This window comes from Borostomias antarcticus (genome assembly GCF_949987555.1).
Source record: "Borostomias antarcticus genome assembly, chromosome: 10".
Lineage (NCBI taxonomy): Eukaryota > Metazoa > Chordata > Actinopteri > Stomiiformes > Stomiidae > Borostomias > Borostomias antarcticus.
Genome location: NC_140243.1, coordinates 9422151 through 9546005, shown reverse-complemented (window position 1 = coordinate 9546005; position 123855 = coordinate 9422151). Strand labels below are relative to the sequence as shown.

Genomic DNA, 123855 nt, shown 5'->3' with positions numbered 1-123855 from the left:
GACAAAGTGCAACACATAAAAGGTCATATAAAACGAAATGCAAAAAAAGGACATTTAAAACAAAATGCAGGAAAAATAAAATACAGGAATAAAAGTTACAGTTCAGTGTATGAATAAATAATTATTTGATTTAATAAAAAGCAGCGGCAAAAGGAAAGTCTTCCGTCTTGATTTAAAAGAACTAAGTTGCAGCAGACCTGCAGTTTTCTGGAAGTTTGTTCCAGATGTGTGGAGCATAAAAACTGAACACTGCTTCTCCATGTTTTGTTTGAACTCTGGGGACCGAAAGCAGACCTGTGCCAGACGACCTGAGAGGTCTGGATGGTTCATAATGTAGCAGCAGATCAAAAATATATTTTGGCCCTAAACCATTCAGTGCTTTATAAACCAACAGCAGTATTTTAAAGTAAATTCTTTGACAGACAGGAAGCCAGTATAAGGACCTCAGAACTGGAGTGATGTGATCCACTTTCTTGGTCTTAGTGAGGACTCGAGCAGCAGTGTTCTGAATCAGCTGCAGCTGTCTGATCGATTTTTTAGAGAGACCTGTAAACACACCGTTACAATAGCCGAGTCTACACAAGTTTTTCCAGATCCTGCTGAGACATAAATCCTTTAATCCTTGATATATTCTTCAGGTGATAGGCTGACTTTGTAATTGTCTTAATGTGACTGTTGAAATTCAAAGGTGTAGTCATGTGTCCATGACTACACCAAGATTTCTGGCTTAATATGCGGTTTTTAGCATTACTGATTGGAACTGAACACTGACTTTTGATCGTTCTTATTTAGGCTCCAAAGACAATTACTTCAGTTTTATTTTTGTTTAGTTGAAGAAAGTTCTGGCACATCCAATCGTTGATTTTTCTTCAATGCACTTAGCGCTTGTATGGGATTATAGTCCCCTGGTGATATGGTGATATAAATTTGTGTGTCGTCTGCATATGGTAGCATATTTTCTTGTTTTCCATACTTTGAGCTAGTGGGAGAATGTAAATGTTGAATAGAAGAGGCCCCAGAATGGAACCTTGGGGAACAGGTTATTATTGTCCGCTCAGATTTGTTATTGCCTATAGACACAAAGTAGTCCCTGTCCTTCAAGTAGGATTCAAACCAGTCTAGCACTGTGCCAGAAATTCCCAGCCAGTTTTCCAGTCGGCCGAGTAATATGTTGTGGTCAACCGTGTCGAATGCAGCGCTGAGATCCAGTAAGACTGAAATTCTGAATGAATGTCTGTTTGAATGGATGTCATTGAAGACCTTAACAAGAGCAATCTCGGTGCTATGGTATGGTCGAAATCCTGACTGGAAGACATCAAAACAATTAATTATTGCCAGGAAGTTGTTCAGCTGTTGAAAAACACTCAATCATTACCCTCAGAATAGATAGTGGAAGAAGGGCTTGTTCCAAACAGCCTCGCTGGGAGGAGATCTGAGTAGCAGCTGCTGGAACGTTCCGAGACCAACATGTGACGTAAGAACAGAGAGGACTCCCCCTAGAGTGTGTGTGTGTGTGTGTGTGTGTGTGTGTGTGTGTGTGTGTGTGTGTGTGTGTGTGTGTGTGTGTTTCGCTGCCTACATCGTGTGATGTACCGCCTCTCACTGCATGACAAATAAAGATGTTTGTTGTTTGTTTGAAAAACATGCAGAAGAACAGATGCTCTTCAGTTCTGTCCCTGACCAGGACTTGGACTGAGCACTTGGACTTGGTCCCTGGGCACCACTGATTACGCTGCCCACTGCCCCTGGCTGCCCTTGGAGATGGACAGCTTGGATGGGAGAAATACAGTGGATGAATTCCACTGTAAATGCAAGTGTTTGTGTGTTGTATGTCACGTGTGGTGCATGTGTTTGTGTGTAATTGCCGTGTGGCGAATAAGCAGCCCTCCAAGGGTCGTTATTATTAATGATTAATTAGGCAAATCCAGGCTAGTGGATTATGTGCTATTTATAATTGCAAAAAAGTGCTTTTTAGGTATAAAAGGTGGGAGGCTGAAAGTCAAGCCACCTCAGTGAAAAGACTTTCATCGTTGGAAAACTGTCTTCACTTCAGTGACTAATTAAATATATTATCTAGATAGCGCAAGAGCAGATTGAGTGAAAAGAATGAATGGAGGAAAGTATGATCTCTGACAGGGTAGTAATGGGGAGCGATACTCACACACGCCCTGGACCAGAGCTACGGTCTAATGGGCATTATAATGCGGACACTTGCAGGCTACAATGACAGGTGCACACGCTGCTAAGACTAAATCCCATAGCTAAAACTTAATCCCATGTGTGTTGATTTACAGCAAGTTAGTTGGCAACAACACATTTGGCAACGGCATAGATTCAATAAAGCTCCACAATGTCATCGCTGACTGTACAGAATCACTTTTCTCCTTAGCAACTAGCTGTATGTAAATATTGTACAGTAAAATATTGGACAGGCACCTCCACACACACGCACGCGCGCGCGCACACACACACACACACACACACGCACACAGAGGCATGTCATAGATTTATTTCCATGTTTATGTGCCAACAGTTCTTCCGTACTCACAGGAGGAATTTTTATTACAGTCATTTTTATATCCGAAGGAAGCAGTTAAATAAACATGGGGTAAATTGCTCAAGCATGGAACTAGGGATTGAAGGAAAAGCCAACACTATTCTGATAGTGTTGGTAGCGCTGTGTGGTGAACTGGTCTAATTCTTACACCGAACTCCCCAATGCCTGGTACATGTGTAAACCATCACTAAACTAGGCGTGGCAGGAGTTATACCACAAAAATGACATACCACAAAAAAACACAAATGAAACATGGGAAGAGTGTTAAGTATTTACTTCTGGATATGGGTCATACTGATACACACACACACAGTTTATAAATAATGACATTTGAAATAGACACATATAATACAATATGACGAGTCTTCCCTCCACTCACGTACAGTACAGCTATGCGTAGTCCTCTGCTAGTAGTCCTCTGCTAGCGAGTCCAGGTAGTTGGTCTCAGCATAGATGAGGAAGCCAGAGAAGATGCTGTCCGACCAGCTTGGGTCAGCAAACAAGCCGTTTTGGTCTTTGAAGAAGATCTGTAGCCAGACCTCGTCCTCAGGGTTTAGGAACATCACCGTGGAGCCAGAGGCCACGTCGTGGTTCCCCGTGTTGGCGTCGAAGGTCTTGATGCGGTACTGTCCGTTGTGCACCAGCCCGATGGCCAGGTGCTTGTTGGCCAGCGTTATGTCATAGGAGAAGTAGTAGATGCCAGGGTAAGCACAGATGAACTTGCCCGTCTCCGGGTGGTAGTGCCCGCCCTCGTTGAAGAGGACCTTGTTGAACCTGATGGGAGTGTTCTCTGCCGGGTAGCTGCTGGTGATCCCCACAGAGAAGGCCGCTTTGGGCACCAGACTGCCACACCTGCAGATGCCGGGGGTCCCTCGCTGACCTCGCTCGCCCTTGTCTCCCTTCTTGCCGAGGGCCCCCGGACGACCTGGGGGCCCTATGTCCCCGCTCTCGCCCCCGGGGCCCTTCTTCCCTCCGGGGCCACGGTCGCCCCGCTGACCCAGCTTTCCAGTCTGGCCGACTCGGCCCTTCACACCTGAAACAGGGACATTCTGTTGGGGGTTGACTGCATCTCCAGCTCTATTGTCACCACTGATACAGATAGCTAGTTATTATAGGTATCACCAAGGATTGTCTACCTACTTGCAACATGAGTCAGATTGCACTCTGTGCTGGTTCAACCCTGCCATTTAAGGATTAGTGTATAAGCACAGTGCCTTGCAGACAGTCATTCTTGGAGCGCAGCCACTTTGGCAATCCCTGTACAGTCTGAACTATGTAGAGAGCCAAGTGGGAAAAGTGAGATCATCCAATCATCAAAATAACTTCTAGGAGGCTGTTCCTGTTCTAAAACTATAGGGAACTATGAAAAGGATGCATGTGGATGCACGCTCTGTGTGTATAAAGGTATGTGAGCTATTTTGACGAGAGTATGGCGTGTGTTTATACAGAGTGGGTGTGCCTGGATTCTCATTTCCAGATTTAATGAACAATGCAGGTACGTCTTTCCTGACATTAAGCGGTCATTGATAGATAGGTCGGAGCTGAGACAGCAAAGATGAAACCATATTTCACTTCGGACTGAAGGACAGTTGATTCGATTTTGGTAATTTCATAGCAGCTTTGCCCATCATAACATCTTAGCCTCTTGAAGGAAAATGATGAACAAACTCCAAAAAGTCTGCCTAGGGAAACTTGGATGAACAGAAAGGACATTTGATAGAAACCACACTCCATATAACTCCACCTGTCTGGCGCACAGCCCTCTGTGAAAAATGGCTGACATTCTGCTGAGGTAGTTTGAATATGATTAATACCACTGACAGAGATCACTGAATGGTCTCATTTATCTCTCACATCAATCTCAAGTGACCTCTTTTTATCTTTGACCTGTGATGCCAGAGTGATTGCTTACCCACGTCAATCTAGGAATCAAGTGTATTTGAATGAAAAGTAAGCGAGTGAAGACAGTGTTTTGTGGATATGTTTTATGAATTCATACCTGCGTCTCCCTTCTCTCCTTTCTCTCCCTTCCTCCCGTCTCTGCCGTCTCTCCCTGCGATGCCCACGTGTCCGTCGGCCCCCGGGGGCCCGCTGGGGCCCGGCCTCCCTGGAGTCCCCGGCAGCCCTGGGACACTGCAGATGAAACGGGGCTGTGCTCCTTTCACCCGGGCCTCCAGCAGCTGCCCAATTGCACACTGGCACAGACAGACCACGCCCACCAGCCTCCACATCCTTGGCCCTGCAGTGGAGCGTGGGAAGAGAGACATGGCGTGAAAAACCTCAGACATGCCGAGAATGATGCAGAACCTCCAGGACAATCTCAAACAGCTGACATGCGTTTATGGTGGTCAGTGGTGCGTTCACATCCAAATCAAATCAAATCAAATCAAATCAAATCAAACTGTATTTATATAGCGCATTTCATATACAGGATTTAAAACACCAGGGAGCTTTCTTGACAACAAGGACATTGAAGACACAGCCAAGTTTATTTTTGTGACTTGAAAGGCACAAACAGAGCCAGTGGAAGAAGGGCTTGTTCCAAACAGCCTCGCTGGGAGGAGATCTGAGTAGCAGCTGCTGGAACGTTCCGAGACCAACATGTGACGTAAGAACAGAGAGGACTCCCCCAGTAAGACAACACACACCACCAACAAAGGGATGAGCGCAACAGCATTAATCAAGACGCAACATGCCACTTTACTCTTGCCACACTACAGGGAGCAGCCAGATGTGGTTCCCGATCAGGTGCAGGGAGTTTTTGGACTCTCTCTGCCTCACACGCCTCACTCACGCCTACAGTCGCATCACAACTCCGTTCCAAGTCCCTTCAGCCAAAGCATTCCTCTGTCATGACATAACAGCCAGAGCTGTTGTCAGATGAGCCTAATTGTGAACTAACCCTTCAGCAGACTGGAACACAACATTATAGAGACACACTGACTGACTCAGAGTCCTACTAGCTGCTCTTTGATCCCAGAGTTATTCAGCCAACGATTTCCACTCGCTAGTGAACAATGAAAACAGAATCATGTTGACGACTTTTGTACTGCATATTTTTTGAATGAATCATAGAGAGAGAATTAAGTCTCAGGCTCCTTGTGGACAATGTGGACTATACTGTATGTATGTAATGGACCATGTCATACACTATTCATATGAAACCACCAGTTATGGCTCTTGGCAACAATGAAGGGCTAAAGCATGCCAGTGAAATCAGTTGATTAGTTTTGCACACTCCACATATGCCAGATATGTTTAATTACAGTCATTAGAACCCATTTGCAAAGGTAGTTGCTGTCAAATTTGGAAATAAAACCTATCTATTCTGAGGGTAATGATTGAGTAGGGACTCTGAGAGGAACTGTACAGTATGTCAGATCATGTGATTCTATAACCACATACATGTACAAGCTGAGCAGTATATGGAGGTAGATATACAGTAGGTGCTGTGCTCTGTTCTCTGTCCTGTATGTGTCTATGTGTTTGTGCCTTCAGTGTGTGTGTCCATGTGTGTGTTTGTGTGTGTCCCTGTGTGTGTTTGTGTGTGTCCATGTGTGTGTTTGTGTGTGTCCCTGTGTGTGTGAGGCGAACCCCTCTACCTGTGTTTGAACACCTGTATCTGAGCATCACTGACCGCTGTGTGGGTGCAGCGGCACAGTATGAGTGTCCAGCGTATTCATGTGAGTGTTTGGAGCTGTCAGTAGACAGAGGGAGCTATTACGTTTTAGTTATAAATTTAGTTGTTTGGTTTCCATGGTAGCCTGTCGCAAGAATGTCTGGCAGCAGAGCAGAGAGTCAGAGACAGATGAGCTGCAGAGGAGGAAACATTTGCCTTAGTTCTACATGATCAATGGGCCCAAAGCTCACTGCGTATATGTATTATCGTTGTGCAGCGCTCGCCACTAGAGCTCCCAGACAGACAGACAGACAGACAGACATACAGACAGACAGACAGACAGACAGACAGACAGACAGACCACAAGTTGTGCACAAAGACACAGCCCTGATCACCAACAACTTCTGTATGATACATCAATCAATCAATCAATCAAAGCTTTATTTGTATAGCGCATTTCATACCCAGAGGCAACACAATGCGCTTTACAGAGAACAAGGGAGGTGGGCAGACGTCCCACCCCTACATATTCCAGAGGGAAGCAAAAAAACAGTATCACCCGGGGGCCAGATAAGTGAGCTGTAAAAAATTCTTCCCTGACCCCTCTCAACAAGGCGATCGAGCAAGCTCCTGGAGTATGTTTGTCTACCGGCTAAGAACATTTATAAAGCAATAAATAACATTAAATTACATTTTCAGAGTAAGAGAGGCTAATAACATCATAGGAGAGACATGGCAAACACTGGTGTATGTCTGTGTGTGCATGAATGAAAAGTATGTGAAATACATACTCTCACTCACAAAAAAGGTCAGTCGTCATTGTGAAATAGTAGATAATCTCTTCATCCATCATTTGAGGACTATTCAAGCTCCAGGCTTCCATCGGAGGAGCATGTTTCGGATTTGAGAATAATGAACCGGCCAAAGAGCCAGTGTGAGGCCCTCTCTCTGAAAATCCACGCCCGCCATTTCCGGCCTGCTATGATGTCATTGAAGGGAACTGCCTACCCTTGGTAGAGGATTGAATCCGCTCCAACTCACAGGGACATGAACACATACAGAAATCATGCACACACACATACACACACATGCACACACACATACACACGCACGCACACACACATGCACACACACGCATGCACAGACGCACACACACACACACACACACACACACACACACACACACACACACACACACATACACATACTGTACCTCCATGCTGTTTAATACTCTCCAAGTAAGGACATGATTCAAGCATAACACTACGGTATCAGGATCTAAATGTTTCAGTGTCTTCTAAAGTATTCTTCAAATGTGGGGCGCCACCGGTGGCTCGTCAGGTTAAGACGCATAACTCAAAGGCTTGTCCTTACCGCAGCGGCCTGGGTTCGAATCCAGCCCGGGCCATGCGCTGCATGTCTCCCCCCCACTCTCTCTCTCCTGCATTTCCTGTCTATAATAATCACTGTCCTATCTAATGAAGCAGAAATGCCATAAACAAATCTTTAAAAAAAATCTTCAAATGTTGTCAATGTCAGTAAGTTTCAACAATTATTTTTCTGCACACATTTTGTGTGAACAATGTAACGACTGTATGATAGATGTAGAAACATGCCAGATATTAGTTTGCCGGTTGAATACACTTACCACACAGTTGAGAGCTGTTGTTCCTGTGAAGTTTGTAAAGTTCAACGTTGTCTATGTCAAACCACCAAGCTGGCCAGAGTCCTGTCTCCTGGGTGATGTAGGATGAAGAAATTGTCCTTGGATAACATACTCACACAACGTCTCCTCCCTGTCTTTGTCCACTATCCTCCTCAGCCTGTGCTGTCAAGCTCCTCTGTGAAGATCTCATCCCCGGTGCTCCTCTCTGCGTCTTGTAACAGCAGGAATCTCCCAGGAATCTCTATCCACTCCCTCACAGCCCTGCTGCTGCCCTCCCCACTGCTTCCTCCTCCACTCCCTCCTAGCCGCTCGCTCTCACAAACCCCCCACAGCAGAGCAACCATTGTCGGCACAGAGCGGACAGTTGTGACATACTGTATATGGGCCCCAGGGTCACCTCATCATGCTCCAAATATGTATATGAGTCAGAATAAGTGGAATTAGTCCCCCTACTAAATCCAAGCGAGCTTGTATGTTTTCAGATTGGGTTCGATCCCACTTAATGAAAGAGGCACACACTTATCGATCCCATTTAATGAAGGAGATACAAGCTCGTATCTCCTACTCCTGCATTAAGTGGGATCGATGCCAAACCCATTTTTGGGCTCTTAAACAAGTGATGTCCTTTTATGAGTGTCCATATTGCAAAATAGCAAAGAGTATTGACTCAGTGGTCAACATTAGGCTATCTGAAGTAAATCATTCTAATGAGCCAAATGCTGATATTTTATTGATGAGTAAGTGACTCAGTACTAAGTTTCTCTTTCTAAACAGTGCAGTTCTAACAAGTGTCCTCTAGGTAGAGCCAGAAGCATGTGATAGCACACTGACAGAGGAACACACTTACAGCCATGATGTGGCTGAACAGAATGGGTCTTTATTCAGGAAATGAAAGCAAAACGATTGTAATCAACACCCCATTTAAATACAAAATGAAAATAAAAATTGACATGATATTCATTTTGCATATCAAAGAACCATTCAGTAATAATTACAATCCGAACACCCCATAAACCACTTTTGTGAATCTATACGCAAACTCCGATTTAGAAATTAGTTACTTTAACAATAATATTACAAAGATTTAGCTTTAAAAATAATTCAACTTAAAATAATATCTTAGCAATTAGCAATCTCAAAATTATATATATATTTCCACATAAAAATACATAATATCAAATAATATCAATGACATATAATGTGAAAAATTATTCCAAGAACTCTGCTACTATTAAATGAAATAAAAAAACAGAATAAAACAAAATGAAATGAAATAGAAATATGCATGAAAAAGTCTCTCCTTTTGTTAGCAAAACACTATCCAAAATAACTACAATCATTTACATCAGTACAAAGATATCTGGATTTAAAAATAGTTGCAATGAAAAAAAGGGGTTTATTTTCTGACAGTAAAAAATGACACTGTGGATCAGAAATCTGCAAAATATGCAATGAAAAAAATAAATCTGCATTAAAAAGGTTTACACTGTAATTCTTACTTTTTATACAAACATTAGAAACAGTATTGCACGTCACAACACAGATTCGAGGTTAGTCAGCCTTTCAAAATGTGTTCTATTCAAGTTTCAGAGCATCTATGAGTGGAGGCAGCTAGGGCCTCGATGCATCAGGGCGGGGATCTCAAGTGTCTTCCATGAATATAATATAACCCTCAATGTTTCCTTCCTTCAAATAAAATTTGTAATGTGTACTTATATATTAACCCAATAATATAAACATGTGTATATATTAATATATCAATAGCAACATGATTATTTTTGTCTTTGAACAGAACCCTGCTTCTGGACAGAATCTAAGGGGCAGTAAACCAAGTATAATAATCCTATTGAAATAGAAAAATACAATCAAAATCAAATAGTTATTTGTCTACAAAAATAGTGAAATAAATATGATTCTTACAAAAACAAAGACACACGTACAAAGTAACAGTGTTCAACATATAAAATAGGACACAATCCTCACAAACAGCACAAGGAGTCAAGTGTTACAGGACAATGGTGACAGTGTACAAACGCCCCGTCTGTTCTAAGCATAACAGCCCAGGGGGGGTGAGGGGGGGGGTATCCTTCATTTTGCTTTGCTACTTCTGATCTTCATGCCACCATATTCCAGTGTGACCCTGTCTCAGCTCAGCGCAGCGCCCAGCGGCTCTGGCTCTTTCTAACACAGAGACGGACCGACACACAGTCCCCTGCAACACCTGGACTCCCTTTAGAATATATTAGAAAATATCAGATTACTGCTTTATCTTATAGAACATAGAAAACCTAAGACCACCACCTCACACTATCTCTTAAATAAGTCATTATGAAAAAATAAAAAACATTCAATAAATCATCTGTTAGAATTTAAATAGGTAGAAGTCGAGTTAACTTAAAGGTAATGTGATTAAAAGGAGCAACTCAAATTATCACTGGGTCAACTGAGGGGAGAATAGACACAGTTAGTGCATAATACATTATCAAAGGTAGGTGAAGATAATGGGACCAGGGATGGGGTACCATGTCGAAGACAGTCACAAATAAATTAAACGATCAAACGTGTGAATAAATAAACAAACATAGAATCTCATCTCCGTAGTAGAGTAGTAGTAGTAGTAGTAGTAGTAGTAGTAGTAGTAGTAGTAGTAGTAGTTGTTGTAGTAGTAGTAGTAGTAGTAACAGTACACACTGAAACACGGATACCAAGGACTACACACCAGGGCATGAAGCACACAGGAGCACAATGACACAGGGCTAATAATGTGGAGATATATACACGCACGCACACACACACACGCGCACACGCACACACACATGTACAGGCAAGAGCTGCTGGCTGAGGCACTGTCCGCCAGAGCTCACAGAGAGATTGTCTCTAAAGTAAAAACTCAAGAGTGACATCCTCAAAGAGTCACAGTCCGAGAAACAAAGACAAGTTATTCACGTTTTGCAGACCGAAAATCGTTAGCTTACTATCCTCGTCACTGAGAACGAGCGAGGGTGTTGCTGCCCTCTCCTCCTCCAGTGACAGGACCTCAAATTGGGCCAGAGCTTCTCCGTACCTCCACAATGCCAGAGATGGATGCTGCTTGCTACCCATCAGTGAGTGAACCATTTTACCCAACTGCTAAATCCATGGAGAAGAGAGAACACTCAGGAAACCCAACAGGCTCGCTTTCAGAATCCTCTCTCCATGGCAACACCTGAATGGTGGTGTTGATTGGTCAACTAGCCTGACACACTGCACACACTACACTGCACAAACAGCACAGATGCATCTCTCCCGGTGTAGCGTGAGTGGAGTAGTTGGTCAATCCTGGCTCTAGTGTTGATTTTGGTCTGCTGAGAGCTATGCTACATTAGAGTAACCATGGTAATCGTGAAAGGTGGTGGTGGGGGTGGGAGGGGGCGGGGGGGGGGGGTGGTGGTGAAGGATGTTCTCATTCTCATCTACATCTAAACTCAACTAGAACCTTAATCCACACTGACAAGACCCACACAGCACAGAGACGACACAAACACAGACCACCGAACACCACTCTGCTTCTCAACACATACCACCGTGTCACAAAATGGCGGCTTCCACTAATCTATAGAACAACCAATATCGCTTTTTGTATAAGTATGTAAACGGATCAAACCACAGATAAACATTGACGCATGCAAGATATCTTTAAGTAGTTTTCACATATTATTTGTTGTATATTTACGGGTTGTCTTTTTCTCTTGCCTCAGGGCTTCAGTAATCTTTGTTCATGCTACTGTCGCCTACTCACCCTAGGAGTTTTGTGTTTTCTGTTATAGGATGTCAGTAGTGTGCGTATTGCTTCCTCAACATGTGTTGGAAACATCTATCCTGCATGCACATGGTGTATAGACACAAACATGCACTTTCATTCTCACATTCTACTCTGCTATGGCAATGGGGGCCATGGGCACAGACTGCATTTCATTTATCAAGATTCTGGATTATAGGTGGCACGAAATATAACACCTAGCACATCTATTCATAAAGTACATATAGCAGCAAAGCTTCTAATATAGCTTGTGATCAAAAAAGTTAAATAGCGTTAATACAAACCAGATTTATACTTTGAGGTCTGATTTTTTTGGGTCAACATGAGCACAGGTATGGCTAACCCCATTATCTTTTTAATCTGTTCCCCACGACGGAGGAAAGGGTGAAAAAGCAACGATATAGAAAATAAAAGTTTGTTTAGTGGCAGAATTCACGCCTATGATTCCTAGTGTTTTGCTACCTTTGGTTTATGACCTGGGGCAGGTTTAGAGATTATATAATCAAGGTTTTCCCAGAAACAAGTGTGCGCTACACCCGCAGGGGAGTGGCTAGCAGCAGAAAGACAGACAGACAGACAGACAGACAGACAGACAGACGGGCTGCCCCCATGCAAAAACATTCTCTTATCTACTTTAAATTTTACATATAAAAATAATTTCAAAAAACTACAAAAAATCAATCTCTCTTTTTTTCTTCTTTTTTTTTCTTTCAAATCTCCTTTTAAAAAACATGAAAGTACCACAAAAGAGTTGTCAGAGCCTGAGATGTGAAGGGGGTTTGGTGAAAAACTGAGGCTTGTAGTGTTTTGGCTGCTACAAAAGATATACTGTATACTGTATGTATTCTATACTGATAGCTTAGGGTAAGAGAGGCAGAGCGACGCACTTCCTTCCTGCTTAGCGGCGTTTTCTCTTCCTTGACCGTCGCTTCGGATCGGGTTGCCGTGGATACCTTCGCGTCCTTAGTTCCAGCGGAAGTGGATCTGGCGCGGGCGGTCGGCTCCCTCTTTGACCAGCGGCTTGTGGAACTCTCGCCCGGCGCGGGAGTGGATGTTGGCCCAGCAGAACTCGCAGTAGTACTGGAGACAGGTGACGTTGGCGCAAAAGAAAGGGGCGAACTTCCCCCCGCAGCGGGCGCCCTGGCACTCGTCACACAGCTGGTCGTCCAGGACGTAGGGCTTCACCTCCACCTGCCGGGGAGAGAGGGAGGGGACACAGAGACGGCACGGGTGAGGTACGGAGGAGACATAGAGACAGCACAGGTGAGAGATGGAGGAGACATAGAGAGAGCATGGTTGAGGGAGGAGACATAGAGACAGCACAGGTGAGAGATGGAGGAGACATAGAGACAGCATGGATGAGGGAGGAGACATAGAGACAGCACGGATGAGGGAGAAGACAACACAGGTGAAGGGAGGCATAGAGACAGCACAGGTGAGAGATGGAGGAGACATAGAGACAGCATGGATGAGGGAGAAGACAACACAGGTGAAGGGAGGCATAGAGACAGCACAGGTGAGAGATGGACGAGACATAGAGACAGCATGGATGAGGGAGGAGACAACACAGGTGAAGGGAGGCATAGAGACAGCACAGGTGAGAGATGGAGGAGACATAGAGACAGCATGGATGAGGGAGGAGACATAGAGACAGCACGGATGAGGGAGAAGACAACACAGGTGAAGGGAGGCATAGAGACAGCACAGGTGAAGCCACAGAGGGAACAAAGATTGTAGGTCAGAAAGCTCAGGAGAAGGAGGGGGTGACCAGGGCAGAGCAGCTCGTTAGAAGCTGAGAACAAAGTCACTGGAGACAAGGCTATAATGCAATCAGTTCTAACAAGCGTTCTCCTTTCCATGGCAGCCAACCACTGACAGGAAGCTGGCGGTGGTGATGATGATGATGATGGCACAGACACCCTGTTCTATTTGAGCCACAAATCCTCCTTAGATCTCCGGGCTCTCACTCCCAAACCGGAGAGGAATACCATCTAAAACAGGCTTCTGTTCTTAATGAGATAGGGGAGGAGGGGGGAGGGGGAGGAGGGGGTGGGCGGCGGCCTACCCTCTTGTCAATGTCTCCATGCTGCAGCTGGACGAATCGGGCGCTGATGGCGGCGATGTAACTCTGCTGATTGGAGAAGGCCACGCGGCCCGCCCCCTTGGGGTACTTGAGCTCCGGGTCGGTGTCGATCCCTGCGTAGCACACCCCTCCGTATAGACGGTCCATAATCATGGCCAGCTCCACTGGACAGAGAGATAAAGAGTTTTCGTTTATGTTTGTTTGTTAATTTATGTATTTATTTTAAATGTGACATTTGATACACTGGATTTTATATGAATATATTTTTTGTTAATTGTCTCTTTATTGACCTATGACCTATTTTTCTATCTATCTGTTAATTCACTTAATTTGTTGTATACTTAATTTGTTTTCTCATGTTATAATTGAATTGTATTGTTGACGCTTTGGCAATATCGTTGACCTGACATTCATGCCAATAAAGCATATTGAATTGAATTGAAAGAGAGAGAGAAAGAGAGAGAGAGAGAGAGAGAGAGAGAAAGAGAGGGGTGGTAGATAGGACAGGCATGGGGGAGGAGAGGAGAGAGGACAACAAAGAGTTAATGAAAAACAAAAGAGAAAATGAGACAGAAGGATGGGGGAGGAGACGAAGAAGTAACACAAGAGAAGGTGAGAGAGGGGGCGGGGTGAGAGAGAGTGTGTGTGTGGGGGGGGGGGATGAGAGAGAGTGTGTGTGTGTGTGGGGGGGGGGGGGGGGGAGTGTGTGTGTGTGTGTGTGTGTGGGGTGTTGGATTAATTGTTCTAGAGGTGATTACACAAGGCCAACCTTGTCAGCACTGTAACTGCTCCTAATTATAGAAAACACAGCAGCTGATTCTCTGTCTCATCCCTCAGCGCCACCTCCCTAAACACAAGCATTTTGATCCAGCGAGGTGATACCAGACAGCTGAATACAGAGGGGGAGAGACTCTTTCGGCTGGAGACCCTGACAGAGGGTGGACTGTACCTGCTCTGAGGGGGCGGGGCACCCCTCCCACGAAGATGGTCTTGCGTGGGTCGAGGGGCTGGGAGCCGTCCATCACAAAGTCACTATCACTCAGGTTCCAAGGCCGGATCTGGACCTGCAGGCACACACACACACACACACGCACGCACGCGCACACACACACACACACACACACACACACACACACACACACACACACACACACACACACACACACAGAACATTTCCCAGAATGTTTCAGCATCTCCGATAGCCCAAGACAGTCAATACTGTCACGAAAACACTAGTGTTGTTGTCAATATCAATGTCAGGCACACTAATGCCAATATAATGTGTAAATCTTATAACTAGACAGTATAATGTAATATTTATATGTTATTATAACTATATACCTAAATCTATACTGATTTCTGTACATATATTAGTATAACTCGCCAGTATAATGTTATATTAATGCCAGTAGACTCACAGGCTTGTCCTTGATTGTGGGGCTGGAGACGCAGAGGTACAGCTTCCCGTCCTCCTCCAGACAAGCCTCAATCAGAGCCTGCACAGAGCTCTCCTCCTGGAACAACAGGAAGGCGTAGCCTAGGCAACGCACACACAACACACCCTTCAGGGAATACAATCTGGACAGAACACCGAAATGGAGACTGAAAGAAGCTTAGCCCGCACGTATACGATCCACACACAACCGTGCGTATCTAAGATATGCTACAGACGTTAAAATCAGCTACACGTCGTTGAAATCAATTCCTTCAAGACGTAATTATAAGACACACTCATGTCAGATTTAGGACCGAAATCTATTGATGTGATTCTCCAGAGCTCGTTGGTGGAGTTGAAGCTGTACCTTTAGGGGGGAAGTAGGACTTGCTCTCGGCCTTGTGGGGCCAATCCACCACCAGGTGACCGAAGCGCCGGAAGCTGGAAGTGATTTCATCTGAGGACAAGAAGAGAGGAGGAGGAGGAGGAGAGAGAGGAAGGTGTCGGAGAGAGAGAGAGGGGAGGAGGGGACCACAGTCAGAGCCAGACCATCTTTGCAGATCAGCACCACTGCCGCCTTGCCGAGAATCTGTCTGTGGCTCCTCCCACTGCTCACCTTCGTCTATGTCCGGGGGCAGGCCGCCCACAAAGACCTTGCGGGAGAAGCGTTCGATGCGCTCCCCGTTCTGGTGGGGGTAACAGCCGGGGGAGCCCAGGGCCCCTGGAACACCCTGGTTGCCGTGGCCGTCGTCGAGAAGACTGTCCTCAATAGGGAAGAGGGAGGAGCGGCCTGGACAGGAAGAGGGGAGGAGCCAAGTGAGACCACACCCAGACACGGGTAAGACTAAGGCTGCGTTCCAAATTGCATACTTCCATACTATATAGTATGCCAAAAAAGGATGTAGCATGTCCCGATGCATAGTATGCCTCATGCAGTATGGCAAAAATACCAGGATGTCCTACTACATCCGGTCGTATTTTGCAGTGTGCAAAGCCAGCACACTTTTCTGGCTATTCTGACCCAAAATCCTGTGCGCAGCGGAAATGTCACCTACAAGTACACCGGAGGCGCCACGACGAATCCCGGCTGTGGGCGAATGTCGCTTTATGGACTGCGACGGATGTGGTCAAATTTCAAGGCGCAATATTACGACAAGGTAGTATGTCGTAAATGGAGGCGTACTGCATGTTAAGTAGTGGTAGTAAAAAGTAAAAGTATGCGATTTGGAATGCAGCCTAAGACACCCTCCAGACACGCGTGCAGGTACAGGCATGACATCAACACAGGTGAGCACATCCTTCTGTTGGACACACTCAGCAATGCGGGGGTAGGGAGTGGCCACAGAGCCAACCAACGGTAGGTAGCGTGAACCGTGTCATAGACGACCAAAGTTGTTGTCTCTGAGGTCATAAAACTCAAATGAATGGTGTCTATAAAAAAAAAAAAACATCTTTCACACCTGTCGCGGCGACCATTGTGCTCACGAGGCACAAGATAAAGTGTTTAAGTGACGGAGGATTATGTCCAATCTAGTATTTATAGGTGTGCCACTGTGAGACCAGGACAGGCAGCTGTGCGCGCGTCCCGCCCAGCTCAGCGCTGACAGCTGATAAGAGGGGACTGGCGGCTGGGAGGGAGAGGCTGTGGATACAAGCTGCAGTGGGCGGGGTTCCCAGACGCCGCAAGACGCGGGGAGACGCACACCTGTACTACAGAGAGAGACTAGCGAGGGAAACGCACACCTGTACTACAGAGAGAGACTAGCGAGAGAAACGCACACCTGTACTACAGAGAGAGACTAGCGAGAGAAACGCACACCTGTACTACAGAGAGAGACTAGCGAGGGAAACGCACACCTGTACTACAGAGAGAGACTAGCGAGAGAAACGCACACCTGTACTACAGAGAGAGACTAGCGAGAGAAACGCACACCTGTACTACAGAGAGAGACTAGCGAGAGAAACGCACACCTGTACTACAGAGAGAGACTAGCGAGAGAAACGCACACCTGTACTACAGAGAGAGACTAGCGAGGGAAACGCACACCTGTACTACAGAGAGATTAGCAGGAGAAACGCACACCTGTACTACAGAGAGAGACTAGCGAGGGAAACGCACACCTGTACTACAGAGAGAGACTAGCGAGAGAAACGCACACCTGTACTACAGAGAGAGACTAGCGAGAGAAACGCACACGTATACTACAGAGAGAGACTAGCGAGAGAAACACACACCTGTACTACAGAGAGAGACTAGCGAGAGAAACGCACACCTGTACTACAGAGAGAGACTAGCAGGAGAAACGCACACCTGTACTACAGAGAGAGACTAGCGAGAGAAACGCACACCTCTACTACAGAGAGAGACTAGCGAGGGAAACGCACACCTGTACTACAGAGAGAGACTAGCGAGAGAAACGCACACCTGTACTACAGAGAGAGACTAGCGAGAGAAACGCACACCTGTACTACAGAGAGAGACTAGCGAGAGAAACGCACACCTGTACTACAGAGAGAGACTAGCGAGAGAAACGCACACCTGTACTACAGAGAGAGACTAGCGAGGGAAACGCACACCTGTACTACAGAGAGAGACTAGCGAGAGAAACGCACACCTGTACTACAGAGAGAGACTAGCGAGAGAAACGCACACCTGTACTACAGAGAGAGACTAGCGAGGGAAACGCACACCTGTACTACAGAGAGAGACCAGCGGGAGAAACGCACACCTGTACTACAGAGAGAGACCAGCGGGAGAAACGCACACCTGTACTACAGAGAGAGACCAGCGGGAGAAACGCACACTTGTACTACAGAGAGAGACCAGCGGGAGAAACGCACACTCTAGCTCTGAGGAAAGGTGTTTATTTAAGCTGACGTTTCGCTGATCTTTTTGTTTCAAGTCAAAGACTATATGGATCTGGGGTGACCTGCCCTTTAACCTAGAGCAACATGTTGACGCCAAAATACAGCACAGGCAATATTCATAATAGTTTTTTTTTAATAATATAATAATCGTAATGAGAAGCAACAGATTCAGGGCAGGTCTTGTAATTTGGCTGTTTTAGATTGTGTTTTTGTATATGTAATGCTTCTTTGCTTGTGTTTGTATATTGCTGCTGTGACAATTCAATTCCCCCCTGGGATCAATAAATGACCTATCGATCTCTCTAATTAATCTAATCAAATGAATGTAGGGGACAAATATACAGTAGGTGTAGATGGAAACCAGTTGTTTGTAAAAAGATAAGGTTTAGGGGTTGGCTGTGTAGCATTTAACCATGTTGTGTATGAAACACGCAACACACACACATGCACGCACGCACGCACGCACGCACGCACGCACGCACGCACGCACGCACGCACGCACGCACGCACGCACGCACACACACACACACACACACACACACACACACACACACACACAATATTAGCAGTGGTAACACAAGCCACAGAGAAAACAGACAGGTCATAGGAAGGTGGTTTACCTCGACGCCTGCCATAGCTCCGGGCTGCATGAGAACAAAGGCAACAGTTAAGAAGTGGTTTTAACTGAGCACACAGAACTCTGCAGGTCAGACTCACTCAGTACTGACCAGTATCACAACCCTCCAACTCATCAGACCAGTCTAAATATACAGGAAGTAGGACAGTGCCAAACACCCCCCTGCATTCCTGTTACTGGTCATATGACTCTTAGCTGGTCACATGATTCTGTAGCCACTGGGCATTCCAACCGATCATGTGAGCACCACAACAAAACATTCTTCTAATTTTTTCCCATCTCAGCTCACAGTCTCTATCTGGTGTGAGGAGATGGACATATGTGAGTAGGATTAAAATCACAAGGCCCACTATGAGCATGGTGAGTTCACATGATGGTTAGGTTTGTCCAGTAAGGCTTCTGTAGATTAGCTAATGAGTTTTCACGGAGGGATGTGGCCTAATAGTCAGCATCGCTTGGCATAACAGAGCCCCTAGTTTATTATAGAAGCTGACCCTACAAACATATTTTACAGAACAGCCATACAGATACACTTTTCCTATACATTTTATATAGCATATATTTTTCAGAGGGGTATTGTTACAAATTCTTTATAGCTATTTTATCAGTGTACATCTAACCCTGCTCTTCATAGAAGCTGTGCTATCTGCTTTATTCAACTATACCAACCAGTCATGACAGAGTCTAGATCAGGGGAGGAGAGAAACATGCATGCACACACACACACACACATATGCATACACACATGCACACGCACGCACACACACACGCACACACACAGCAGAGCTAGCCACGGAGAGATAATTACCATTGAGCATGAGCAGGCCGTCAGCCCCGGGGTGAGGGCATCCCACGCGGCCTGGGATAGGACACACACACGCACACACGCACACACACACACACACACACACACACACACACACACAGAATGAGGACACACATAGCAGATGGAGAGCTGTGGACGGGGCGAGGCCTTCACACAGACACACACACACACACAGCCACGGTGTCTGAGTGTGTGAGGCTGGCAACTCTCCTCTCACATGATTGTTCACTGCAGCTCCACTGTCACCACCACAGAACAAACCACTCTTTATCCTCCCAGACCGGCAGCACTGGCAGCGCCAGCAACTACAGACAAAACTGAGCCGGCGACGCCGCCATGCCAGCCTGTGAGTGCAGCGAGAGGGCCCCCGAACCGAACCGGGGTCACGGCCGTCCCGGCCCGATCTGTCCATTTCGAGTAGTCAGCTGATCAAAGCGACGTCGTTTTATGCCTCTGTTATCGTATCGAATATAGAACACTCCCGATGGCAGAGCAGAGCCTAATGGCAGATCGGCTCACTGAGCTCCCGGGGAATATAGGTCAGTAAGCTGGTGTATGTCCTACGCTGGTAGAATGTAGCATGTAGCCCAATTCCCTGGCCCTGTCAGGTTGGTGCTAGCCCTCTGCACCCTTGGTTTAGCCCCGGCAGGGCTATAAATGGCGGAGACCCTCCCCAACCCCCCCCCCCAACAACCCTCCTTCCTTCACCACTTCTTCCCATCCCCCCACCCCAATCTCTCTGCTCCACACTCTCCAGGCTGTCACAGGCAGCGTGTGAAAGTGTGAACACTTCTAAAATTAGACTCTCCCTCTCTCTCTCTCTCTCTCTCCCTCTCTGGGCTGAGTTAGTGACCTGTGTCCCCTCCATCTGCTCCTACAGGAAAAACAAGAAACTCCACCCAGACAGGAGTGCGGGGCCACGCCCACACCTAACCAAGCAGCCTCCCGCTTGGAGGAGTACGCTACAAAGACAGATGATTCTTCTACAAAACCATATGCGACGGTCTTTCGTGCGTAGGCTATATACACGGCCACTTATCTAATGTAATAATAGTTGATGAAATGTTCCTCTCCGTGACAGAGATCCGAGGGGCCTCCGGTCCGTGAGTCACCAGGCAGAGCAGTGACTGGGAGTCATTTTACACGCCTGCTCCGATGTCCAACAGGTGAGAGAAGAGGCTAAGGCCAGCCCCGCCACTCTGATCTACCCAGTAAACAGTGTCCTAGTGTCCCTGCCACACTGATCAACCCCCTAACAGTGTCCTAGTGTCCCTGCCACACTGATCAACCCCCTAACAGTGTCCTAGTGTCCCTGCCACACTGATCAACCCCCTAACAGTGTCCTAGAGTCCCTGCCACACTGATCAACCCCCTAACAGTGTCCTAGTGTCCCTGCCAGACTGATCAACCCCCGAACAGTGTCCTAGTGTCCCTGCCACTCTGATCTACCCAGTAAACAGTGTCCTAGTGTCCCTGCCACACTGATCTACCCCCTAACAGTGTCCTAGTGTCCCTGCCACTCTGATCTACCCAGTAAACAGTGTCCTAGTGTCCCTGCCACACTGATCAACCCCCTAACAGTGTCCTAGTGTCCCTGCCACACTGATCAACCCCCTAACAGTGTCCTAGTGTCCCTGCCACACTGATCTACCCAGTAAACAGTGTCCTAGTGTCCCCGCCACAGTGTCTAAACTAATGTCCCTACCAGCCCACCTCTACTTCTGAAAGCGCAGTGAAAAAAGGTAAACCAAGTAGAGTTGAATCAAGCTGAATCAAGTTGAGCCGGTACTATGAGATGGGGAAATAGGAAATGGAGCTTAAAAGTCCTAGGTCAGCCCTACCCCCCTCCTCTCCTTCTAAGTGTCCTAGGTCGGCCCTACCCTCCTCCTCTCCTTCTAAGTGTCCTAGGTCGGCCCTACCCCCCTTCTCTCCTTCTAAATGTCCTAGGTCAGCCCTACCCCCCTCCTATCCTTCTAAGTGTCCTAGGTCGGCCCTACCCCCCTCCTCTCCTTCTAAGTGTCCTAGGTCGGCCCTCCCACCCTCCTCTCCTTCTAAGTGTCCTAGGTCGGCCCTACCCCCCTCCTCTCCTTCTAAGTGTCCTAGGTCGGCCCTACTACCCTCCTCTCCTTCTAAGTGTCCTAGGTTGGCCCTAACCCCCTCCTCTCCTAAGTGCTGCAGCCTGACCCGGCCCTCTGTGCTGCCCAGGTCAGAGAACGGCAGCGGCAGCAGCAGGATCAGAGCTGGAAGGTCATTTGGAGGCACAGCTGGTGGTGGTGCCAGTAATATACTGTACTCCCAGTGGGTAGAGAATAAGCTGCTCTGTGAAAAACAACATACTTCAGAGAGCAATAAGCCTGTCCAGAGAGAGAGAGAGAGAGAGAGAAAGAGAGAGAGAGACAGGGGGAGGGAGGGGGGTGGAGAGAGAGAGAGAGAGAGAGAGAGAGAGGGAACTCCTCCTCTGCTGAACCTGCGCCCACTGGTGTCCCCGCCCCCTGGGCGTGCGGTCAGAGGAGGATTCTCACCTTTCATTGGGTCCTGCTCCGCACGCATGATGTCAATCAGAGAGCTTTCCAGAGAGTGCATGTTCAGACTGTCGTACATTCTAGAGCGATCCTGGACAGAAGGAGGGAGGGATGGAGGGAGGGATGGAGGGAGGGAAAGGGCAGAATGGTCAAAACTGGTAAAAGTAAACATTCAACAAACTGCCCTCCCCCTCTCCGCCCCATCTTAATCTTAATCTCGCATCACAGCAGCACGTGTGACCACATGGCCGTAGTGACCCAGCTCGTGGTTATAAAAGCCTGAGTGTATGACAGTGTAGGCTAGGCACACGCAGGGATTAAAATTCTTTCCGTATTTATTCACGTGAGAGGTACTAAGGTATGTTGGTGAGCAGAACGGAGACTGTGGAGTCCCCCGGAACCCTGGACTCATTCCCACAGACGGACGGAGAGAGAGAGAGAGAGAGAGAGACAGGGAGAGAAAGAGCAGACACCAAATCCAGGAATGGCATCCCACCCAAGAGCTGGGACTGGGGGTGATGAGCTCACCAGAGGACTGAGCCCCCTGCATGGTGGTACTCAGACCGCAGGAGAGAACAGCCAGACTGGAGAGACAACTGCCGCATAGCACCTCAGTGACGACACACTGTTCACATTAGGATCCACACAGAATCTAGTCTGCTGGTCTGACACCCACGACATCAAGACGACTGACCCTGACCCAACGCCCACAGAGTCAACACCTCGACCCCGGGCGAGCTCGTCCGGTCGGCTTGTCCGGGCTGCAGTGTGAGCCGGCGGTCAGCGCTGCTGGCAGCAGGAGGTTGGATAATACCAGATTACTGCCCCACGGCACGGCTCCTTCCAGGCCCGTTTATAGCTGGGCTTTACGGATATTTACAGGGGGAAAAAAACCTAGAGTTAAGCCCAGCTCGGAACATAAACCTGCCAGTTTACTACGTATGTGGCGGAGGGGAACATGGCATGATCGGACATTCTGTTCCAGTTGGTAGCGGGGGTGGTTTAGGCTTAGTAACTATCAGGCTGCCTCACAGGCACTCTTGACAGATCTGGTGAGAATGGACTGCTGGGATATGTACCTCATGTATAAAAAAACGAGTCCGGTAATGGTGCGCTAATAGTGCCAACGGTCTATAAAGGCTGATGAGTGTTCAACCCCCCCCCCCCTCTGTTCCCTCCCCTCTGCATAGCTGTCTGGTTGGCGTTTTAGAAAGGAGATGCGCTTGTGAGTTCTGGCGAGTAGTAGCCTAGCACACTGACCACTCCTACGTTAAATGCGATCATTAATAAGTCGCTTTGGGTAAAAAGCGTCAGCTGAATGACTGTAACGTGATGTAAACGCTCTAACCAGGACCCTGCCGAGACACACAGCCGGCCAGAGAACACTGCGCAGAGACAGGAAGCAGAAGAAAGGAAAGGAGCCTCGGAATCCGAGGAATCCTGGGTCGGACGCTGTTTATGGAAAGGAAACAATCCGTCCCCGCTTCCTGGAGAAGGCGGGCGGCGGCCGCGTGACGGAGAGCGGCGCAGGGACGCGCGTCAGGGAAATAACTGGCGTGTTTTTCTGGCCTGGGGCAGGTGAAGCCCCTCCCAGATCCTCCCAGAAGCCCGGCCGCCTGTGCTTCCTCTAAGGCCAGGCCGTGTGCAGAGCTGGAGGACTGCGGCCGCGCTGAGGGCCCGTCTCTGTCCACGCGCACGGAGCTCTCGTCACCTGGCTGCCCGGGGGTCTCTGGCTGCTCTCTAACCCACTCTCCCCCTCATCAGAACAGCCTCGGTCTCGCTCAGCTCACAGGCATACTGGACATACTGGACATTTAGAAAACGCAGACAAAATATCTGATTCAGAATGAATGATTCAGTGTCCGGCCCACTCCCACGTGTCCATTATCTCTCGCTACCCCCCCAACACACACACAAACATACACAGACGGTCCCCCAACACACACACACACACACACACAAACACGCGCACACACAGAGCCGGTCCCCCAACACACACACACACACACATACAGAGCCGGTCCCTCAACACACACACACACACACACACACACACACACACACACACACACACACACACAGAGCCAGTCCCCCAATACACACACACAGAGCCAACACACACACACACACAGAGCCGGTCCCCCAACACACACACACACACACACGCACACACAGAGCCGGTCCCCCAACACACACACATACACACACACACACACACACACACACACACACACACACACAGAGCCGGTCCCCCAACACACACACACACACACACACACACACACACACACACACACACAGCCGGTCCCCCAACACACACACACACACACACACACAGAGCCGGTCCTACCTGCAGCGGCAGCAGCGTGTTGCTGTTTCCGTCTGTGCGGAACAGGTTCTCCTCCAGCCAGGACTTGGGGCCGGCGGAGGGCCCGGCGGAGCGGGGGAACTTGGGTGGGGCGATGACGCTGCCGGAGAATGGCTTCTTCATGGGGGAGACGTGGCTGACGGAGCCGGGCACGCCCACGCTGCGCCGGTAGTCCCGGCCCCAGGACACGCCCCCCGAGCCCCACCCGCTGCCCCCCTGGTGGCTGCCCCACGGAGACTGCTTCATCATGGGCTGCGGAGAGAGGAGGAGAGAGGGGTGGTGGAGTCTGTGAAATGTGTTTATTTTGACGTGTGTGTGTGTGTGTGTATGTTTGTGTGTGTTTCATCCGGTTTTTTTTCCACAGCCCAGAGCGCACAGGGGTGGGTTGGTAAGAAGATTTAGGGCTTTAAGGCTAATGCTAAGTATCCTGTGCACACAGACACCACCAATGCACGTTACACACACACATGCACGCACACACATGCACGCAAACACACACACACACACACACACACACAAATACACATAATGAGGGGAGCAGGCAAATTAGAGGCCAGTCACTTGTGAAGCCTGACAATAAGGGCCTAATAACACATGGAGCCTTCAGTGAAGAGGTCCAATCACCTACTTGGGACACACCCTCCTCCTCTGGCGTGTGTGTGTGTGTGTGTGTGTGTGTGTGTGTGTGTGTGTGTGTGGAGGGGGGAGGGTTCTCGCTCTTCTGGTTCCCTGCTGACACACACGCACACACACACTCGCACACAGACACACCACCCTACCAAGCTAAAGCTGATGTTTCTAAGTTGTGTGTCAAATTACCCCCCGCTGTGACCCTACACATATTACATTACATTACAGTCATTTAGCAGACGCTTTTATCCAAAGCGACTAACAATAATTGCATTTAACGTAGGAAGAGCCAATGTACTACTACTTGCCAGAACTCACAAGTGCATCTTCTCTCTAAAACAAGTGACTAAGAGCATAATCTAGTGCTGAAGGCAACGTGCAAGAATAGCAATCTAAAGTACAGTGCAATATAATATAATACAATAAAATACAATAAGTGCTTAGGCGGGAGGATTGTTGTAGTACTTCTTGAAGAGATGAATTTTGAGCCTGCGACGAAAGTTGGGCAGTTCATTCCACCACTGCGGGGCCAGGACAGAGAAGAGCCGTGACCGTGTCGATCGACCGCAGGAGCCTCAGAGTGATGGGGCAACCAGTCGCCCTGAGGTAGCAGAGCGTAGCGGTCGGGAGGGGGTGTAGGGTTTGACCATGGCCTGGAGGTAGGAGGGGGCTGTTCCTTTCATTGCCCTCTAGGTTAGCGCCAGAGTTTTAAACTGGATGCGAGCCGCTACAGGGAGCCAGTGTAGGGAACGGAGGAGGGAAGTTGTGTGGGAGAATTTGGGGTGGTTGAACACCAGGCGAGCAGCAGCTTTCTGGACAAGTTCCAGAGGGTTAATGGCTGACGCCGGCGCCCCAGCGAGGACCACACCAATGACAGCACCAGATCTCTCTGCCCACTGAGGGGATCACATGACTTCAGGGCAACCCGGGGATCATGTGTCTGTGTGACTGCCGGCCTCCAGACGAGAACAACGGTGAGATTCAGTGACGCTCCTTCGTTCTCTTTCTTTACTCCCCCCCCCCGTCACTCCTCATCTCAGCTACTGCCCCCCCCCCTCCCCCACACACACACACACACAATCTCAGCTACTGCCCCCCCCCCCCCCCCACACACACACCCACACACAATCTCACCTACTCCCCCCCCCCCCCCCCCCTCCCTCACTGCCCCAAAGAACAAAGCCCTCATCACAGATGTACTGTTTTTGCCTTCTGGTTCATCATGGGTTGAGGTTGATGAAAAGCATGTATAATAGGCCTAAACACATACAGGCTGCATGGAGGAACACATTACACACACACACACACACACACGGACTAACACAAGGACACTTTTCTCTGCAATGTCACAAGATGCTGCCTAGCAGGTCTCTGAATGGGTTGCGTGACGCTGAAATGATGGTTATTGAACTGTTTTGAGCTTTTCAGTCAGTTGCGACAGTCTCTCCCTGCCTTCTACGGTGTCCATCTCCTTCTTAGTGGAGATGGCTGGGGTCCTCTCATCTCCAAGGGCCTACAGTATGTCTGTGTGCCAGTGCATAAAGCTGTAATAGCATGTTTATAACCATGAGCCCGTGCCTTAGGGCCTATCCTTTCAGCTTGTATGCTTTAAACTAAATTGGGAGACACATTGAAAACATTGCCACACTATGAATTATATTTTTTAAGTTCCAACCGGGCTCTTACCTGGTGATGGTTGTAGTTGTTCCTCTGCTGCAGGAAGGCGCCCTGGTGCTGGGGGGGCATCTGAGGACTGACCGGGGACCTGCGGCTCTGCGGCTGCTGAGGAACGTTGATCTGCGGCGAGAAAGGACTGCTGAAGCCCTGCACGTTAATGCCGGGGCAGGGATTAGCCGAGACGGGCGAAAAACTCTGGAAGAAAGCCGGGTTGATGGAGGAAGGGATACTGGGATAGAAGCCGCTGTCGGATTCGGTGTTGGGCATCTGGTTAATCGCGTTGGCGTGGATGGGGTTGACCGAGTTGGGGACGGGAGGTGGCGGGGAGCTTGTCTGAACGGACCATGGGGTTCCGAATCCAGGGAGGGGAGGCGAGGCCGAGCCCGTATTCTGCATCTCTTGGGACTGGAGGTTCGGAAAACCGGATCCAAGAACTCCGGACAACATATTGCCGGTGTTGCTGTCATTGCCGTTATTTATATGGTGGGTGATGGGGGAGTCCATTTGGATATGAACCTTGATTGGATTTACGGAAATGTGCGATGTCGACTCGGCGGCTGCCTCCACATCGGCGTCAGCCTCCCCAGCTGGCGAGCCGCTGATTCGAGCAGGGCTCGGGTGTAGTGCGCTGCGCTCGGGTTCGGTGGAGCTGTGGTCGGCGTAGGGCTGCCTCTGCGGCAGGTGACTGAATTTCCCTATGGGTGGGGGCGACTCTGTGCAGCTAAACTCAGTGTGCTGACTTAACTGCTGCTGTATTTTCCGGTCGTGCTGAAGGTCACAGATGGACTGCGTCGGACAGAAATTCTCTTGGCCAAAATCGGACTCTTGACACTGGTTCAGTTGGTTGTAGTCCAGTGTGAAAGATACCAACTGGATGCGCTGGTTGTTGCTTACTTGTCTCCCAGCTTTGGTGATTATGTTGTTGTTGCAGTTGTTTTCCTCGGTTGTCGGGGGTCGTTGTGCTGTTGTCACCCCCACAGGCTCATCCTGCATGTTTTGCTGATGCGCAGCAGCTGACGAGAACGGTGGGCACGAGGCGGCGACGCTACTGCGCGAGACCAAGGGCGAGCCGGGGCTCTGGTCTATAGAAACCGGAGAAAAGGAGGCGTAGGATCTGAAAGCGCGTCCGCCTAGGAGAGTGCTGCCCGTGTTCGCTGCCTGTAATAAGCCGCACCCGTAATCACCCATTTATTGATGTGAAAATGTGGGTTTGAAAATGTAGGCTATACCCGGATTGCGGCTTCCAGTTCCCAGTCTTAAGTGGAAAAATAATAGCCTACTGGAGATGACACATCCCTATAAATAACGAGAGAGGAGGGGTTTATCTTAACAGTCGGCGCGGTCCACGATAAAATAGCACATTTCTTCTTCGTTTTACGCGACGAATATGATATATCAAAGGCCGTTTTTCGGCCTTATTGTAGGCAGTCCTGTCCTGGCCGACCGTACTACCACCCCCTCTCGATACCGGCTGGGCTGCTGCGGCAGCGGATTAAAAGATCCTCGAATGAAGTGTACGTCACGACCGCATCATGTTCTGGCCCTGGCTCCGCCCTTGGTGAACGCCGAGGGCCTCACATCCCGAGCTGCATAGAACACCGCATTGTTTACGTCATTCTTTTCATTATTCATAAGGTGCAGTATGCCCACATCGCTGTAAGGTCCTGACTCCTGAATATTTAGACTATAAAATAGATTTAAGATTTGGGTTTTGCTGCATTTGCTGCTGGCTTCTCAGTCCATTATTGGCAAAAGTCGTAATAGGCTTAGGCCTATAGCCCACATATTATTCTCACAAGCCCTGAACATCGACGAGGACAGCAGCATTGAAAATAAATCACATGAAAGGCCAATAACTTGCCCTAAAATGAGATGACCAGGGGCACCCATGCTACATTTAGCGTCATGAATCTAAACATCAATCTCGAAGGTCGTGGCCTTCACATTCAGAGTGACGTGAAAGTCTGAACTTGTTTCTGTTCTGTCGCTGTACAGTGCACGTCAACTATAGCGTCACTTTACGCGCAGACGCTTGGTGCTAAAAATAGCATTCTATATGTCGGTGCTGTCAAAGAGAATCCTGTGCGTGCTAATGCAGCCAACATATGATCATGCTAGTCTCATTATAGTCTATTCCCCCGTACTTAGATACCAGCCGGTTACTGTAATAGATTTGATATCAACAATACATGACAGGCATTATCAGGTGTGTGTGTGTGTGTGTGTGCGCGTGTGTGTGTGCGTGCGTAAGTGACTTTATGTTGTATTGGTATTAAGGCTCACCCCAATCTCACCCTAACCTTGATCAGGTGAGGTTTCTCTGACGTCTACATCTTCATACAGTCCTCAGTCCAGACGTATGACTTGGCACATGTAAATAAGATCTGGAGGGGTTTTGAATAATGAGTAATGATAATGAGCTGATCTACTCAGAGGCACCCTCTCTGTTGCCTCGTTTTAGCTGATAAGTGGCACGAGGCTGACTAAAGAGTTGTGTACATTTGTATTGAAAACAATTCATCTGTTGGAAACCCAAGAATAAAGAGCACAAAACACAAAGGAACACATTCTCATATCATGATCAGCTCATACTTATATATGCTGGCCATCTGTCGTGTGGTGCAGGAAAAAACGGAGCTCGATCAGCACCCTCCTGCAACGTTCCCTCAACGTTCCCTTAACCTTCCCTGTAATAGAGAGCATGGAGGTATTATAGCCGGGAGAGAGTAAGCTTGCTGGAGGTTTTCCATAATGAGAGGAGATACCACAACGCCGGCGGTGTCTATAATCAACCTGCCATCTGTTCCCTGCTTAACGATCAGGACTTACCAGCACACATACAGGCTTCCAAGCCCGTATTTACACACCAAGGATGGATTGTTCCATAACAACTAGGCCCACTGTGTGTGATAGAGTCAGTGAAGTCTGTGTGCGATTCCTGGGTGACCTACAAACCTGAGAACGCTGAGATCCATCGGTGCCCAGAGTGGCTTTACCAACCCTGGGTGTCTGACCACAGTGTCAGGGTCAGGCTTGCTATCCATCAGGATCATGTACTGTATGTCTATGAGCTCATGAGAATCTAGCCAATATGGTCAGCCTCTACAAAACACTTCTGTTTTTCCCCCTGTTATATTGTACATTTCTTTGATGATACGGTATCCAGTAGGTGCCAGTAGGTAACAATAGAGTACCACCAGGGACAAAACAGATCAACTATTCTAATAAGGCCTTTCTGTCCAGTCATTGATGTCATAATCTTCTCTTCAGCTTCCTCTCTTCCCTCAGTGACACTTTTCAGCTGTTTAGGTGGGTAAGCAGACACCCTCTCTGACCCCCACCGTCACGTGTCCCAGATGGGACAGTCCCACCAGCGAGGGGGGCAGGTGTGACGGCTGTGGCTGGTGCTGAGCAATCATTGGCTGTGATTAGCCGGTCTGGAGTAAATGCTGGGGGAGCAGTAATGGGGCAGCCAGCTGCTAGGCCCTCCTTGGCCAGCCCCCCTCCACACACTGATTAGTAGGGGCCAGGGGAGGAGTCCAGGGTGGCTGGCTGGTCTATGCAGGGATTGTTGGGGGGTGTTCTCTGTAGGGTGGAGGGGTGGTTGGGGGGTGTTCTCTGAAGGGTGGAGGGGTGGTTGGGGGGTGTTCTCTGTAGGGTGGAGGGGTGGTTGGGGGGTGTTCTCTGAAGGGTGGAGGGGTGGTTGGGGGGTGTTCTCTGAAGGGTGGAGGGGTGGTTGGGGGGTGTTCTCTAGGGTGGAGGGGTGGTTGGGGGGTGTTCTCTGAAGGGTGGAGGGGTAGTTGGGGGGTGTTCTCTGTAGGGTGGAGGGGTGGTTGGGGGGTGTTCTCTGAAGGGTGGAGGGGTGGTTGGGGGGTGTTCTCTGAAGGGTGGAGGGGTGGTTGGGGGGTGTTCTCTGAAGGGTGGAGGGGTGGTTGGGGGTGTTCTTTGCAGGGTGGAGGGCTGTTTGGGGGCTGTTTTCTATAGAGTGGGGGGCTGGTTGGGGCTGTTCTCTCTGAGTCTCCAGGGTGGAGGGCTGGTTGGGGCTGTTCTCTCTGAGTCTCCAGGGTGGGGGGCTGGTTGGGGCTGTTCTCTCTGAGTCTCCAGGGTGGAGGGCTGGTTGGGGCTGTTCTCTCTGAGTCTCCAGGGTGGAGGGCTGGTTGGGGCTGTTCTCTCTGAGTCTCCAGGGTGGAGGGCTGGTTGGGGCTGTTCTCTCTGAGTCTCCAGGGTGGAGGGCTGGTTGGGGGGTGTTCTTTGCAGGATGGAGGGCTGTTCTCTACAGAGTGGAGGGCTGGTTGGGGGTGTATAACATTTAAATCTGAGCTCCCAATGTACACATGCAAACCCAGGCAGGCAGGGAATTTAACCTACAGTAGTTAGACATGGACTCACTGTCTATTGCGCTTACACATATGCCGCACGCGTGCACACACACACATTCTCCAGCACACACACACACACACACACACACACACACATACACACACACACACACACACACACACACACACACACACACACACACACACACACACACACACACACACGCACACACCTAATCCCATTAGCACTGTGACTGTAAGGAAATGATTAAACAGGTAGCTGGGTCCTAGGTTGTACCAGACTTACCAGGATGCAGTGCTACTGTTGGCTTTCACAGAGCACCTGGCACATTGAGCGGATTTCCCCGGCGTGTTTGTGAAGCCAGCAGGCCTCTCTGACATGGTGCAGCTGCTGTCGTCATAGCAACAGGTCATCAGCATTTCCTTTTGTCTGTTTGTCTGTTTGATTACTCTATTTCACTCAGGGCTGTGTGTATGTGTGTGTGTGTGTGTGTGTGTGCCTTAGGGCATTGATCACCTCGTCCCGTGTGACAGACCTGTCCATCAAGCCTGATCACTCTATTCCGGCATTGAAGGGGTGTGATCTGTCACTCCTGTCCTGTCCCTCCCTCCCCCCGCACACAGGAAGTAGGCCCTCTGTGTTGCACTCAGCACTGGGGTCTCATGTTTCATTGATTGCATTACATTGGATTGATGGGATGTAATGTTACCTGCTGCTTTTTATATTCGCAGAGGAGACGACTGGGCACAATGGGAAAGTATAGAGTTCCATAACTAGATGTCATCATTGCGCTGCAATTACCGTAAAGAGGAGAGTGTACCGTATCTGCCCTGGCAAGGTTAAATCTGAGTAATGACACCCGAATGAGGTCTCCTTGTGGTTTGTGAAAAGTCTCCTTGGTTTGTGTGAGGTTATCGGAGGTTTTCTGTGTTGATTTGTAGCCAGAGTGGCCTGCAGGACCGAGGTGTCTTTGTTCCTGTAAATTGGCCTTTTGTTGTGTCTCTCTAGGCTCTGAATAGCGTCTCTGTGCAGCTGACTGATAAAGCCTCTGCAAACACACACACACACACACACACACACATACACAAACGCACACACGAACGCACACACACACACACACACACACACACACACACACACACACACACACACACACACACACACATAACCAACATATCAGACTTTACACTTGCCCACCGACATACCACGCAACCTGAAGATAATGCATTCATCTCTTATTCAGACGCGGCATGAAACTGACACACTTAATGAGTACCAACCACACCTTTGTGAATGCACGGCCATTGTCTTGATGTAGAACTGGAGTGTCGTTTTCTCCGCAATGAATAATATCCAGTGAGCCCGGCGGAGCAGCAGGCCGGTATCGGTGTGGAACACATTTGCATTTTATGACCCACAGCGGAGGAGCTGAGGGGCTTGATTGGGCTGCTGGCGTCTCCAAGGCGGGGGTGGAGGAGCGGGCTAGGAGGAGAGAGGCAGGAGGAGAGGGGCAGGATGGAGAAGGGCAGCGCAGGCACATCTGCCATCTTCCCCTCTCCTCACTGGTCTACAAATGACGGGGCTCTCTTTACATGGAGGAGGTGGTGGGGGAAGGATCTCTTTGGAAGATAGATCCAATCAGATCATCTGTCTCCCTGATCTTCCTCATTCTCCTCACTCGTCATGCTTGTCATATCAATTTTTTCGAATGTATTTTCTGTATCCTTAATCGTATCTCTCTGTATTTTTTGTTTAAGTAGTATAAGTAGTAATATTCTTCGTCATATCTCTCCTGTGTGGCTTCCTGTGTGTGTGTGTGTGTGTGTGTGTGTGTGTGTGTGCACGTGCGTTTGTGTGAGAACGACAGTGTTATCTTAATACCAGAGATGCATTTCCTCCCGGCGGCACAGAAGCCAGAGCTCTGTTGTGTTTTAAGAGCAAACATTCACACTAACAGATAGCAGCCCCAGCCTTCTGCTGCCATAGGATGTGTATTTACACACAGACACACAGACACAGACACACACATGCGCACACACACACACACACACACACACACATCCACACGCACACACACACACACACACACACACACACACACACACTATCAGATGTCGTTAATGTAGTAGGGACCAACAAATATGGGCGGGCGTTCCTGTAAGCCCTGTTTTTAATACTGTTTAAACAACAAACAGAGACAACACCCGCCTAGACACACAAAAGATGTCTCACATAACGATGATTCCATCGATCACAACCACTGTGTTAGCTCACACGCATTACACATTACATGAATATAGATAATGCAATCAGAGCTACAGTACATTGTGTGTGTGTGTGTGTGTGTGTGTGTGTGTGTGTGTGTGTGTGTGTGTTACCTATGGGCAGCAGCTGGGCTTCAGCTGGGGTCAGGGGTCAGGGGTCAACAATGACAGGTGTCCTGAGCCTGAGATGCGCTGTGGGAACTGACAGTTGTTGGACAGCCCTTTGGCCATTGTTGTTTAGGCTTGTGGAAGTTAATTAATCAAACCACCTATATTAATGGGTATTATTAGTCCAGGAATTTTATGACATAACCTTGAACAAATTGCAACAGAAATGGTTTCAACTGTTTTTGTCTCATATATATGTTCTTTATAACATATCAAAAGTCCTCCAAAATCCCAGTGGTGGAAAGTATTGAAAATGCTCAAATAGGTGATGCCATAATTTCCCATTGACGCCTATGTAAAAAAATGTTTTCTTGTCTGATGTCCATATAGTCCAGGCATTTTATGAGACAAAAGGGGTCAATAAAGAAAAAATTGCAACAGAAATTATTTCCATTTTTTTAGTCTCACACATATGTTCTTTATAACATATCAAAAGTCCCCCAAAATCCCAGTGTTAGAAAGTAATGAAAAATGCTGATAAAGGTATGTGACAAATATAACAATTTCCAATTTTCGCCTATGTAAAAAAATGACATGCATGTTTTCTTGTTTGATGTCCACACAAAACGTTCAACACTGCCCTCAATCAACCAGAAACTATATAAGATGCATCACAGTGGATATACAGAAATATATTTTTAATGCTATTGGCATTTGGTGAAGAGAAAAGGGGTGAATCTCACACATATTGCAACAGAAAATCTGACGTGTATTAATCAAATAGCTCAAACTCAAACTGCTTGGAGCCCTGGAGAGTCTAGAACCCTGGAGAGATCAGAAGAAGCCTGGAGAGACAGTCTACAACCCTGAAGAGCAGTCTACAGCCCTGTAGAGAACAGTAGAACCCTGGAGAGGACAGTCTACAACCCTGGAGAACAGTCTACAGCCCTGTAGAGAACAGTAGAACCCTGGAGAGGACAGTCTACAACCCTGGAGAACAGTCTACAGCCCTGTAGAGAACAGTAGAACCCTGGAGAGGACAGTCTACAACTCTGAAGAACAGTCTACAGCCCTGTAGAGAACAGTAGAACCCTGGAGAGGACAGTCTACAACCCTGAAGAACAGTCTACAGCCCTGTAGAGAACAGTAGAACCCTGGAGAGGACAGTCTACAACCCCGGAGAACAGTCTACAGCCCTGTAGAGAACAGTAGAACCCTGGAGAGGACAGTCTACAACCCTGGAGAACAGTCTACAGCCCTGTAGAGAACAGTAGAACCCTGGAGAGGACAGTCTACAACCCTGGAGAACAGTCTACAGCCCTGTAGAGAACAGTAGAACCCTGGAGAGGACAGTCTGAGTCATAGAACCGTCCATAGCAGAGCAGCCAGGTGCTAGAGGGTCCACTTCAGATACCTGTGGGAGAAAATCACACACACACACACACACACACACACACACACACACACACACACACACATGATTATAGGGTCCACTTCAGGAGAGAAGAGTACATGAGCAGGATGATGATAATAATAATAATAATAATAATAATAATAATAATAATAATAATAATAATAATAACAATAATAATAATAATAACTTGCATTCATCGTCTTCATCATCACATGCCGCCTGATGTGAATTGACACATCCTGATCCTTTACAGCTGCTTCATGCAACAGAACACTTTGTGTTTGACTCACAGTCAGCTTCTAGAGCAGAGATTGTGTCAGCAGGAGAGAATGCTTGTCTGTGCTTGTACAATGGGAAGCCTGGGGAGGGACTGTCAAGCACTTTTGTGAGAAGGTGGCTACCAGCACTTCTTATGTACAGCCACAGAGTCTACCACCAACATCAGAAGCAGCAAAGTACCACAGTCTCCGTGTGTACTACAGTACCAGGTGCAACAGTGGAAGGGACCTGTAGATGAATTCCTGCCACAAGAATGGGGGTGGAAAGAGAATGATGGGAGGCTTGTCCCTGTCCAGACGGACTTACCACCAGCTCCACAAGAACTTCTTAAGGTCTTCAGATGCACCTGCAAGACAGACTGCAGCAGCCTGAGGTGCACATGCAAAAAACATGGCCTTGAGTGTTCTGTTGCATGAAGCAGCTGTAAAGGATCAGGGTGTGCAAATTCACATCAGGCGGCATGTGATGATGAAGACGATGATGAATGCAAGTTATTATTATTATTATTATTATTATTATTATCATCCTGCTCATGTTCTCTTCTCTCCTGAAATGGACCCTCTAATCGTGTGTGTGTGTGTGTGTGTATGTGTGTGTGTGTGTGTGTGTGTGTGTGATTTTCTCCCACAGGTATCTGAAGTGGACCCTCTAGAAACTTTCTGCTCTGCTATGACTCAGACTGTCCTATCCAGGGTTCTACTGTTCTCTACAGGGCTGTAGACTGTTCTTCAGGGTTGTAGACTGTCCTCTCCAGGGTTCTACTGTTCTCTACAGGGCTGTAGACTGTTCTTCAGGGTTGTAGACTGTCCTCTCCAGGGTTCTACTGTTCTCTACAGGGCTGTAGACTGTTCTCCAGGGTTGTAGACTGTCCTCTCCAGGGTTCTACTGTTCTCTACAGGGCTGTAGACTGTTCTTCAGGGTTGTAGACTGTCCTCTCCAGGCTTCTTCTGATCTCTCCAGGGTTCTAGACTCTCCAGGGCTCTAAGCAGTTTGAGTTTGAGCTATTTGATTAATACACGTCAGATTTTCTGTTGCAATATGTGTGAGATTCACCCCTTTTCTCTTCACCAAATGCCAATAGCATTAAAAATATATTTCTGTATATCCACTGTGATGCATCCTATATAGTTTCTGGTTGATTGAGGACAGTGCTGAACCTTTTGTGTGGACATCAGATAAGAAAACATGCATAAATCTTTTTTTTTACTAGGCGAAAATTGGAAATTGTGATATCAGCATTTTTCATTACTTTGTATCACTGGGATTTTGGGGGACTTTGATATGTTATAAAGAACATATATATGAGACTAAAGCAGTTTAAATTATTTCTGTTGCAATTTTTTCCATATTGACCCCTTTTGTCTCATAAAATGCCTGGACTATATAGCGTTATTACCATCCTGGCCATCCTACTTCCAGCAGACATGGCATATATATATACACACACACACACACACACTCTGGGTGTACACACACACGCACGCACACTTGATGCAACTAACAAGCAATATCAAATAAATGCAATACCACTGCTGCCTTATCAGCTGGCCGAAGTAAACAACATTCCAGAAGTTTGTGAAGAGAGAGTATGGAAGAGGACAAGACTGTTCATTATTGAGGTGCGGGGGGGGGGGGGGGGGGGGGTTGCTGAGGACCTGCATTCAAACCATCAACGTGATCGATCGGCATATGATACATGCTACGCTGCTCCTGCACCAACATCAACACTGACTGAATGTAATAGGACGACTTCAATACTCTACTGATGTACTTCAGTTTGTTCTGTGTTCGGATATGCACATTCTCATTTTATGTGCTTGTCTTGCAGTATCACAGCTGTTTTGCCTCATTTGCCATCTGTTGTAAATCATGGCTACCCTCTTGTGTTTGTCTTTGGGAATTACACCTATTTGGGGAATATTCTAACTTTCTACTAGAACGCAGTGCTGGAAATGGGTCGGCCAGCGTTCCCATGTTTGAGAGGTCTCAGCCGCGGATGATTGATTATTGTAGAGCATTTCCTCTTGAAAGCTTTGTCTGTGAATTTCACAGTGTCCTGCACCAAGATAGACATCTAATTAACCCCAGTCAAGCCAGCCAATAGAAATCCTACCCACGGAATTTCTATTCTACATCTTGCCAGACCACTACAAACCTAGAGCGGAGTTCTCTCAAACTCTCTTTGTGAAAGTTTTATGTCCCAATAAATATGTTAGAAAAGGCAAATATCTAATTGCAATGCTCACTGGTCGTGAGAGGGGAAGGTTTGGGGCCAAGGTTTGCTCACTGGTAGTTATTGTGCTTGATGTAGTCTACTTTCTGTGTGTGACACCAAGGATTTTAGGACCCAGCAGGTAGCGACAGGGAGGCGGGGAAGCACCATAGATGAACACTAGAAATCCATTAAATGGCTAGATAGCCTGAGACAACATGGCCCATTTCCATTCAAATTTCCATTCCAAACCATGGGCTTATCTAGCGTGTATGGTTCTGGGACAAGGAGTTGTGTCTGGAGTCCGGACATGGTCTTGTTCAGCATCGGCCCGGGCCGGCTCGAGGGGGTGTGGGTTTGGACGTCGCCCACCCAAAATGTCATGTTGCCCACCTAATTAATTATATCAGGTAAGGTAATAATCAGTTAATTATATCAGTCAGGTAATATTGCGTTGCATTACATATCTTCAAAACAGTCTAAACATTTCTGACAGCTCATCCAAAATGCACTAACCCCCCATTTGTACACGAAGTCAGATAGCCTACATATGATCAGCTGATATGACATGAAAGAACTAAGATGTGTAAACTTCATAACTGCCCTCTGTCAGTGTTTCGAGGTTATGAAATTACTTCTAAATAAGTTTTAGGGATTCACCAGGGCACAGCACTTAGCCACTGATCCCCCTGGCCTACCCCCCCCTCTCATGGTTGGGTATTTAGAAAAAAATCAAACATAAGCATCTAGATCTGTTGGTTTTGGATGATTAGCTTGGCAATACTGGCGTAGAATATGAGTGCAGTGTGCTTCTCAGGCCAGGAGAGGGGGCTGCCGGCATGTCTAACTCACATGCACTGGCATACAGAAGCCTACCATAACGAAGCTTTGGACCGCTTCTGTCTGGTAATCGCTAAGGTCTTGGGAACGCAGTCTGATTACACTGGGTCATTTAAGATGTAATCATACTAAAACTTACAGCACAGACTAGAAACAGGGCATCACGCACCATTGTAAATGTATGATAGTGCAGGGGGGCCTAATGGGGATTTCACACAGTTGACTGACATATTTCCATCCGACATGGATGTAAACTGTTAACTGTGTCCATGAACGAGGTTGCTCTGTGTGTGCAGAGTAGGCCTCTGTGTTTTCATTTCTGCTGTTGCATATCAGGACTGCTGTTTGGCGTGCGCCCCCAGACTATCATGCTGTTGCTGGACTGCTCTCTGAGAGGATTTTATGGGGCTTTTCCCGTACACGCCTTCTTTGGGACAGATGAGAAAAAAAAACTAATTTTATAAATGCTAGGACATCCAATGTTTCTTTTGAATTTTCCCCTGACAACCACAGAGCAGATCTAATAAGGGGTCTCTGATGTCTCAATGATCCTAACATACTGACTAGGTGAGTTCCATATTGGGCTATACATTGCTACACTACAATTATGAAATATGTATACAATGCTAAGAAAAACTAAAACAATGACAACACAAGGGGGAAGATGTTTACTTGATCCTGAGATCCACACCACCTACTGTGCTATCTCAAACATGGCGACTTTCAAAGACTGCCAAATCAATGGGCTTATGATCATACAGTACATAGCCTACTATCTATAATACACAACATGTTGACAGTTTTCTTGTCTTGATACACATCACCATGAGTTGTTTCTATACTAAAACCATGTTTTTTTTATTGATTGATTTCATTCATTTCGAATAGCCTCTGTTCATCTGATAATATTATCTGCATTTCAGCCACTCGGTTTCATTAACATCCGCTGTGATTTTTCGCCTGCGGTATGATAGCAGAGAGGAAACCTGGTCTCACACAGGGTTTTCATGAGAAACACAGCCGCCCTACAGCGTCGCCATAAAAAAGAACACCCCACAGCACGCTGGAGAGACTCAGGGCCCCGGAGGAGGAAGTAAATATCACGCCAGCGAAACAGAGATCTGCTAGAGCAGTTTCCTCTCACTCCTGTCGTTTTCTGCTGTCCTTGTAGCAGAGCTCACTTTAAGGGCTTGTTACATTCCTGTCCGGGCGTAGACTGTGTTCTACAGGGGTGGGGGTCTGTGTGTCTGTGTTTATGTGTTGACCGTGGGTGCTATTTGAGGTCGTTTCTGTGTGTATATGGAGTGATTACAGCACATGTCAGGGTGTGTGTAGTAGGAGTGCAGTCACCGGTCCGCCTCTGTGAGAACAGAGTGGAAATGTCCCACAGAAAGTCAGAACCTGGGGTTGGCGTGCAGTATCCAACCATACAGGTTGACTGGATGACCTGGATGACCGGTCCTGACCTCTGGTCAGCCAGTAGCTCAGCCAGTACCAGCTCAGCCAGGATCAGGTCATCCAGGATGATCCTGCATGACCTGGACCAGCCACTGGCATCTCTTCAGGCTGAAGGCCAGGGGCCCCCATCTGCCTGCAGGGGGCGCCCCTGCCCTCCATAACTGGAGGAGCCTCCTAGACTTGCCATCTCCTATCAGAGTCACCTTAGAGGTCACACTTAGCACCACTCATATCCCGTTTGGATGCAGGATCTATGAATGTGAGATCAAACTAAACTGAAATGCTTACATGTCACTAGTACAGACTGAGAGGTACTCAGATTAGGGTAAGGGATATGGTGGCAGGGTTGACCCAGTGGATAGATTTAGATTCAGATTCTTATTTAGCAAAGTAGATAGATAAATCGATAGATAGATAGATAGATAGATAGATAGATACTTTATTAATCCCCTTGGGGAAATTCTATGTATCTAAAAGCCCACTGCACAGCACAACATAGAGCAACACAGCAATACACAACACAACAAGAGACAGACAGCAAAGTAGGCTTGCACCATGATGAATTTGCCTTGGTCTGTTGGTGTATGACAATAGATAATAATAATAATAATAATAATAACAACAACAAACATAGGCAAGAATAGGACAGCACACAGTGCAAAATAGAATAAAGAAGTTATATAATACAATAGGCTATACGATGCAACCTACAAAAGTGTACAAACAAGATAGAGTCAGAATACAAACCTTAGGGTACAATATATGAGAGAGAGGGTTAGGGTTAGAGAGAGAGAGAGAGAAAGAGAGAGAGAGAGAGAGAGAGAGAGAGAGATGGGGTATTGTATATTTTCTGACTCTCCGGTGCTGAGGTCCTTCTTCTTTCCAGATCTCTTCTCAAATCTAACTCGACCATGAAGCCAGTTAAGTCCTTCACCTTCAATACTCTTTAGGTATTTTCCATGCGCTTTCTATCTTTTCAAATCTCCAATACTGAGTGGTCCACTTTGTGCCGGTCGCATAAACCTTGTGTTTACCTTTGTGTGTTCTAGCCACGCTGACTACATCATATATGTTTACATGCCGTACCAACAGTGTTTTGGTCTCCCACCACATTCTGTAAACACGCATACTGCATGTGCTCACCCTCCTCCAGCCTCCAGGCTCAGGTTCCTTCCATGTGCTCAGGCCATTTGGTGGCGTGTCATGTATGACACACGCAAGCTTCACGGGTGCAGCTGTGTCATCCTCAGGGGGTCCACACCCAGGCCTCCCCTGGCAGGTCACCGGGCTCATGTTACATGACGGAGCCATCAGACTGCTGTCTGGTCATTCCATTTTCATCAGACAAGGAAGAAATATTAAGTGGCCATGGAAATACATGGCGATACTTGGTGAGTTGAGCGTCTGTCTGTGTCTGTCCAGCTTTATGCACAGAACCTCTTCATAATCATGAGGCCATCTGAGTTCAGTTCATCTGAATTGAATCAGTTCAGTTCGTTTGAGTTTAGATCATCTGAATCATTGTTAACGAGAAACTGTTCTTAATTGACTTCTGTAAAAGTGTATTTGGGTTGTGTAACATGTTTACAGTGATGCAAGGAGGCTTCCTTGAGTCTGTCCTCCTGTGGCCTGTAGACTGGGGCAGGAGGGACAAGAGGATGAACCCTCCTCCACATGTCTTTCTCTCGCTACATGCCTATGTTTACAATAGACATACCAGCCCGGAGCTGCTCGGCTATAGAATTTCAGTTAAAAGGCCTGAGCTAGACTTGTGTCTGTATACAGACTGCGTGTGCGATTGTGAATCCAAACTCCCAGCTTTGTTTATGTCTGCTCTCCCCTGTGTATTCTGGGCACCACTGACATGCTGCTCCCTTATTGGATAATAAGATGAAGCCGGACACTGACACACCACGCTCTTATTGGATAATGAGAAGACGTTAGACACTGACACGACATTCGCTCTTCACTCCTGTGCTCTTTCATCTGGTTTCAATTGTGGCTTTTAGTCATCTTCCTTTCCAGGATCGAGAGAGCTTTTTGGAGAAAGAGTGAGAGAACAGGAAAGAGAGCTGGACTAAATTTAGAAACCGATGAACCAGTCATGTCACCAGAATGTCCAGCGATGTTTATCTGTGTGTACCTCTGCATTTGAGAGTACTTCGCAGATGCCACACGGACTCCAGAGGAAATATGAAGCTTTGACAAAAGCCTTGATGCCCAATCAGATTACCGGAATGTTAAAAGTCTACTGCTCAGTCCCTTCCACAGTGCACTCTCTGGAGTGAGAGGACAGGAGTACGCCAGCCTCTTCAGGTTGATTTTGACATCAGTTGACAGAGATATTTTCCTGAAGGTCAAACTGTCCACTTCTGATGAGGCGGTTGGTATAGTACACGGTTCCAACTAAACGCAGCTTGACCACATTCCTCTCTGTCATTATCGCCTCTCCCTCCCGCTCTCTCTCTCTCTCCCTCTCTTGAACTGTAGCCTCTTCTCTCCCACTCTCTCCCTGCCACCCCCTGTCTCTCTTCAGGGACGGTGGATGCAGTTTAACTATTGGGTGCTGTGTCAGCCAGTGTCTACAATGCCATTGGAGGGAATGGTTGTGGCCATTGATGTTAGCAGGGTCAGAGTTCAGGCTTTTGTGTGATGTGTTCCTTTGTTTCTGTCACATACACACACAAACACACACGCGCGCGCACGCGCACACACACACACACACACACACACACACACACACACACACACACACACACACACACACACACACAGAGGACAACAGGAAAGTGAAACCATAAAAGCTGAATTGTGGTCGCACAGGCACCTGTTTCTCCAGAGTTACTGATTGTCTGGAGTCAGTGGTGGGTGGTACTGGTGTGATGCTGATAGGTGATGTGTGTTGTGATGTGATGTGCAATGATGGTGTTTATTTGTGTGGCGTTGGTAGGTGGTGTGTGTGGTGGGGTGATGTGTGTGGCGTTGGTAGGTGGTGTGTGTGGTGGTGTGATGTGTGTGGTGGTGTGATGTGCATGGTGGTGTTTATTTGTGTGGCGTTGGTAGGTTGTGTGTGTGGTGGTGTGGTGTGTGGTGGTGTGATGTGTGTGATGGTGTGGTGTGTGTGTGGCGGTGTGATGTGTGTGGTGGTGTGATGTGCATGGTGGTGTTATGTGTGTGGCGTTGGTAGGTTGTGTGTGTGGTGGTGTGATGTGTGTGGTGGTGTAATGTGTGTGGTTGTGTGGTGAGTGTACAAGGCAAGGCAAGTTTATTTGTATAGCACATTTCAGCAACAAGGCAATTCAATGTGCTTTATATGAGACATTAAAAGCATCAAGACAAAGTGCAAGAAACATTATAAAAGGTCACATAAAATGAAATGCAAAAAAAAACATAAAAGGATTTAACACAAATTGCAAGAAAAATAAAATACAAGTATAAAGGCTAAAGTGGAGTGTACAAATGAATAATTATTTGATTTAATAAAAAGCAGCGGCAAAAAAAAAGCCTTCAGTCTTCTTCTTCTTCGTTTGGGTAGGTTGGTTAATTCGTCCTCTCTCCCCAGGTTTGGGGCCGAAGGGCTATCCTTTTACCACCCCAAGCCTGGATGAGGGGGTCACCCAGGCTATGTATCTGGGCACACCTTCAGGAGCCATGTCACCGTTTCGTCATCCATGACCGCCAGGCCACGCATTCTGTTGGGTGTCCGATATATCGGACAGTCCTGGATGACGTGGTCTGCGGTTTGTTCCTCGGTGCCACACTTGCATGCATGCAAACATATGCAAAGCCCCATCTGTGCATCGATGAGCGGAAGTGTCCGATGCCGGTCCGGAGACAATTAAGCCTCACCCACGCCGGTCTGGGTAAGTTCATCCCGGTAGGGGAAGGACTGGCTGGCCGGGATGAAATCACAGAGCCTGGAGGTGTTTGCCTCCCACTCCGCACACCAGGTGTAGTCCGCCCGTCCTGCCTCACTGATGTTAATCAATCAATCAATCAAAGCTTTATTTATATAGCGCATTTCATACCCAGAGGCAACACAATGCGCTTTACAGAGAACAAGGGAGGTGGGCAGACATCCCACCCCTACATATTCCAGAGGGAAGCAAAAAAACAGTAATCACCCGGGGGCCAGATAAGTGAGCTGTAAAAATTCTTCCCTGACCCCTCTTAACGAGGCGATCGAGCAAGCTCCTGGAGTATGTTAAGATCTCTGCATTGCTGCAGAAGATCCCGTGCGGCAGGCACAAAAGGGTGTCTCGACTTGAGGCGCTGAGAAGGCTCCGCTGTTGCAGCAAGACTGTCGTGGACCAGGTGGTTAGGCTCCATGGTCCGGCAGGCGAGACATGCTGTGGTTCCTGGGTGGCAGAAGCCAGCGGGCTGGTTGCCTGCAAGGATGGGAAGGTTGTCCACAGGAGTTGGATGCAGACATCCTATCATGATGCACAAGGCTTTGTTGATAGGCAGATTGATGAGGCGTGTCTGAGCGCTGCGGCACCACACTGGTCGAGTAGACCAGGGCTAGGGCTGCCATGCGCAAAGTTTTTGTGCCGTCTCTCCAGCCTGATCAGACCAATCCCCTCATCAATGCCACATGAGCTGTTAACTTCTTGCGCAGAGACTCAAGGTGTCGGTGGAACGTGAGCAACCTGTCCAATGTCACGCCAAGATAGGTTGGTTTGGCGCAGCATGGCAGGAGTGTTCCATCGATGTGTATTCGGAGCTCGCGTTTGGCTTCCTTGTTGTTAAGGTGGAAGGCCGCCGATACCGTCGTCATCAACGCCTCGCTGAGCTTCAATCTCCATTTCTGGAGTTATGCCGCTAGTGTCTGTATGTCCTGGCTCAGGGAGGACAGGCAGACTGGGGGGCGAGGCAGACACCTTCTTGTGGTGCCCCCTGTCAGATGCTGCGATTAACCACTGCAAGCGATGCCAACTGAGGGCCACCACCCAGGCTGGCATTCGATTACCACAGGTGGGGAGGGTAGCCGGCGGAATCTGCTCTGCTGGTTCCCAACCCAGAATTCTGCAGTTGAACACCGAAAGGCTCACGCCCAGTAAGATCAACATCATAGAACATCTGGCCTGCACCACCAAGGCCCTCGTCATCCTCCTCCAGGAGACCTACTGCGTAACAGATTTTGTTCTAGCTGGGTCTATCCTAAGCAGGAAGCATGGCCTTGCTACGTTCGTCCACCAAAGGTTGAACTGGACTCGCCGACCAATCCCCGACTGGCTTGGAGATTGATTGGTTGTGCATGGACGTTGCCGGCTTCTGTCAGCGTCTACAAGCCTCGCGAATCACATCAGCCTATGTCCCAGTCTTCCCCCACCCCTGTCTCTATGCTGACGACTTCAATTGCCAGCATGAAGATTGGGGGTACACCCGATGATACACCCGATGATACACCTGACCCGAGAGAACCTAGCTGCTTGGGCAGCTAACAACAGCCTGGCCCTGTTGTACGATTGCGCACCTGTTGTACGAAGTGCGCAGCCAGCTTTGTCTCCGGTCGCTGGAAAACTGGGACGAATCCTGACCTGGCATTTGCGAGTGTCGGAATTGATAACCGGCTCCCTGATAGACACGTACTAGGAAAGTTCCCGCGGCCCCAACATCGACCACCGTTGATAACCATGCCTAAACTCAAGGACCTCATCCTGAGCGAGCCGGTGAAGCCATGGAACATTCCGAAAGGCCAATTGGAAGTGCTATCGCCTCTTTACCCATAGATCCACGAGGTGCCTCCCACCACCTAACACCAACAGCGTGGACGAGGCATACCAGGAACTCTGCGGCACACTGGTGAAAGCTACAAAAAGGACTGGAGCATCCTTAACAACCTCACTGGTAGGTCCAGACACTCCCCCAGTCACTGCCCCATCTCTGCAAACAAAATTGCATCACAATTTGTTAAAAGTGGGACATACGAGGGCAAAGACCGCAAATCGTCTCGTGGCAAAAGAAGTGTCTGACCTCTGGAAGACCACAACTCCTAGCAGCGGTAACATCTCCGGTGAGTTCACATTGGAGGAGTTTGCTTCTGCTCTCCAGCATGTAAAGTCAGGGAAAGCTCCGGGGCATGATTCTCTCTGCCTGCAGCTTATACTTAGCGCCTGCCCTGAAGTCCTGGTTAAGAGCGTTACTCTCTTCCTGCTTGCGCCAACTCAAGGTCCCCAAAATCTGAAGAAGTGCCCTTGTTGTCGCGATCCCTAAGCTGAACAAGCCTGAAGGGGACCCCAAGAGCTACCGTACCATCTCTCTGCTACTGTATGTATCCCCTTCAAGATCCTCGAGTGTCTCATTTATGCCAGCGTCGAACAAATCATCGACCTGCTGCTCCCAAAGGCTGGGTTCCGACGTTGGAGATCGACCATAGATCAAGTCACTTTGATTACTCAAGACATCAAGGACAGCTTTTCGGACAAAAAGAAGGCTGGAGCTGTCTTTATAGACAGCTGACAGCTGCCTACGACACCGTATGACACGGCGGCCTCATCTGCAAGCTGCTCCATCTGCTGCGGGACAGGCACATGGTCAGTATGATCATGGAGCTTATCTGAAACCTGAAAGCTTTACCCTCACCTCCAGTTGCGAACAGCAAAGCAGGTTGCGACGCCTTAAGAACGGCGTCCCCCAGGGATCTGTCTTGGCCCTGCTCCTTTATAACATCTACACCTACGACCCGCCGAACACAGTCTCCAGGAAGTATGAGAACTGAGAGTTGCAGCAGACCTGCAGTTTTCTGGAAGTTTGTTTCAGATATGTGGAGCATGAAAACTGAACGCTGCTTCTCCATGTTTTGTTTAAACTCTGGGGACAGAAAGCAGACCTGTGCCAGACGACCTGAGAGGTCTGGATGGTTCATAACGTAGCAGCAGATCAGAAATATATTTTGGCCCTAAATCATTCAGTGCTTTATAAACCATCAGCAGTATTTTGAACTCAATTCTTTGACAGACAGGAAGCCAGTGTAAAGACCTCAGAACTGGAGTGATGTGATCTACTTTCTTAGTCTTAGTGAGGACTCGAGCAGCAGCGTTCTGAATCAGCTGCAGCTGTCTGATCAATTTTTTTAGAGATATCTGTAAACACACAGTAGTCGAGTTTACTGAAGATAAACGCAAAGACAAGTTTTTACAGATCCTGCTGAGACATAAATCCTTTAATCCTTGATATATTCTTCAGGTGATAGTAGGCTGACTTTGTAACTGTCTTAATGTAACTGTTGCAATTCAGGTCTGAGTCGATGACTACACCAAGATTTCTGGCTTTGTTCGTGGTTTTTAACATTACTGATTGAAGCTGAGCGCTGACTTTTAATCATTCTTCTTTGGTTCCAAAGACAATTACTTCAGTTTCATCTTTGTTAAGTTGAAGAAAGTTCTGGCACATCCAATCGTTGATTTATTCAATGCACTTACTCAGTGCATGTATGGGATTATAGTCCCCTGGTGATATGGTGATGTACATTTGTGTCATCTGCGTAGCTATGGTAACATATTTTTCTGTTTTCCATAATTTGAGCTAGTAGGAGCATGTAAATGTTGAACAGAAGATTTTTGTCCGCTCAATTTTGAGTGCCAGAAATTCCCAGACAGTTTTCCAGTCGGCCTAGTAATATGTTGTGGTCAACCGTGTAGAATGCAGCACTGAGATCCAGTAATACTAAGATCCTGTAAGACTAAGACTGAAATTCTGCCATTGTCTGTAAATGGATGGACCTTAACAAGAGCAGTCTCAGTGCTATGGCATGGTCGAAATCCTGACTAGAAGATCATCAGGGCATGTGATGTGCTTGGTGGTGTGATGTGTGTGGCATTGGTAGGTTGTGTGTGTGGAGGTGTTTATGTGTGTGGCATTAGTAGGTGGTGTATGTGGTAGTGTTTTTGTGTATGGTGGTGTGATGTGTGCGGTGTGGTGTCTGTGGCGTTGGTACTGTAGGGGATGTGTGTGGTGGTGTGATGTGTGTGGCGTTCGTAGGTGGTGTGTGTGGTGGTGCTTATGTGTGTGGTGTTGGTACCGTTGTTTCTGTAGGTGGTGTGTGTGTGTGGCGTTGGTGCTGTAGGTGGTGTGTGTGTGTGTGTGTGTGTGTGGCGTTGGTGCTGTAGGTGGTGTGTGTGTGTGTGTGTGTGTGTGTGTATGTGGCGTTGGTTCTGTAGGTGGTGTATGTGTGTGTGTGTGTGTGTGGTGTTGATTCTGTAGGTGGTGTGTGTGTGGGGTTGGTACTGTAAGTGTGTGTGTGATGGTGGTAGGACAGGCTGACTAGCAGGGCCCATCTTCTTGTTAGGCAATCCGGAACTCTGAGGAAGAACCTGCAGATAACTCAAGAGTGTGATGTGAGTAATGGGCGCATGTATCTCAATCTGTGCTGACTGTCCTTGAGTTAGATTTGTGTGTGTGTGTGTGTGGGGGGGGGTTAATATACACACATTCCAACCTGATAAGCTATGCCATTCCTCCTCCCTGCATTAATGGCTTTGAGGAGCGTAGCAGAAGTGTGAAGAGATAATTTGGGAGAAGGAACCACCAGGCTCTGCATTACAGCACCCCCCCCCCACACACACACAGACAGACGGGGGAGTAACGTCTCCCAGAGAGGTATTATCTCTAAACTGGCAGACAGATGAGTTCCGTTCCAATCGATGTTGGGATGAAATGGAATGGATCTATAGAAATGCATGGGGTTGCTGTCACGCTGATGTCATAATGGACTGTACAATGCAGAGAGGAGACTAATTTACGTATAACTGCTGACTCAACATCGTTGTAAGAATTCCACATTCACAGATGGAATATAGATCATTGTTGCACTGCGCAGTGCTATTTTTCGGTACTTAATGTAGTATATGTGCTTGTCTGTGTGTTTTTGTGTGTGTGTATGTGTTGAAAGGAGATATGTTTCTTTTTTTCCGGGTTGAGCTGCAGCAGAGAGAATTGTGGCATGATGTGCTTTTCACCTCCTTATTCCCCTTCTTCCTCCATCTGGGCTAAATTGTCCCTGGTGTGGTTACATTTTCAAGACTTTGGCATGTAAATAGCTGAAGTGTGTGTGTGTACTTGTATGTGTGTGTGTGTGTGAGCGTGCATGCGTGCGTGCGTGTGTACTTGTATGTGTGTGTGTGTGTGTGCATGTGTGTGTGCGTGCGTGTGCGTGTGTGTGTGCGAGTCCATCCCTAGAGTGGATTCATTTTCACGGCTCTGTGGTGTAGCTGAGAGCAGATTGAGTTTGGCATCTATTTTAATCTGAGAAACACGAGAGCCACGGCAGCCTAATCACAGTCAGACCCATCAAACACCACTATTGTGTGATTTACAGGTCTGCCATGGGTGATGCAATAACTGTGTGTGTGTGTGTGTGTATGTGGATGCGTGGTGTGTGTGTGTGTGTGTATGTGTGTGCGTGCATGTGTATGAGGATGTGTGTGGTGTGTGTGTATGCGTGTGGTGTGTGTGTGTTTGTGTGTGTGTGTGTGTATGTGTGTGTGTGTGTGTGTGTGTGTGTGTGTGTGTGTGTGTGTGTGTGTGTGTGTGTGTGTGTGTATGTGTGTGGTGGTGTTCGAAATAAGGTTCTGAATTCCATGAAGTGACAGCTGGATGAGGGTGCAGTCCTGAGCCGGAGGTCTGGGAGTAGCAACTGTATATGAGTGTTGCTCAGTGCTACATACAATATTGCCAACTCTAACTCATGACACAATGTTCCCAGTTTTCTGTGGGTAATCAAAGGCCTGTGGGCAGAAGGTCGGCTCACCTACCAAAGGAGCAGAAGCCTGGACCACTGATGTTTCAGGTTTCAGCCACATGTGAAGCATGGAAGCCAACACAGACGCTAGGGGATGCTGTTGTACCAAGACCGTCTAATGGGCCGGATTAGAGCACTTCATATCTACAGGGCACTTAGCCCAGTGTTAGCAGGCCTATATATAGCGAATTCGCATTTTTCAAGATGAATAAAACAAAATATCGAATCAATATCGTATTGTTGCGGTATGAAACAGAATTTAAGATGAGCGTGACTGCACGTAATTGTTGCCCAAGGTTAGCACAAGGACCATCGTCCTCCGTCTACCTACAGATAGGCCCGCGCAGGCCACACCTGCTCCTGCTCGTGCGTTCAAAGTGAGTGGAGGTAATGAAACATCAGACAGCTGCAGACAGGGTCCAGACAGTTGCAGACAGGGTCCAGACAATTGGGTCCGCTTGGGAGAAGGGGGGGGTGAAGCTGCAGCATCCTTTCACACAGCAGTCTGCAGTATGGCTGTGCCCTCATCAAGTCATAAATAGCAATTGACATCACCTACAAAGCTCTTATCTTGGATAAATATTTACTTCCGTCCCGGGAACAGACAAAAGCTTCCCTGTCATATCGGCTTGCTCAAATTTTCACACCACCGACAGCCTATACCTAGGCCATCTCTGAGCCACAGATGGATCCCGCTAGAATGCTTTATGCCGCCATACACATAATGTTGTGTATTATCCAAACAATCATCCCAAAACAATGTATGGTATCAAAAGTTTTCTCCTCTCACCCAGCTATTTTAGATAAAACTTGCCCACACACAAATGTAGCCTGGAGGGTTGCGTGCTACTCAGACTGTTCATTTTCTGAGCATCACGGAGTAAACATCTCCCAACAAGAGAACGTGCAGGGGGATCCCCGCTCCTAAAATAACAGAGAGGCACGAGATTTATGTGCTTGTTGCGGCACAGACACCTCTTGTGCTGTATTTTCCACTATACTTTTCCACTCATTGAAACCGCAGTGCTCAACTACCTCAAGTTATTCAGGTTTGTTTGTAGACTACACATTCTGAAATAAAAATACCGCATATTCTACAATTTATGGAAGTCGTAGTCGAATGCGTAAAATTGTGCCAAGTTTTTTGTGTGCCCGCAAATTTGCATTCGCCCAGAATAATGTTGTTTCAAAATAAAATGATTTCAAAATGCATTTTCATTCATAAAGTGATGCGTGCATGTGATAGGTCCATAGTTGATTCTGACTAGTGCCTGGCTGTGTTTTAATTTGTTAGGGCTGTGATGTCCTGGAGGAGTGGGCTGGTTCTTGGAGTCTTCCTAGGCTGAGCGCAGGGGAGAAGTTTGCACCACTTTGCTTTCAGTTCAGTTTGTCTTCAGTCGGGAGTTTCAATAGCAGCCGCGCGGCAGGGGAGCGACGCGCTGCCAGAACTCAGGATACCCGCTCAGATCCGAGACGAGCTAGATCTGCAATTGCCAGCACGCTCCAAAGCTGTTAACCGATTGCTACCACACCAGAACAGAACTAAGGAATCTATTGGACACTGAAAAGGACAACTTTAATTTAGAATTCCAAAAGTCCCGTTTGATTTGGTTGTATTCATCTTTATTGTGGTGGTCTCTCAGCTGTTTAAGTCTCCATCATCCAGAAGATAAAACTAATTTCATTCCTCAATTTGAAAGGTAAGAAGACTGACTTATATTTACCGAACTTATTTAAACTTTTTTTGTTTTATAGCTCGTCTAATTTCTCTGAATTGTTATACGTAGGCTATGGCAAATTTAGGCCTATGTCAAAACATGAAAATTAACACGTTTTAAATATTTTTTCAATGAGTGCAGGACGGTTTGTGAAGCGCCTCTGGAGAGAGCTCCTTAAAAACAGTCTCGGAATAAAGAGCGCTTGCCTTTGAAACGCCTGCCAGATAAAGGGAAGGGGTTTTTGTGGTTACAACTCCGGGAAGTTAAGGGGTTTCAAACACATTTCAATCAAGCCTGGGCTCGCATACTCTTTTAATTTGGTTCCTTAGCTTGGCTGTATTTCACGGGGCACGATGAATGTCGCGTAAAACGGATGAACTTTTGCTTGAGGTTGAAAAGGACACGCGGAAGGCAGCGTCCGCGGGCTCTGGGTCTGAAATTCCCTGCTTTGTGCTTGTGACGGGGTTCCCATGCTCTCAGGGGTGACGGGGCTCCTCTAAAGCCGCTAGACACAATTCATCAATATGCGTTCTCGCCCCTTTCCATAGTAGTGCTCAGCATAGGCTACATTCGCCACATTGGCCCCTTTGATTGTGGTGCTGCTGCCGATGCAAAATGCAAGAAATATTTCAATGATTTGGAATTTGGATATCAGTTTCGGTGGACTATAATTTCTTCTGTGACAAGTAATCTCGCGCACCTGCAAGAACCGTTAGATTTGGCTCTCCCTTAGCCCACACAGTTTGAACTTTGTATTTTCTTGGATTTTGTATGTATTAACATACATTAAAATGCTATTATTTTAAGTTGTCGTTGCGCCTATCTCATCATAGCATTAGGCTATTTAGATAAAATATTATCTTTATTTAATTAACCTGTCCAGCGCTTTAGGATTTTAACTTTTATTGGTTATAGCCTAGCCGAAGACAGATAGGCTATAGTCTATTATTATATATATTTGTGGATATTGATGTTAGAGTATGATTTGATATAGTGCTCTGGTCAAGGACATCTGAAGGACGGGTATTGTAGCTCTAAGCTTCTTATTCACCCATCCCACGGTGAGATTCATGTTTTTTCCGTTTCAGTCTCCGTCGGGCCGAGGTCTATATAATGACAGACAGACAGAATGAGACTTTGAATAACTGTATTTAGTAGCAGAGTGAATCACTGCCTCCCATATACTTTCTCAGGAGAATGAATCATGAACAAAAGTCTTAAAATGGGAAGGTCTGTGTTGCATACCGTAACTAAACCGTCATTTGCATATGAAAACTCAGGGCTGAAAGAATTCCGCCAGTGTTGCTAGCCATTTATGAGTCCGGAGAAGTGACAGGCTGCAGTGTAGATACAGTCTCCTTCGCGTTGCCTTTGTCCAGCGCGCTGGACTGGGTGTCACATCCAGAGTTGCTGCTGGTGGTGGAAGATTAAGGATGTTTTCAATGTTTTTTTTAAATTCCCACTTTTAAATTATTCATCATATCCACACACCCACTGCCAGACCCTAGAACATTCACTCCGCAAAGCATCCATTAAACTGCCTCGGACAGACAGAGGCGGAGGCATTGCTCTCAAGACTGGAGCCTGTCTGCCCAATGAAGAGCGGTCCTGTGTTCTATGCTCGGTGGAACAAACCAGAAACATGGTTGGCTCATTTCCCACGATGCAGCTCTATGGCCTTATCCTTGATATGCTGATGGGGAGTGCGTGGGGCGGATGCCTTTCTCATGGAGCGCTCTGTGTGTGTGCTAATCAGTGTGATCTCCCTGCCACAATGACATGACAGCGATGAAGTGCACATCAGTCAGAGGTGCCTTCCCCCCGGTTTGAATGGCTCATTTGTAGCGCAGCAATAGAGTGTGGCCCTGCGACCTGACCCACTCCTCCAACTAACATTCCAGGATGCGGTGCTAACTACAGGCCTGGGTCATCAAACAGAAAATAGCCAGGCCCTCCTCCTCTAACTGGCTAGTGCGCCAGAATGTCTATGCGGCCAGCTGATGTGGGTAGCTGAGAAACTCAAACAGTGTGTTATGACTTGGATGGTAAGAAGACAAGAGTGTGAGTGATAGTGTAGGCTGATGCAGTCTTTGGGCGAGCGGAATTTGATGGTTTTAGACACACACACGCACACACACACACACACACACACACACACACACACACACACACACACACACACACACACACACACACACACACACACACACACACACACAACTGCACAGACTAAATGCATACCCTTGGACGAGAGCCCCGACCACAGTCTCTACCAATTCATTAATGAGCTGTTTGGCTGTCCAAGAACACCAGACCTGCTGTGGTCTGGCCCGGCTGCATGGACACGGCCCGGTTCTGTGCGGTTCCATCTCCGGTTCTGTGCCCTGTCTCAACCCGTCACTCTGATCCGATGTTGGCCCTGAAGTGACAGCCGTGATGGAGGCCGCTACTGAAGGCCTACCGTAAATCAGCCTGCAGAACGGCTTTAAGAAAACACACAGGGGGCTCCAGCTCTAGCGAGTCCCGCCAGGCGTCTCATTGGGAGGAATCCGAAATGTCTCTTTATTTGTGTTGAAATTAAAGTGTCTTTTCTTCCATCCCGACCTGCTAATGAGCTCCATGTGGGAGTTGGCAGAAGGTTCCCCGCCCTGACAGGGAGCTGGAGGGACACAGGGCGACCCCTAGTACAGGGGGGGGGAGGGGGGTGCAGAGCAGGAGGAAGACAAAACATAGTGCACACAGACACATACTCAAAAATGCGCACACACACACACACACACACACACACACACACACACACACACACACACACACACACACACACACACACAGAAAACACACATGCACATACACACTCACCCTCGCCCCCCCCCCATACACACAGACACAGAGAGACATACTCAAACATGCGCACGCACGCACACACACACACACACACACACACACACACACACACACACACACACACACACACACACACACACACATAAAACACACATGCACATACACACTCAACCCCCCCGCCACACACATACATACATCGGAGTCATGAATCTCTGATGTTGGACAGCAGGACAGCAGGACTGCTGTTGTGTGAGTGACAGGGCTAAGATGTTCTGCTGAGCATACGAGCTCTCCATCACTCAGAAAGGCCTCTACATGGCATACATGTGTTAGTCTCTCTGCATGGGATACATGTGTGAGTCTCTCTACATGGCATGCGTGTGCCGGTCTCTCTCCATGTTATATACAGTACATGTGCTAGTCATCATAGTGAACTCCCCTCGCACTGACTGGCTGCTGGGTCATCAGCTCCTACACACTCAGGGCAGACACACACACACACGCACCCACGCACACACACGCACACATAGACACGCACCTCTTAACAGACTAGCATACGACCAAGCTAAGTCAATCTCTGTTTGAACAAGCTTTGCAGTTGATTAGGCCATTCATATATTAATGAATGTAAATGCACTATAAAAGGCAGAATCCTTTATTCTCCTTTAATCTCTTTAGTAATGGAATGATTGTTGATTTTAATGGCCTAGATGATTGATGCCATTTCAAAGATTGCATCCACCTGGGATGTGTGATTTTACATTGTTTTCAAGATTAGTTGCTATGTGCATAGCTAATGTTCCAATGTAGTAAGTAGTAATGGACCTTGATGTGGACTGGGTGAATGTTGTCGGTCTAGGAATTCAGATGGAGGGGTTATAATTAGGGGTGAAAATTAACTTTTTGGCTCACGGTGAGTCACCTGCCAAGGGGACTGTAGATGAAAAAATCTACCGGCCAAGTATATATTTTTTTCAGATAGCCTTCCGAAATCTAGTTGCCAATTTGAAATTTTACCTGCATTTGGCCGGTGGCAGGTGTTAATTTTCAGCCCTGGTTATAATTGTTTTAAACTAGTCACTGTCTCTGAACATTTTGCTGTCTTGTTACTGTGGAACGACAATTGATTTTGGGTTCGATTGTTTCCAAGCTCCTCACAAACATATGGCTATAATTAGGGAATTTAACAACGACATTGTTTTTAGAGCGTGGTTTGACAGTCAATAACTCCTAGACTTTGTGCAGGACTGTTATTGATATAAGAGTAATACATACTCTGAAAGCAGTAATACATACTCTGAAAGCGATTATTATTTCTGTAATATATCTTTTAACGTGACGTTCTTAAGAGACCCCAGCCTCTCCGTCAACATCTTTCCCAATGTCCTCAGTTGCCACAACTTCACATATACTGTAATGGATTCAATTTTTTTTTCTAACAACCAAAAAGTATTTCAAGTTTTGAACAAAGTTGTAGTCGGAGTGAAACTGAAAAATAAATGAATATATAAATAAATAAAAGGAAGCAGCAAAACAAAGTTGACACGATTGTGGCCGACTCTGCCTTCAAATTATCCTCCACCAAATTACAATCATCCATTCTCCCTCACTCTAATTAAACATTAGCCTTTATTTGTTCCAGATGCATGTTTTTTGAAGTTTTATTTTGGAAAGAGAGCACTACGGCCTGAGAATGGTGCAGGCCTGCCGTCTGAAGCGGGGCCACTCAGGCCTGCGTTACCATGCAGCCTCTGCTTAGTCCACAGAACCACAGGAGCCTGACACCAGCGCAGGCAAACCCCACCGCTTTAATATGCAGGTGTCATCTTTCAGGGGGACAGCCCGATGGACTGGATCTGAGTGTAGATCTGGTGTAATGTATGCTGCCAGAGCGTTCTGACCACCCCAGCCTCTGGCTTGAATCAGTAATACTACGCGTGGTGATCACATAGCTGTTGTTGGAAACATCGCACAGCGACATATCAAGTGTGTGATGGCTGTTATGTTGAACACTGGGCAAGCAAATGTATTGGTGATACTACACCAATCAGGGAGAGTGTCCCGTATCTGATGACATAAGGGGTGCGTGGGATTGGTGCAGCCGTTGAGGCCTGGGCCTGTGTGAGAGTGTCTGGGTTCCCTTTGGGGACGACGCGAGAGACAGCTCTGAACATACCACCTCTGAGCTGTCTGGACTATTAATAGACGTGTCTTTGTTCTGGGCCGACGCGCTTCTGAAGTGGAAAGAGGCAAGTTGCGGTGATAAGGATCACTGCGAGTCAAACCTCAAAGATCCACTTAGAAGGCTTTCCTGCCCATTCTGAAGTCTTGCAGTTGGAAGGCTCGCTGCAGAGCAGGGGGGAGACGGACGCACTGACAGGAGCTGTCGAGGACTCCTCTCTGGTTTGTGTTTGACAGGCAGAAACTGTAGTAATTAAGTCATGTTTGTACCATGGAAGCATGTACGGCCTTGGGTTCTCTGCTTACCTGTCTCTCCAGCGAGAGAGGAGGAGGAGGGAGGGGGGGAAACATGATCTGCCTGACAAGAGAGAGAAGACAAAGGGGTTATACTGTACTGTCAAATGTACAATAAATTTACCCTGGGGATCAATAGAGTTTCTGTCTGTCTGTCTGTCTGTCTATCTGGGATGTGCATACAGTATGAGTATCTGAGAGAGAAAGACAGATAAGCTTGATCAGTTCTGTTGGAGGGGAAGAGAGTGATAGAGGGAGAAAAGGACAGAGAAGGAGGCCAGGAAAGAGAGAGAGAGAAAAAGAGAGAGAGTGGTGGTTGGACAATGCATGAGAGAAAGAGAGAGAGAAAGAGAGAGAGAGAGAGAGAGAGAGAGGTCATTAAAAGGACACCTCTCACATGGAGTAAATGGCAGTAAAGTGTCCAGCTAATCTTCCATCATTAGCCTGATTAAATCACCAGGGATTTAACTTCCCCATCAGCTGCGATCAATGTGACCAGGATCAATAGAAGGAGGAAATCTGAGTGTTTCTGAGCGCTGGTCAGCTGAGGCTTCCCTGCACAGCCCGCTGGGGCTCAGCTCCAGGTCCATCACAACTCCTCTGCACCTCCTCCTCAATCTAGATCCTCTGACCCTGGGCCCTCCCTCTCCCCCCCCTCTCTCTCTCTCCCCCCTCTCTCTCTCTCTTTCTCCCGCCCCCTCCTTCTCTCTCCAGCTCAGGGTATTCTCTCTTTTGTCTTCTTTCCATTTTCTTGCTAATTTAAAAAAAAAAAAAAACTTTTCTGTTCACTTCAAATCTCCTCTCCCCTGGCTGACTAGAGCACCACTCCAGTCTGCTCTATCGTACTTAAGAAGGGACTTGAGTATAGTACCTACTACTAGCAGTGGTAGAAAACGGCCAAATTAATTAGAGAGAGTAGTGATATGAAATGTCCAATATTCACGTCCTTGGGCTTTCCACATTGTTGAGAATGTCACTGTATGTGTGTCTGCTATGTGTGTACCAGCTTGTGTTGTTGTTGTTGTTGTTGTTGTTGTTGTGGTGGTGGTGGTGGTGATGTGTGTGTGTTTTCAAGGTTGAGTTGTGATGGTGTGTGTGTGTTTTCCAGGTTGAGCTGTGATGGTGTGTATGTGTGTGTGTGTGTGTGTATACCAGGTTGTTGTGACAGTGTGTGTGTTTGCTCTTTGTTTTCTAGGATGAGGCTGTGTTCGGGAGCTCCGGGGTCCAGGAGGGTAGCCCTAGTTCTGGGGCTGGTTCTGGGGCTGGTTCTGGGGGCGGTGGCTCAGAAACTGCCCACTCGGGACGAGGGTCTGTTCCAGATGCAGATCCAAGACAAGACCCTGTTCCATGACTCGTCTGTCATCCCAGACGGCGCTGAGATCAGCGGTTACCTCTTCAGGGACACACCCAAAAGGTGAGGTATTACTGTACGAACACCACCGTTATACCGTACTGTATAACCATCACAATCATACACAGTCATTCTCGAAATGAATTATCAAAAACATGCATGAAGAAATGTGTTCTATTGACTGATTACAGTGTGGAAAACCTGTACTGTGTACAGCATATGGCTGCTTTCTGTACAGTAAGTGGACGAGGAACATATTGTCCGGTGTATACTGACTCTGAGGGGGAACTGCATAATAGATGAGACATTAATGTTGAAGTGATTGAGCGTATGTTTATGGATGGAGAGTCCAAGGTCATTAGTGCTCGGAAAGAAAATAGAGTAGCCTACTCTGTGTACATGATGTTCTCTGTGTACATGATGTTCTCTGTGTACATGATGGCACCCAGGCACTCCATTATACCATCCACTATACTATTCTTGCTTGTTATCTAAGCACCCCGGCGTCAACAACCTTGAGTGGATTTCACTAATGATGCAGATTTAGACAGAGAAGCGTCTAGATCACTTTGACAGCAAGTCGGAGATGTCGGTGGAATGACTGTTATTAACGTTGGTGCTGTATCCTCTTGTTCTGACAGGTTCTACTTTGTGGTGGAGGAGGACAACACCCCGCTGTCAGTGACGGTGACGCCATGCGACGCTCCTCTGGAATGGAAGCTCACTCTCCAGGAGCTGCCTGAGGAGGCGAGTGGGGAGGCCTCAGGTAAACGACAAACATCAAGCAACGGCAAAATATATACTTAGTTATGCGCATGCCTGATTAGCATAGCGACTCTACTGGATGAGCATGAAAAATGTGTCATAGGATTCGCGTGGTTGTGGATTATGTCAAACAGACAGTCCACTGTACAGTTTTTGCGGTTGGAAGCCGTTGGGACTGTAGGCCTTGTGTGTTTGGTGTGGCCTTGTGACGTGTTGTCTGGTCTGAGTCTGACCACTCGAGGCATCTAGACTGACCATACCTGACGTTGGTAGTCTGGGAGATGGAGACAGAAAGCTGTCCGCTCTCAACACATTAACACCAAGATGACCAAGGCCAAGATGACATTGTTGTTCGTGGTCCTAGGGCGACATTTGAGGTTTTTTGTCTCAGGCAGGGCTGCGTCATCGCATGAGCCCAATAATGCTCCATGAGGTGGCGTGGGAATAAATCACTTCCTTATGTGATCCTATAGATTACAGCACAGGCAAAAAGTCAAATCAACAAAGGAACAGAGGTTTGCCATGCACGGAAGCTTACCCAGACCAGGCTGCCATTCACACAAACAGAGGAACTCTCACAGTTGCTCACTGGTGTCCAGTGAACTCTGTAAATAGACAGACGCATAAGGCACACTGTAACCGCTCCGCCTGGCCGTGCTTGTTGTTCGCTTTCCAAAATGTCGTGGATAGGAACGGATCTTTGAGCATTAATTTCGTACACCGTCGAGCACACCCTCTAGTTGACAAACATAATATTATGGCACCGACTCCCTCATGCAAGGCTACAAGGAGCTTCTTTGTAGTGCAGCTTCCCAGGAAAGGCCAAGTGAATACCCGGCTGTGATCTTTAGGGATGTTTGGAGTGAAAACATGGCTGCCGGCTAAGGGGCTAATGGGCCATGAGGCTTGGGGAGCTTCTCCATGACCTCAGCAATGCCAACACATTAAGCAGGTCATTTTTAGCACAAGTGGAAATTATTTTGCATCAGGGCCCAAATGTGGAAAAAAAGAAATTTGGGAAGAAATGCTTCTGTGGATGATCTGGCTTTGACGCTGTGAATGGAATTCATGTTCTGACTGTCTATGTTCCTGTGTGTGTTTCCCAGGCGAGCCTGAGCCCCTCGACCAGCAGAAGCAGCAGCAGGTGACGGTAGACGAGGGAACGGAGCTGTTTTCCTACAAGGGCAATGACGTGGAGTCCTACGTGGCCACCAGCACCCCATCCGGCCTCTACCAGCTGGAGCTGCTCTGCTCAGAGAAGGACAGCAACTTCAAAGTCTATGCCACCACCACCCCGGAGTCCGACCAGCCCTACCCCGAGCTTCCCTACGACCCCAGGGTGGACGTGACCACGCTGGGCCGTACCACCGTCACCCTGGCCTGGAAACCCACCCCCACGGGCTCTGTGATGGGCCAGCCCGTCCAGTACTGCGTGGTCATCAACAAGGAGCACAACTTCAAGAGCATGTGCGCGGCCGAGGCCAAGATCAACGCCGACGACGCCTTCATGCTGGCCCCCAAACCAGGCAGAGACTTCAGCCCATTCGACTTTGCACACTTCGGCTTCGTCCCCTCGGACAACGACTTCGGGAAGGACCGAGGCCTCAGCAGCAACAAGATCTCCCGCGCCTACACACCGAAGCCCAAGAACTTGGACATCGTCAAGGTGTGCATCGGCAACAAGAACATCTTCACCGTGTCAGACCTGAAGCCGGACACCCAGTACTACTTCGACGTGTTCGCGGTGAATTCCGCCAGCAACACCAGCACCGCCTACGTGGGCACGTTCGCCCGCACCAAGGAGGAGGCCCGCCAGAAGACGGTGGAGCTGAAGGACGGCAAGATGTCCGACATCTTCATCAAGAGGAAGGGCAGCAAGTTCCTCCGCTTCGCCCCGGTGTCCTCCCACCAACGGGTCACCCTGTTCGTCCATGCCTGCCTGGACTCCGTGCAGGTGCAGGTGAGGCGTGACGGCAAGCTGCAGCTCTCCCAGAACGTGGAGGGCGTGCGGCAGTTCCTGCTGCGCGGGAAGCCCAAGGCAAAGTACCTGATCCGCCTGCGCGGCAGCAGGAAGGGCGCGTCCACCCTGAAGGTCCTGGCCACCACCCGGCCGAGCAGCAAGCAGCCCTTCCCCTCCCTCCCCGAGGACACCCGCATCAAGGCCTTCGACAAGCTGCGCACCTGCTCCTCCGCCACCGTGGCCTGGCTGGGCACCCAGGACCGCAACAAGTACTGCGTCTACCGCAAGGAGGTGGCCGAGAGCTACGGCGAGGAGCAGCGGCGCCGCGAGCAGAACCAGTGCGCCGGGCCAGAGACGCGCCGGAAGTCGGAGAAGGTCCTCTGCAAGTACTTCCACAGCCCCAACCTGCAGAAGGCCGTCACCACGGAAACCATCACGGGGCTGGAGCCGGGCAAGGCCTACCTGCTGGACGTTTACGTGGTCGGCCACAGCGGTCACTCGGTCAAATACCAGAGCAAACTGGTGAAAACGAGGAAATACTGCTAAAAGACTCTGCACAGAATAAAATCTATTATAAATATATATATTAAAAAAAAGTTTATTTAACTCTAAGTGATATTCTACTAAGGAGTGTATACAGACTGACTACTCACAGCTGAGGGGCATGTGGTGGAGACCGAACTGTTTTTAGAGAGAGGTATCAACCTGTAGCCTATATTTATGTTTACATTTGGTTGTGGCACGGTGACCTATAGTGAGAGGTACTCTGTCGCCATGCTTTGGGTCTCGGCATCCTCTTGCCAACCGGGAGACGGAGCTTCAAAGAAGAGAATCTTTCATCCTGTGCGTCTCTTTGTTGCTGCATGACTTTGCGTTTGTCTGTCATATTTGTTTGTTCCTTCAGTTTCAATTCACGTTGACCTGCGGAGATACAGTAGCTACCGGACATGTATAGTTCTCTCAGTGCATATACAGTACACTACACGTTTAGGAGAGATTTAAATTATTTTATACTTTTTTTGCCTCTTTTGTTCTGATTGTTTGTTTTTGATTGATGATGATTATTACTGTTATGAGGAAATTCCAGTTCTAAGAGGAAATAGTCGTTGTTGAGACATTCCCCTGTGTATCTCAGCCAGTGTTTGCCCTAGAGCCCGTCTGTAAATGTGTCTGTACTGGAGGTCTGTGTGTTATCACTGTATCACTGTGTGTGTCACATGTACAGAGTGGTCCTGCCAATTATTCATGTACATAAACACTAAATATAGAACCAGTAATCCCTGTGTCACCCCGAGTGTCATGTTCTTCTGAAGGGCTGTTATCACATCACTTCTCTGGCTCCTAGATGAAAGGACTCAGCAGAATACAGAATATTGTGTTCATAGATTTTACATTAGGGTCTATATTATGTCCGCATAAGCATAACTTGATCCCTGACAGAAATGACTACTGACATAGAAGAAGAGTTTCCCATGGACGTCTCAGGAATGCATTATTCACATGAATGTATTTCAATATCTTTAGATGATGTCACCCCGTCAGGTGTCTGATATTCCGAGGCCTAGCGTTCGCACACAGCAGTTGAGACCGTGTTACACTTGCAGGCTATCTGCATCTGATTCCATTTTGTGGATGAGGGGTAACTGACACGCTATTTTACCGACACATCTACAAACCGCAAGTAAAGCGACGCGGAGGACCAGACGCGCAGCACCGCACACACACATCCACACGTTCCAATCAGGAGAGGTCTCAGGTGAATGGAAAGGCCGTCTCTGTTGTGGCCAACCCAAACAGCTGCTCCTTGTGAATCTCCATGTTTCCAGCACGACCCGCTTCTTTAGCCCGCAACGCTCCGATTCGCCGCCACAGCTTGCTGTCAATCAAGCTGTCCCGCTCGGAGGAAACGCAGGGAGGAGCACCTGGCTTCCATTAACCTGCGGCTGCCCTGGAATAATGTGAAGGAGATCCCAGTGTGCTGTGGGAATGCCATGGATAGCCCTGTAGAGCCACGCTAATAAAACCAGTCAGCAGGGACTGCTGGGCTCAGGGGTCAACACTCACTGAAAACGGCCTGTATGGACGTCAATGGGTTTTTAACGAAGCCAATGCTCCTCTGTCCAGTCACTCACTCAGGAGGTAGGCCTGAGACAAATAAATAAACACCCACTCTCTCCTCACTCTGCTTCATGCACACACACGCACGCACACACACACACACACACACACACACACACACACACACACACACACACACACACACACACACACACACACACACACACACACAGTGTATGTTTGTCTTTGCATGGTAGTGATCTCGGGGCTTTGATCTATGGGTTGTGTATATGCGTGTGTATACGTGTAGCTGAATGATGAGTGGAGACAGACATCTCTGGTAGACAGGTTTGAACTGAGCACGAACAGCAGACCTGTCTTTGATCCCCGGCCAGGCTTAGCATGACCAGCCTAACCCTCACTGTCATGTCGCCTGGTTTGGATAGCCAGACTACCATGAGCAGAGTAGAGACAGAGACAGAGACAGAGGCATAACCCCTCCTGGCTGTCAGCTGAACCTAACAGCAGCAGACAGACACGCTTGTTCAGTAGGAGTCACATTCTGTCTACGGGCTGTGGCATAGGATAGTAACTTACTTACTTAAGAGCATGGGTGTTGGTCTTTGTGTTTGTGTGTGTGTGTGTGTGTGTGTGTGTGTGTGTGTGTGTGTGTGTGAGAGAGAGAGATAGAGAGAGAGAGAGAAAGAGAGAGAGAGTGAGTGAGATCTGTTGCTCCATTGTGTGTGTAGTGTGTGTGTGTGTGTATGTGTGTGTGGAGTTGGTTCATGTACAGTGTGTTCTGCGACTGAAAATTCATAGCTCAGTGGCATTTTTGGAGAGAGTTTGTGAAGAAGAAACAGAAGTTGAAGAGACAAGACAGAACGGACAGTGCTAAACACGTCGTCAAACACACACCAACACTCAGACATGATTCTGAACGCCTCTCTGGGATGATTACCCCTTTGGCAGAAACAGCAGAGAAACCCAAAACTCTCCTCTGAATATATAAAGCTGTAGGTTGAATACAGGGGCCAAGGCGTCTGTGGGTAGACATAAGATGGTTTGAATCAGATATCTCAAGTGGCCAAATACTAATAAATCACTAAAGATCACCACCATAGCAAGGGCACATCCATAGAGGCTCTCTCACACACACACACACACACACACACACACACACACACACACACACACACACACACACACACACACACACACACACACACACACACACACACACACACACACACACACACACCACGCACACACACAAATACAAATTGCTGGCAGGAGAATGCAGAACAGAAGAGCAATGTTGGAGCTTCTTTCCAAACCACCTCTGGATTATACAGTGAGGCTAATGTCTGGAGTTCCGACCCAAATCCCCACTCACAGCTGCTTCTTATGACAGGGTGACCTTAGCCCCCCTAGGCTGTATAGCCAACCTCCAAGTCCTTAGTACAGCAGAATGAACCCACCAAAATGGGTGGGAGTCTCTGAAATTCAATATAACACACTTACCGACTATTGGTTGTTGGCCATCGGTTATGAGTGTTACAGACTAATATACCTATGTGTTTCAGTGTGTGTGCGTGTGTGTGTGTGTGTCTGTGTGTGTTTCTTTTGAGTATTAGAGGCAGTGTGTGTGTGTTTGTGTATCCTCACTGCCAATGCTACAAGGACCTTCGTAGGGGTGGTCCCTCAATTTCTCTTGTGCTCATAAAATCACTCCTAAGTGGCTGTAATTTCTCACGCTTCATCAGTACTGTAATCTCTAAAGACTCCCTCTGAAGAACCTCCTTCAGCGCCGGCCATTGGGGACCCTGACAAACGAAAACATCATTTATCCAGCGACCTCGGAGCTGCAGGAAATGGTTTGCTGGCTGTTTGATGACAGCCTTGAAATAGGGTGCTGGGCTGGTAGGACTGTGGGGGTTTGTGAAACATGAAACAAAAGGTGGCCTGGCCCCTAAATCTACAGTATCAGGTTTGGGGTATTTCAGAAAAATGCACACATACATTTGGAAAGTCCTGTATGGAACCATTTGTGTGTTTGCCAGACTGAGGTTTCCCTGCAGTGAAAATATTTACTTAGAAAAAAAAGAAACTCAAAGTATTTATTTCAGTGCAATCCTCTGCCATGTCCTAAATGTGGTTTCTGTACTTTTTGGCCCTTTGAGACTCCATTGGCAGTACAGAGAGTGAGTGGCTTGATCCAAAGTTCCGCTGTAGATGGTGTAACTTGGGATTGAATATTAGGAGGGTCGGGGTGAACGTATTCCGAGATATACACTCCTCTAGCAGGGTTCGGGTGAAAGATTTTTTAATTTTTTTATAAAACAGTTGTCTCTGTAAATCTGGAGAAGGAAATACATGCCAAATATTTCTGATCATTTTCAATAAATCTGTTCTGGTTTTATGGCGATGCAAACCCAGGCAACAGACGTTTATCTTGTTTGAGCCCTTGGGCTGGAGTCAACAGAGTTTGTTGAACAGATACTGTAACTCCAATCTGCCTTTGAGGTAGGCCACTCTCTGTCATCCCAACATCAGGTTGCCTATGTGTTCACATTCTAAAATCTCACCTTATCAACTGTGGCACATCTCCTTGCCTTAAAAATGGCAATCTATGAGTCTCTGTCTGTACTGCTCATCCCTGCAATAGCACCAGATGCTATCTTACCACAACAATGGCGCGCACCTCAATGGTTTGGCAGGATCCAAAGTTCCTTGGCACAGCAGGCTCTGGGGTCCGAGATCTTGGACTTGTTGAGATGGTGATCTCCTTTCTCCCTTCTTCCTTGGCAAGTCCACAGTTTGACCCTGGAGCTGAAAGAAACTCATTCTGAACTCAAACGACTCTTGTTCAAATGAATTGAGAGATTAGCCTTTGTTGTGGTCCATTTACATTAGATTGAATGGCAAGTCCTAAGAGATCTGTTGCGTCATTGTGTGTAGTGTGTGTGTGTGTGTGTGTTGTGTGTCTTTCAGTATGTGTGTGTGTGTGTGTGTGCGCGTCTGTCAGTGTGTGTGGCCAGTGGTTGGAGAGCGGAGCTGATCTGGATCACCTGGGGACACTAGTGGAAGCAAAGTGAAAGTTAATGGGGTAGGGAGGTCGACATAGGACACAGGGCAGGGAAGAGGTGACCCCTAAGATGACCCCATATGGTCTCCGTCCTGATGCTCCAGACCATGGTGCTGACAGAGGAGACATGGGGGGGAGGGTCAGGGGAGGGAGGGGGCACACAAAGGACCCTCTCAGTGTGGTGGTCACTCCCCTAACTGGACAAACCCTTGATTTCCCCTGTGACACATTTCCCCAGGTCTATCTGTCTAGCAGCACGGCTGGAACATGACACAGGGTCATGGACACAAACTCAAAGTAACAAACTCAAACAGAAACAAATGGATAGGTAAAAGGTGAAAAGACAAAGGGTTGTAGAAAACAGTATCTTGTGAAGAAATGAATACCATAGAGATAAAGAATAACACCAGCCTCTGTTTGAAGAGAAACCAGAATTTGAACTCGATGGACAGTTTAAGTTTCACAATGCAGAAGGAAACAAGCCATAGCTTCCTTAGGATTTGGGCAATAGAGTTTTAAGTGCAGAGTTTAAACCGTTCCTGCCAATGGAAACCCATCCTTCATTCCCAGAAGCAGGGACTCACACCAGTTCACTGAGTGTCCCGTAAACACGAACACCGTGAGTCAGAGTTCCTCTGGGTCCCTCGGCAACCAACACCGTCCATGTGGACCAATCACGGTGAGACCTCATGTGCCGCCATAATGCATCAGGAAGTCATTGGTGTAAACGAGAGCTACAAACAGCGTAAACAATACTATCACAATGCTGACACCATCATGATTAGAGAGAAGAAAGATCTGTTAGAGGTGTGTGTATATACGGTCCTTTACTCAGACAAACACACTATCACACTCACTGTATATACTTGATTACACTCATCTCCCCCTTGTGGGGTGAAAGTCAACAAATCAAGGTGGGCAAAGTGTTTCTGCTGCACTAATGGAGTTGAAGCGGAGGCCTGATGTTTGTGTGCTGTATGCTGACCCATCCACCCGTATATAGACTGTATGCCTGTCGGCCTGCACAGATGGTTTCAAAATCCTGAATAAGTAAACTCCCCCTCCTAAGTTCATTGTCCATAGTGTCCTCACTCTCTTGTTTAAATTGACCTAGATTCCGAGATTTCTTTCCAAAAATGCAAGTTCAGCACTTTTCCAGTTTGTTTAAGGCTTTGAAACCTTTTAATACGTGCATGGACACGCACGCACGCACGCACGCACACACACACACACACACACACACACACACACACACACACACACACACACACACACACACACACACACACACACACACACACACACAGGCCATAAAGAGAACATGGGTGCATGCAGAAATTGGACTGGTCCACCATGTATTACTTCCCTACATGTGATTCCTTTCCAATGGAAACTAACTGCTGATTTTGGCCCCAGTATTGGGCTTCAGAGGTGAAACCGATACAGTGCACACACCACAAGTGGATTTTTGCAATTAATTTGTAATTTATTCCACAGTGGCTAAGGTGTCTACTGCACAGGCGATGCCAAATACCCAAAACAGGCTTTAAACCTTGGTCACCCATGTGATCCACTCTGGCGGTGATAACTTGCTGAGCTAAAGGCCCAGAAGTACAGTTATTTGAATCATGGCTAGATGTAATGGCCACTGCCGTTATTTGGTTTGTTATTAATTCGTTATTAACAAGTTTGACTGATAGATGGTTTGACCATGCAGGGTTATCAGAGAGCACGAGCATCCTTCCACTAAATAGGTAGCCTCTGGTTACAAACTTTCCACCAATCAGAGCGCTGCTTCGCATTCCTGCAGAAAGAGCAACATGGAAGTTTAACCTGGACTGCTGTACGGAGAACAGCCTGCTGAAAAACTCTCCTGTCTTCGCGAAAACAGACAATATTCACTCTTTCTGACATATAGATTATAGAAACTGTCAGTGTGGGAAGTCATTCTGCGTAATGACAATGTTGGGCATGTATGTGCCAGACAGATTTTCTTTGAAATCATCCAAGGTCCAGGATGGAATCGGGCTTTATACGGCAAGACGAGTGAAAAAGGTTTGTTGAATTGGACAGGACAACTTTGTACGCTCAGCTTTACATATGAAAAGAAGCATCCACTTTCCAAAAGTCAGTGGTTCGTGTAAATAGACCCGTTTTCGGTTGACAGTACATGTTTTCTTGTCGCTCTCGACGTCTCAAACCGAACCCAAAGGCTGCTCTGACGTGTAGTGCCACGTAGATACTGTAACTCAGATTTCTGCGCGAGCTCACTGCTCAACAATTTATCCACTTACAGAAAAATCACTGCAACAAAACGTGTGCTACCGTCAGCCACGCAGTAATTTATTTATATTTTTACTACATTACATTCATTCCGCAAACTTAAAACTGCTCAGAAACGTTCTTGCTGCTTCTATAAAACTCTTGCTGCCGCCTTGACAACACACATTCATTTGATAAGGTACCCTGCTAAAAACATCCCATTTTTTCAACACAATGAAAATAACGGAAAGTCACTACAAATTTGTATGCTGTTACTAATCCAAGTGCTAATACATGGTAATGCTGTAAAGTGAGCATGAATCCTTCATTCATAGAGTGCACATTGACCACACCCCCTAGGCTATAGGGCTTTTGACCAGTGGAGGCAAAGCGAGATGGGTAGGAGTGGATTCATTCACAACACTGTCAACACTGTCCTCAGTTTACATCAATCTACCCTATTCCACAACATTAATACCTGGTGCATTGATTCATCCATGTGTTATAAATCCCAAAATATCTAAATGCTATGATGTGTTTTGACTGATATTAACAGTGTACATTTTCTTCTTAGGGGGAGAAATTTGGCCCCTTTGCAGGAGAGAAGAAGCTGGCCAGTGATCTGGATGAGAGCACAGACACCAGGCTGATGTGGGAGGTGACTAAAGACTAGCTCCTCTCCTCCTGTCCTCTTCTCTCCTCCTCTACTCATCTCTCCTCACCTCCTCTCTCATAATCTCTCACTGTCTCCTCACCTCCATGTCTTTGATGCCAAATTATGTATTCCTGTGTTAGTAGCCTATGAATACCAAGTTAATCTCTTGGCGACTATTGAAATCACATAATAAACACAAGGCCATCGTAAAACACTCTCCCAAGTTAGACCATATCTGGAATGTTCTTGTTCTTGCGACGCCCCCTGACCCGTTGTGCCTTGCAGGTCCGCGGTAACAAGGGCGATGTGCTCTACGTTCTGGACGCCAGTAACCCTCGCCATGCTAACTGGCTACGCTTCGTCCACCAGGCTCCATCGCAGGAGCAGAAGAACCTGGCGGCCATTCAGGTACAGAGGTAGACCATCTCTCAGGCGACGGAAACTCCTTCAGACCCTGCCGCTGGTACTCCACGCCTGCCTACAGTATCTCTGGGAGAGAGACAGATAGAGCTATCACCATATCAGAAACGAGAGAGAGAGAGAGAGAGAGAGAGAGTGGCTGCGAAGAGAGTACAACTGAGAGAAAGTGAAGGGATACGAGCAAGGAGAGAGAGATGATAGGAACGTGATTTGTTTGTTTTGTCTGCCTGTTCAGACGGCTTGTGAAATGTTCAGCATGAAGGAACTGATTACGCCTACGCCTGTAGCAGATCAAGATCCTGAGACGTTTCAGTTGGATGCTGCAGAAATTAGGTGTTATAGTGTTATGAGCTATGGTTCAGCTATGGCTCAGTTGGATGGAGCAGAAATTAATTTCATTCATTCATTGAGTGACTATTCTGAAATTGGTCTTCATTAGTATAGAAAAACCTTTACTGGTATCACACAGACACACACACACACACACACACACACACACACACACACACACACACACACACACACACACACACAGAACTTGCACTTTGCCTTTAGCACTAGATTATGCTCTTAGTCACTTGTTTTAGAAAGAAGATGCACTTGTAAGTTCTGGCAAGTAGTAGTACATTGGCTTTTCCTATGTTAAATGCAATTATCGTTAGTCGCTTATGATAAAAGCGTCTGCTAAATGACTGTAATGTAATGTAATTTAATGTAAACGTCATCCGGCACACACTAGAACAGAGTGTGTGTGAATGCGAGAGTGTGTGTATGTGACCTTAACAGCTATAGATACTCAACACACCAAGCACACAGACATGCTTCCGCTTCTGGGAAGTCTCAGTTCTATAGGAAAGTATTCCCTCACCGGAGAAAAGAGAGAAAAAGACAAGAAGAAGAACAGGACCTGGGGTCCTCTGGACAGGCTTCGTTCATTAATACCAGAGGGCCTGAAGCCATTGGCTGTTTAAAGGTCATTCCTGTGTGTTAAAGCTCTGCGTTCCATCAACACTGACGTTTATTATAGCTCTTCTCAGTCAGATTAATATTTATGCTTATTTAGAATACCTCAGTGGAGGGGAAACGACACTTTGATTTCATTAGGAGCTGACCTTTAAGGACATGGAAGTTGATGAGGACGTGTTTAGGGGTTTGAGTGCTTGACCTGTGACCTTAATCAAGCCCCTGGCAGACGAGCGTCTAGGTCTAATGAGTTCAGCCCTCAGCTCCCCCGCCCTGTCTTTGTAGGAGAATGTGTGTGTGTGTGTGTGTGTGTGTGTGTGTGTTGCTGGCCTCGTTTCACGTCCATCCGTCCTGATCAAGTCCTGATCCACGACAGGCACGGGCGGCCGACCGGCTGTGGTAGCCGACCGCAACAACGATGTTTGCCAATGACCACAACGCTGCACGCCATGGCTTGTGCTGTGAACTAGAGGGTTGGCGAACGGAGCTGATGCAAAGCGTGGCTTCACCAGTCACAGATCAGGGCTTTAAACTGAAAACAACTGGGTAAACAAAAGTCTGGGTACTGGGTAACTCGGTAAACAAATCTGTATACAGTAGTTAGATCGTTAAAGACGTGAAAGTTAGAAAGATCATGGCATGCTTATGTACTTACCAGAGAAAGTTGGTTGACCGGTCTTCCTTTTCTCCCAGGATGGAGAAAATATCTTCTACCTGGCTGTGGACGACATCGAGACTGACACAGAGCTGCTGATTGGCTACCTGGACAGTGATATGGAGGAGGAGGAAGAGGAGGAGGAAGAGGAGGTCATTAAGGACGATGATGAGAACAGCAAAGAGGCCAAGCACCTTGTTGAGATGGGTAGGCGACGCTGAACCTTCCTTGTGTCCAGCAGTATACCTGTATTTAAGAAGTGTGTGATGTGTGTGTGTGTGTGTGTGTGTGTGTAGAGCTGGTGATCAAGAAGGAGGACCATCCATGCCTGCTGTGTGAGAGCAGCTTCCCTAGTGAGGAGATCCTGGCTGCACATCTCCAGACGCTGCACCAGAGAGCCAGCACCGAGGAGAAGGAGTTCAAATGCAAGAACTGTGGGAAAAAGTTCCCTGTCAAACAGGCTTTGCAGCGCCAGTATGTACTGTAGCTAGTCCCCACCTCGTCCTCTGCACGGATCACCAGTCATAGCAGTGTGTTAGTGTGTAATAGCAGTGTGTTAGTGTGTAATAGCAGTGTGTTAGTGTGTAAAAGCAGGTTCTCACTTGTTCATACTGTCTCTAGGCTCCAGGTAGGTGAGGTGTACATGTACTCTAGTGTGGATCAGTTTCTGACCGTATGTCTCCTGCCATGTTTCCCAGTGTGCTGCACTGTGCTGAGGCCTCGGCGCCAACCGGGGATTCCTCCAAGGCTCACGAGTGTTTAATCTGCCACAACACCTTCAGCTCAGAGTCCAGGTACGGGAAACGCAGCTTCGGTTGACGCTGCAGTGCTCGGCGTTCGTCTCTTGAGTTCTTGTGTTTTGTTTCGGGGTGCTTGAGTTTGTCTGAATTTGTTTTCTGTGTGTGTGTGTGTGTGTGTGCTCGTGTGTAGCTTTGAGCAGCACAAGGAGGCGTGTAAAGGGGACTACAGGTTCATCTGTAAGGCGGAGAGCTGTGGGAAGAGATGCAAGAGCAAGGATGCTCTGAAGAAACACAAAGGGAATGTTCACGCAGGTTGGCCCCTCTTTCCTTCTCTCTCTCTCTCTCACACACACACACACACACACACACACACACATACACACACACACACACACACACACACACACACACACACACACACACACACACACACACACACACACACACAGGAGGTAATAGTGCTTGACCCTGATCAGTTAAACACTACTCCATTCACACACATCTCTAAATTACTAACTTGGTATAATTGCAGCTCTGGACACTCAGCCAATGTAAACAGATAATACACACTTGAAGTAATAATAGAATAATGGAATGAATAGAATAATGGAACAAACTAATACTGAAGTAGTGAGCAGACAGCTCTACTGACTCAAGATGAAGGCGCTCCTTCAGACCCAGACCACATGGTGATGGACTGAGACCCTGTCAGGCCTTGATGTTTCACCAGTGCGGTCGGCGACACAACTCCGTGGGTGAGGAGAGGAAGTGGTATTGGCTAGGCGGGACACACATGTGGGTCATGTGACCCAGAGGCAGGCGGGCCTCAGAGAAACCAAGAGAGTGGGAGGGGCGAGGTTCGATCCCTGTAATGAAGGAAGCTTATATTGTCCAGTAAAACTTTATTGGTGCCCCCTTGGCTGGAGACGGTCTTCGTTAGTGACGCTCTACATTTATGGTTCATCTCTGTCGCTTCTTACTGCACAAACAGTCCCAAACAATTAGGGGGGCAACCAAAGTGCTGCACTGAAGCCATACACATAATCAAAGCCACAAGGAAACGGACAGTCGCTGAAATGTCCAAAAAAACAAAGGAAGGCTTTTTTTTGGTCATTGGTCCCACATATAAATCATGCACTTAAACCAACACATTCATCAAATCAAACAACAAGGCTTTCCATATCTGGTCTGTGGCAGGGTGGGAGGAGCAAATCATGAGAACAGAAAAAGGAAAGCAACTGAAATCACGATGATCACAAACAAACTACAGGAAAGGGGGGAAATAATACTCACTGCCCTGCCAGGGCAAGTCAAAAGAAAAACCAAACCCCAAACTAACCCCAGAACCCACAAACAAACAAGATAAACTGAAAGCTATACAACAGAAGACAAAATCAAACAAAAGGACAGCAGCATCGAGGGGGCGCTCAGCGTCACACAGTCCTGAGCCTCCTTTTAAGGGTGGGACATCAGGTGCAGCAGCACTTCTTCTTTTTTTTAGATATTTTTTAGGGCTTTTCAGCTTTAATGGTATAGGACAGTGTAGAGAGACAGGAAATGTGGGAGAGAGAGAGAGGGGAGGACAGGACCGGAGCCGAACCCAGGTCCGCCGCGCGAAGAACTAGTCTTCATATGGTGCGCGCCTTACCCGGTGAGCTACTGGGCCACCCCAGCAGCAGCACTTCTCACAGGTCTTCTCACACGCCTCCTCAGGCACACTCCTCGTTGGGAGCAGAAATGGGCTGGAACATAACACGCTCAGTGGTCGGAAAACCCTGGTCAGTGTTGAAGCGGTTTCCTGCTGCCGTTGTGAGAGAACATGCACTGGGCTCTGCTATAGAAAGTGGCAGGATCCTCTGTGTTCAAGCATCGTGATGGTTCTGTACCATGCTGTCGTGCGTCGGAGCTGCTTTGGTCACTCTGTCTAATCCGTGTGTTTCAGGAAGTGCCCGACGGAAGCTCATGTGCAACATCTGCAACAGGAAGTGCTCCTCCTCTCTCAACCTTCAGGAACATCGCAAGGTCAGGCCCTCCTCCACAAACCCAGTGTCTGTCTGTCTGAGTCTTGGAGTCCCTATCTCTCTAGTCCGTCTGCCTCCTGTCTTACTAACTCCTATTCTCTCTCTCTCTCTCTCTCTCTCTCTCTCTCATTCTCTCTCTGTCTCTGTCTCTCTCTCTCTCTCTCTCTCTCTCTCTCATTCTTTCCCAGCAGAAGCTGGGCTTTATGTTAAAGTTGTTACATTTTCAGACCGTGTGACAGACTAGAGAAAGATTGGTTTGTGTTTCACAAGTTCATTCCGACAGACCTCGTGAAATGTAAGAGCGACCGGGAGGCAGACAGTAAAGCTTTAACCCTGGCGTCAGGATTCCGCCTTCTTTCTACTGATCTGGAAGACTTTCCCCGCTCAAATTTGAAAGATGAGAGTACTCCAGAGCGGCTATATCATTACATTGGCTACTATATAGACTGCTATACTGTAAGTACGGTATTCCCATCAACAGCTATATGTCCACCAGCCACCTTCATCAGCCTAAGCTGAAATATTGTGAAGGTCTTTGAAGTTGAATATCTGATTATTTTGCGATTGGATTTGCCTCCTTAACAAATGGATATTTGCCCCATTGGTAGTTATTTATGAGACCTGGCCTCAGCTGCTGTTTCGATTTCATTTCCCCTGTCAACATCTATCCACGAGATGAACCAGGAAGTCACATTAATCCTTTCTAATGGGGCAGTTCATCACCTAGTTCACCTGCATAGCAACTGTTGTACTTTTCGTAATCACAGAGAAATATTTATGTTCTCCGTGTAACAGATGACTTAACCTATCAGCATTTCAATCTCCCATCTCTCTTTCATCTGCTTCTCTTATCAGTAAACACATACCTACTGCATATAGAGTTACAATCTGACCTCTCCATGCTTCTGTGTGCCGGTTACAGCTTGTATGGATGTATTTAGAGATGATGAAGATGCTCCAGCAGTACACCTCTCTGTGAGCGTGAGACTGTTCACATTGACAGCAACCAGAGAGCACATGCTTGGAAACAGTGGGTTTTATTAGATACAGCCCCAAACTTCATTCAACTCTCATTCTTTTCTTCTGTGTGGATTTTATCTGGTGGCGAATGTACGCATGGTTTATTGTGGTGCAGAATTGAGGAACAGTTTTCAACCGAGGGGCCTAGAAGCGATTGGAACAGAAAGGGCTGCCTGAAAGAGTGGAGTAGTATTGCAGCTTGTGCTGTGGAAAAGGAATATTACCACTCGGTTTAGGACAAAGACACATCCTAGCATTATGCTTCACAAAACAGCCATCAAATTTTCCATAATGACAACTTTGCTCCAAAGCTTCTTAAACCAGACATTATCACAATTTAGCTGCAGTGCTCAATTTGGGCTTTACAGCAGCAGCATTGAGGAGGAGGGCAGCTCAGTATTAGCATGCTGTATGATATTCTGGATAGTGTTATGCAGAGGAGCTATCAAATGTGCTATTGTTGCAACTAGCAGAGAGGGTACTTCAACAATCAAACTTTTCAGCAGCTTAATTACATTTTTGAAAAGCAATTTGTGTGTGTGTGTGTGTGTATTTGAGTGTGTGTGTCCCTGTCTGTGTGGGTGGATAGGAATAGAGTCTACAATTCTCTGTCTGCAAGTTTAAAAGGGCCATCTTCAAGGTCTTACTGTGTCATATACAGAACCCCGCAGGGAAAACTGTAATTCTCCTTCATTACTCAACAGAATGCAGTCAAGCATACAACATGTTTAGTCTGCTGTGTGTGTGTGTGTGTGTGTGTGTGTGTGTGTGTGTATGTGTGTGTATGTGTGTGTGTGTGTGTGTGTGTGTGTGTAGGTACATGAGATCTTCGAGTGCCATGCATGTGACAAGAAATTCACCTCTACCAATCAGCTGAAGCGCCACATGATCACACACTCAGGTAAATACACACACACACACACACACACACAGGCATGGACGGCGCCAGGATTTTTTCTCTCCAGGGGCTAAGGAGAGGCTTGACCAATACATGGGGGAGCTAAGAAAAAAGTTGATTTTCATGACTAGGGCGTAGGAATGATTTTGACATTAAACACGCCGCCCTCAAACTTACAGCGGGAGAAAGGGTCACATTAACACTCCACAACAAAAGTTGGTGGTGATTGGCCAATATTCAAACACTGTCAAAACGAGCTACCCTCGTCCCTCGCGTGTTGTGTTCAAAATAATTTTCAAATGTACTTTTTTTTCTCCACCCGCCCGTACACCGACACGTCCCCCCCAGCCCCCCCCCCGGTTCCTACGCCTATAGATGCAAACGATTAAATCAAAAAATTTGCTTGAACGTGTGATATTTATTCGATCTAGACCTATAATACATACAGAGAAAACATCCGAGCGGGGTTTTCAGCTGACTGATTGCCAATATTCAACATTCCAACAAGAACATGTAACATTTCCCCCTCGTCTAGACTTAAGTCTCTTTTCTTTCGAATTACAAAACGATCCATTATGAACGACTGGCTAACGTACGAGCACACTCACATCAGCGCGACTCGTCTGGCGAGGCGAGCTGTTAGGCTCTTAGTCATAGTAACCAGACCAGACCCCACCACGCGCATGTAAATTGCAGGGTACCTGTAGCACGAGCACGCAACCATGGGACCTGATTATGAAGAGAGAATGGCTGATTATGAACTTTTACTTAAAATATACCCATATGTTTGAGGGGCTTAACAGGGGCTAAGCAGATTTGTGACGGGGCTATAGCCCCGCCTAGCCCCGGCGTAGCGCCGTCCCTGCACACAGGCACACACGCATGTGCACACACACAAAACACATACACACACATATGGCCGTATGTCCCGTATGCCATCAGTCCTCCCATCTATCTGTCTGTTTGTCCTTCCAGAGAAGCGTCCGTACACCTGTGAGATCTGCAGTCGCTCCTTCAAGCGCCTGGACCAGGTGACGGCTCATAAGATCATCCACAGCGAGGACAAGCCCTACAAGTGCAAGCTCTGCTGGAAGGAGTTCGCCCACCGGAACGTCTACAAGAACCACAAGAAAGTGAGGAGCTTAGTGAGGTGGGGGGGTGGGTGTGGGGGTGGGGGGCTGGACAGCTGTGTGTGCGTGAGGCCAGACTTAGATGGCTAGCTTTAGGCGACGGGTCTTACTGACAGAGCTCGGACGAAATATTATTAAATATTAGATAGATATTATTAGATATTATGAACGCCACCTGTTGTCGAACGGGGCACGCGAGCAGACGCACGAACGCAAACGGTATATCCGCCGCTCGCGGTTCAAAGCCGGCCGTATCCGCCCAGGGCTGAACACGTGTGTGTCCCCCCCCCCCCCCCCCCCCCCCCGCCCCAGAGAGGGCGGGTTGTTTACCTAAGGGAGTGGGGCGTCAGTCAGACAGACAGACAGGTGGGGGACGGAGAGGGCCCTCGGATAAACACCGGCACTTTGAACATATAAGCCCCTCGGGCTACTCGTCTTCGTCGGGTCAACAATCTAAATCAGCCGCGGAGCCTAGCCCTAACCCCAGCCCCCCAACCCTGACCCCCGCACATCAACAACTGAGTCACCAGCAACGCTGGGACGGCGCTCGGGGGACAGCTAGAGGCACGGAGGGACGGAACGGTTTCGTGAGGTTTAGAAAGACTCAGACCCAGGTGCAGAGAGAGAGAGGAAGGGAGGGAGAAGAGAGAGAGAAGAGATAGAAGAGGCGGAGACAGACAAAAGGAGAGAAGGGGAGAGAGAGAGGTCATCAGAGGTAGTGCTGTGTAGTGTCCTGTAGCGCGGTGTAGTGCTGTGTAGTGTTATGTAGCGTAGTGTAGTATTGTTGTGTAGCATTGTGTAGCGCTGTGTAGCGTTGTGTAGTGTCATGTAGTGTTGTGTAGTGCTGTGTACTGTTATGTAATGTTGTGTAGTGCTGCGTAGTGTTGTTGTGTAGCATTGTGTAGCATTGTGTGGTGTTGTGTAGGATTGTATAGCGCTGTGTAGCGTTGTGTAGTGTCATGTAGTGTCGTGTAGTGATGTGCAGTGCTGTGTAGTGTTGTGTAGTGTCGTGTTGTGTCGTGTAGTGTTGTGTAGTTTTGTGTAGTGTTGTGTAGTGTTGTGTAGTGTTGTGTTGTGAAGTTTTGTGTAGTGTTGTGTAGTGTTGTGCAGTGCTGTGTAGTGTTGTGCAGTGCTGTGTAGTGTTGCATTGTGTAGCATTATGTGGTGTTGTGTAGCATTGTGTAGCGCTGTGTAGTGGTGTGTGGTGTTGTGTTGTGTGTGTAGTGTTGCGTAGTTTTGTGTTATGTTGTGCAGTGCTGTGTGGTGTTGTGCAGTGCTGTGTATTGTTGTGCAGTGCTGTATATTGTTGTGCAGTGCTGTGTAGTGTTGTGCAGTGCTGTGTAGTGTTGTGTAGTGTCGTGTTGTGTTGTGTTGTGTAGTGTTGTGTAGTTTTGTGTAATGTTGTGCAGTGCTGTGTAGTGTTGTGCAGTGCTGTGTAGTTTTGTGTAGTGTCGTGTTGTGTTGTGTTGTGTAGTGTTGTGTAGTTTTGTGTAATGTTGTGCAGTGCTGTGAAGTTTTGTGCAGTGCTGTGTGCCCCAGCGGTGATGCTGACATGCTGTCTCCACAGACTCACTCAGAGGAGAGGCCGTTCCAGTGTGAGGAATGCAAGGCCCTTTTCCGCACCCCCTTCTCTCTACAGCGTCACTTACTCATCCACAACAGTAAGTACGCGTGTGTGTATGTTTTTTGTGTGTTTTTTTTCCGGGGCCGCTCTTCACCAGCACTTAAGTGGACAGCGACCAGACTCACATATTCGCACAGATACTCACGATAGGCCCCAAAACGTGTTGCCTTCAGCCATGCAGAGCCGGCGGCCAGGCTCCAGGCTCCAGGGGCCAGGGTCCAGGCTCCAGGGGCCAGGCTCCAGGGGCCAGGCTCCAGGGGCCAGGGGCCAGGCTCCAGGGGCCAGGCTCCAGGCTCCAGGGGCCAGGCTCCAGGGGCCAGGCTCCAGGGTCCAGGGTTCAGGGGCCCAGTCTACAGCGGTCTCACAGTCTAGATGGCTTTTGGTCCTCTGGTCTTGGGTGTCACAGCTCAGTAGACACCATGGGTCGTAGGCAAATATCGACTTGTCGTTTTTTCTTTTCTTTTTTTAAGATTCTGATTTTGGCTTAAAAAACGCAGTAGACCTATATGTTATATGGCTTAATTCACCACAAAATATACATTAATATCATATCTTATACTAGATTATATATAATATATGTTATATTAAGATGATATTATTTAGCTAGATAGGCCTTATTTATTTTCCTGTGGGTCTGCTTTTTCCAGCCTACTGTAACATTGCCATTCCAACAGACGGTGTCTGCGCTGTCCAAATAGGTAGGCTAGAGTCCAGCGCGCCTCAAACAAGTTTAGAAAAGAAGGGTTCGGTGCTCAACAGTCCAGGACAGCATATATAAAAAAAGCTTATTTTCTTGTCCATTTCGAATAGACTATCCAAAGCAAAACACTGGAGCGCTCATGTAGCCTACAGCGTTTCTTACAGGCGAACAGGTGTCAACAGTACAAGCCTGATAGGGGTAGGCTACAGCTAGAGGGTTCTCATTCTGATGAAGATCTACTTTGATCGAAACGTTAATTAAACTCCTAAGAATAGTCCTTCATATCATTTCCAGTGTGCGGACTCTAATTTTTTCATTTAGAGCTAGAGGGTTAGCATGGTGCACCCGTCTCAAGTCCCCGTCCTCCTAGACCTTTTTTTGTTGCTTGCTTTGTTTACATGGAGCAACTATAGTCAAGGAAACCACATTTTTCTTTATTATTTTGTGGGTGTCTAGTTGTTGAGCCTAATGTTGTTCTAGGGTGGAATTCTCCTTCAAGGGCTACCATTCTTAAACCAAATTGACATGTCCCTGAAGCTGCACACCAAGCCATGCGCACTCGCAAACACTGCACCCTCTCCATGCTCTCCCCTCTCTCCCGTGTGAAAAAGAAAATATGGTTTGATATAATTCGATTTGTTTTGAAAAGCCATTTAAAAAAAGGAAAGAAAAAAAAAGATTACTACTTTTATTGTCAACATGGAGACCCTGTGGACAGTCAGTCGATTAGTCTACATATTTTCACATCCCTACTGGACACTCACGGGGCCTGGGTCGTAGAGCCCTGGGTTGTGGAGCCCTAGGAGCCCAAGGCCATCAGACAGTGGGTCCTGGCAGGATGGAGTCCCGCTTGCGCTCTCCTCGTCTAGACAGATGACACAGAGATTGTGAAGCTCAAGGCATTTCCTGCCCACGTCTCTGGAGACAGATCACTATTCACACAAACCTCTGGGATACAGCACCACGAGCCTGTGAGACCAGTATTACGTATCAGGTGCTAGAAGGTCTGTGTGTGGGGGGGGATGAGAGCGAGATGGTGTGTGTGTGTTTGAGTGTGAGACTGTGTGTCTTTATGTGTGTAGTGTATGTGTGTGTGTATGTGTGTGTAGTGTATGTGTGTGTGTATGTGTGTGTATGTGTGTGTGTGTGTGTGTGTGTGTGTGTGTTTGTGTGTCAGGAAGAAAAGGAGAGAAATGTGTTGGCATGTGTGTGCCCCTCACTGTGAGAAAACGAGGGACAGCTGTCATAGCATTTTCATGTGGAATAAAGTTGTTGTTTTAGAATCAGCGGAACACGAACTGCATCTTTAAACAGGGTCAAAAGTCACGCTCTGCTAAGTCGCCTTAGAAGCCATATAAACACTTCAAGAATGATCATCAGTGTGTAAGTGTGTGTGTGTATGTGTGTGTGTGTGTCTGAGTGTGTAAGTGTGTGTATGCGTCTACATCTGATGATCAGTCCCTCTGAGTGACTTTTCTCTGCATGGTGAAGTAAGTGTTTGGTGTCACGCCCGGCTCTAGGGTCCACTGGCCTACAGTAAGTGTTGATTACATACGTGAGTGTTTTTTATTGCACTGCAACAGAGCATGAACACAGCTTTGCAGCCAGTGTTGCCTCTGCCAAGCACATGCACTTTCAATGGAAACAGACCTTTAATGGAAAAAAGCATTTCTCAAAAATAGGCTATGTTGTAAGGAGGCACAGAGCACATAAATGTGTGTGTGCATGTGTGTGTTTGCATATGTGTGTACACACACACACACACACAGTAACACGAGAGTCAATTTCCAGGTGAATGTCTGAAGGCTGGTGATTTTATGTCTTTTTTAACCGAATGAATCATTTAAACTGGGGATGGTGTTTAGTGCTGTGAAAGCGTAGAACCATTCACAACCAAGCTGCAGACATTTAATATGTTCTCTTTGTGTTGCTGAATGTGTTTGTGCTGTTTGAGTATGTGTGTTCATTCTGTGTATGCTTGTGTGTATGGGATTTGTGTATGTGTCTGTGAGTGTGTATCATCTATACTGTGAGTGTGTACATCTATACTGTGTGTGTGTGTGTGTCCTTCCCTTTCCCCAGAGTGTGGTTTGGTGGCGCCCTCATAGTGAATGGGGAGGTAATAAGAGGACAAGGTCACCGAGTGAACACAGTAGAGAACAGCAAAGTGCTCCTCGGCGTGCAGGCAATAGTTCTGTTCAAACGGTTCTGGAGTCCGGCTGGGAGTAATAGCTGTGTTTCTTAGCGGCACCAACAATAGATGTCTGTCTCTCCCGTCGCGTCTTCCCCAATAGCGGAGCGCGCCGGGGGACAGGAAGCGGCCATTACAGGAAGTGGCTATTACAGTGTCTGGCTCTGTCTTTTGTCCGCCCTGCGCAGGCGAGAGGACGTTTAAGTGCGACCAGTGCGACGCCACCTTCAAGAGGAAGGACACACTCAACGTGCACATCCAGGTGGTGCACGACGGCCGCAAGAAGTACAAGTGCGACCTGTGCGAGAAGGCCTTCGTCACGCCCTCGGTGCTCAAGAGCCACAAGAAGGTGAGTCGGAGGAGCCGTCTCCCGCAGTCGCGGAGCAAGAGGTCCTTAGCTCTGCCCAGCTGCAGCTCGTTACATACCTAGTCTAACAAGTGTTTCTCATTGTTTCGTAGTCAACCCATCATCCCTTTTATGCTTCAGCCTATCAAACGGAGGGGGCTGATATGTTGTCCTGGCTCACATGCCGGCCTGGGACGAGGCTACGTTGCTTCACCGTCTCAATCTTTACCGCTGCTTCCCCCGAAATCAGACATGTGTTTGCAGATCAGAGATGGCAGCCGGTCCATTAACTCCGCAGGGTCCCGGAACAAGGAACAGATCCCCTCGTCAGATTATCCGGCTAAATCTGACAATGTCCGCCACGGTAATGGATCTGATTGAAACCAAACAGCTCCTTGGCACACGGCTAAAGAGATGTGAGCGAAGTGAACGCAAGCCGCTAGCCTGGCGGGACCTGACGGCAGGGCAGGGAGTCGTCTCCACGGTGACGGCGGCGGAGCTCAACCTACTGCTGCTCAGGCCCGTCTAGCTAGGATCAAAGACAGGTAGCTGAGAGAGAGAGAGAGAGAGATAGATAACTTGGCCTGGGGACTGGAGAGAGGGGATAGAGACTGACTGACTGACTGACTGAATAACTGACTGACTGACTGAATAACTGACTGACTGACTGACTGACTGACTGACTGACTGACTGACTGACTGACTGGCTGACTGACTGACTGACTGACTGACTGACTGACTGACTGACTGACTGACTGACTGACTGACTGACTGACTGACTGACTGACTGACTGACTGGAGCTGGGACTGGGACATGCTGCTGCGTGCGTGTTCAGAACTTGTCCCCGACAGAGCACTCTCTCTCTCCCTCTCTCTCTTTCTTCTCTTGTTCTCTCTACCTCCTCCTCTCCTCCTCCCTCTCTCCCTGTCTCCTCTCTCTTCTCTCTCTCTCCTCCTTTCCTCTCTCTCTGTCTCCTCTCTCCTCTCTCTCGTTGTCTCCTCTCTCCTCCTCCCCTCTTTCTCTGTCTCCTCTCTCTCCTCCCCTCTCCCCCCCCCCTCTCTCTCTCTCTCTCTCTCTCTCCTCTCGCTCTCTCTATCCTCGTCTTCCTGTTCCACTGACTAGAGCAGGGGTTTGATTTCCTGGTCCCCGTCATTGGTGGTTGTTTTCCTGCAGGTGCTCTGGTCGTTCTCTTGTCATGGAGAGGAGAGCAGCAGTAACGATGTGCCTCTCTGCAGGCCCAACTAAGCCCAGACTACTGGTTTCTACATACAGTGGTCTTCCACTTGTACAGTCGAAGCCATGTAGTGAAGCTGAGACAGTGTAACAGGAGGGAGATGTGCGTGTGTGCGTGCGTGCATGTGTGTGTATGTAACTGCACGGTGCAGCACTTTTCATCCTGGTCGCCGTGTTAACATGTGTGTTATGACAATGTGTTTGAAAACTAAATTGTTTGTCAGGTTATTAATTACACATACCAGTCATTCATAAGAGGTTGTTAACGATCACATTCAAACACCCATAAATTCCAGAGTTGTGCTTCAACGCGTTATCCTCGCCAGTGAAATAGGTTGGCTCCGGGGGTAAACTCATGGCCTCCAGAACAACAGTAACTAACTAAACAACAGAACACCGAGAGACATCTGGGAGACATCTGTGTGTCTGTTTGAAAGTGTGTGTGTGTGTGTGTGTGTGTGTGTGTGTGTGTGTGTGTGTGTGTGTGTGTGTGTGGACAGCGCTTATGTAACCAAAGCGCGGTGGTGTGGGACGCGGGGGGTGATGGAGGAAGGAGAGAAGGTGGTGTTCCTGTGTTCCTGTATTGTTGTCCTGGTGTTTAAGATGTCACTCTGAATCACAGCCTCTCTTACTCATGTTTTTCTAGGGAATTCACAACAGGCCAGGAGCAGAATTTAGAACATACCTTTCAACAGAGAGAGGGACTGAGACAGGGAAAGAGAGGGAGAGAGAGAGGGAGAGAGAGAGGGAGATAGAGGGAGAGAGAGAGAAAGAGGGAGGGAGAGAGAGAAGGAGAGAGAATTAGAGAGAGAGAAAGAGGGAGAGAGAGAGAGAGGGGGAGAGAGAAGGAGATAGAGGGAGAGAGAGAGAAAGAGGGAGGGAGAGAGAGAAGGAGAGAGAATTAGAGAGAAAGAGGGAGAGAGAGAGAGGGAGAGAGTAGGAAAAGAGAGTAAGCTACAGTAAGTGAGAATACAGGGTTTGAGAGTGCTGCTCAGAGATCAGAGAGACTCAGTCCTGGTTGAGAAGTGAGGGCAGAGAGAGGAGAGAAGGAAGAAGAAAGAACACAGGCAGAGCAGAGTAGAGTACAGCAGAGTACAGTACAGCAGAGCAGAGCAGAGTAGAGCACAGTACAGTATAGCAGAGTAGAGTACAGCAGAGTAGAGTACCGTAGAACAGAGTACAGTAGAGTAGAGCAGAACAGAGTACAGCAGAGTAGAGCAGAACAAAGTACAGCAGAGTAGAGCAGATTGTGCTGGGTTCCAGATTGTGCATTCATCCAGCTTCAATCAGTCCCTCTTAACCGAAAGCCTTTGCATAACTCACAAAAAGCACTTTGACAGACTACTGCTTTCACTTGTGATAACATTTCCCCTCCCCTTTCTTTTTGCCAGACTGCTTTGTTTCCTTTAATGAAAGGAAAGGATGTGAGGCCGAATGTCACAAATCTTTGTTCCCAAATATCCACCATGTGTTTCTTCATCCATCCCTTACCAGACACACACCGGAGAGAAGGAGAAGATCTGCCCGTACTGCGGACAGAAGTTTGCCAGCAATGGGACACTGAGGGTCCACATCCGCAGTCATACAGGTCAGTGGCCATATGGGAGGATTTTTGGTTCAATGACGCCACCGTCACCTGTCTAAGCTTGCCATGTACTGTAGGCCTAGTGTGTGAGAGAGCTTTTGAGTTCCACCACCATTGCCCACTGTACATTACCCACAGTCTCCCAGCTCTCTGAGGCTAACCGGTTAGCCGTGAGTGCTAACACCATTACCTACAGTCTCCCAGAGATGGCCAGTTAGCCATGAGCGCTACCATTACCTACAGTCTCCCAGAGATAGCCAGTTAGCCATGAGCGCTAACACCATTACCTACAGTCTCCCAGAGATAGCCAGTTAGCCGTGAGCGCTAACACCATTACCTACAGTCTCCCAGAGATAGCCAGTTAGCCGTGAGCGCTAACACCATTACCTACAGTCTCCTAGAGATAGCCAGTTAGCTGCCAGTTCCCTGAAGCTAGCTAGCTGGCTAGCCATGATGAGCCCTGAGCGCCAACTCCGTCCCAGAGAGTGGGTGTTCATTAAACGGCCTTTAACTGGAGAACTACACATTCCTGTGTGTTTCCTTACCAACAGACTGGTGCACAGACCTGGCACAGTCACCCACTCTCCCTCTCTCCCTAACCCCCCCCACCTCCCTCCATTCTTTCTGTGTTTCTCTACCACACCTCCTCTTGGCTGTTTCCCTCCCTCGTCTCTCCCACTTCAACTTTATCTCTCTCCCTCCCTATCTGTCTTGTTCTCGGTACATCTCCCTCGTGTCCTCCCTGTTTCTGGAGATTGAGTCCCACGCCGATCCACTCCTCCCTTGCTTTCCTGTCACAGACACATCAGCTGAAATCCTCTCAGGCTAAGTAGCTCCCACAAAAACAATGGCCGTTTCCTTTTCCCCCCGATCCCTTAATCTGCGGAATGCGTTCCTAGCTCCGCCGCTGGAGGTTTTGATGCGGGCTTTTCTGCCCACCGAATCCAAAACTCAATCAGCATATGCATCACAGCCGTCACTCACCACCTGAGCAGACGCATTTATGTATGTATGTATTTAGGTCGTCAATAACACCTTCCTCACCGGGGTCTCCTGTATCAAAGTGATGTCATGAATATCCCATTAGACAGAGCCTAAGAATAGGGTTGATTTACTACCCTGTTAGGTTTTTGCTGGCACTGCTCACCCAGTTTAGTCTCAGATCATTCATCAGCAGCTTAGAGCTCATCCTCCTTGAAGCTGGATTCCAACATGCTTGTAAATGGACACAAAATGTATGTAGAAGCTGGGCTGGGTGTTTTTTGGGGGTATTTATGTGTTTGTGTATGTGCATGTGTGTGTCTGTTCTGTGTGTATGTGTGTGTGTGTGTGTGTGCGCGCTCGAGTGCACACGCATGTGAGGGTGTGTGTGTGTCTGTTCTGTGTGTGTGTGCGCTTGTGTGTGTCTGTTCTGTGTGTATGTGTGTGTGTGAGTGTGTGTGTGTGCGTACCAGTGTGGGCCATGGCTCAGTCTGATTGTTTTTATGTAGATTAAACAAAGGCGCGGGTCTGTGGGGGAATGCAGGGTGGGGGGGTGGGGGGGGGGGGCGGAGGGGACACCTCAAAGAAAGAAAAGAGGACGGAGAGAAAAGACCACTCCAAGAAAGCATCCAGCGGGATGACCCTTGACCCTGAGAGGCTGTAAATCTGTCCACTCGTTCTATAGGCCGGGGACTTTTGTTTGTTGTGTTTTTGTGCGAGGAAAAATAAAAAGTTTTGGGAAGGTGCGAGCTGTTCCCGAAATTGCTCTCCCCAACAATGCCCGTCTTGTTCTTTCACAGAGATGAGCAATTTACTGGGTTCACATGTATTCCCGCAGCAAATGTCAGAGTAGGAATTAATAAACACTGAAAGCCCTTAAAGCCTGACATGGACACACAGTGGAGGCTGTATACTAGGAAGTGAATCCGGGTGTATTTTGACGGGAGCCGAGGCTCTCCTGTTCTGCTGACCTGTCATCTCCTTGATGAACAAAGAGCCTCGAGTTGCTGTAAACAGTTTTTCAAAGCACAGTGTAAAGGCAGTGATATTGACCAGGTAATTTAGTTATCTTCCCTACTCTCAGGGTTTACAGGGCAGAGTTAGTGCTGTAAATATCGTCTTGAAGAGCCCGTTCTTCTGTGAATAGCCGGAGAGAGGAAGTGTCTGGCTGAGGTGACGGCCTGTGTGTCGACAGGCTCTCTGGACGCTGGAGGAGAGAAAAGCTTGATGTTGTTTGTGTTCCCAGGGCCAAGAGCAGGGCTTATTTACCCGATAAACACAGGGAGCTTTGTGAGGCTTCCCTGGAGCAACCCGGCAGCTTCCCCTATCACTTTACGTCACCAGCTTCCCCTATCACTTAATACAAATTTGAGTTTTATATAAGGACCAATTATGATGCACTCAAGTAGTATGAGGTTAGTAAGTGAAACCAAAGTGTGGGTCATGTGTATTTGATCATTATTGTATAGTAGTAGTAGTAGTAGTAATAGTAGTAGTAGTAGTAGTAGTAGTAGTAGTAGTAGTAGTAGTGTAGTAGTAGTAGTAGTAGTAGTAGTAGTAGTAGTAGTAGTAATAGTAGTAGTAGTAGTAGTAGTAGTAGTAGTAGTAGTAGTAGTAGTAGTAGTAGTAGTGTAGTAGTAGTAGTAGTAGTAGTAGTAGTAGTAGTAGTAGTAGTAGCAGCAGTAGTAGTAGTAGTAGTGTAGTAGTAGTGTAGTAGTAGTAGTAGTAGTAGTAGTAGTAGTAGTAGTAGTAGTAGTAGTGTAGTAGTAGTAGTAGTAGTAGTAGTAGTAGTAGTAGTAGTAGTTGTAGTAGCAGTAGTAGTAGTAGTAGTAGTGTAGTAGTAGTGTAGTAGTAGTAGTAGTAGTAGCAGTAGTAGCAGTAGTAGTAGTAGTAGTAGTAATGAAGTCTCCGACGTACTTCAGGCGAGGCACGGATGTCAACGCCGGGCTAATCGGCAGAGGCTAATCAGTCTCACCCCGTATGACGCAACGTTCAGCTCGCTAGAGCGCATATATTTAAGCTGTCAAAACACATCATTGTTCGCTCTTGCCTGTCGTCTCTGTTGTTGTTGTTGCTCTCTGTTCCGGGGGTATTGATGCTTTCTTCTGGTATTCCACTATGCGTCGGCTAGTGGAAGCCGTGGGAATTACACTAGTTAGTCTCTGTGGCGCTCCGTGGTGATCGTGGGCCGAAACATCTCTGAAGGGCCATCCAGCAGTCCCTCCGGTCACCATGGAGGCAGAGACACTAGGCTGTATCTCCTTCGGACTCCACGAAGCGCTGGCCCGTGGAGGCCAGGGACTATAATGTACAGCAGTCCTCCTGTGGCGCTCTTTGACGGTCTTAGTGGGCTGAGTTACCTCCGAGCGTCTTCCCGATCGCGGCCCACTCGTCATAGAGGCAGGGGGCTAGATGCCGTTCCATCTTCCGGCCCGGCACTCTGGGCCAAGCGGCCCAGAGGGGGGGAACATCTAGATTGCCGCTTGCCACATGCGTGGAAGGCAGGGGGCCCCCCGAACAGATCACACCGCCAAAATTCATATGCGTAAAAAAAATGTATATGCTGTATATATTATTGCATGCAGGATAACAAAGAAACACAGATTAGAATAAAAATGTTACAATAGTTACAGAAGGGACAGAAATCCACATGTACAGGAGTGCAAATACGTATACGTAGATGTGTGATCTAGCTTGGCATGGGGGTTCCCAGTGGCGGTTGGGGCCATGTACTGTAGAGGGTGCCAGGCACACAGGGAGTGCGTGTTGATGAGTTCACTCACAGGCACCCACCCAAATGGTCCCTGTCACTCAAATCAAACCTATATGCCTCGAGTTCCCAATAAGGACCTACTCCACTCTCGCCTCGCCTAGAAGTGTCGCAGGGGTAGAGAGGCATGACAGGTGAACACTGAGGCACTTCATCTGCTAGGACTCGTGAGTCATGGTTAAGATGATGGGTGGAACAAACTGCCCACTGACGTCAGGACAGCAGAGTCGCTGCCCAACTTTCGTCGCAGGCTCAAAACTCATCTCTTCAAGAAGTACTACTGTACAAGGATTCACCCTCTTAAGCACCTATTGTATTTTAGATTGCTATTCTTGCACTTTGCCTTCAGCACTAGATTATGCTCTTAGTCACTTGTTTTAGAAAGGAGATGCACTTGTGAGTTCTGGCAAGTAGTAGTACATTGGCTTTTCCTACGTTAAATGCAATTACTGTTAGTCGCTTTGGATAAAAGTGTCAGCTAAATGACTAATGTAATTGTAATGTAATGTAATGTAATGGGTGTTCCCCCGCCACCTGAGTCCCACCATATGAATCATTTTGGCTAATGACCACGTGCGAACACACATTACTGTGGATCATGGGCCAGCGTGAGAGCGTGTCAAAGTGTGCCATGATGTTATATACTGTATGTTATATGGCAGAGTTGGGTCTGCGAGAGGTGACTTAGCCAAAGGAAATGTTTACAGATTATTCCTCTGACATCATAGTAAAAGTCATGGTTGGACGCTCACAAATAATCAGTGTTCCAGAATCACCCGACTCAATGTTTTTAACTCTCTTTTAACAGAGAGGGCCTTTGTGTGTTTTAGCGTTTGATTGAGTCACATAATGATACGTTGCTCTGTATGTTCAAATCTTAAATCCCGTTTTATGGGTCAAACAGGTCTTGTTGAGCTCACTCTGCACTTTGGCTCTGATGGGTGAGACATGCAGTAAACAGCGTTTTCCAAGATCGTGTGTCAGCGACAGATATTGGCACAGTAAACCAGTCAAGAGTTCTCCGCCGGAGATACGAGGAAAAAGTGAGATGATTGAGTTATATCCTCCGTCCATATCCTCCAACATGTGTGTTGCCGTGGAGACGGCGAGGAGGGCCAGCTGAGCAGATGTCTCTAGTTTCCCCGGGAGCAGCGGAAGATCTTCTGTCTAGATGGAGGAGGATGGGTTATTCTCCGGGACGTCCACTCTGCTGGAGACCTGTGTCCTCACAGTGGTTAGATATGCAGGACTATTAACGCTCAACGGGGGGTCAGACTCGGACCGTAGCCTGTGTCTGTCAGAACTCTGGGAGCACTGGACGACTACTGGCCTGTCCTACTAGTCTCAGGGTTCTCAGTACATAAGAACCTGAGACCAAGTAGATCATTCAGCCCCGTGTCTCGACGTAGTGCAGTCTGTCCTCTTGTCTGGAGATCCTGTATGAGATGAAGGTGTTCTCTGTGGATCGTTGTATGGTGCTGATCGTTAGATCAAGATGTGCAGGATGCGAGGGTTAGAATGATATTGTGGTGTTACGTGGTAAGGTGTGTATGTGTGTGTGTGGCGAGGTGTGTGTGGAGTCTTGTTTGGAGGCTCCCTCACATGGGCCAGTTTAATAAAACGTTTGAGGAAGTGGAGAAGTCTACCCGGACCCCCGTCCATGGCGGAAAGGTCAAGTGTAAAGTTGTCGGGCGTTTCTGGGGGCCGATCAAAGGCGATCGCTTATCAGCGAAAAGAAAAACAGATCGATATCATATTACGTTGGTGGCCCCTGTCGGCATGCAGCGAGGGGGAGGGGGCAGAGGGACGGCCAGCATCTGACCGGACTGGAGGAAGCCAGGAATTAATCTCTGATGGACGGCGCTAATGTCTTTCAGACCGAGGCCTGGAGCTACAAAGCGCTCTCCGTAACACAAACGCCGTGCGGCAGGCAAGCGGCAGAGCAGAGGACCATCTGCTTACCAGACTCACACACGTTCTCTCTCTCGCTCTCTCTCTCACACACACACATACACACGCACACACACACTCTCTCTCTCTCTCTCTCTCTCTCTCTCACACACACACACACTCTCTCTCTCTCTCTCTCTCGCACACGCACACACAGGAGGGGTGCCAAACGGATCGATTAGCAGACGAGGAGTGTGAGGGGCACAGCAGGGGGTTATGGGGACGCCCGGGGGTTAGGGGGAGAGGGTGTCTGGTTTCGGCGCATGCTAAATCCGTTAGCATGTCCCCCCCACACACAGCCCAGGCTCAGCACACCAGCCCCCCCCCCCCTCCACCACCACCACCACCACTTAATCCCCATACAATCCCCACACAATCTCACTCAATCTGGAGAATAAGTGGACGGTGTCCAATTACAGAGGCGATCATCAGCGAGGACACGGCGTCTCTCATATGAACCTCGCCAGGTCAAGGAGGACCCCCCCTCCCCCTCCCCCAGTGTGATTCTGTAGCAGTGGCTCTGTGCTGTGTTTATGCCCTGTCAGAGATCCATTTACCCATGGCCGAGTCCCACACGTGTCAATCAAGATTAGAAAAGGACTGAATTTGATTTGTGTTCGAGGGAGCTGGATTGCTGTTGAATTTTGTACGTCAGTCAAGTCAACTGGGAGAGAAACGGAATGATACTCAACACTCAAGTCTTTTTTTTTTTTTTTAAAGGGCACTTAACTCTTTTTTTATTTTTATGTTCCATCAATGCTCCATGCATGTAGTGTGAAAGTATCATTACTAGGTGGGTCAGAACCTGATATGTGTTGGTATGTATATGTTTCTGTAACCCCATAAGTGATCATATTGTCTCCAGCCTCTGCAGTCTAGTAGGGCCCATCACCCTGCTCTCTTTTTGCAGGGCGTGGGTGTCGTTGCAACGTATCAGCTGACACACTAGCCTGCTCCTCCCATACGGGCACCAAGAGGGATGCTCTCCAAACCAGAGAGGAGCACGCCGCTGCCCTGTTCTGCTCTCCAATGCCTTCTCTGGGGCTCCCCCAGGGCCGGGTCTGGCCTGGCACCTGACACCCCCGCGTGCCACGGAGGACACAGAATCCCTCTCCCTCTCTGTCTCAGTGCACATCTGGGCCAGACTTTCCTGTTTGTCAACAAAGGGCTCCTAGAGGCTGAAATTGAGCAGGAGGGGGATTTTTTTTTGGTTGGAATTCTGAGCTGCCCTCTGCACATGTTTCAGACTCTGGGAGCACTCTCTTCATACGGGAGGTTTTACCCCTTCGCGGGCCAGTTTGGATGAGGCGAGTACTCGTTCTGTGACGCCCCTATCCTCTTCCTCTTCCTGGGTGGTGGGGTGAGTCTGAGGCTGGCGGTCTCAGTTTACCCACTGCTTGTTTCAAATCAAATCACATTTTATATTTATAGCCCGTTTTAACATGCGATGTCATGGAAGGGCTTTCCAAGAGCCCGTACAGATATCAACACCAGAGACCTAAACCCCCCAATGAAAACCAGGAAAAACTCCCTAGGCTGGGATCAACCCTCAGAGCTGAGTGAATAAGGGCAGTAGTCTGTCATTCGTTTTCACAGGTTTAGAAGAAACTAAGATTAACTTAAACAAACCGATGAAGTCTTGAGTTCCAGATGAGCTGGATAGATCAGATACTCTCAAACCTGCCAGTGATGAACTCATCTGTCACAGCTGGCTAGCACATTCCTGTTGGAATATGGTCATAGAACCTACAGTACGATGCCTACAATGACCTACATGAGAATTTACAGTACCCCCTCACCAAATGGCATCCTACTGATGCACAGTACTAGGTGGCACTCGCCTTGAGCTGCAGCAGGTCAATGGCCCCAGACCCAGCCGGTTTGGTGTCTGGTACCTCTCTGCTGGTGTCTCTCTGCTGGTATCTCTCTGCCAGTATCTCTTGCTGTTGTTCTTTCTGCCGGCGTCTCAGCTGGTACAGCATCTTTCTGATGGCGTTTCTGCTGATATCTCTGCTGGTATGTTTCTGCTGATATCCCTTTGCTGATGTTCTCTCCGCTGGTGTCTCTCTGCTGGGATCTCTGCGCTGGCATGTTTCTGCTGGTATCTTTCTGTTGGCCTCTCTGTTGGTGTCTTTCTGCTGGTCCCTCTCTGTTGGTATCTCTCTGTTGGTATCTCTCTGCTGGTATCTCTCTGCTGATATTCTCCCTGGGTGGTGCATGTATAGTCCCATGGAAACACAGCTCATTAACCTTATTACTAGGGTCTAACCATCTGTCCCATCCATCTCTGGGCTTATCTAATTAAAACTGCTCGCTTTCCTGCTCAACAATTAGTCACTGAAGGGAGATTACGACGTCAAAAAGTGGCTGAGAAATTAGATTGCTGTGCCGCAAGCAGACACACACACACACACACACAAACACACACACACATATACAGCAATTTGTATCTCTCTCAAGGCTGTGCTTTTTTTTATTAAGTTACCATTTGCTTTTCCGTCCCCCCGAGGAGCTGCTCTATATACTCACCCCACCCCTGCCCTACAGGGACTCATCCCAAAACAAACCCGCTCCAATTACCCCAGAAACAGGCCCTGAGACTCTATAGGTCTCTTGTTCCCCCCTGATGTGTTTGTCACCTCTCCTGATACCGACAGGGCTAGCAGCTCACAACTCTGCACTTGCTCAGCCACAGAGAAGGACTGTGAGACCACGCTAGCTCGGGCACTAGTCTAGGAGTCTAGAAGGAAGGAGAGAGCAATCCTGCACCCTAGAGTACTTCCTTGGCAAGCATTAGAATATATTTTTCTTTCATTAAGTGGCATTTCTCTGCGGTCGTTCGGGGTTAGCTCATATCCCATGTATAGATGAGTGCTCAGGCCCCGGGCTGCTATCTACGCCGTGCATCGGCCCCGGGGTAAACAGATCCACGTGTCCCGCCGCCGTTTGACTGACAGCCTGTCACATCCTCTTTGGCGGCGCCGGAGTGTGCTCAGATAGCATCTCTGTGAGTTAGACCAGGCTGCCTTTGATCCCGCCGGGCTGGGCCGGGGCCGGGGCCGCGTAGGGCCGGCCCACACAGAGAATGGGCCGCGGGGCCTCGCCCGGCCGAGGCGTGTCGCTGGACCGCCAGCTCCCCGTCTGGCAGCGGGCCTACTGGATATCACTCGCAGCTACACAAGCAGATGGAGGACCACCACTTAATACTAATGTTTCCAAATCAAATCAAACGTTATTTGTATAGCGCACACTGGAATAATGCTCTGTCGTGGAAACGTTGGGCAAGAATACAACCGCACAAGAGAGCATCTAGTGCTTTCTTTTTTTTATGTCCCTTTTATGGATCCTGCTCCTGGGACAACCACCGTACACCAGCCACCTTTGCACGGCTGCCACCGGAGCCAGCCACCAGGGAGGACACGCGGTATGGTATGGTGCGGTACGGTATGGTGTGGTATGGAATGGTGCGGTACGGTATGCTGCGGTACGGTATGGTACGGTATGGTGCGGTACGGTATGGTGCGGTACGGTATGGTACGGTATGCTGCGGTACGGTATGCTGCGGTACGGTATGGTGCGGTATGGTACAGTATGGTACGGTAAGGTATGGTGCGGTACGGTATGGTGTGGTGCGGTACGGTATGGTGCGGTACGGTATGGTGCGGTACGGTATGGTACAGTACGGTATGGTGCGGTACGGTGCAGTACGGTGCGGTACGGTATGGTGCGGTACAGTCCGCTAGCAGCCCGGGGAGTCGCACCAGCCCTTTACGATGGAGCGTCAGAAAGGGTGGGAGGAGGTCTGTGGGAGACGCAGGGCGTTCTGAGGCACGCCGGTGCTCTAGGGGGAGGAGGTGCATCAGGGGGCGGTGGTGGAGTAGAGCAGGGGGGTCATGACGCTGCAGCGGCGCTAGTCAGGTGCAGGGTGGTCTCAACGCCAGACCCATGGGAGTTCTTTCGCTGTCACACTACGTAAGCTAAGCTAAATACGTTACTGCACGCTGCAGATCTCTCTATGGGTCTGGGACACTTCATGCAAAAATCTGGTGCGCAAATCCTGGCAATTCATTGGTAGCGCCGGAATCCCGGCAACATCAATCGGTACCGACTTTCGCGATCAGGCGTTCCCAACCCATAGATATGCCCCGGCCATCTAACCGGGGCTAGCGTCTCTCATTTGCCGCTACGACCTGTCACTCTTTTAATTTTGAACCGTCGATACGCCCTCAGAACACTAGCTTGGGCAGCAAAGTGGCACAGACTCTATTATGTAGTATGCGGAGCGCAGCGATTCAGCCTAATATTTGAGTGTGGAGAGAGACTAGGGGCGGACCCAGGGACGTGCTGGGACTAAAAAACAGCCCTGGAGTCCGACCCAGCCCAGCCCACATCAACCAGCGTGAAAACGCAAGGGCAAGATCAAATAAATATACTAATCTCTCCATTTGTTGAGCAGGGGGGGGGGGGTGCAGGCAATTCTGATTGTCGTGTGATTTGTTGACGGGGGGTGGGGGGGGTGGGGCAGGCAATTTACCGCGGCCACCGGCCGTTATCACCGGCGGCCATTCGTTCTGTGATTCTCCAGAACCTACAGATGGCCAGTCCGCCCCTGGGCGGACCTCTCCTTCCTGACCAGCCGGCAGGAAACAGAGAACTTTGATGGGACTCGGCATGTGGCGGCAAAAACCCTGTTTTCCCTCCCTCCCTTTCTTCAATTCCTGAGAGCTGCGATCCGTCGCATTCGAAGATCCCCGTGGTCACAGTCGCCCGCCTGGAAGTGTGTATACAGCACAAAAGCAGCGTTTGATCGTCGGCGTGGCCGTAGCATGTCGTTTACGGAACGGGCTGTCTGTACTCTGTATGCACTGTTTCACCAGTTCAAAAGACAACACCAACAACTGGAAATGTTTAAGGAAGTTTACCAGAATGATGAATTGAATGTATTATCGACAATAATATGAAAAACAAATGTGTCATTCTACGGTAACTGATGGGACTTGATCATTCTTCTGACCCCTCCCCCCAGGTGAGCGACCGTATCAGTGCCCGTACTGCGACAAAGCCTTCAGCAAGAACGATGGCCTGAAGATGCACATCCGCACACACACTCGGGTAAGACTTCACACCTGCTGTACTAACACACACACACACACACACCCCGTCTTTGTGTCCCTGCCAGTGAGGAGGTTTCCAGGCCCAGTTTGAGGTGTTGATGTTACGGCCTGCATGGAAAATATTTTTATTCTCCCTGTCTTTGTTCCCACTCTCACACCCCTGTGTTTGTGTTTGTGTATGTGTGTGTGTGTGAGAGAGAGAGAGAGCGAGAGAGAGAGAGAGAGAGAGAGAGAGAGAGAGAGAGAGAAAGAGAGGGATCGTACAGCACAGATTAACTTGCCCTTCAGTGTTTGTGTTGTTTTGTAAGTGTTAAAATCTGTCTGCAAGCCAAGGAATATTGGTTCATTCTCAGGCTGTTTCCTTGACGGATGTTTTTAATCTCCAAACCAGCTGGCTGTAAAAAAAAAAAAAAAAAAAGCCTTATTATTCCACCGAGTCTTGTTGTACTCTTGTTGTAACACGAAACGTCAGACCACATACAGTACGTACATACTGACCTGTCCGTTTCACAGACGCGGGAGGGTTAGTCCCTCCATCTTGCTGTGTCTGTTCCCAGAAGCCCCTATCTGTCCCATCTCCACGCTTTATCTGCTCAGCCATGCTCCGAGAGGAAGCACACCCCCAACGGAGGCTCTCTCCCGCCTCCACCGGGGACGGGGGGCTTCTGTCGTCACCACCTGGCTCACCTGGGTGTGTCCGTCCCTGGAGGTGACTCCAGGACACCTCGGCAGGAGTCTGCGGAGAGATTGATGTACCATAGAGCGGAACACAGGCACTTCTCTCACGGTCCCGGCAGAGAGAGAGAGAGAGAGGGAGGGAGGGAGCGAGAGAGAGTTGCTTAGCTCTGAGGACATGGTGGATTTGGTTTCGGACGTCGCGGGCGTCTGACTCGTAGACCTGAGTGGGGACAGAGCGGGCTCAGACTCTCTGGCCCTCATGAGGTCATTTCCTGGGAAAGGTCGCAGCTCTTGCCTCTGCACTACATCTCTACACACCCACGTCCTCCACCTAGGAGGAGGCTCTGTGTTCATGCGTGTATGTGTGTGTGTGTGTGTGTGTGTGTGTGGTGTCTACCTAAGCAGTTAAAAGCACCTCAGTGGCAGCAGCCCACCCCTCTAACTCTTAAAGTGTGAGTGCTCACTGAACGTGTCATGTCAGCGTTTGAGTCGGCGCCCAGACCTCAGTCTCTGCGACTGCTCCAAAACATGGGCTGAGATGGGACAAACAGCAGGGAGTGGGGTGAGGTCACCGCTCGGCATGACGAGCGTTGCTTGGCAGCGGGGGGGGGGGGGGGGGCGGCCGTCAGCGTTGCTGTAGAGATGGGGTGGGGTGGGCGTGGTCCGCCAATCAGACGCACATGTGATTCCGGAGAGGCTGCTGACATTTTGCTTGTTTAGAGATTTTATTAATCTCGTTATGTTTTTTTGGGGGGCGGGGGCGGTGGCTCGACCCTGAGAGAATGATAGGGTGATACACACTCGCGGCTGTAAACACGCTGATTGGAATAGTTTGGCATTCTTGGCGCGGGGCTCAGAACTTTATCTGTTTTGACTCTGGGTGCCTGGGAGTCGGGTTTTACCGTAACACCCATCAGTTAGTGACGATCGGATTATCATTAAAAGCAGCAGAAGGGTGGTTCCAGCTCGCTTTCTGCCAAAACGTCTGCACCATATGCCTGGTACTTACCCCCCCGCCCCCCCCCCGCCCCGAGCCCCACTGACCTGTAACCACTGCCTGGGAGCCAGGATTAAGGGTGGAGGTGGAGGTTGGTTGGTGGAGGAAGGTGACATCCTGAGTGACCATGCCGGTCAGCAGATCCGAGGCGTAACCCTAGCCTGCTGCGTCGCTCGGGGGCGTTATCCCGGCGTTCACGTGCGTGCTGGCCCCAGAGAGTGGCCAGATTCAGAGGTGACTCAGGAGAAAGGCCGGGTCAAAGGTCGCAGGGCGAGCAGCTGCAGAGAACGAAGCTCTCCGTGTGCAGATGTTCGATGTTACTGGGGTCACAGCGATGCATTCTGGGCCTGCTCCGTCCATGTGTTTCCTGACCCCCAAACTTTGACCCCCTCAGGATTTTGTGGTTCATATCTCGTTCAGGAGCAAGGTTTTCCCAAGTGGAAAAGTGATGCTTTATAGGAAAAGTGATCCCTATTAAACGGGCAGGTTTACAATGCACAGACTGACCATACTGCGCTTTCCCCACCCAGATTTCTCACACACCCACACTTAGGGCGTCTTTCTTTCTAATTCTTGTGCGCACGCACACAAGCAAACACAAACACACACACACACACACTGAACCTGATCTTTGCCTTCTTTTGCCTTTTGTTTCCTGTGTCACTGGGCACTCCTTGCCCCGCCCACACGATAGCTCTTTTCCCAGGACCCTCACTTCCTGTGTTTGCCCAGTTCCCATGACAACTGATCCCTAAAGGGTAGAGCCCTCGCTATCAGCCCAAAGGCCGACGCTCCCCGTGTCCCACTATCACCCTGCTGCATGTTTCTCTGCACTGGCTAAGCTTTCAAGTGCCTCCACTATTTCCCACCAGACCTTTTACACCAGCAAGTGGCAGGCTGCCTTTACACACAAACAAACACACACACACACACACATAGACACACTCTCTCACTCTTTTTCTCTCTCTCACACTCACTCATTCACACACACACACACACACACACACACACACACACACACACTCTCTTCCTCACACACACCGATAGCTGAGGCTCTGGCCAACACACCCATGGGGAGATAGCCTCTTTGACTGACACCCTCACAGGCCTCTGAAAGGCACAGAGGAAATGTTCGGAGGCGAACTGATGAGGTGTGGAGAGAGAGAGGTGTGGTACTCCACAGCCCCGGTGCCCCCCCCACCCCCCCAGCACCGATATGCGTTCAAAGGGGGTCTCTCTCTTTCGGGAGCGCTGTGTTCCCCTGATGGGCGGAGCAGGTCCATGTGGTTCTGATGGCCTCAGCGCCGGTCATTTCCTCGGCCACAGATGCTGCGCAGTCTCTCATTTCACATCTTCATAAACTCACAGGGGGAGCTGCTGGGTGTGAAGTGAGAGGATATGAGGGTGTGTGTGTGTGTGTCCACGTGCGCTAGTGTGCGTGCATAAGTGGTGTGAGTGTGTGTGTGTGTGTGTGTGTGTGTGTGTGTGTGTGTACGTTTGGATTAAAATTTCTTCCAGGTTTTGTCCGCATAGTTAGGACATATTGTCCACATGGTCCACAGTATTGATCTGCGTGTAAATGTGGTTGTCTTTCTGTCTGTCTGTGTCGGTCTGTCTGTCTCTTTCTTTCTGTCTGTCTGTGTGTGTGTGTGTCTGTCTGTGTGTGTCTGTCTGTGTGTGTGTGTCTGTCTGTGTGTGTCTGTCTGTGTGTGTCTGTCTGTCTGTGTGTGTCTTTATCTGTGTCCAGGAGAAGCCGTATAAATGCAGTGAGTGCAACAAGGCCTTCAGCCAGAAGAGGGGACTGGACGAGCACATGAGGACTCACACCGGAGAGAAACCCTTCCAGTGTGACGTGAGTCTCAGACCTCACTCCAACCAGTGTGTGTGTGTGTGTGTGTGTGTGTGTGTGCGCGCTCGTGTGTGCGTGTGTCCGTTTGTGTGAGCACTAGAGATGTAATGAAAATTTCACATCACAATTATAGCGACCAAAATGATCACGGTTATCAAATCGGTAATTGTTAGTATTATCAGTATTATCGTGGTGTGTTAAAATGTGCTGAAAATGTTCAAAAACTACTGATACACACACTGAAATAATTTCACCAAGTTTTATATTGAAAACCACAAATAAAATGAACTGCACCACACACTTTTTTGCTTTAAAGTTAACTTTGCATTAACTTTAAAATAAGGCATCTTGGAGACTGCTGCTAACTCTACTGTAGTAGACAGTACTGGACAGTATTTACAGTGAATTTTTCAAAGTGCAGAAATCAAACATGGTTTTAGTGAGAATTTTACCGTGATAAATTTAATCGGATTTTATCATGGTTTATCATTACAGTATCGTCACATCCCTGGTGAGCACGCACGTGTATGTGTGTGTGTGTGTGTGTGTTCAAAATGTACTGTATGTGTGTGCCCGTGTGTGTGTGCCTGTGTGTGTGTGTGTGTCCGGTGTGTGTGTGTGTGTGTGTGTGTGTGTGTGTCCAGTGTGTGTGTGTGTGTGTGTGCCCGCGTGTGTGTGTGTGTCCGGTGTGGGTTTGTGTGTGTGTGTGTGTGTGTGTCTGGTGTGTGTGTGTGTGTGTGTGTGTATGTGTGTGTGTGTGTGTGTGTGTCCGGTGTGTGTGTTCCAGTGTGCGTGCGCCTGCCTCCCAGCCAGCCTCTGGCACAAGTCCAGCTGTGTGGAGGAGTCAATATGGGAGCAGATAGAGATCTGGGCCCTCTGGCGGAAGCCTAGTGGGCTGATCTCACGTAAACACATTGAGAGGATCAGAGGCAGAAGACCCTGTGTTTATAATACCGCGGCGGCAATAATCAGTCTCAGAGAGGGGGGGGGGAGCGAGCACGCGACCGTAGGCCCCGCTCAGCGTCTGGAAGAAGCCTCTCTAAGCCTGGACCCCTCGCTCCTCCTCTCTGAGCATGCCTGGAAATTGGAAACATCTTTCCGCCGTTTTTTATTGTTTTTGTGGAAGGACCCACAACTGTCTCGTTTTAAGTGAAGAGGGTTTTCAAATCCAAGAAAGCCAGTGAAATTGTCCGTTTCCTCAACCCTCAGAACTGTCAGAGACCGGAGTGGGCTGGCTCAACCCTAGTGATCAGTTACAGCAGCCTCCCCATTTGAGGGGGTCTTGGCCGTGTCCAAGCTCAGCTCATGAAAAGCAGTCTTCATTCAGCGTTTGAGCGCCATTGTAGTTTGTCCGTCTTCTGGAACACACGGTCACATGGGACTCGGTGTGCACATCCCAACATGAATATCAGCATAGAAATACACAGACAGACACACACTACGTACTTGGGGCCGTGGAGTTAAAACCTCTATGGTGGTCCTCTGATGGTCTACTTCTCCACAGTCAATGTGTGTGTGTGTGTGTGTGTGTGTAAGGATAAGCTACATGTATGCTCCGAAGCCCGAGTCTGTGAGAAGAACTTCTTTCCTGGAGCCAAGCCCGGATTAGTGTGATTGATAGGGGGAGATGGAGTCATTTGTAGGGTGTAAAATGGCTGATTTGGGAAGGATGTTTCTTCACTACTGGGACCTCTGACTGGGAGAGGCTTCTCTGGCATTTATAAAACCCTGCCCTGTTTTTTTCAGCTGTGCCCAGGGTGGAACTCACTCAGTACAGTAAACTACATTAATAACTAGGGTTTGTACATTTTGAGAGTCTCTTCATTCCAATTATAATGAACATGAGTAACAGCCCCCCCCCCTGTCCTGTAGGTGTGTGACCTGTCGTTCAGTCTGAAGAAGATGTTGAGCAGACACAAGCTCACCCACAACCCCAACCGGCCCATGGCAGAGTGCCAGCTGTGCCACAAGAAGTTCACCAGGAACGACTACCTCAAAGTGCACATGGAGAACGTCCATGGAGAGACCGAGGGCTAGGGGACACCACCTACCTACCTGTCTGTCTGTCTGTCTGTCTGTCTGTTTGGCTATATCCTTCTATCCACCCATCTGCCTGTCTGTCTGTCAATCTGTCTGCCTGTCTTATCTGTCTGTCTATCGATGTCTATCCCTTTCTGTTTGTCCATCCATTCGTCTGTCTATCGGTCTGTCTATCGGTCTGTCTATCAGTCTGTCTATCTTGTTTGTCCATACAGAACACAGAAGCAGATGAAGATGAAAACAGTATTTTGTTATTGTATTATAAAGTACACAAATACAGGGTGCGTGATAAGTCCCATTACAACAAACAATATGAATCCCAGAGTTAGGTTATTAGATATTACGTTCACAGGTGCTTTTTGGATTGGATTCAGAAGCCGCATGGTTCTGATCTGCTTCCAAGCCTCTCCTCTTGCTCTCTCGGGCAGCGGGGCATGTCAAGAGGCTTAATGACACTTTTTTACTGTTTCGAATGACTGTCATCTCCAGACAAAAGCCTCACCCACACACCCCCTCTGCCCCCAAGGTTGCGACCTCCGGCCGTATCTTGCCCACCTTCTCTTCACCCACAAACGACTGTTGTTTGCAAGGTGCCAACTGTTGTCCCAGGAGACTCCACACCAGAGAGGTTTACAGTGCCAATGTACCACACATCCTCCCTCCCACGCCTAGTCTGGGAGCGCACGGCTACTGAATATACTGTACGCCATTACTGTTGTCAAGCTTGCTGTTTCTTTTTCTTTTTCTTTGCTTGACGTTTACTTTGTAAATGTTTGACTCATTAATGTAATTAATTGTTTTCTTTACGGTTTCATATGGATCAAGTACTGTCTATTTGTTTACACTCCTGGCTGGTACTCTAGTTGTAGTTTAATGCATTTTGTTTAAATGGATGTGCAATTATCCCCATGTCTTAAAACGCCCAGACCCAGCAGTACATTTCATGTGTTCTAAACATCACATTTTCCCCTCCTATGCTCTTCATGAGACTGTGAATTTTTTAAATTTCAAACTTTCCTGTTTTGGAGTATATAAAACTCTTTACTGAACAGCCATTTTCTAATTACATGTTGTTAAAGTGTTGACGTCGGGCTACTTGGAAACACTTTTGAGAGTTGATTAAATGCGTTCGCTTTGTTGTCATTAATGTAGCCCTGATTCTTGAGCTGGGAGTCTGCTGAAAGCTCGGTCTAATTAAAGCCCCCCCCCCCCCCCCCGCCACCAACGGCCCCATCTCCAAAAGCCACCGTCTAAAGAGCTTCTCTGACGGCTTCCCTCTCTGTAGGGCAGTGTGAGCTTTCAACCTGCTTTTACGTTCGCCCGCTGACGAAGCAGCCCGGCTTAACGACGGCCTTTGAGGGGTTTATTCTGCGAGGATCCCTGAGTGGCAGCAGTAAGCCGGCGAGCCTGGGCCTCGGAGAGCTTGTCATCAGCCAGGCGGCCGTTCAAACTATAAATCCATGTCAGTTTTGCGGCAGTCTCCTCAGAGATTCTTAACCAATAAAGTCTGTTTGTTTTCTTGTGTGAGTGCCGGATGGATGTGTATGCAGTGCAAGATCAAGCAATAAACAGTCAGTGTCTAGGTTACGCTGTAGTGTATTTTCGTCTATAGAGATCAGTCGCACCAACACACACACACACACACACACACACCGATTCCTCAGTCCCACCCCATCCCCTCCAGCCGCCGGTGTCCCAGAGGAGGAGTCTTGGCTGGGGGCGACAGGCCTGGGTTCTCAGATCACGTGTTGGGGGTGTTAACCCTCCGCTCCCTCCGGATTTCTGGGTTCGCCGCACGGCTGCGCCGGGGCGTGGCTCCACTCGTCCGGCTCTCTCCCCGCTACACACCCCAGGCCCACGCCACCAGCTGTGGCCGCCGCCGTGCCCACCGGCTGCGGTCAGGCCTTCTTCAGGCCTGGGGAACGCCGAGGCTCGCGCCAAGCGCCGGTGCTTTTATGTCAGAGGCGCGGGCATTTACTCCTACTCGTCTTCCTCTCACGCCCAGCGGTCCGTATCGCTGCTCTCTTCTATACTTCCGCTGACTGGAACCTCGGTGTGTGTGTGTGTGTGTGTACCTCTCCTCCTGGGCCCCCGTTGGGTGTGTCTATCTCTGCTCCTCTCGTAGCTCCGTCCCAGAATCCCTAGCTGTTGTCATGTCATTCCCCCTGTCCCAGCCTCTGCTCCATGCCCGGCCTCCAACCCCCCCCCCCCATCCCCCCTGTCCCCATTCTCCAAACTCCCCCAGCCCTCCTGTCCCCAGCCTCCAACCCCCTCAGCCCTCCTGTCCCCAGCCTCCAACCCCCTCAGCCCTCCTGTCCCCAGCCTCCAACCCCCCCAGCCCTCCTGTCCCCAGCCTCTGCTCCGGACCGCAGGTCCTCTCTCCTTGCTGGGTGTATCACACCAGGGCTCCCGGTCAATGTGTTTCTAATTACATGTTTTTTACTGGAAGCCCCGGTTTCCTGCGCCGCCTCCCCCATCTGTGAGTGTGGCCAGACTGGGCCCAGATCCGCGTCCACAGCCCCTCCGCCCCCCCCCCACGCCAGCCCCGCCCGCCACGCTGCAGTGTCATTACCCCGCCAGCTGGGGTTTACGGCGAACCGCTGTCACGTCGGGAATGACACGGGCACGGCCGTCTCGCATCTCCTGTTTGGCTGCCGTTACCGTAGTAACAGGTAGTCCCAAACCTGTCCGTGACCAGCGGGAATGCGGAGCACGAATGTCTGGAGGAGGGTGCCATGCCGTCCAGGGGACGTTTATGTGCTGGGAGGGTATGTGTGTGTCTATTCCTGACCTCTCTTCCAACATTCCTGGATATTCGCCTTAAAGCTGAGTTGCTTGCTTGCGTCCATGGAAACGGAGGGAGTGGCACTCGGGCACCGGAAAACCCCAGTGCCCAAAACCACCAGGAGGTCAACTACTGGACAGAGGGGCACACAGTGAAGGGCCAATAGTGTGTCAGCGAGCAAGAGAGAGAGTGAGAAAGAGAGAGAAGGTTGTTTGACCTTAGAGCCTCTACTGGTGAAAGACAGGCAGTGCATTACACCATGCTGTCAATGCCCTGTATATTTCTGCCCTAGTTAGATAATGTATTGATCCCCAGGGGGGAATTGTTAAAAGCTGTGTGTGTGTATGCTGTATGTCTGTATGTGCGAGCATGTGTGCGTTTGTTTCTTTTAAATTACTAGATGTTTCAGCTAATCCCCAGTCTCCCAGACTGTCCCGGGGTAGAGGAGGGATGTGTCAGGTCTAGTAGACAGGGATTACTTCATTAGGAGGAAATTGGGTGAAGGATTTATCATTAAACCATAAGTCTCTCTCCCACACCACAACCACTCAAGCACGATACACACTGAAGATTAGATAGATGCATTTAGAAAATGATTTATATGGATTTATTTATTTATTATTTTAAAAATATCCAAAGCCAGTATTACTGTAGCTGATGAGCTAGACATGCTAGAGTGGAGTGCTCCTTCTCTGTGAAAGCACCATGGGAAACGTTTTCAGGTTTAAACATCCACCGGTTTGGGGTCCTCGGTTTGAGAAGATGCAAGTGCTCTTACTGTTTATCCTCCATCAGCCAGGAAGTCGGAGATGATGTGAACAGCCTGTCTGTGGTCAAGAGAACCTGGGAATGTGACAATGTGCAGAAAACAGCTGTGAAGGTGAAGTTAGGGGTGTTAGATTCAATGTTTTTTTTCCCATTTGAAAGTCACCTTTTGTAGTTCAATTAAGCAGCATTTATAGTTCAAACCTGGGCTATGTTCTGTCTTCTACTGTACAGTTATCTGCTAAATGTTTCTCCTGGTCTAACTGGCACTCCACTCCCCTCTCTTGATCTCACAGTGGAGAGAGGGAGGCAAAAGACTAGACCAAAGTGATGAGCGCTGCAGAACCCCAGACAACATGGTCGCTGATCAGAGATAGATGGAGGGCAGGTCTCTGGTCCAGGAGGTCCACCTCCAGACGCTCTGCTGTCCGCTGGCCTATCAGCAAGTACATCCAAGTCTGCTATCACTCCTCAGGGTTATCAATGACCACAACTTAACCGTAACAGCAAGAGGAAAAGAAACTTGCTCTGCTCCATTCACATCTAACAAAGATGCTGGGCCTGAAGTCATTCAGGATGGCTGCATCAAAAGGACTTGGTAGAGCTAATATAGCTATCTTGGTTTTTTATCAAGATTAGCTAAAGTATACAAAGTATTCCGCTTAAACTTATTTCAGTTTTCACTATCCAGTTTCCCCAGAGAACAAATCAGTTTCGATAGAAACCTTGATAAATCTCTGACCTGTTGCCAAGGCTGGTTGTAGCCCACAAAACAAGAAACAAATGTCACGATAGCCACAAAATCTAATCCAGCACATTTTTGTTATTAGTTTGGGAGGGCTGGGGAATGCTGCGTAGCCTAATGGCCGCCTCGATCCTAACCAGAGCCATCTTCCCAGCAGCCCCCTCTCCTCCCACTGAGGTAGTCTCTCCGCTGCCCTGGGATTTATGGCTAGGTGATTGGCGATGACAGAGCAGTCTTAACTGGTCTAGTCAAAACATTCGTGCCGACGTGGTGAGAGATCCTTTGTATTTCTTCTCTTTGGCTTCGGTCAGACGGTTAGCCATCCCTTTTAACCTCTCCCTCCACACCCTCTTCTCTCTTCCTATCCCTCGCCCTCCAAACTGTCTTTCAGGGAGACAATGTAACCCCCAACGCAGATCTCTCAGAGAAAGGGCTGGAGAGCCAGTCGGGACAGGGGGCTGGGGGTAATGACACGAGAAGAAATGTTTCAACACCAGAACACGTGGACAGACACATACACACACATAGATTCACACCTGACACAGACATGTACAAAAGCACAGGTATAAGCACTGATTGACACATATTGCATCTGCATATTTCATCGAAACAAACAGAACATGTGCCTGTAAGGACAGGTATTTCACACGTGGAGGCATTCATGAACCCCACTGATCTGGTCATTCTCACTATTCCACGTGAGACACATCAATGAAAACCAATACCAAACTTGTATGTGGTGACATTGGATTTTTGTTTGTCTTTGAAAGTAAGCTGGTCCAGAATGGTGTGTGTCTTTGTGTGTGTGTGTGTGTGTGTGTGTGTGTGTGTGTGTGCGTGTTGTGTGTATAGGAGATTGGGGGGGGCAAGACTGTTTTCAGTCAGAGCAACAGGAGGAGCAAGCCTGAGATAAAAACATTTCATGTTCTCGTTTAGACTCTACTGGAAAGAACACACCCCAACACAGACGGATTCAGACACACACATACACACCCCCACACAGACGGATTCAGACACACACATACACAGACGGATTCAGACACACATACACACCCCCACACAGACGGATTCAGACACACACATACACACCCCCACACAGACGGATTCAGACACACACATACACAGACGGATTCAGACACACATACACGCGCGCACACAGACAGATTCAGACACACACATACACGCGCGCACACAGACGGATTCAGACACACACATACACGCGCGAACACAGACGGATTCAGACACACACATACACGCGCGCACACAATAACTGACTGTGCAGAATGGCCTCCAGTGTCTCTGTCCTTTGTGCATGCCTGTGTGAGGTGAGAGAGAGTTTCTGTCAGAGCTCTGAATTAGACACGCTGAACCTGTTACCCCAGACCACACACAGGCACACTCACACACACACACACACACACACAGGCAGGCACAAACACACACACACAGGCAGGCACAAACACACACACACACACACAATCACATACAGGCACAAACACACACACATACAGATAGGCAGACACACACACTCACATACAGGCAGACACACACACACACACACACACACGCGTACATGCTTGGAATGCTAATTCCCCAGGCATACAGGGACATCATGCAAGGGGAGTAACTCTCGTCAGATTGAACAGCTGCCTGGGCCAAAACACATCCATCTTTCACAGGAAGTTATTGGTCAAACAAATGTAATGAATTCTGTCTTCCTCTCTTGTCAGGGCCAATCAACCATGACCATATCTGTCTACCACAATCCACACACACACACACCTACGCACACACACACACACACACACACACACACACACACACACACACACACACACACTGCATCAGTAGAGTGTAGAGAGAGGACCAAGGTCTGTTTTATAAAAGCCACCTCAATCACACACACATTGTGGTTTCCGGGTTCAATAAACAAAGACAGTAGCTTATTAACACACACACACACACACACACACACACACACACACACACACACACACACACAGGGGGCCCATAGGCTTAATAGAAAGAGTGTGGACTTAAGATAGCCCTACCAACCCACACAGAGACCTTCAACAGTAGAAAGATGAAAGAACTGTCTTGATCCTGCATATTACAGCTTAAACTGAGGACGACTGAATCTGTGCAACCGCAGAGAACACGGGGACGTCCTGTAACCGTAGAGGCGGGGTGACCTCCGTCCCCGCCCAGACATGCGGCTCAGGCCCGGAGAACGCCGCCGCAGTGTCAGCCGCCTCAGATCAAGCTCCGCACCTGATGATTAATGGAGGCCCGTGTTCATGTTCACTTGTTGGGAATCTGATGAAATGAGGTGGTGCAGATACCCCCCCCCCCCCCAGTGCGGTGTGTCTGTAAGACATCAACCTTGGTCCCAATACTCTGGCAGGCAGCCCTGTCAGCCTGAGGGATGAGGCAAGGTGATCCGGGCACAGAGCAGCAGGATCTTCACAAGGAGACATAAATTATCCCCTTGTTATGAATGTAGGAATAAAAGTTCTCAAACGCACGGCAATAGCGAGAAGGTGGGTAAAAACCGAGCATAAACCCATCTTAAAATACCAAATGAAACGTGGTCATGTAGGCCTATAGCCTAGTCATCGTAACCGAACTTTGACGGCGTGCTGACGGACGAAAGAAAAAGTCTAGGCAACAGGACAGAGGCAAAGTCCGTAACCAGTGATTTTGAATAAGTGTCGTGTTTACAAGACAGTCGTTTTTTTTGCAGAAGAGAGACCATGTAAAAGGAGGATGACACGCTGCGGGGGTTCCCAGAGCAGAGATGGGCCGACAACAGACGACGGACTCTAAACAAACCGCTGAAAAACAAATGAAAGAAACCCTGATCACACACTCGGGTTTCGGCGTCTGCTCGAACTCTTTGACGGCGGTGTTTTACCTCGCGCTCCTCGAGACGGTCTTTGATGCCCCAGCATCGTCAAACCTCCCGCTCTCTCTGCCCCAATAACACACAATGGCGTGTGTGTACGACTTTCCGCTCGTTTCTCTCAGTGAATGTGGGTAGCCCGCATATTTAACCTCTGCAGCAAACTTTTACAATCACCGATCTTACATCTCTCTCGCTGTCTTTGTTTCCCAAAACATGGTTTTGAACTGATACGATCGCCGGTTTACTCAAGCGCGACACCGCAGTGGACCGCTCACACCGCGCCGCACTGTGACTTAGACTCTCTCTAAGAACCTCTGTGCTCTGAGCCATTTCAAACGCTGTTCTTCACGCCAAATGAGAAGGCCGGCTTCTTGCTCCATTAAACAAGAGCAGAGCTATTTATCGGCCCCTGAGCGTGGTTCAGGGGGGGCCACAGGTGCAGAGGGACCCCAGGGACCAGGGACAGACAAACGGATACAAACAAAGACCGATATACATAGACAGACAGACAGATACATAGTCAATCAGACAGACAGACAGACATGCCTACATATAGCCTACAGTAGTAAGACAGACAGACGGACAGATACATACAGTTAGACGACAGACAGACAGATGCATATAGTTAGACAAGGTCCGCCTGGGAGACTGCAGTAGACTAGACTGGAACTGTGACCTCGGGTGAGAACCACAGTCTGCACAGAGGAAGAGGACATACGTCATGTACTGTAGGGCTTGACTGTACAGGCAGTAGAACACGTGTGTCTGAGCACCTTCCGTCTGCTTTGTATCAGGAAGGGAACCAAAGAATGAAAGTCTCACGTTAGTGACTGCTGTTGAAAACTTCAGTACACCCAGTGATTCAACAACATAATTCTCTCAGCATTTCTCATTCGCTCCCTGGAGGGAGGGAGAGAGACCAACATGCTAAACTAATCCATTCTGGTAAGGAATAGGAATATAATCAGATCAAAAATCATCCAAGATTTTACACTATTAAAACTGTCCTTTGGCTGGTTTGAAGTGGGCGTCGTCAACGTTACTTGCTGGGCCGGCTGTTTTCTAAGATGAGCGTCCCAGTGGTTAAACACACGCCTGATTTATAGCGTTCAGCAGAGCGATTTCATTTCCAATAAATCTTTCATTCCATCATCCTTCACCACGACAGACGTGTGCTCGAAATGTAACTGTAAGCCTTTTGAAAGCTGCTGAAAAGTCGTAACTTATTTGCGGACGTACACATTGTTCCATTTGTGTTCGATACTTTTCATGTGTTTCCCCCGTAAGCTATCTCTACTATCGACGGCTGTCGAGCACATTTGTTTGAGATTACCCATTCATTCATTTAACTGACTTTTAGAATAGGTTCTGATCTTCAAAGCTTGGCTGTGACTGCGGAAGCCTCCTGCTCCTGGGCTAGGCCGCTCTGGAAGTCGGATTTAATTGTAGTTTATGCTTATGTCATTCACAACTACAACAATAGGTAACTCTAGATACCAAACAGTAAAAGGTTTGGCTTTCATTCGACCACCTGTTTGTTGGTTTGAGGTGGGGGCAGGTGCTACATAGGGGTCTTGTTTTGAGCAGGACCAGGGGGAAGCCTGGTGTTTGGAGCAGTGAGCACGATCAAGCTTAGGTCACCTCCACTCAGGCGTTTGATTCTGCCCCCTTTGTTCTCCGACTGGAGAAAGTTCCAGTTTGAGTTTCATTAATAGCATGTCCTGAAATTGGATCCATTCCTTTGTACACTATCTGAACAGGAACAGTGTGCAAACTAACTGGAAGCAGATCTCAAAGGATTCTCCTCTCCGGTGTGTGGATGTTACATCATAATGCGTGTGTGTACAGTATGTGCATGCAGGTGTGTGTGTATGCGTGTGTGTGTGTGTGTGTGTGTGTGTGTACACTATGTGCATGCAGGTGTGCGTGTGTATGCGTGTGTGTGTACAGTATGTGCATGCAGGTGTGCGCGCGTGTGTGTATGCGTGTGTGTGGTGTGTACAGTATGCGTGTGTTTATGCGTGTGTGTGTGTGTGTGTGTGTAGTATGTGCATGCAGGTGTGTGTGTGTATGCGTGTGTGTGTGTGAGTGTATGTGTGTGCGTGTCAGTTTCAGTGCCTGGGAGTCAATCAAGGCCCGAGTGTCACTCTCCTCTGTGAAACCCCATCCCAGTTTTACATGGCCTGGCGGCAGCATCATATTCAGTGTGCATGACATCATTCCACATTGATGGTTCTTTCCCTCTCTCCCCCGGTCAAGGAGACACCCAGGCCTGACTGAGCACAAAACTCACCTCACACCTTCCACCGGAGCCAGGGACCAGGGGAGGTGTGCCATTCACACACCGTGTCACTGTGGCTCCTGACATCACCACGTTTGTCACAGCAGGAATAATATCCATGTGCAGTATACCGCACCTCAATATCTTTTTTTTAATCAAATTCTCAAAGAGGGATCAAGGAGTTTTAATTCCAAGCCTGTCTTGGAAAAAGTCGAAGAAAACGTGTAAATTCCGATCTGGGAAATCCCCATCCACACACAGACCAGGTGTGAACGATTCCTCACATGGAAATGAAAGATGTGGAATCAGACAATTGCACAGCTATTGTGAATCTCATTCACTGGAGAGCTGGGTGGTGGGGGGGGGACTGTGGTTAGTACCCAGAATGCATTTCTACGGTACCTCTGGGTTGTGGTGCAGGTCTGGCTCTCCTATTAGACATCATCACGGGAGCTGCACATTCCTGCCTCCTGGGAAAGGAGAGTGGGGCAGAGAGAAAGAGAAACGTCCGCGAAGAGTTTCCAGATGTCACATGTCAGCATCAACAACACCCAGCGAAGTCGAGATGACTGACAGGCTCTCAAAGTGAACTGAAACATCACTCAGGCAGAGAGAGAGAAAGAATCACTCCTTCAATGGCAGCCTGTGTGTGAGTGTGTGTGTGTGTGTGTGTGTGAGTAAGCGTGCGTGTGTGTGAATCTATCAGCATTCGGGGATGGTTCAGTTTATGATTATACTGTTTACAGTAAGTGCAACAATTGAGTCTGGTATGTGTATGGCTATTTTGGTAGGTGATAATGTTTGTTGTTTGGTGTGTGTGTATGTGCGTGTCTGTGTGTGTGTGTTTTCATGTGTGCCTGCCTGTACGTGTGTTGAGATGTGTGCAAGACATCTGCCTCTGTGCATGGGAGTGTTGGAGAGTTCACAAGTGTGTTTCACGAGTGTGTGTGTACAGTACGTGCCCGGAGAGAGTGTGCGCTTGGCGCGCGTGTGTCAGTAGTGTTTATTAGTGCACGTTTACAGTAAGTGTGTTTGTGAGCCGTGCCATATGGAATGCATAACCAGACAGGGGAAACCCAGACGCAGAAGCCAGGGATGATGGATTCCTGAGCAGCAGAACAGGTCCAGGCAGCCTGTCCTTGTGGTGACACACACACACACACATACAACACACGCTGGGAGAGAGGATTAGCACATTAGTTGTAACCAGGGTACCCAGTCAACCCCCCCCAACCCAGCAGGTCAGCTGTATGATGCACTGCCGTTGACTCTCAAAGACATCACCCGGGCCTCGCCTCCATTAGGGAGAGGATTAGGCCCACGCTGGGCACAAAGTCCCCCCCAGCGCACCCGGGCGGGCAGCCAGATGTCAGCCAGATGCTGCCGGCCTCGCTCCCCTTCAAAGAAACAATTAGGTACAATTATCGCAACATATAAATGAATTTCATCCATGATTAGAATGTTTGGGGCAGGGGAGAGCTGGACACACTGCCAGGTGGTTGTAATCTTGATGGCAGTCGCATTGAGTATTCAGAAGGGAGGGAGAGATCGAGATCGAGAAAGAGCGAGAGAGAGAGAGAAACGTGCTGTGTTTGTTCAGGCACTTGTGTTGGGTCTGGTCAAGTGGCCACCCTTCCCCTCCCCACTATTCATCCCACCAGCAAAGGCATCTGTCCCCTAATACCACTTTAATGGAGGTCATTCATTTTAATGGTGCCTCATTTTAAACTCCAAATAATTAAAGCGTGCAGTGTTCTCGTCTGGGCGGGCGGCTTGTGTGTGTAGATGGAGCGAGGACTGTAGCTTTCAAAATAAACAGTCCCCCTGCGGACCACGGGCGTCTGAGGGTGGTAATCCGCTGGCCCGGTTCACGGTCAGGGAGAGGGGAGAGACGAAGGGGCCAGGCCCGGCTCCCTAGGAGCAGAAATCTGAACCGTGTGGGGGAGATCAGAACCACATTGGGCTTAAGTGGCAGGCAGGACGCAAGTGCGGCCCAGCCGGGATAACAGACCAATCACGGGTAATTGTGTTTGAAAAGTGCAGAGCGAAGGAAGAACTGCCGGATGATACAATGGGATTCTGATGTCAGCTGTTTGTCAGGCAGATGTCACCGGCACAGGAACAAACCCGATCCTACTTCAAGCAGAGCATGTGTGTGTGTGTGTGTGTTTCAGTGTGTGCTGCTCACCCCCAACTGACGTGTGTGTGTGTGTGTGTGTTTGTTTCAGTATGTGCTACTCACCCCCAACTGAAGCAACTCAAGACCAGAACTCTTTAAGCTCTGGTGCCAGCAGATGGATGTTCTCGTCCTGTTAGTAGATATATCACACACTCTCATGTTGTTACATAGAGTTGAGTGGATCTTAGATCCTCCTATAGAACAACTCTCAAGACTTGAAGAGAGAGGTGACACTGGTGTGATACAGTGTTTTCAGAAGTACTGTAGCTGCCGAATCACAGCACACACATGCATGCATGCACACACACACACACACACACACACACACACACACACACACACACATGCATGCACACACACACACATGCATGCACACACACACTCACACACACACATACAGTATGACTCAATAATCATCATCGTCATTTCACTTGTGTACTTTAGTTGCTATGCAGATCACATCTCTCCTGCGGATCAAAGCCATCGTCCCGTGGACACATGGAAGTGTATTCCATGGATAATTTATGTGTTTACTCCTCAGATTAAAGAGATCCATCTCTTAGGTGTGTCATTTTCCCAGCATGCCTTACTGCTTCCTGGCGTCAGTGGGTATAACGTTGATGTATGATCTGTGAAGAGGAGCCTTGTTTTATCTCCGGACCGGTGACATGGGACGGTTTGTTTTATCTCCTGACGCAGGTCCAGGGCTGCTGGTGTCCGGGGGGCCGCTGAGGGCCTGATGAAAGCAGAGGGCCACCTTGACTGGACAGAGCACATCCATCAGTGGGACAGCCTGTCTGGAGAGTTACACTCTTCCCTGGAGAGTAGGGGTGGGGTGGGGGGACCTGGACAGGTTCAAATGGGGTTTAGGCTGTACACACACACACACACACACACACACATACATACACACACACACACACACACACACACACACACACACACAAACAAACAGTAAACTACACAAAAGTGCACAAACTTATCAATAATTAGTGAATGCATGAGCATAAGCATGAGCATAAAACTCAACAAACTCATGTTAGCTGTAGGCCTGCATGAATACACGGTGCAAAGACTCTGCCGGCCAGGTGCTGTGGTCGAGTAACTGGCCTATTAACACGTACATGCTCACACAGCAAACGCATCTGCATAATTTCAGTCATGCTTGACAATGACTTCCTACACCAATGAAAGCAATATGAGACAGAGACAGGGACATGTTTGGTGTTCTCTGGCATTCCTCCGTCTGGCCATGGAAGGCTTGTTTGAAGTGGCTTTCAGCGGCTGATGATTGGCCCACAGCCCAGACATACAGACCACGTTCTCCCATTTCCACAGAACGACCCCTCTTCAGCAGATGCAAACACAGTGCTGTATCTAATCTGAGACAATTGTCCAACGCACTCAGGTCAGAATTCATTCCAACAGGCATTTTACGAGTTCCACAAGTTATAGCCTCGAGGCTTGGTGATGCACAAGTCTATGATCGCAAAACCATCTCTCTCTCTCTCTCTCTCTCACACACACACACGCACGCGCACACGCACGCACACACACACACACACACACTTTCTCCTCTCTCCCTCTCTCTTCTCTCTTTCTCTCTCTCTCTCTCTCTCTTCTTTCACTTTTCTCTGTTTACTGATTGCTCCAACACACCGAAGGGGGAAGTCCAGCTGCAGACTGTAAAAATAAACTCTGCATGTTTGAAAATGGGAGAGATTAGCCCTTTTTATGACTTTCCTTTCATGTGCGCGTCGCTGTGCGTCCAGCGCGTCGTGGCGGAGCAGGTTGAGAGCAGAGAGCGGGGAAGGTGCTGCGCGCCGCATGCCAGAACGGGTACGTGGCGGCGCGCGGTTTTTTGAAGTAAGGAAAAACACTAATTGGCAAGGGAGCAGAGAAAAAGACCTGCCGCCCGCCAGATGTTTCCGTAAAAAAAAAAGCCACGGGGTGTTGCGCAGAGGGCTGGAGCGAGGTGTTTGAGTGGCCGGCACATGCAGGACCGCTCAGGCCCCGGAGGAGGGGGTGGGGGGGAGGTTGGGGCGGGGGGGGGGGGGGGGCGCTTCTCGTCCTGTTCCCGCGCTGCGCCGGGAGCGTGTCGCATCAGGACAGTGCTATGGCCTACAACTGGACTGTCTTACCGTACAGTAAGCTACAGCCTGCCGTCAGACAGCTCAGCCTACCTACTGTAGGGTGATGTAGAGGCCATAGTCCTTCTCACTTGTTTTGGTGGTTCTCTCAAACAAAGAATACCGCTGAATAGAAAATGGGACATTCATCTCAATGTCTTAATCTCTTGATCTTCATAACATGGTGATTTGCTGAGGTCCGCTACACAAAGACCTAATCTTTATTGATGTGTTTGCATAAACAGGTAAACAAACTCTGAAAGGCCTCCCTTTATAAACTGTTTACATGAGTCAGATGGGGAAACACGCGCGCCCCTAGGCCCCAGCGCCATGCCTGTCAGGAGACGAGTGGACGTTCTCACTGGCCTTCTCCTTGCTGATCCATCATGGATCCTGAGGGCTGTGTTTGTGATGTTTTTCATCAGAACAACTCTCATCTTAAAGTCTAGACGCCATGTAGGCTAGCCTATTTCATACATTTTTTTATATAGTTTAATTACATACAGCTTTATGAAACATAATCTGACTAGGCTACATAGCCTACCACTCTCATTCACTTCACTTCTATGGACATGAAAAAGAACATGACTTTGAAGATTAAGTTTCAATGACAGATTCTCATGGAGGACCTTGTAGTAATTCACCAAGGGCCAGACAACAAGTGTTGGGCTTAATTGAGTTGGCTGGGAACATGTTCTTGTGACAGTCGCTCGCTTTTCAACAGTCTTTCATTTTTTTTCTGCAAGCCATTCCAAAACCCATCACTCCTCAATCGTCACTCTGCTAAGACATAGAAAAACGGTCTGTCTCCAACCAAACCTCCAACAGAACACGTCTGTAAGCTCCACGCAGTCATTGTAAGCTCTGTTTAATAAGCACAGATCGAATGTCTGGGTGCAGCTCCCGGGAGAGGAGGAAGCAGGTTTCAGAAGCACAGGAATGCCAATGTTTACATATCGATGTAGCCTATACGAGCGGACGCCGGGCCTGGTATGCCGAGGAGCGCGCGCTCTCGGGTAGCCATTGTGATTGGCCTGACTGGATGTGATTGAGGAGGCTGTTTATGTTACAGCGTGTTGGCTGCGTTTCCTCGCTGGGCTGGTTTAGTCCCAGCAATTGGAGAAATCATGTTAGCGAGCATTCAGGTTCCATGATTAGGAGTAAAACGCATACAATTACATCATCATGGTCTTTGCTTTCTAATTTGACAAATAACCTTGATGTGAAGCAGACATGTTATGGGATTATTTGAAGCATGGACTAATCGGGAACTAATTGAGTATTGATGAACACAGCGGGGCAACATATGACCCACAAGGAGTCATAGGGTACTGTATGGGCCAAAAATGGTTCTGTTTTCAGATGTTTTCTCAGTGGATTTAATTTCAGGGAGAGGTTTACAGGGTATTACTGTATGTTCAGTACTAACGCCAAACACACAACAGTCATGCCCAGTTACTAACAGAAAACCACAATTAAGTTATACAGCACAGAGGATGGAGGTTAAGATCGCTGAATAGACAAGTGTTTAATTGGGTTTTGAAGTCTGTGTTGAATCCATGAAAATTATACTTTTTCTGAACTGAGTCTCGTTCCTCAACTGTTATCAAGCCCCAGACGCTGCACTGACACAGGCAGCTATTGAAAAAGGACCCAAATCCATTTTGGCTCCTCTTGCAAATCATTGGGTTACTCCATAAAACTCTCCACAGAGAGAGATTGCATTTACAAGTGTCGGTGGAGTGTGGAAAAGAGCTTGTGAGATCTATAAAAATATAAAATGGGTGATTTCACTTTTATAAAAAAATTATTTAAAAAAACACCCAAGGACCAGCTGTAGGTTCTGGAGTAAAAAAGGGACTGTAAAACACAACTAACGATGCAGGGAGACGATGAGAATCACACGTGCACTATTCACCCCTGTGTGTGTGTGTGTGTGTGTGTGTGTGTGTGTGTGTGTGTGTGTGAGAGAGAGAGAGAGAGAGTGAGTGAGAGAGAGAGCATACTGTATTGTACATGTGTGTAAGTGATGTTACAAGTCCATGCTCAGTAAAAAACCCTTAACGGTCGTCTGGCAAAAACAGATGACGAGATCTTCTTTTATCGTCAGCTCAGATTAAGCTATCAAACGCTTTAGGACATCAATGAGCCATTACATCATCGACTACCCCTCAGACCTACCAGGGGGAGATCAGATCATTTATACAGCGGTGGGATTCTTACTGGATCCTGAACAGATCTTGGAGATACAGTACTGTTGATGTCCTCACCCAGATAGACAAACAGTTCACTGTGCGAAAGATATCAAGTACTTAAATGTACTGAAGTCACTCCCTGAAGATTATAAACTACCCTCATGCCCCTGGTCTTGAGGCCTGGCAGATCCACATGATTGCCTATACTGCAACCTTTGACAGTTAAATAAACTATCTTTTCTCAAGCTGCATTAACAATGACTACTGTTAACACAAACACAGCTCGCCTTCAGAAGGGAGGACTTCCCCAGGAAGGCAAGAGCATGGAGGTTGAGTGTAAACACAGGCCGATCCCTCTGCTTTAGGACAACGGAGTAAGTTTCTACAGATGACATCATGCCATTGTTCTTCCATCTCTCCTGTCTGACTCTGTGAGCAGGAGAGCAGACTGACCCCGAGCGCCAAAGCAGTAGCCCTCCACCACACACCAATAAATATATTCTATGGTTTAGTGCTGGAGGCTGCTGACTCATCACTGAGATTCTCAGGCACTTGCGAGAGAAGTCTGGGAGATTCAGATCACTCGCCCAGCTAGCCAATTATACACAAACACCTGTCTGTTGGCAATGGGGGATCTTACTGTACTGGCTCTCCAGGGAGAAGCCAAACTCAGACAGACAGACAGGCTCTGGAAGCTCCACACAGACCAGATGCCTTAAAGAGCAAAACTAACACCCATTAACTCATCACATTCACAGTCAGATCAGCGAGTGGTAGATCTGTGCTTCCTACCTAGGCTCCGACCCAGCTCTGTGGACGCTTCTGGAAATCAAAGCTTCCCAGGCCCTGGGAAGGGCTTGTCCTACACACACAGAATCCAACAGCACTGGGGTTTTGATCTATGACCAACATTAAACTGTGCCTTCGTCTCAAAGTTATCTGGCTTTTACAAGGTCTGCGGTCTGTTCGCGTTCTCTCCAAGCTGGCGGGTCAGCTCAGTTCATCACGTCTTCAATTAGCGCCCTAGTGTTCTTCAAGGGGAGTTGAAGGATCTCTGGCTTGAGTAATAGCCTGGGACCCGGGGCTCTAATCCGGGCTGTTGACTGACATTGTCTTCAGTGGGTTTGTTTGCGTAAGGTCCCGCCGTTAGCGTCTGTCATCCAGTCAGCTCTCATACATGTCATTAAGACCTCTCTGCGCCTCCCGCCACCCCCACGTCTCCCCCCTGAGTCAGGAGAAAAAACGAACACAACATCCGTCTTCTTACCAAACTCCCACACGCCCCCGAGTCACAGGCAATAACTCTCGCTCTCTCTCTTCAGTTAAGGAACACATACTTTAGACTGAGGCACACCCATCCACACACACACACACACACACACACACACACACACACACACACACACACACACACATGCACACACACACACACACACATGCACACACACACACACACACACACACACATGCACACACTCACACACACACACACACACACACACACACACACACACACACACACACACACACACACACACACACACAATATAAAGACAATATAAAGACACTGCCATTTACACTAAACCTGCACTAAATAGCTGTCTTTGAAATGTCTGCTTCCTTTTTCAGTGGGAATAAATGCCTGATTCTCTCAAGACCATGGCATGGCTTTGATATGAGGGGTCTGTGCATACTGTACATTTCAGCTGTAATTACACAGTGTGCGGTGTTCTGTCGGCCCGAACAGCCCTCCTGTCTACGTCACGCCCCTGAGACATGATGCTGGGAATTTCCCAGCATTCTCTGCTGTTTCAGGTGTTCCAGTGAGCTTACAGTGGGACATCCCCCAGGAGACTTTGCTGTGTGTGTGTGTGTGTGTGTGTGTGTATGTTATGGGTTATGGTTCTGGTGAGTTGAGGAGGGTCTTTGATGAGGAATCTAGGCCCCTGAGTGCCTCTTCCAGGTCCTCCCTTTCGAGGAGGTGGTTCATTCATCAAAGATGTTCAAGCCCCAGAACCATGTGACGTAAATGATTATGGACATTTACCTGTAACGGAGGAAGTAAAAAGGGAAAAAACACCAGCCTTTCATGGGAGACATCTTTGAACTGCGGTGGCATGATCAAACCCGACCGAGCCGGAGCGAGTGGCAAGAGGTGGACGGATTGGGTTTCGTGCAGGAATAATTTAACGCTTCTGGAATGTTTCACGTCAAACACATGGCCAGGACAGGGCGGCACCAGGGGACAGCTTGATTTCACAGAGCCTAACATGTGCTGGTGCAGCCCTGCCACAGTCACTGTTTCCACCTACACAGGTCAAACTCCACACCACACACACAAACACACAAACATGCGCGTGCACACACACACACACACGCACACACACACACACACACACACACACACATACACACACACGCACACACGCACCACGCACACGCACACGCACACGCACGCACATGCACAGCAGCTGCAACACCTCATTCTGCCAGCTACCAGCTCTCTCTCTGTCTTTTCAGCTCTGGGGCACCACAACATCAACAATCGTTACATCATAACATACAGTATCAGATCCAGTCACAATGCCACTGATTCCATACCAATAATTCCCCCCTGGTAACCCCCGCCACCCCCCCCCCCCTCTCTCTCCACCCTGGAGTTCACTGACATGACATCACCGGAGAGCTGCAAATCACCTCGCGTCGGTGCTCGCGTCGAGGGCCACCTGACTTCTGATGGTCTGGGCCCACTTCCACGAGGCCGGTCGCTCAGCAGCTGCAGTGGAAGGGGTAGAGGCTGCGTTCAAAGCATCACAGAGAGGTTTCAGAGAGGTTTGAGAGAGAGAGAGAGAGAGAGAGAGATGGTGGCGGGCCAGACCGGTGGCACGGTAAATGGACGATCCAGCTCAGCGTCATCGCCACATTCTCGGAGATGATTTATTAGTTATAAATCTCAAATACAGAGAGGGGCCTGTAATTGGTTACATGCTTTTTTGAGTAACGGCGCTCACCAACCGGCTTGATGAGGGGCTGTTATTTTTAGACAGCCGTGTCATACATTGAGCGTTGGGCCCTTTACATATCTGTACCTCATATCACTGGCTCAACCAGCGTGATAAATCACAACAGCCAGCGACTTTTTTTATGAGCGTATCAAAGGCAATTCACATTTGTTGCCTCCAGCCATTTTGGGCCAGCATCAAAGCAACATGGCCATGTTTTTAATTAAGTCGCATTGTGGCCGTACGTTAGCAACCAACAGCTCAGTCATGCACTTTAAACGCCCCCCCCCTACACACACACACACACACACACACACAAACACACACACACACACACACACACACACACACACACACACACACACACACACACACACACACACACACTCCCACGTGCTTCCACTTACAGTAACTTTCTTTCACCTGTGTGGATGATGGGTTTTAACCTCAGCTGTGCTCTTTGCAGATTATTCATGAGTCTGGGTGATTGTATTATACTGTAGGTTGAGGAAGTTAAAATGAAAGGACTGAGGAGGAGAGGAGAGGAGGGAAGAGGGGGGAAGGGGAGAGGAGGGGAGAGCAGAGGAGAGAAGGGGAGGGGGAGAGGAGGGGAGAGAACAAGAGAGGAGGGGAGAGCAGAGGAGAGGAGGGGAGGGGGAGAGAACAAGAGAGGAGGGGAGGAGAGGAGAGGAGGGGGGAGGAGGTGAGAAGGGAGGAGAGGAAAAGAGAAGGAAACCATGAGTTGCAGTAAAGTACATGAAGCTAAATGTGTGGGTTCTGTTTCCACCCTTTGATTCAAAAGCAACCCTCCATTAAGGGTCCTTACACTGTCTCTACCCAGTCTCTCCACGACAGGGGCGGACTGGGGAAATAATTCAGGTCGGGCAACATAGCCCAGTCGGCCCACTGGACGGGCTTTCCAATTTGTTGAGCGGGAGGGGGGGGGGGGGGGGGGGGTCAGTTCAGTTCAGGCTTCCAATTACTCATCACATTGCTGAAGACACTTCACAGTAACTAAGTTTGCCACTCCAAACTCTGAGGGGTCATGAAAGGAAACAAGAGGTACAGACATACTGTACACAGAATGAGAGAATTAAGTTTTCATGCCTGTAATTAAAGAAACTCACTCCAGAGGTAATTGCACTCAACTAATTTATTGTGTCTTTTTCACACTGCCTCTCACTACCACTCAGAGAGAAGTAAGCAGTTTAACTCCTCTCATGTTTACAAACCCTCATTAATCTTCTCTGCGCTGCCTCAGATCTCTGTTGGTTTTGGCACACAGCCTTGTTCTCTCGGTCTTTCTCTGTTTGAACTCACAACGGTACGACGGTGTGACCTGTGGATGCATCTCTCTCACAGGGAAGGTGTGTGTCAGGGCCTCATCCCTCTGTCAGGGCCTCATCCCTCTGTGCCAGGGCATCGTCCCTCTGCTCCAGACAGCCCTCTCTCTCAGACACTGTCCCTCTCGCAGCTGTGAAAATCATTCCTGTGTTAAACTCCGAGCCTGGGGGCTTTTAGCACGACGAGGCCAGCCGAGCGTTATCGATGGTCCGGTCCTGATGAAACCGTGAAAGATGAAACCACCACGTTCTGGTTCCGTTGGTAAGAGCCTGTATGACAGTGTTCTGGGGAGAGGTACTGAGGACGGTGTTACAGTGCCGGGTCTGACCCATCATCTCCTGCTGGGTCTAACATTCCTCTCACAGAGCTCAGGCCTCCTACATGTGTATAAAACTGCCCTGACTGTCTGCAGACTGGTATGTGTGTTTGTGTGTGTGTATTTGTGTGTTTGTTTGTGTGTCTGTCGGCGTATGTGTGCGTGTGTGCATGTGTGTGTGTGTGTGTGCGCGCATGTGTTTGTTCTGTACTGTAGGTGTGTGTGTGTGTGTACTGTAGGTGTGTGTGTGTGCTCGCGTGTGCGTGTACTGTAGGTGTGTGTGTGTGTGTGTGTGTGTGTGTGTACTGTAGGGGTGTGTGTGTGTGTGCATGTGTGTGTGTGTGTACTGTAGGTGTGTGTGTGTGTGTGCATGTGTGTGTGTACTGTAGGGGTGTGTGTGTGCATGTGTGTGTGTACTGTAGGTGTGTGTGTGTGTGTGTGCATGTAGGGGTGTGTGTGTGTGTGTGCATGTGTGTGTGTACTGTAGGTGTGTGTGTGTGTGTGTGTGTGTGTGTGTGTGTGTGTGTGTGTGTGTGTGTGTGTGTGTGCATGTGTGTCTGTACTGTAGGTGTGTGTGTGTGTGTGTGTGTGTGTGTGTGTGTGTGTGTGCATGTGTGTGTGTACTGTAGGGGTGTGTGTGTGTGTGTGTGTGTGTGTGTGTGTGTGTGTGTGTGTGTGTGTGCATGTGTGTGTGTACTGTAGGTGTGTGTGTGTGTGTGTGTGCATGTGTGTGTGTACTGTAGGGGTGTGTGTGTGTGTGTGTGTGTGTGTGTGTGTGTGTGTGTGTGTGTGTGTGTGTGTGCATGTGTGTGTGTACTGTAGGTGTGTGTGTGTGTGTGTGCATGTGTGTGTGTACTGTAGGGGTGTGTGTGTGTGTGTGTGTGTGTGTGTGTGTGTGTGTGTGTGTGTGTGTGTGTGTGTGTGTGTGTGCATGTGTGCCTGTACTGTAGGGTGTGTGTGTGTGTGTGTGTGTGTGTTGCATGTGTGTGTGTACTGTAGGTGTGTGCATGTGTGTGTGTACTGTAGGGGTGTGTGTGTGTGTGTGTGTGTGTGTGTGTGTGTGTGTGTGTGTGTGCAGAGCATCTCCAGCCTGCAGATAAGAGAGGGCAGCGAGACAGTCGGAGGTCCATTACTCACCAGATTCCTACGGAGAGCCATGTCTCAGGCTGCACCTGAATCCTGTTTAATGGTGGAAATAGATGCAGTCACTCCCCTCGGAGCAATCCCCTTTACGGCCAACACTCACCTCTGATATATGGAAAGAAGACAGATGCCAGCGCAGGAGGTGGGGCGTCGGGTGTGTGTGTGGGGGGGGGGGGGGGGGGGGGGGGGGGGGGGGGTGGGGGGGTCGGGGGTGATTGGAGAGATTCGGGTGGCGATGAGGAGGAGGTGGAGGGGGAGGAGGCTGCTCATGTGTTTGAACTCCTGCCACGGTCCAGGGTCAGACCTGGGGTGATGGAGTGCTGACTGATCCCCGGGGAGGAGAGGAGAGGAGAGAAGGAGAGGAGAGAGGAAAGGTGAGAGGAGACGAGAGGAGAGAGGAGGAGGAGAGAGGGGGGGAGGAGAGAGGAGAGGAGGAGAGAGGAGGGGAGGAGAGAGGGAGAGGGGGGAGGAGGAGAGAGGAAGGGGAGAGGAGAGGAGGAGAGAGAAGAGGAAAGGAGGAGAGAGGATAGGAGAAGAGGTCTGAATAGAGGAGTAACCCCGTACTGTTCCTCAGTCGCAGGTCTAGCTATCTGAACACTACTGTACTGTACTCTACTCTACTTGACTACTCTACTGTACTTCTACTATATATATACACCTAGATTCCTGGAGTACGTGCTATCTGTCACAGCAAAGACAAAATACTTTATAGAACGTAAGGAATTCTGTGAAAACTTGACTTAAAGAATCAGATGAATATTGGTAATGTCTCTATCGATCCTTAGACTGTATAATGAGAGCTTTTCCCCTAACCAGACCCAGACCCAGTTACCCAGAGTCCTCTCCTTCTGCCCTCCTGCACGACCCAGGATGCATCAGTCAAGGCTTCACTTCTGCCTGACTAATGTGCACCCGTGACCCCTGACCCCAGGGCCTGCTTAGTCTCCATTGGCCATCGGAGTGAGAGACGCTAAAGTACATGTGCTTCCTGTTATCACCTGCTCCCTCCCTCCCTCACCTCCTCCACTCCCTCTCCACCCGTCCTTACCTTCTCTCCTCCCTCACCTCCTCCATCCCTCCCCACCTTCTCTCCCTCTCCACCCCTCCTCTCCTCCACCCCCTCCTCCTCCTCCGCTCGTCCTCCACCCCTACACTCCTCCATTCCTCCTCTCCTCCTCCACCCTCCTCTCCTCCTCTGCTCCTCCGCTCCTCTGCCCCTCCTACAACCCTCCTCACCTTCTTCTCCACCCCCCATTATGCTTAACCCTCCTCTCCTCCTCCTCTCCTCCTCCCACCCTCTCCTCCTCCTCTCCTCCCCTCCTCCTTCTCTCCTCCTCCCACCCTCTCCTCCTCTCTCCTCCCCTCCTCCTCTCCTCCTCCCACCCTCTCCTCCTCCTCTCCTCCCCTCCTCCTCTCCTCCTCCCACCCTCTCCTCCTCCTCTCGTCCTCCTCTCCTCCTCCCACCCTCTCCTCCTCATCTCCTCCTCCCACCCTCCTCTCCTCCTCCTCTCCTTCTCCCACCATCTCCTCCTCATCTCCTCCTCCCACCCTCTCCTCCTAACACCCTCTCCTCCTCCTCTCCTCCCCTCCTCCTCTCCTCCTCCCACCCTCTCCTCCTCCTCTCCTCCTCCCACCCTCTCCT

General features: G+C 48.5%; 4 protein-coding genes across 5 annotated transcripts; 2 read left to right on the top strand and 2 right to left on the bottom strand.

The window, feature by feature from the left end:
* Window positions 1-2964: 2964 nt before the first annotated feature.
* Window positions 2965-4788, bottom strand: c1qtnf7 (C1q and TNF related 7; the record flags this gene model as incomplete). The annotated part of the gene is made up of 2 exons (XM_084444063.1): window positions 2965-3590; window positions 4557-4788. 2 exons carry the CDS (start codon window positions 4786-4788, stop codon window positions 2965-2967), a joined length of 858 nt encoding a protein of 285 aa, XP_084300189.1.
* Window positions 4789-12604: 7816 nt separating this feature from the next.
* Window positions 12605-27680, bottom strand: cpeb2 (cytoplasmic polyadenylation element binding protein 2; the record flags this gene model as incomplete). 2 transcript variants are annotated; one of them, XM_084444341.1, is made up of 11 exons in its annotated part: window positions 12605-12832; window positions 13707-13888; window positions 14674-14788; window positions 15143-15261; window positions 15527-15616; window positions 15776-15949; window positions 18648-18671; window positions 19473-19523; window positions 22013-22103; window positions 24363-24632; window positions 26697-27680. In XM_084444341.1, 11 exons carry the CDS (start codon window positions 27678-27680, stop codon window positions 12605-12607), a joined length of 2328 nt encoding a protein of 775 aa, XP_084300467.1. The 2 variants fall into 2 exon arrangements, with proteins under 2 accessions (XP_084300467.1, XP_084300468.1); XM_084444342.1 differs by lacking the exons at window positions 18648-18671; window positions 19473-19523; window positions 24363-24632; window positions 26697-27680 and having other exon boundaries at window positions 22013-22073.
* A 15743-nt stretch (window positions 27681-43423) lies between these two features.
* Window positions 43424-61004, top strand: ndnf (neuron-derived neurotrophic factor; the record flags this gene model as incomplete). Its single annotated transcript, XM_084444463.1, has 7 exons — window positions 43424-43480; window positions 44222-44243; window positions 44507-44733; window positions 45821-45873; window positions 57578-57796; window positions 58375-58499; window positions 59605-61004. The coding sequence occupies 7 exons, from the start codon at window positions 43424-43426 to the stop codon at window positions 61002-61004; spliced, it is 2103 nt and encodes a 700-aa protein (XP_084300589.1).
* A 6553-nt stretch (window positions 61005-67557) lies between these two features.
* On the top strand, window positions 67558-100421 carry prdm5 (PR domain containing 5; the record flags this gene model as incomplete). Its single annotated transcript, XM_084444462.1, has 16 exons — window positions 67558-67656; window positions 68438-68521; window positions 68804-68926; window positions 70595-70763; window positions 70853-71030; window positions 71255-71350; window positions 71487-71608; window positions 73239-73318; window positions 75154-75238; window positions 76211-76397; window positions 77890-78026; window positions 81069-81229; window positions 83955-84048; window positions 94773-94858; window positions 98283-98387; window positions 100257-100421. 16 exons carry the CDS (start codon window positions 67558-67560, stop codon window positions 100419-100421), a joined length of 1971 nt encoding a protein of 656 aa, XP_084300588.1.
* Between the last annotated feature and the right edge of the window lie 23434 nt (window positions 100422-123855).